Genomic DNA, 119,148 nt, shown 5'->3' on the forward strand with positions numbered 1-119,148 from the left:
TAAAATATGTTTGGCTTGAAAATGTAATACATGTTGATAAGATTTCAAATCAAATCAAAAAAATGTCACGGTCCTGGGTCTTCAACTCTTACTCATTCCTTTGGATTTATGAAATGTTTACATTCAAGTTTTATATTAGTTAATGTTGAGTTTAGTATTCTCTAGCGCACCTGAGTTTGTTATTTCTAGTTCAAGGTTCTTGTTTTGTTACGTTAGTTCCCTTTCGTGTCCAGTCTGTTCCTAGTCTCATCTCTGTTTCTTGTCATCAGCGTCTCCTGTTGTAGTCTGTTTAGTCTCCATGCTTTGTTATCCTTTCTGTCTCCCTGCTCATGACCCCGTGTCTGTCTGCTTTCACTGTCTAATCAATCTAACACATCTGTAGTCCTGTCCCTGTATTTAGCCCTTCCTGTTCCCATAATCTTCTGTGTTTCATCGTTTTGTCTCCCCAGTCAGTCATATATCCATGTTTGTTTATCCCCAGTCCCTGTGTCACATTTTGCCAGCAATAAAGTTGTGATTTTGAGTTTAACATTCGTCTGCTGAGTCCTGAATTCTGGGTCCATTTCCAGCCAACCACATGCCTGCTTCACATGAGACAAACAAATGAGTAGGATGTATACTTCTCTCAATACACTTCAACTGATCAGGGCAAGTTCAACAGTGTATCTTATCATTATCTTTACTCACTTACTCTAACACTGGGGAACAGGATAAACAGTCAGATGAAGCTGGTTATTAATTTTGCTAAATTAATCCCATTTACCCCGGATGTTCACATAAAGGGTTGGTGTTGCCAGCATCTAACCAAGCGGTGTTTCGCAGCACATCCTTTCTTTCACAGAAAATGATCCCTGCCACGTACTCTGGAGACGTCAAATGGTGATTAAAAATCTATAAAGACCATAACTTACAAAAAAGCGCTGTTGTAAAAAGGGGAAGAGATGATCTTGAAATGGGAAACTGACTCTGGACCCAAATGGGAAAAAGTATAAGGAGGATTTAAACTTGTACGGTGTGCCTTAGACATTCTGCAGCACAGTTTAAAGGCGCACATCATCTTCATTGGTCTAAGGACAAGTTATCAAAAATTCATATAGAACTGGACCCTAAATATGACTGCAGAGGGGCCCCAGCCACACTAATGGACATGCTTTGGTTATCTCTATAGCAACATAGATTGTGTAATAAACTTTTTAGACTTGTTCTAAAATATACACTGTATCGCTGTTCAAGACGTCCCATGATTGCCATCTCTTCTCCTGAGTAAATATGTTAATGATGTTTGATTATGTTGTTTTGCTATTTGATCTGGCAAAAGATATGATAAAAAGTCCTTGATCAAAAGGTTTTTTTATTTCTACTGCTGGTCCTGCATTTGAGAGCAGATGTTCCTAATATGGTCATCTCAGGCACACAACTCTATTTTGTGAGAAGAGAGGCTCCGCCCACCACTTTGCCAAACCTTCTGTTTACAGGTTGCTACCAGTCAGAATAATAATAAGGTGAAAGGAGCCAGAAATATTTAACTCAGACACAGGGTGGACTAAGGCACTCTGGACTGTGTGTCATGCTAAGCTATGAAAGTCGAGTCAAAGAATAAAACTATGGAGCTGGAACTGAGCATGATAAGGAAAGAAGGGTTTATGCTGAAACTATTAGCTAAGTTAAGCAATAAAATAACTGCAGATGAATCTGCTTTACCTAAGATCTTCAATAAGCTCCATTAGGGTAGTGACAGCTGCAGCAGTGGCATTGCGTGCAGTGACAATGTCCTGAGCTTGTGCCAGCTTCTCCTCCAGGTCTTTAAAGGCTTTCTCATAAGGTCCAATAAGCCCAGTGGTCTGAATCTCATGGGCACGCTCTGCAAGAGCCTTTGTGCGCGCTCCCAAGTCCTGGTAATGACAAGAAAGAGAAACAAAAGATTGGGGTTGACACCTAATCAATCAATGATTCAAGGATTAGATCCATCCTCCCTGCATTAAAGCTGAACCTGCACAATGCGATCCCAGTCCCCAAAACACTGGTGACAGGGCTGGCAGTTGGGGAACTGGCCAGAAAAGCCTCTGGCACACTGGTCACAGCGGACACCCGACACTCCCTGCTGACAAACGCAGTGGCCTGTCACTCGGTTGCACTGAGAGGTCTCAATCCCACGCCAGTTACAGTCACATGCTATAGGGGAGAAAATGAGAGGATAGTTAGTAGAGAACAACCTCAGGTAGCCTAGCAGCACCATATTAGCTTCTGTGAGTCTTCACCTGATGCTGGCTGAACACGGCACAGGAGAAGCTCTTATTTTCTTTCTCTACTTTCTTTAAGACACAAGAAGCTTTCTCTTGGCAGCCCTTCCAAACAAGCCATACTTAATCAGTCTTTTTCCAGTTCTACTGTCATGAACTTTAACGTTTAAAACACAAAGTCAGACTTCTAGAGTCTAAGAAAAAGCTCTTAGGTTTTTTGTAGTCTGTCTGAGAATTGTACAGTCTGGCCTTGGGCTGAATTTGTTGGAATGTCCATGCTGGGAAGAATGATAGCTTTCTTCACTGTTTTCTACTTGTGAACAAGTTTCTCTCTGTAGGATGATGAACTTCAAATAGTTTGGAAATGGTGTTATAACCCTTCCCTGGTTGATGGGCATGAAAAAAATTACTTCTCACAGATTAGTGATGATGTCATTCCTCCTTGTGGTAGCACACAGCTGGATGCTGCCGACCACCAAACTCCCAAAACATACATAACTGATACATAAGAATCTTTCAGCTGAATTTGAATTCAGAGAAGGTGTACGTTATTTTATACATAACTGCATATTAGCTTAAAACAATGCAAATGTACTCGTGTACAATATTGCATATAGCCCCACAAAATTTCCACAATAACAAAGAGCTTACTGCCAAAATCCAACCACACACCAAAGACAAGCTTAGTCACAAATCTCTACTATCACATTTTCTTTATAATGTCAATGTTTGTAATATTACTTTATGGTACAAAATTGTTATAAAAAGTTCAAGATTGCTTTCTGTAGGCTACAAATCACACGGATGCAACTGAGTAACCCCTGTCAAGGGTACAGCAGTGCCTAGAGGATGCAACAATACTTAAGAGGGTCTCTAAATCATAACGTTTACATTCTCAGACAGTATTCTGTGCTTGGGTCCTGCTGCTATTTTCCAAGTGTGCATTTGGAAGCGCACAGAGGTCCCAAAACAAAAGCTAGTGTGCCAAATGAAAATAGTGCAGGTGGATAAATAGTCTCCTTTTGTTGAGACCTGACTGACTAACCTGAGTGACTGTTGTCCAGTTATGGAATACATTTATTTTGAAACTCATTGTAACTAACAGTACTGTGTGCATGTGTTTATCATTCTGTAAGAATACTTTCTTGAGTGCAAACAATCTCAAAGCATGAGCAGCAAGAGTTCATCTCTTTAAATCATTTGGTCTCTTTAACACTGTTTTCTCATGTTCTTGTGTCTCACACCTCTGCACTGTGTCCTGGGGTCTCCCCAGAAGTTCTCCTGACAGTCTGTGCATGCCTTCCCTCCAAAGCCATCACGGCACTGACACTGACCAGAGAACTGCACGACAAAAAGAAATATGTCACACAAGCTCTGTATAGTGAAAGCATTCCCACTAAAAAACACAAAGTATTCCCTACCTCATTACACGCAGAGGTAACAGAGTTGTTAGGATCACAGCTGCATGGTTCACAGCCCCTCCCACTGGCCAGGTTCCAGTGGTTGGGGGCGCAGTGGTCGCACGCCAGACCTACGACATTTTGCAGACACTGGCACTGGCCTGTGGCCCGCTGGCACACGCAGTCCTCGCGCTCAATACACTGGCTGCGTTCAGTACCCAGGAAGTTACATGTGCACTCTGAAGGGGAAAAAAAGGCTAATTAAGATTTCTTTCGATTTCTGAAGTATCGCTAACGTGCAACACAGAGCTTTTTCTTTTCACAGTGAAAGTGATTCTCACTCCTGCAGTTTCGTCGGGAAGCATCCCCGAAATAGCCGCTCTTGCAGATGCCACAGTTGGGACCTTCAGTGTTGTAAAGGCACTTGTTACACTCTCCGGTCTGACTGTCACAGGCGTTCACGTCTGACATGTCTATGTTGTTGTTACACTGGCACGGCTGGCAGCGCCCTCCTGGCTGAGAAGGGTTACCGTAATAACCCGGGGCACATTCCTCACATCGGGCACCTAGGTTGGGAAAAAGAAGAAGAAATTGTCATTATTTATGGCCAGAGCAGAGAGGAAGAAGATATGATGGCAAAAATAGTTTTACATTTTACATTTTGTGCCGTGATTTTAGGATGAATGATCCGAGAAGAAGCAGGAAAGTATGAAATTCCAGTGTTAGAATCAGTAGACAATCTTGGTTTAAACAGTTATACGGCCCCTCATCATGAACAGATTCTCAAGTCCTTTCTACTAAAAGAAACCTGTTAGTCTAACACTTGGCTCAACCCATTTTTTAAAGCAAGGAAATGATTACATAAATCCAATATTTTACTAAAGCAGTCTGTTATGTAGCAGTTCTGTTACTTGCCATCACTCAAAAGTGTTTTGTTAACCAATTTCATTAGTGAAGCATCTTTGTCCCCACATTCTTCTCTAGGACATCATACTACACCTGTGATCACATACATAATGGCTTATAATATTTACGTTCAGTGATTTTAGCATCATGCCTTCATCTGCTATGGTTTTCTGTTCTGTTTCTGTGCCTCTGCTGTGTTCCTGGTCTCATGTCCCTAGTGAAGGTTTGTTCTGTATTCTTGTTTTCCTTGTTTGTCTGTCGTGTGTTGTATGCTTGTCTTGGTTCTCTGTCACTACGTCGTCCCTATATTCCATGTCTAGTTACTTTTGTCTCTGTGCTCCATGTTTCCTCTGTTCCCGAGTCTGTCATGTTTCCACGTCTCAGTGTCTAGTCCATGTCTTTATGAATGTCTCATTTGTCCCAGCTGGGTTCCCACCTGTTCCCCCATCCTCTCGTTGTCCTGCTTGTGTATTTAAGCCCTGTGTTCGTCTCTGTCCGTTAGTTTCCCAGTTTCTGTGTGTTTTGGTTTGAGTTCATATTTCGAGTTCCTTGCTTTCGGTTTTGTTTTTTATATTTGTGAAGAATTATTTCAAGCAACAAAGCTGTTGTTTTCAGTTAAATTCCCATCTTTGAGTCCTGCGTTTTGGTCCTCATCCTGAATGAAGAACCTCAAGCTGTTTGCAGGTAAACTAGGTCTGGGTCGTCGATTTCTCTTCCAACACCACAAAGACCCAAAACATACATCACTCCTGGTGTAGACTTGTTGAAAACCACAACAACTGCAGGCTGTTCAGCAAGAAAGGATGCAAAATCCACTATTAACATCACGGGGTGCTGATAATTTTGGCCATGGTAGTTGTTTTCTTTCTTTTTTTATATATAAGTTTGTCTGTGTGCAAACTAAGATAGCATAAGCATCTAAAATAAAACTAGGATATTTGGAAATTCCTTTCTCTGTTTTAACAGAACTTGGGGAAATAATGAAAAAATAAAATTTTGATAGGTGGCCTAATAATTCTGTCCTAATCTGTAATATACTGTATTATGTCATCAACTACTGCTACACACAGCTTTGACAGTGTCTTCATAGATTATTAGCTGTCCCTTAAAAGTTGGACATCAAAGCCGAAATACTCGGCATACCTGAGCCAAGCAGGAACTGGAGCACAGAAGAAACTTAGAGAAAGAAAGAATGAGAATGTGGGGAGAGGTAAAGTCAAGCTGCACTGGCAGCACAGACACTGAAGTACAGAGAGGATTAGACGACAGCAAAGTTGGATGGAAGACAAGAATTAAGGAGAGAGGAGGTCAAAGGGAAGAAAAAACAGTGTGGAGCAGAAAGTGGGAGCTGTGGATATACAGAAATAATCTGCATTTTTAGGGCCTGCAGTGCTCCATTATGCTTTATCTATGGAGTAAATAAAATACAAATAAATGGGTTTATCTTGATTGTATGGCCATATTGCCACAATTACTAACACTTCTCAACATCATTAATTCACAGAAACAGATGAAACCTGCTCAAAACACAAAACTGACCCAGACTCACGCCCACATTACGCTTCCTTTGCACTTTAAAAGGTTTATTTTTGTAAGAACTGCTCAAAAACACTGAATCTGGGTCAGGCCCTTGTATTAGGAGCATTTTTACAGATGTGGTTCAAATGCTATTTCTACACTTCTAATGCAGTTTAAACTTCTAATTTCAGGCGCACAAAAATCACAGACAGTCACAGAAAAGGATTTGGCATTCTTTGAGCCAGGTCTCACTCAGGAGTGCACTGTGGCACAGCACCACTGATGGGAGGGGTGCTGAAGCCATGCATGGGTAGGAATGGTGGAGCGGAAAGTGAGGGTTGGTGGGAAGGGAGCAGGGTCAACCATCATTACTCACGCTTAAAAATGTTCGCCCCGGAGCGTTTAACAATCCCTGTGCCAGTAATACAGGGGAGGGAGGAAACGATAAAGGTTACCATTCACCAGAAGCCGCTGTCAAAGAATCATCCTTACCTCGTTTCAGTTACAGCCTCTGCCCTGTCTTAACTTGTGTTATCACTGTAGCTTGTAGATTGTAAGCACTGTTTCAGATTAATATCAATCATTGAGGTTATTCAAATCACAGGATATGCTACAAAATCCAAATCAGCTACAAAAACAATGCTGATGAAGCACAAGTGACATAAAATACTAATATTTCATGGTTATCTTTAAGTGACACAACTTACAGCTGAATATACATCAGATAAGTAGTATCACAAAGTATTTATACTGTGTGCAACTAAAGCTAGCACACACACATCTGGTCTCACCAGTCAGTGTCACGTGCTGAGGATGAGGAACAAACAGAAGTTAAGGTACAGAGACAGTAGGAGAGTGCACTGACTCAGGTTTACCTGTGTATCCTTGGTTGCAGTTGCAGATGATTTGTCTGTGACGGCTGTCCTGATAACAAGACACGGCAAAGTGGCGTCCGCTGTTGGGACCATCTGGGCAGGGGCACGGACGACACTGACCGCCGGATGCTGTGCCCAAAATTGGATTGCCATAGTAACCATTGGCGCACCTACAGAAATGACAAGCTGGGTGACTCGGGTGAACAGGTGTGCTTCTGTTACAGCAGTGTATATTGAATTTAAATGTGGCTAAAGTTTCAAATAGTGAATATGTAGCACATGTACAATAACCTCTGTGAGCTAAAAGCTCCAAATGTTCTCTTTCTTTAGGGGTTTTTCTCTGCAATGCTGATTCTGTTAGCTTAGCACATATTTCCTGGTACAGTCATCACTGCTTGTGTTGATGAGGAGGTGTTGCTAAAATGCACTGCAAATGTAAACAGGCGAGTATTTGAATGCCAGCTACAATAAGGAGTGTTCAAAGTGGTGGGATACATCCTGGACAGGCTGTCAATCTGTCACATGGCGAACGCAGAGACACAGACATCCACCCTCGCATTTACAACTACAGCCAAGGTAAAATCACCAGTTAATCTAGTGTGCTTCCTTAACATGCGTGAGGAGACTAGAGTACCCACACAACACAAGTCCACAAGAAAGGTGGATTGAACCCAGGATTATTGATTGATTGATAATACTTTATTCATCCCGAGGGAAATTGGGTTAAGGCTGCCAGCCTTGCCAGCGCCATCTTACCCATCTGACCAATTGCGGTGAGGCACCGGTGCTAACCACTGTGAAACAACGCAGTTTTACTCAAAGCCACTGTTCGCAGTAATGCCTTACAAAGTACGTCATCAAAGTGCTTTTTTGCTCTGATGTGTGAACCGTTAGCTTTCTTTTGTGTCTGAAGCTGTTTGTAGTGTTTCCTTTCATATTCTCTGGCTTCTTGCGTGGCCAGATGCCACTTTACATAATTTCCCCTAGGGATCAATAAAGTATTCTGATTCAGATTCAGACTTAAATTTAATCTGTATATCTTTGGATTATTCATTTAAGATGGAATCAAAGTAAAAGAAAATCAATATTTTGTAAACCTATCCCTAAACGTTTAAGGCATCATTGGTGACAACTCCAGCACTAGCGCAGAGTCATAACTCTAACCCTATATTTTGCAAACATTTTCTTTTTTTGTCTAAACTTTTGAATAAAATCATCGTTGATGATCTCATCCACAAGATTCCAAGCAAACTAGTACTGTATCATCACCTCTCACACTTGTCCCCTCCAGTATTATCTCTGCAGCTGATGCAGGCGCCGGTCCTCTGGTCGCACTGGTCTGCATGCCCGTTACACTGGCAGGGTCGGCAGCTCGGGAAGCCCCAGTAACCCGACTGGCATCTGTCACAGCGCTGACCGAATGCTCCCGGACGGCACTGACACTGACCGGTAAACTTGTCACAAAGTCGGGTCACTGAGCCGTCCAAACTGCAACCGCAGGCTTGACAGAGAACAGACAGAGATTACAAGAGGAAATTAAAAAGGATGAGAGGGTTTTAGAAGGACATGATGGGAAAAGAAGAGGAGGTGGGAGAAAGAGTTGAACGTAGAAATAAGAAAAAGAGGCTTTGGGCATAGCAAAGTTGCACTGACAGGCAGTAGAGGGCGCCAGATGCATTGTACACAACTCATTAAAAGAACTGTAAATGTACCAGTACACAATTCAAGCTCACTACTCAACACCTGTAATGTTGCTGGTGTGAGTTGACAACAGGTTCCACTAAAGAGTGCTTCAGTAGTTCTTGACTTGTATGACACTTTAGTTTGTAAAGAGTCAGGCTATCTCATAATACTTTGCTTTTCCATCCCTACTAATGTTTAACTTCTCATCGCCACTAATGTTTAAACTTACTGAGGAAATGTTTAAACATTAGCAGCTGGGAAAAAATATGGAATGGACCTGCAGGAAAAATGAGAAAGGCCTGAGCTGGATCTGCACTTCTCACCTGTGCAGCCTGAGGGCCCAAAGCCATACATTCCTGGAGCACACTGGTCACAACGTCGACCAATCACATTGGGTCTGCAGCGACACTGGCCTCCCCGGACATCACACAGAGAGCTGATGGACCCCTGAGGGTCACAATTACAAGCTGGAGGACAGAGAAGCCCCAGCATCAAACCACCGGATCCAAACATGTATTATAAACAACGATCACAATGAGAGAAAAAGAGCAAAGAAGTGGAGCTAAAGTCACCCGTCTGGAGCGCATCTCGAAAATGATAAGATAAATAATGAGTGATTTAAGGCGTTTCTGAGAGTTGCATTTAACTTTAAGGAGGACAATAATGGTGTCATAAACAGTGTTAATTTCACTGATGTTGTCTGAGATCATGCAGGCTCCAGGAATATAAACATATAATCATAAAGTCATACAAACAGATAAGCTTTATTTGTAACTCACGCAGAGCTCCATCATTTATGATAGCGGACATGCTGCTTATCAGCTTGGCACAGGTGTCACTCATCAGTGGGCGCGTCACACTCTTTGCCCCGTCGTGACAGTGATACCGCTCATAGGTCTGCCTCCTGATGTTGGAGGCTGGATCTCCTGCATTGAACATCTCCATGGCGGAGTGCCGTGGCATCAATGCGATCTGGAGAAGAAGGATTTGTTAAAAAGGCAAGAAAACACCTCTTATTTTAGACAGCTGAAATGCGTCTCACAGAGTCCACAAGAAGGACGGCGTTGGCTGCTCCATTGAGGATACTGTTGGCATCCTGATAGCGTCTGAAGTCCAAGCGGAGGGTGTAAGTCACGTCTCTCTCCAGACACAAAGGCTGAAGAGGCACCACAAACCTGAGGAGAACGCAGGCAGCGCACAGTTACCGTACACCAGTACTGACACGCATCTGTGTGCAAATGTGTGAGTCACAGACCTTGCTGCAGCAGGCAGAGAGACAATGAGCCTGTCATCGTCGGGGATGGTGTTTCCACAAGGGCTGCTGGTAGGAATCGGCCCTGGACGGATCACCGTTACCTGCACCTCCTCCCAGTCCTGGGGCATCTGCATAGAAACATTGTGCATGGTAAGCATGTATTTGCGGACTCCTTTCATTTTCTGATGACACATGACACGGTACACGAACAGTCACATATACCTGCGCCTCATAGCGGATGAGCAAATCATATTCCATGGAGTAGGGAATGTCGCCAATACGGAACTCCAGTGTTCCACCTTCAGGTACCCGGGAAAACCCAAGACCTGTCCACATAGCAGGTCGGCCAGGCTGATGCTCCCTGATGTCCACCACACAGCCCTGAGAACATAAACACGGACGACATGCTTGTAGAGATTTCTTCTCACTAAAGAGCCTGACTACCAATGTGTGACGGCCTCACTCACCCGTCCCATTGTGGCGCTCTCAGCCTCATAAAGAAGGTGATCCAGAGCCATAAAGAAATATCCAGACTCCACCTGTGTACACTGGCGCCCTGTTATGTGACTGCGGCAGCGGCACTGACCGCTCTCTATGGAGCAGCTATGAATAACACATACATCTTGTCAAATCACTGCCATAACATAACTGCACCCATACCAGAAGATCTGTGATGCACAGTAGTACTTTGCTATTGTTTGGGATGTGATGGGAAGGTTTAATTACTATTTATGATGCTATTCATTAACTTTGTCCTGATGAGTTGGATGAAAAGTTAAGAGATGACAAGATTTATTACAAGTCATTATGCTGAAACTGCAGATGTGGTTACGCTTTGGCTAAGATGATTGTGTGTACCAAACATATCAAACAGAGCTGCAAAATAAGTATTCAGTGGCCCTAGTTCAGAAAATAAAGCACTACTGATTTTTCCTGTAGTTAAAGTTGACTCACAGAACTTCTAAGCTGGATCAGCATGGATCAGCTTGGATAAAAAGATTACATTTTTCCTTTTGCTTTTATCCCGCTGAGTACACCAGCTAGTATTTTGAGCAGACATCCATCTAACAATGGTTTTAAAAGGTCCTCTAAGCTGTAACAGACTCTGTTGACTCGACTCAGAGCTGCACTCACTGGTTGTCCAGTGCTCCTCCAATGTCACACTCGCAGTCTCTGCAGCCGTTCAGGTCATGGCTCAGTGCCCAGTGTTCTGGCTAGAAACACACGAGGACAGACAGAGGGCAGGTTGACTGATACAGACGAGCAGAGTAACCATGCAAAACACTACCACCATACACACTACTGTGTCCAGCTCTGTAGTCCAATAAAACAAGCTATGGGGCACCACTACTGCCCCGATGGTTTAACTTTACTTTGTCACACTGTCTTCTCGCTCAGAAAAAGCTAAATTGACAGTGTGCTACATGTTTTCGCAGTCAGCAGTTTCACTTTTTACTTTTATGTTTTGCCTGCTAAATGAATACTTTGTGGTTTCTCCATTAGAGTTACATAAAAAGTTGGTTATTGCTTATTGTGTGCTCTGGTTCCAGCCTCACATCCATCCCTCTGCGGTGACACAGAAGGATATGGATGAATGTGCATTCACCCTGATAATTTATAATATATAATAATATATAATTAAAGTTTCAAAGCAGTGACAGGGTGCTTAAAAATAGTTTTCCACTGAACATTAATGCTCCTAAAAGCAGGCTTGTAAAACAACAGGATCCACTTGTGGACCAGGTCCAGACCTGACCATTTAGGGCCTGCTGTAACCCACACCAACCGGACAAGCCACAAATCCCTGGGCTAAATTTAGACGCATGACCCAGGCAGGAGCACACATTCTTGCCTACACTATTCCTGGCTGAGTAGGGGGGTTTTGACAAGAGAACGAATTATAACAGGAAGCTGATCACCTTCTGGCCAGAGAGGGTGTGAGGAAATGTCAAACTTAATTTGATGCTGTTGTAATTAAACTGTATCAACTGTGATGTGAAATACAGCATGTAAAAAGGGGGAGGAGTGGTTTAAAAGAAAGAAGCAAACTAAGGAGGTCTGAGCTGTTGAGAGGGAACACACGGCTGTGAACGCTCTCAGCTGCCAAGTTACCTTTCAGGACCTTTGCTGCAGGTAATTCCCCTGTTCTCTGTCTCACCTCTAATGACTCTAACTATCAAATGAAGGCAAAATGGCAGCAAGATGTTACTATGTTACAACTATATCAAAGCATCGCTTACCACTTCACCACTCTGGCACATCAGCATGACATGACCTCATCCGGCAGGTTTATGCCCCATTTCGATGGTATAAATGATTTTTTGTTACATATATATATATATATATATTAAGTGCTTTGTTTTATTTTAAAAAATAAATTGTTTTTTAAAAATCGCTCTCTAGGAATATGAACTGTTGCTTGAACTTTAGTTTGTTTACACTTTTTAAACAGCTGGGTGTTCTTCAGATGTCTTCCAAACTTTTACTTCTGATCCAAAGTTAACCTAAATTGATTTATTTGGTTACCAGCTTGACCACTAGGACATTAAATCTGTAATCAATGGAAATTTGCTCAGTGGGTGAATATGAATTTCTGGCTATCACTTTTCAGCCAGATCTAGACATAAAGCCCAAGAATGACTGACCGGCTTTAGTCTGGAAAACACCTTTGTGGCGGGGCGTGGCCTGCGGTGTCGTGCAGGGAAGGCGGATCTTAAATATGGCACTGTGGTGGTTGTTGTTGGTGATGTGTGCGGCTGGTAGTAGGAGAGCTGCGACCGTGTGTTTAACAACAACTGTGAAATAAAGCATGCTGAAGAGCATTGACATGTCACCGGGTCTGCCGTGGTTAATCACAACCTTCTATGGGTTACTGCTGTTTGTGGGGAAAGAGACAAAGAGGGAGTACATAAAATGAAAAATGAAGACATTTAAGATAAGTCTAAAACATTAAGTGCGTTTGTGACATCGTACCAGACACTGGTCACAGCTGCGTCCAGTGACAAGACGCTTGCAGAAGCAGTCTCCGCTGACTGGGTCACACTGGGAGCTACCTGACACTGTTCCTCTGGGGTCACACTGACAAGCTGGATGTAGGTGGGGGCATAGGGTGGAGATAGTAGTGAGTAGTAGACAGAGACTATTCAGAACTTGTGTGACTGCTAAGAGGGGATATACTCACGTTGGCAGCCATGAGGGTTGTCAGTGCTCAGACCAAAGAAGCCTGTCTTACAGCTGTCACAGCGCGGCCCCTCCACATTAGTCTTGCACCGGCACTGACCTGCCACCATGCCGAGAGACGGGTCCGTGTGGCTGTCGCACATCCCCCCATTCTGTGAACCGTCTGGGTCACAGTCACACGCTGCGGGAAAAACGTGCAGCATTAAATGATGAAAATCTACACTTAGTCTAGTTTGTGTGGTTTCTGCTGTGAATCCAGGGATTTTCATAAAATACTACATGGCCCAGTACAGGTCCATGCAGAGGTTTCTATAACACTGTAAATATATCCTCCAACAAGAAGCATCAGCTCTCACATTGACAGAATAATTACTAAACTATTTAACTTAATTTTAACTTCATCAAACTCGTCTTAACCAGAGGCGGAAACGTGAAGCCTGTAGTGCACATGCATTGATTATAGACTTTTAAAAGAACTTTTGTGTGGATAAATACAGCACTACACACAGAGCACTTTTAACCCCTCGAAACTGCAGCTGAAAGCTGATAGGCTGATCACAGTTATGGTATATCCATATCCAGGCTAGCCACTTGGCCCTGTTTCCATTGTTTGTGTTTAAATAACGCCACAGGTAAAGGTCCAGGCATGCTGCTATGTTAGCTTTATCCAAAAGCTACACAGAACCTTTCAGGCTTGTGTCCTTAGACCTGTTCCTGCCAACGAGGGAAGAGTCAATGTTATGCAAAGAATGCTTTTGTAAAAGAAAAAAACAACAACGAAGAACCATTTCTTCTTCTTCATGGTAAAATCAGCCTGTACCACAGTACCACTATGATCATGCTGGCTTTTGGAGGACTGCACACAAGTTTGTGCCTGAATTCCCACAATCTCTCTCCCCGCGTAGCCAAAGAGCTGTGCAAGCAGGCGGTAAATCCTGCACAACACAGCAAATGTGAATATTTCAAAGAAGCATTCCTTTTTTTATCAGACTCACGTATGCAAACTCTTGGGTCTCTTATATCCTTGACAGGGTCTTTGTAGTAGAAAGGTTTGCATATCTCACAGTGGTGTCCCATGGTGTTGTGCTGACAGTCATCACACACTCCTCCGCTGACATTTCCCGTAGCCAAATACACCGCCATGTCAAAGTGACAGGCTGTCGAGTGGCTGTTACAGTTACACTCTGAAGAAAAAACAGGTTTATTTCATGTTAATGAGTCCTTCCTTATACATTATTAGTCCTTTACTTTTATTCCTTCTTTTTAAACTTTTATTGAGGTGTGTGAGCTATTTCACTTTCTATTCTCATAAACCTACAACAGTTACAATGTTAAACATAACCAGCTCATTCATCCGTACTCACTCTTGCAGGCATTGGTGTTGCGTCCTTCAGCTGGCCTCCAGGGGTGGTCGTTGTAAAAGTCGTCGCACTGCTCACAGTTCAAACCCTTAGTGTTATGGTTACAGACACACCTGCCATGAACCTTAGCATGAGATAAGAAGTAAGGGAATGGGGGCTTAAAGAAGAACACTGAAATGATGAGAAAAATCAGGCTGTAATGTGCTAATTAAAGGCACTGCTCTGTATTCTGTACCGTAGTCTGTGCACACAGTCAAGCACGCTTACACCCTTTGCCATGGTACTGGGTTGAATGTTTCACCATTAGACCTTTACCAAGCAAATGTTTAATGGCACGTTTGGCAACTGGAATGGGAGTTGAGTAAGACCTAGTCATGTTTCATTTTTCCTACTTTAACTGGCCAAATAAATGCATCCCTTAACTTTGTGGGATATAAGCATTCATTTTATATTTATGTAGCTGTTTAATAAAATCTCTTTCTGGGCATATATTCATGATCGTCTCTACATAATAACAACTTTATCAATTAATTTATCTAATATGCTAATACTGTGAGTACTACAAAGTAGTAGTTGTGGGCATTGTCACTGGCTTCGAGACTGCAGGCAAATAATATATATAGCTTATATTCTATTCAGTTGGATTCAATATTATTTATATAAGATAAGATAAGATAACCCTTTATTAGTCCCACACGTGGGAAATTTGTTGGGTCACAGCAGAAAGTGGACAGTTACAGTAGCAAAACTAAAAATGTAGAGCCTAATCACAACTACAGTCAACTCAAGGCACTTTATATGTAAGTTAAAGACCCGACAATAATCAATCAGATGAACCACGATGAGCAAACACTCATCGGGGGTGACAGTGGGAAGGAAAAACTCCCTGTTAAGAGGAAGAAACCTCCGATGTTACCCAACCAAAGTACAAATACATATATTTTTTGCTTAGTTAAAAAACATGTGAGATTCTGTTTGTATTGGATTTTTCTGACGTCACTGTTCTTTCTTGAAAACTTCATCACTCACCATTCCTTCTACATCATCCTCGATGCCATCAATGGGGGCACACTCTGAGGCATGGCCATAACAAAAGCAGTTTCCACGAACGACAAGCTCGTATATTGCATAGTAGTATTTCTCTTTGATTTCATCTCTGGGGTCCAGCAGGTTGTCCCCCAGAGTGTGAAGCTTGGTGAAATTCACTCTCAAGTTGGTGATCTTTAGCTGGTCTGATGGAAAGAAGACACAGATGGAATAAGCAGAAGAGGAACAGGGTGCAGATATTTTAAGCTTACTAATAATTTAATTCAGTTAAATTCAACTTTATCACAAGCACCTCAAGGCACTTTGTACTGAAAGGTATAGCCCCGACAATAGAAAAAAATATATACCAATCAGACGATCCCCTATCAGTGAACACTGGTGACAGTGGGAAGAAAAAAACTAGATGACAGCTAAACTCTTTTAGTTAATGTATGACATTAGTGGGGTAGCGAAAGTAATTTTAAAAAAGGGGTTTATAAAAGATGTCCATCCCCATTAAACACAACTGTCCAAAGGATCACTGCTGCAGCATGAGGACGTCAGCCAGTGGAGCATAACAGAGCTGAATGTGAGGCAAAGCATTACGCACTAACTGAAGTTAATGATTTGGGATGGAGGAAGGATCGGTTAGCCATCATAGTTCTGAGGTACCTCGACGTTACATTTGTTGCTGCCGCCAGTCCAAACACCTTATATGTACTTCCTTACACTACGGTAAAAATATTTCAGTCATATATGAATTTATTTTTGGCAATATTTTTTTAGCGTCTTAGTTCAAACACCTTTGAGAACTACACCTGTTTGACTTGTTTAATTGTCTGCTATAAAGAGTAGAAACTACAGGTGCTGCTAACTGAATATATCAAGCACAACTTCAGCTTTAAACTGACACCATGTCCAAAAATGACAGACAGTAATGGAATGTGGCGTTGAGAGAGTCCTTCCCTCATCCTGTACCTTAATCTTCTGAAACTATTTGGCACGAGCTAGGGAAGGAAGCTCACTGCTTTCCAGAGGGATTTGTCTGTCTTTTCAGCCTGTCGACATGCTGGAACATTCTCTGTGGTTATAGTCCAGCTGTTTACCAATAGCAGTCGCCGCACAAACTAATGTTTATGTAGCATAGTGCATGTTAGAACACAGGACCTTTCCCTTCACTGCGACAAAGCAGAAACCACCCGGGCAAAAAAACCAATCAAGAATAATATAAAGTTCCTAAATATCACAGACCTATAAATCACTGCAGTAATGCTAAAGACATTTTTGCAGAACGTCAGTACTGCATGAACGCTATGGCAAGTACCCGAAAACCAAGTAAAATTAAGGATTTTGTGTTCTCAACTGAGCTTCCTGTATAATATTCCAGTGAGTGTGTACTGAGTGTGGTCGAAGGATTTAGGTCACAAAAGGTGAATATTAAGTGAGTAATATTATTATTGTAAATGTCCATCAGTAACGTGCCCTGCTGGGTTCTTCCTCAAGAGACAAAGATACAATTAAACAGCAACCGAAGAAGAACTAATAATGGATATAACTGGATATAATCAATTGTCTTGCAAGCAGCAGACATTAAATATAAACAGTTCAGCTGTGAGGCAGTTAGAGTACTACATGTGGACCAGCTCCACTAATATATTTAACAACTGAGCCGGACAGCCTCTGCTGATGCACTGGAAATCATGCTAGGGTTTCTGGGAAAAGCTCTCATGTCCTGCCAGTCTAAATATGAGGGTTAGGACGGGGAGGCTGCGTGGGAGAGAAACAGCTGCTTTTCACATCTCACCATGTCTTCCACACAGCAGGGCCATGTTTCACACCCCAGAGAGACGTGTCACAGCTGAATAACAAGAGCTAATTGTGTCTGCTGGAGTTTGATTTATGATGATAAATGTGAGTATGACTAGAAGGGGAAAAGGGCAGGGGGTTTGGTTTGATTTTTTTTACACATTTGTCGTGGGTGTCTTCTAGTAATATTTCATTTACATGATCATGTACTTCATTATAAGACTGTAACAGAAGCTTGTTTTTACAGAAGCAACTGCTCATCAAGAACTCTTAGGGCAATAATTACTGAGCTGGGCAAATTAAGATATTCACCAATGTTTTTGAAGGGTGGCCTACCAACAATGTACCAACTTCTGAATATGGATACAGCTATGTCGTTTCGGTAATGACCTACTCAATCTACCAAAAGCAGCACAAAATAGCAGATGTGATGAGGGTGGGTGTAATCTAGGACACTGGTGTGGTTTGCTACTTTTTATCTGAAAAACAATACAGAGTAAGAGTAGCTTTACACACGTTTATCCCTGCAACAATGTCAATTTGATTAAACTTTATTTCTATAGGACCAAATCACAAAAACAGTCGCCTCAAAGTGCTTTATATTGTAAGGTAAAGTCCCTACAATAATACCTAAGCACTTACAGCTTGCTCATAAGAGGTGACAGCGGGAAAGAAAAACTCCCCTTTAACAGGAAGAAACCTCCAGTGGATCCAGTCACCAGGGCAGAGGCTATTCTAGTCTGGGGTGATTGGAGGAGGAAACCACATGGCCATTCAGACTAGAGAAGGAGCAGAAGGGGAATGGACATGTTCTGACAAACTTTAAGACAGTGAGGGAAAAGGTTTGAAGGTTTCTTTGGTTGAAACACAAGACTGGTTGAGAGACTGGCTGCTATTTCACCAAATCAGACATCCATGTGTAACATCTGACCTGAACACACAAAGAGAACACAGAGCATTGTTTCCTGTCAGACCTTGATCCTGTTGTTAATGAAGTTACTGCAAAGGAAAGTCCACAGCAAACTGTGGACGACCTCTCTGTTCTGAGATGTGCTAACTGTCCGAGATCTCTTAAAAATACATATAAATTACATAAAACAAATTACATAAAAACAAGTTCACAGGCACTTTTCCATTGCTAATTTTAGCTAGCTACTTTCAACTGCTCCCTTGTCACAAGGGGTAGCTCTGCATGCCTTTCCTGACATAACCGCATAAAAGGTTTTGGAGTTGAACAACAACCTTTCACTTGTTAGACGAACATGTAAATGATGCCTGATATGTTTTAATATTAAACCCCAAAAAAGAAAGATTCAGCCAATATAGACCAGGTGTTTTATCTGTTTAACATTTTTGATGACTGCTGCATGCTGCAGGCTGTTGTGTGGGACCTACTCTGTATAGTCGGGCTATATGGATCCTGAATCTTGATGGCTGGATCCAACACTCTGTAGATGACCTAAGCCGGGAAATAAATATTATGCACATGCGTTACATATGTGTATTATGCCACATCATGTTATATGCATGTATGACTAAATTAACAAATAGAAAATGTTAGTTGTCCTTTTTTAGGACAGTAGGTGCTACTTGAAAGCTCAGAATCTGTTAAAAGAAGTGTTGTTATTTTGGAGACCAAACTGACAAAGGACTTGCTACTTAATTTCCAGCCTTCAAAGGATTAGCAGAACAAAATATAGATACTCTTGATATTGCTCTGTCAAAAAGGAAAAAACTGAAACAAACAAAACAGCCTACCTCCTTTTTAAAGTTTAATAATTACCCCAGAAAAGAACCACACTGACAGATTTTGAGCCAGGCTGTTTCCCCCTGGTTACAGTCCAAGACAAGGTAAGAGAGTGAGAGCAAAACGGCACGAAGACTCTCAGCGAGAAAGTAAATTTCTACACCTAAAGCTACTTTGAGCTGCTCCCTTATTCGCAAGGGCTCAGCAAAGCAGCATTTAATTTGTACACCAAATGCCCTGCATGTTGCAAACCTTAAAAAAGATTTGTGTTTCCTTCCAGGATTAAACTGGGAATTTTTCACTTGCTAGGAAATTTTATAAACTGATAAACTACCAGGCTGTAAGTGTGTCCTACGTGTGGACTACAAAAAGCACCTAAATGACAAAGATTTAAACAATGCTTTAAGATCAAGGTCATTTTCACATTTGTCTCAAATTGGATTAGTGCGTCAAAACAGTCGCTCACCTCTCCCTCTGTCGATGGCTCAATATCAGAGTAGCGTGACTCACATATGATGTCATTTATGTTACGCAGAGGACCCTGTGAGACTCCAGGAAAGACAGCGGCACAGTCATGGGCAAAGTAGCGGTAGATCTGCCAGGTACGACCAAAATCTGCTGAACGCTCAATCAGCATGGCTGCTGGCCGGAAAGTCTGTAAAAGAACAACGCCTTTTTGTTTCATATATGATTTTGTCTGCATGTGAAAATATGAAGGTCAAAATAATGATCTGTGATATTTTTCTAACCTTGAACGTCATAATCAAGTGAGTAAAATGAAACTCTGCTTCCAGATCCAGCTGGATAAAGACATCCGACTTTCCTGTGGGAACAAAGACAAGGAATAGCAGAGATGTTAATAAGGCTCACTCATTCTGTATCTGCTAATGTCCGTCAGTTGGTTTGCATGAAGAATTTATAAACTGCTTACATTCAAATGATCATTTCCCACAGATGGATGTCACAGAATAAAGGTTAATGGCATTATGTGAAGTGGTAACCACACACTTGGCTGGTGGAATGGATCCTTGACAGGAAAAACATTCACTGTTGGCAGGAGAAATGCGGAGTGCCTGCCGGAAATGCCCACATACTTCCTGAGCTGTAGAGCTCTCTCTCTGAAGGGCCACTCTACTTTCACTCTTGTTCTCCTTGTTTTGTGTTAATTCTGCAGTAACAAAGCCAAAAGGATCTTTCCATAGTACTAATAAAATATTTTGGGCACTAGACTCTACCCGTGTTGCTGTATCATCTGCGTGTAGATGCTGCTGTGTGGCAGTGGAAGTGGCAGAGTAAGAACATCCAGAGTTTCAGTGAAAGTGTTCTGAAACTCATGCACCTTCTTCCATGATGCTCTCTGCACAGCTCATTTTTGTAAGAGCCCAGTCCTCATATTCCACTCCCTATGGTTCCTTTCAGGCCTCCTGTCGCTTGCACGTCTTTCTTGATTCTTTTTTTCCTACACCAATGTGTTATTAGACAATAAGGTCAGACTCTCTTAGACTAGAATGACAAGCACACTCTACTATGAAGCTGATGAGGCACAGAAAAGAGAGAAGAAAACGAGGAGAAAGTAGATTCTGACCTTTATTATAGATCAGTTTTTGCTTTATGTAACTGAATCGAAACACACATAATGAGTTTGCACACAACACACCTGCTCCACTGAGCACCTGACACTCATAATTCTGTTGAAGGCTTATTTTTTGCCTGATCCTTGTACACTGCTCAAAAAAAAATAAATGAACACTTTAAAAACACATGAAATTTCACTGCAGCTACTCAGATGCTACTCAGTTTGTATAGCCTCATGTGCTTGTATGCATGCCTGACAATGTTGGCCCATGCTCATATAATGAGACAGATGATGACAGATGGTGTCCTGGAGGATCTCCTCCCAGATCTAGACCAGAAGACCACTGAGCTCCTGAACAGACTGAGGTGAAACTGGGCAGCATCTAATGGATCAAAACATAATCTGTGAAAGTGGTGCCAGTGGTGGACCTGCCGATTCTGGTATTCTATAGCAAATGCCAGCTCTCCTAGAGTAACTCCCTCTTCTCGAGTCTCCTCCATGGCTTTGAGATGTGCTGGGAGAAACAGCAAACCTTCTGGCAAATGTACATACTGATGTGCTATCCTGGAGGAGTCGACCAATAGGGACCCTTACCTCTGAAACCATTCCTGTTTTGGAGGTTGTCCCATTGTTGCCCCTCTAGTTCACCTGTTATTAAATTCAGTAACACCAAAGCAGCAGAAAATGATTAACAATGCCCTCTGCTACTTGATCAGTATTCAAGAAATTTAACAGAGTTGTAGCTCCTTTAAATTTTAATAATCCTACACTTTTTTGTGTGTTTCCTATATTTCCCCATGTCTGCATCAAGCTTGTTTTTTGTTAATTTCCTGTTTTATTTTGAAGGTCAGTCCCTTGTGTGGCTTTCTGTGTTTTAAATTCCCTCCTTGTGTTTTATCCTCATCCTCACTGTTGTCCTGTCCTTTTATTGGACTCCTTCTGTTTTCATCAGGATTCTTAATCACTGCCTTTGGTTATTTCCTGTTGCTTGGTTTGGTTGTTTGGTTTTTGCTTTTTCCTGCATGTCCTTGTAATTTTTGCATGCAATCCCAGGAAATGGGCTTTCTATTTAATATGTAAAGACAATCAACGCACTGTGTCCTTATCAAAGCGGCCTTCTGTGAGCGCTGCCACATTCACCAAACAAATGCCACAAAGATGCCATGGAAAAAGCTGCAGCTACCAGGAGTAAAAATAGTCACTGTACTTCCTGCCCCTCTTTTTCTTCTTCTGTTTCTCCCCGATCTATTCTGGGTCTAGAGCTTCACAGTGCTGTCATCAACACCACTCTGTTACTGTGGAATGACTCACAAACAACTAAAACGAGCACTGTGTCAAATTGGCCAGTCATGCACAGATCCTTACGACCACTTATAGTGATGAAGAATTTAACTCACCTGGAAAAAAACAGTTATAGTTTGTCCCTCTTCCTGTTTTTATTACTGTGCACCACCCTGTCTTAAATATTCCACTTATTCTCACTCTTATTTTGACATCAGAGTCTTAACTTTTCATCTTCTCCTTTTCCTTCACTCTGTTCAGATGCCACAGCATGCAGAGCTCACTCTGTTATTAAGGACATCTGTAGCTGTTCAGAGGATGCTGGCCACAGTGTGTGTGTGTGTGTGTGTGTGTGTGTGTGTGTGTGTATAAGTGTACAAAACTAATACTGTATTTCTCCGGTGGTGTCCGGCAGCCTCGCCTCTGTCAGTGCACTTGCCATAATCAGTGTGTGAATGTGTGTGTGAATGGGTGAATGACTGAATGTAGTGTAAAGCGCTTTGGGGTACTTAGGGACTAAGTAAAGCGCTATACAAATGCAGGCCATTTACCATCTAGCTTGATTGTGGTTTGGGTTATGTGGCCCAGGATCATAGAAAACAGGTCTGCCCCAGATCTGGTATTAAACTGGCACTTCTGACTGACCGGTGTCATGGCAGGGTGTATGTCAACCAGATGTGGGCCAGGTCTGGCAATGATGGCACTATTTATGTTCCTATTTTCCTATTTTAGTTAGAAGACCCAAATGCCATGTTGCAATACTATACTCCTTGTGCTGGCCCATCTCAGGCAAGCGAGATCTGGGCCACCAAAGGGCCGTCATTCTTTGCGGTATGTGGGACATGTGTAAGCACATTGTGTGGGCCAGATCAGGGCCATACCAATTTTGCTATGTGGGAATATGATGAGTCTACTGCTCTTATGTCCAGCAGTCTTTAAGCTACATGCTAACATGAATGCTAACATGATCTGGCACATGCTGATAATATTCGCAAAACACACTAAACACAGAGTACATCTGAGGTTGACAGGAAAGTGTGAAAACTATGCAAAATTTCACGCTAATCTAAGAGACATTTAACAATAACAAAAACCCACTGTAGGTCTCATCAATCATAAAATCACTCCTCATGTCTTCATATTTTGCTTCCAAAGAGCTAGACTCTCTTACAGTTTTAAAGTTGTTTTTAGCAATAGTTCTCCAGGCTTTCTGAAAGTTTTTGAACATTGTTTTTGGACAACAGCTGCTTTTTTTCAGTTATTTTCATTTACAGGTAAAATGGTTTTTTGCACCAACAAGATGATTCCCAAAGAGATTTTATTCAAAAACTTGGCTTGGAAATCAGTAGATGACCATAAAGTCTCCTCACCATTCTCAGACTGCCACCAGGACTTCTTGCGGTGAGGCTTAAAGGTAGTGATTACATTCTCTATCCGGTGACTGATGGTGTTGTACAGTGGATTATAAGGCCGTCGCGAGTCACAGTCAAAACACTTCTTTTCATCCTGCGGCAGGACAGCAAAATAGGAAGTGTGACAGAGTCACAGACAGAATGTAGTGAAGAAACACATTTAACTCCTTCAATTGTTACTTGAGATTAAAGCAGAGTTCAACAAAAACACTTACCTGCAAATGACTGACAATGCAGTAAGGCTCTTTCCATCTCATTCCACACGTGGATGAGGCTTTAAGGTTCTTCTCTCGTCCAACCAGTAAATCCCCAGTTGCTGGGTAACAGCTGCCATGGGCACAGCCGTGGCTTTGACTGGGGTCCTGACCAACAGCAACAGTCAGAACTGAAGGAAAGAACACAGGAAATTCATTAAAGCGAACAGGAAACAATGGTTGCATCACTGTCCAGCAGTGCACCCACTCACGAGCTTGAGTTGGCAAGTAAAGCAGACCTAATCAGTACCCTCCATTCTGAGCTGATTATTTAGACAACATCACAAGCTCTTATCACTTCCCAAGGAAAAGACTCTAGGATGGGTAGTGAAACTAAACATGTGCAGCTTTGAGTCAATGGAATACTGCTGCATTAGTTTCATCAACATCCATTGTGAGTCCCTGCAAAATATCAAAGAGAAACTTTTGAAATGGTGGCAGATATAGTTAGCAATGGCCTTTAACATCAGGAAATTCTCACATCACTCCCTGTAAGGAAATAATATGAGCTAATGGTCAAAAATAACTATGTACAAATTAGTTTGCTTCTACAGATTATCAATGATATTATATATGAAACTGAAAACACAGATTTCAGTGACCTCTGTGTCCATATCTGTACAACAGCATGAGCAGTGTGACATCTGTGCTATTGTTCTTTGTGCATTTTGACAGTGTAGCACTTTTGTTAATAAAGATATGCTGTACTGGCCACATACAAAGAATAATGCTCAGCTATACAAAAAACAAAACAAAAATCTGATTTTATCAATAAGTCATAGCTGAATTCTCAATCAAACAGTAGCAAGAAATATTTCAGTGTTGGGACAACATTATGTCAAAGCAGCTCTGAAGGTTAACAGGCTCTGATGTGTTCCAAAGAAATGACCCGAGCACAGGCGCTGGCTAAAAGCCAATGGGAAGAAGCCAATGCAGGTTTCCTTTTTATTGATGGTGATTATAATAGGGATGTGATTATTTACTCTAAGCCAGACTTGTAAGCTACGTAAAAAAGCAGAAACACCTGTTTTTTATAGATTTGGTGAGCACCACAAAGTACCGAGACAGGGCGTCTAGGTGATACAAAACTAGAGCCTCGCTGTGACTGAACAGCAGTGCTATGTGTGGGAGTTAAAATAAACCTCATAAACTTTCATGACAACCAGCAGCAGCCATCACACATTCCACCGGACATCTTGACGTGAGTTCCTCCTCCTGGGACCTCTGATCGTTTGTGTATGTACTGCTATGAGGAAACTGGTATGAGACGAGATCTTTGGGTGCTTGTTGTCAGTCTATGGGCTGTCAAATAACAGGTGTTTCTAATCCTCCCTCCCTCTCTATGAATGCACTTTAAATGGCCCTAAAAGATAAAATGCTAACACTTAACAACTTACTATGAACTTTTTTTGTAGCAGAATAAACTACATGCATTTATTGAGATCTTGGTGAGCCAGTGGGATTCTGAAAGCCTTTGGGCAAGGCTCCAAAACTTAACTGACAGCACACTTATTTTGAACCTTTTATGTGCCTCAGTTTCAGCTCATTTTCTCAAGAGGGAGTAATGTTCGTCTAAATGACTACTGTGAGCCTGCCATGACATCAACCTTCTGCATAATTGGGCGTTTCTGTGAAACACTGATATTTTTAATGCTTACACACATAAGGAAAGACTAGGTGCTATACCTGCTATACCTTTATACTCTCAGATGAGGCAGTTGAAATATGGACAATGCAGGTGACTGTCTAATGTCCAAAGGCAATTTATGCCATAACCTCAGGGCAACAATGGGGAACGCTCTGTCCCCTAAGAGCTTCTGCTTAGATTTTTGTATATGTCCTCGGGCCATGGACCGGTACCGGTCCGTGAGTCGTTTGGTACCGGGCCGCGAGAGTTGAGGCTTGGGTATGAAATGTATGGTTTTCAGGGTTTTTATCGGTTTTTAGCATTATTTTGTTATCGTTTTTATCGTTAACTCGGTTTTCCTGGGTCTTGTCACATGTGTTATGAATAAATCTTCTTTTTTTCGGTACCGGTACTAGTTTTATTTTGTTGTATTTATCCGCGACACCTTAAAGGCCGGTCCGTGAAAATATTGTCGGGCATAAACCGGTCCGTGGCGCAAAAAAAGTTGGGGACCGCTGGGTCAGATGACCTGAGAGCTCAGACAGGAGCCTGATGGCAACAGCGCAGAGGATTTCACATGGACACTGACATATGACACACCCAATCCTGACATACACTACGGAGGAAACCTGTGTTTGACTGGCATTTGACAAAGTTTCACATTTGTTGAAGCTAAGTGCGCAACAAGCAGATGAGGTCACAGTCTCACACACACCTGTGCATCTACACCAACACTTCTTCTATCTTCTTCTGCATGAAGATACACTCATTAATGTATTTAAACTCATGGCTCAAATGACAGTTTAAAGGCACTTTAACCTTTTGTAGCCCCCCTTTTAAGTGAACAACTGTGTGCTTGTTGATTACACAAAAGACACCTGTTAGAGGATTTGTTGAGCAGTTATTATTATCAAAGAAATCTGACATTGAGAGGACACTGAGCGAGTCAGATGGATGGTTTGATGGGTGAAAGAAAAAAGAGAGACAGCCTTTGTGCAGACAATGAGAGGATATACACAGATGCTACTTGATACCTATTTGGGAAACTACTGACACACTCTCAAAGGTGTTCATGTGTACATGTATCAGAGGTGGAGAGGAGAGGGTGGAGGAGTAAAACAGACATCTAATGTGTCGTGTAATCACTAGGTTTCTGGATGTCTTTTATCTCTCTGTGAAAAATTCACCGGCTTTACGCTGTGCTCCCAGGATGACATCACCACTTGTAAAAACAAGACATGTAGGATAATGAACAGATTGGTCACAAAGACGGTGCTGCACCATAAACCTCCATGCAATTGGAAGACGCCAACTTGTCTCAAAACACTCACTAACTAAGCACTTAGCAGTAATGAAGCTTAAAAAAGAACAATGCAAAGCAGAAGCAGGGACTATTCACCCTCTAAGTTAAAGCTGTAACTTTCATTCTGAAACTAACACATTACAAAACTTTGAAGAGAGCGGGGATCCTTTTTTAACTTTAGCTTCACAGTTTCACAACTGCTTAGCACATGGTTGGCAACTGTTTGCAAACAAGTCAGCATCCTCCATAGAAACTACTGATGACTTCAGAAATCTGCCAACAACCAAAGCAAATGCAAAGGAGGTTGTCTGTGCAGCACCATGTGTTTTACTGCAAACAATTTTTCCTAGCAACAGCAAGCAGCTTTCCACAATCGCCAACTGGCCAGGGAATAAATATTTTTTCCAATGAATGAACCTCTGTTGCAACCCCTAAAGGGGGCTGCCAAAAGAAGAAGAAGAGGACAACAGTAATCAGACAGATTTTAAAGGTCCAGTGTATAAAATCTTACCACTAGATGTCACTAAATTGCAGTCTGTATTCCGTTTTCTTACCCCTTACAATTCCAAATACATAATCCAAGGATAATGCAGAAAAAAACAGCAATGGCTGACTTTTCTAGACTGTTTATCCCCCATTTACCGCAGATACTCTTCTTCTGTCTAATGACAGCAGTACTGATCTGAATTGTTGAGGATATCCTGACATTTTCTGTGGGTAAGCACCAATGTCTGTGTCACTGTTAGCTGCTGTTAGCTGGCATTACTGAATGTCTCTTTAAAAGTGGACCTAACATTGTTGGACTTGGACCGTGACCCTATAACCCTCATAGTTTACCAACCAACAAAATGCCATTTGCTCATTCTGGCTTATCGGATGATCTACTTTTGTTTTAAATCAATTTACATTGCATATCTTTGCTTTTACCTTTGAACTTTTGATCACAAACATGCACTAAAAACAAGAGGGAGCAGTATTAGGTTCAAGGAAACTACCTTTAATCATTTAATCAGTTTTTCAAGAACATAATAAAAACTGCAGCACTGATAATTATGTTGATGACTGATGGAAGTGAGGGGATGTCAAGGCCCATGTCACAAGGACAATCCAGTGCATCAGCTGCTTCCTTCCTTCTTCTCCTCAATTTTTCTGATATACTGTCATTAAAGGAATGCAAAGTGAAACGTGGGGTGACAGCTGAAAGAAAAAAGGGGAGGCTCGGGCACTGCTACTGGTATGTGCAGTGTGTGTGTGTGTGTGTGTCACAAAGGCTGCAAAACAGTGCTGTTCAACCAGGCTTTTGTAACACCCTAGTAAAACCATACTGAATGTAGCTTGTACATCATCTTGCAGCCACATAGCACATTCTTATTTATTTATATTTGTTCTCTAATAATCTTGACATCAGACCGTAAAAACTGCTTTTGCTTTCCATGTCGTGTACTACTGCCAACAGCTGTTAACCTATTCTCAGCTTGAGTTAAAAACATGACATGAAATCATTACATTCATGCCCTTGGATGGTTAAATTTGGCTCTCAGGCGAAAGGTCTTCCACATAAGGAAAGTCTCTGACTGTCAGAGGCAGTGATACAGATTAAACTCTGCGGAGCTTTCAGAAATGAATTCACCACCCTCGATACACACACACACACACCTCCTCCAAGTGAAGTCTGCTTTTATTAAGGGTTCATACACCTTTTTCAGGGTCAAATTCAAGCACTATCAAGGTGAATTTTGTAGCTTTTCCAGCACATTCCCAAAAAACAAGGATGCACGTTTCACTTCACATCACCTCAGTAACAACACGTGAAAATGAAAACAAATCATCCTAGGTTGATTTAAATGCCTTTGTTACCCTTTTGCTAAAACAAAGAAAAACGCACCACACAACAATACTAAAAGGATAAGGTTGCCAGCAAGGCAGCTCAGGTGGAGAAATTTAGCTTTTAGACTTTGCGGCTCATTTTAATTCTCTATCTGATAAGAAAAGTATTCAATCAGATAGTTATTTGTGAATAAAATACAGTTACAATTTCAAGCAGTTTTAAGCACCGCATCCAAAATACAAACACTTGAAAGGACAATATTAAAATTCAAGCATTTTCAAGCACCCGTACGAACCCTGTTTATTCCTTTCATACTTGCCACTGATTGCACTCAAATTCTGACCATTCTCTCTAAGCAGACCATATACCACATTAAATCGGCACTATTTCACAAAACTCTTGAGAAATGTTTCTCAGTTGTCAGCATGAGATGACCTCCTTTGCTCTCAGCATTTACATACTTTACTGTAACTCTTCGCTGCCTAGAGACTGGTGACAGATTACAGAAGATTTCTACCAGTGAAACATTCTCATTGTAAAAACTGGCATGTGGGGAAAAAAGAACAATTAAAAATGCAAAAGTTTGTGGACAGAATCTGCAACCTTCAGTACTTTTTATGAAATTGTGTCTGGTTTTATACTACACACCTTCGCCTAACAAACACACAAAGCAAACTGAGAAAGTGAAGGAGAACAGTCTGTTAGAACGATACTTTTCACTCAGTACCAACTATATTAGCTAGCCTAAGATTAATATATTGTTAGTTTTTCAAAGTCAGCATGCATAATCTGTGCAGAGATGAAACTGCACTGCAACAGCTGTGATAAATCTGAATGGTAGTGGGCTAATATGTCAAGTACTGATATCACCTCCAACTAGAAGCCTGCAGCTCACTACAGGAATAAATCAGCTACACTTTGTTTGCATGGTTTCACATCATCACCATCACAAAACTGTAAAACGGTTTTCCTTCTTTCAGTTTGCCTCTTTAATTTCCTTAAATTTGTCACTCAGCTGTACCCATCTAATCCACAGACTAATGAAAACCTCTAGCTCTGTGTGTGTGAGTGGGATGTGACATCAGCGTGGTACATTCCAGAAGCACGGTCTGGCAAGACAGTTTGCTGTCACATGAACCAGTGTAAACTCTGCAGGAAACCAAGGCAAACAGTCAAAAATTGGACTGAAGAGAAAGCACGTAAGGACACACGTATTTGCTGGGAGAACACAGACAATACATGCATCCAACATTAATAAAATGATGGAAGGGTCAGATCCAATATTAGCTCACCCAGGGAAGTGAACAGACAGGATTAGCATCATTTAAGAGCTGCATGACATAAGACAGTGTGGGACTAGAAGGCACCACAGATATGTTTAGCAGTCACCATGGCATAGCTGCTTTAAGGGCCCGGCAAAGAGAAGTCAACTGCTTTTATTTTTAACTCCTCCTAGCTAATTAGTTTACATTCCCCTTCCATGCGTCTCCGTCCTCTCTTTGCTCGGCACTTAGCTGATGGACGGTTAACTCCCACAGCCAAACAACCAGCTGGTCTTCCTCCTCCTCACCTCACAGCTCACCTCCCATCTCTCTCCTCCCTTAATGTCTACTGCACCGGGAGGTCAGAGCGGTGGATTCACCACTCTGACCTCCCACTCACCTTGTTCATTACTGAAAAAGGCCTCCTTCCTAAAAATAGTTGCTAACCTTGATGTAACCCATCATTTAAGTAAATGATGTCCATAGCAGAGACGATACTGTGTCTGTATTTCTTACTTTCTTGTTAGAGATTCAAGGCTAAGCGTAGGGCCCACGACAATCTTGACATCTGTCAAAATTCTTGTAAAATCTAATAAATCAGTGGCTGAGACAAAAGTTTTACTGAATAAGAGCAAAATTATTTCTTTATTATCTCAAAATTATTATTACAAAAGCAGACCCTAAGAGCAGGGCCATGAATCTTGGGGAAAATGTCATAATCAACAAGGCTAACATGGAGGGCTCTAGTACGCTTTCTCTGAGACATCTTACAGATGCACACCATAATTCAAAACTGCAGTAACTGGAGTTACCACAGACACACAAGCCATTATTTACACATTTCACTTCATTTACACGTGAAGTCTTAAACCAATTAAAGTTTGTATTTCAAATCATTTCTATAATAAAAACTCCGACGTCTCCTCTGAGTCTTTCCCAACTGTTTATTACTGACCGCCTGCATTGATATCTAAAACGCAAGAGTTTCAGTGAGCAAGGCCAGGCGCTGCCCATTACACAGACTGTTACATTAACAAGGCATGGCACTGAGAAGCAGCTGGTTGGAATAGAGGATATGCTCACATTCCTGTCCCGTCCTGGAGATGTCTGAGCTGCTCCGCACCGGAGAGAAAATATGGAACAAGACACTGTGAGTAACAGGTGGGCAGGGGAGTGAGGAGCTAGAACAATGTCTGTTTTTATCTTAGCGGTACGGGAAACATGCTAAGTGCATTTAGTGCCCACCCCGCAAGCCGTCATTCCCACATGTCTGTTGTTACTGAGTACTTACATCCAAAGAAGCATCAACGTGAAACAGAGTGCATGATTTTGATGCATTTTGTTTTTTCATCAGGGAATGAGCAAATGGGAAATTCACATACATTAGTCAGCTACATCAACACAATCAAATGTTAGATTGCATGAATAATTCATATATTCGTGAGTTTATCCAGCATAATCTCCATCTTATGGAGATTAAACTGGTCAAACAGGCTTACAAACTGGTGGCCTGTCCAGGGTGCACCCCATCTTTCACCCTGTTGCAGCTGGGATGGATAGAAGGAGTCAAGACCTAACTTTGAGTGGATATATATCTATGCTGTGCAATTACGGTATCTTTAAATGCTGCTGATGTTAAAGTCCCCACTGCAAAACTGGCAAAATAGTAGAGTCCCATCACATAACACCTACAAAGTGTAAGCTTTATGTGATCAGAGGGAGTTATGGAAACACTGCAGGTCAGATTTAGCAGGATTGTGTGAGATGTTTGCTGTAACCTAAAAATGATCTACCAGCCACACTCCCCCTGCCATGTTGTCTAAAGGTCAATAAATCCACCAAATACGAGGCACACGTGGCCACCAGATGCTGGGTGCAGCTTTTCCTTCGGTCATTTAACCAAAGAGACTGCACTCCTGTGGGTCTCTTTAGTGATTACGGTGCTGTGTATTTGCCTTGGTGCTCAGCAGGTGACCCAGAGCACCGAGCAGACTCCATACTCGTTTGCTGGACGTGCTAATCAGAGTGCCTGATGAAGAAAATCTGGCTCCACTTAGAGGGAAAACTGAAAGCATCACATGGGACTTGAAATTAGCATTTAGTGTGGTCTATTCTTGTGCTCACATTCCTGTATGTGACTCTAAGTGACTTTAATAACATAATTGCACTGTGTCGGCTTGATAAATGCTGAAATTGCCACATGTGTAAAAGAGAGGAGGGTAACCTTTGTGTGGCTTGAGGCTTAGGTCAGATCCTCTGAGCACAATTTAAAATACACTGGGGAATACTGCTTTCATGAAGTCATTTTGTAATACCAGGTCTGAACTGACAATGACCCCATTAGTCCCTTGAGAGAGGAGCAAAGGTAACCAAGAATTGTTAAGTTTTCTGTATCTCAAACTGGGTCTTTTTGCATTTATATTCACCCTTTTTTCACTGCAGGAGCTCAGGGCAGGTGTGGCACACTTACAGGAAATTCCCCTTATAAGCTCTTCCGGCCTTTCTCTTTCCACTGCAGTGTGGGACCTACTGGATTCACAAGGTGAAACAATGACGTTTACCTGAAGAAAAAAAAACACTCCCAAAAAGAGGACTAACGGGGTCTGACTCAGTACAGACAGCAGGCTCTTCTATGTACCACAATCTGCAGCAGCCACAAAAGAAGGTTTCTTTTTTTTCCTGCATTGAAGCAACAGCCATTGTAAGTTTTATGAGTAGAAAGAGAGGTGTGGGGAAATACGGAGATAGAAAATGGGTGCAGTATTTGTAACATGGCGGGGCAATCACAATGACCTAAGACCATAAGGCCACACTGTAGGAGCTTGTATGCTTGCCTGAAAGGAGCAAGATATAGATCCACTTGCAAAAATGCAATGTAGTCATTACATCCATGTTTTCATTAGTGTGTAATAGCCTGTAACTATGACTTATAAAAAACAAGCCTCCAAAATCCTTGGGGGCAGTATAATATTCAATGAAGTACATTTTTAATGCATCATTTTGTGGAGTATACATATCTGATTTCAGCAGTAAATCATGGACTGTTCATTCAGTGACTTGGAACATATGAAACAGCTAGCCCAAGGTTACAAGAAACATTATATATGTACATGGTTACATGTGGGGGGGTGTGTGTATGCGCACGTGCATGTGTGTGTGTGTAATTACAGGCCTCCAAGATGAAAGCACCACACACTGTGACTTCTTCCACTGCAACTCAAGTAAAATTTCAAATATCTCAAGAAAATGCTAAGCACACCAAATCCATCCTTCCCTTCTTCCTTTCTTCTTCTCTTTGTCTCGACTTCATCCCCCTTTTCCTTCTGTCCTTCCTCCCTTCCGTCTCCTTCCTTCAACCCTCCCACACTGCAGCGTCACATTCTAATTGCTGCTTGTCTGCTATCAGGTGTGGTTGCGTCTGAGAGCATAGCTAGTTTTTAACAAGCTATGCTACAGAACTCCATTAATCCTGTTATTGGACTTAGCCTGTGGCCCGTAGCAATAAAAGCTCCTGGCATCTGACAAACATAAAGACAGTGCAGCCACAGTTTTTGGAAAGGAAAAGGACATTCATATTTCTGCTTCTTGTGGATATTAGAGCCACATCTTATTGAATAAAAAGTATCCATTCATAACATCATTCATAACATTTGCTGAAAATAATTTGTTAATCTAGCATAAAAACTGCTTTCCTTTCATACTTTTGATTGCACGCTCACATCACAAATCGTCCTTACTTCCTTTGGATGTATATTCTGTTCCAATGGATGATGCTCATACTAAGCATGAACAAAGATTGTGTGAACAATTAATCCATGTTAACCAAAGGCTCAGGCTTCATAACTCTTTAACATGTTTATTCCCTTCTTTGATCTTTATGGGATTAGTCTCATCTCAAGGAATCCTTGCTAGCTATGAGCACAGAAGCCCCACCCACCTGCTGCTCTTACAAAGGGAAACCAATCAGAAAACAGCTGGCCTAAAGTGAGAGTGTCCTTAACCTCTAAAACAGGGAGGAGCTAAAACATGATGAGCAGAATAGGCCCACTTTAAACTACACCGTGCTTTCCCTAGTCTCACATGTTTCTGTGAATAATAATAACATTGTGATTTTTTCAAAGTGTGTTATGTCATTAACATTTACAGTGGCTAACTAAAGCTATGTGTCTGCAATCGTGTGTCTTCATACGACAGGTCACAGGTCACGCTTCTTTACAGCTGCGCATTCGTTCTCCTTGAGACTCACAGCAGCTCCACTCAGGTTCATAACTTCACCAGCCACTTCATTGTTTTTAATGAGGCCAGCACCATTTCCTGTTCCTCTCCATCACCTCCCCCATCCTCAAGTCCTCCTTCCTTTAGTTTATCTGCACCTCCCCTTTTCATCCAGAAAAGCTCCTGCCCAGGAAACCCAACTCATGGTCCTTTTATACAAACAGGTTTACTCTCTCCCTCCACCCCTGTGTCTAAAGTCTTTCTCTCCCTCTTCTTTCTCATTGTCCTGATTCTATCCTGATTGTACCCCCCACCCCCCTTCTATTTAATCAGGCTCTGTCTCCCCCCCTCTCTCTCTGTTTCTAGTACTGGTGGTTAGCAGGCTTTAGTGCACCATTGTTCTGGCATCTGCACATTTCCGGAGGCTGTCGCTTACAAAGGCTTTGGGAACACACTCTCTCGTTCCCACTGCCTAACCAGCTCTCACCTGCCCACACACACACACACACACACACACACACACACACACACACACACACACACACACACACACGAGGAGGGTATCAGCAGTTCAAAAAAGCCAAATTCCTACACACATAAACCTGCAAGAAAGGTGTATTACAGAGGATTTACTTTGTGCGATGAGGCAATCCAGATCCCTTTTTTATGTTCAGGTTTGCTTGCTTTCTTTTCTTTCTTATTCCCAGCTCTTTCCTTTCGTTCCTACAGAGTAATGATGAGTTGGTGCCTCCTTCAACTGCACTTTAAATGGTTTCGAATACTAAAGGTAGGCGTCTAAAGGTAACTAGCCTTTTTGCCAGAGCTTATTTGTGCTTCACCAACACATATGGCCGTCTCGCTGCAGCTCCTACTTCTAACTGGAGTCATGAAGAAAAGAAACTAGCATGTGAAAAGAAAAGAAGAGTGAAGGGATGGCTGACTCTTTTGTTCCTGTGATCAGCCTGAGTCCTTTCTCGCTTTTGTCGCGCACACATAATGACACACGCCAATTAACCCCTCCTTTGACCTGTGGGTTTGGAATTGACCCTTGACCTCACAGCTCATCCTCAGAGACATCTGAATGGACACCTCCCAATGTTAGTAATGACAGCGCGGGAGGTTTATCAGGTCAAACACTTCCCACCTCTCTCTACTTATTCCAGCTGCTAACACTGTGATTTTGACCATAAAGATTATTTTGAACTGTGAATGCAAAGCTACACTATTAGAGTCCAAGGATGATATAATGGCGCCATAAATGACACAGAATAGGTCCTATGCCTACTGATATACTTGGTCAGTCTATTTATCTTTAATTCTTATTTATGTTTGGCAGTGGGTTAGCTTCCTCTGTCTGAAAACGATCCTCAGGAGTCATTTGTCAAATCAGAGTTCACCACATTAATCGTTCCTTCTGTCCTTCTGTCCAATTTAGTAAACTTAAGCTGAAGCCTGTGAGCTCCTGAAAAAGTCACCTTTAATCAAACTCCTGAAAGTATATAGCGTTGAAGATTAGACCAGAAGCAAAGACGTATTTTACTTTTAATTGTTGGTAATTGACGTGTTGAAAGCTCTTGTTAATCTGATTCATGAGCTGTGCGCTGGCTGTGACTTGATCAGGTTTAATTGACAGAACGCCATCATTACATCTGGACTTGAGTGCTGTTAATTGCTTAAAGATAAAACACGAGTACATGGCTTCTATCCCCTGCAGGGTTAAGCCCACAGTCCATGGCTGGACTGAACTGAACCTTGCTCCATGTCATTTCCATCTCTCAGTCTTCTCATAACCTGACTCTCCTAAAAACTGTTTTTATTTTGCCAGGAATTTTTGAGGAATCATATTTATAGCCCACTTTATCCCTTTTTCCTTCTTGACTTACTAAATGGGAAAACTGAGAATCAACTCTGACCTACACTTTACCTGCGTGGTTACATTTTCTACTGATACCCTTAAACAACACACACAGGCCTGCTGTGTGCAGAGTAAAAGGTTTATTGCTTGCTGTAATTGTTTCTCCTGTCCATGAACCACAAGCGTGGTTGTTCCATGTTCTTGTGGTGCGGCTGCCAAAAGCAGAACTTGTTCTGCTCATTAGTGGATCTCTTGAATAGAACTACTACTGTGGCCAACTTCTGTCCGCCACAACAAGATTCTCTCCAGGGAAGCACATGAGTGATGATTCTGAGGACCGACACCACAGCAAGCTGGTAAGTGAGCCATCCGGCAGGAAAAACGCAAGACAAGAAGGACCGGGGCTGGCTGGTTAGTAGTATATGAACGTGATGGGATTATGCGGTGCTTTATTGTCCAGCTGTGTAAAAATGTGTACAAAAGCAGCTCTGGGTAAACCATTACAGGCACCAAAGGGCACGGGTATATTAAATTCAGACAGATTTAGAAAGAAAAAAACTGTCCTGCAAAGTTTATTCTGATGTGACTCTGAGACATTAAGGCCAGCAACACTGACAGAACTTCAGTCCTGAAACCTCCCACTAAGCTCTGTCAGCCATCACAAAGAGCTGCAGATTTGATCAGTGAGGCCTGACAGCAGGCGCTCATAGACTTTAACTGCAGCAATAAGCACACTCGCTTCTAGCTGCAAGGAGCAACGCATTCAAATGCATTTACTGACGGTTATCAGGCAGTGAAATAGAGGTGTAGCTCACAACCTCTCAGCTTGGAGTGGAGCCCACATGTACCGTGTAAGTTGTGTTAAACAAATGAAGGATGCAGTGAAAAGAGATTTAAATCAGATATGTCTTTGTATTCAATTCTTAGCTTCATCGCTGGACACACTCACACATTCACCTAGAAGATTACTTAGAAATGATACAGACCACATTATCTACCAATTGATCCCTGGCTGCCCCAGCCTGCATCTTGCCCGTGGATACTTTGGCGAGATACTTAACCCTGAGTAGCTCCCGATACACTCATTGGAGTGTGAATGTGTGCGCATGGGTGAGTGAGCCACATTCTATAAACCTGTGTGTTTACCATTAACATCCAGAAAGTATGTAGGCGCTAGATGTGTGCAGTGGGTGTCTCTATTTGCGGATTCAACTGGGCCATTTTAGGAGGACCGTAAAACATGGTAACACCACCCAGAGAAAGACAGAGACGCAGACAGACGACCCCTGAGGCCCTGAAGGCACCAGGGGCCCTTAAAAAAGAAACACCAGCTATCTTATCTCTGCACAGGGAAATGTAAAAGGCAATCCCTTGAGCCTCACATCCAGACTACTGTTTCTGATAGTGCCTTGGTATAGTTCCTGACTCCAACCATCGAGGCTTAGAGAAATCTTTTTAGAGTGTAAGCCACTTTGAAAGAAATGTTCTTGACTCTTGACTTTTTTTGCTTGCTGTAAATGAGTTTGCAAAGCAGTCTTCTTCCCTGTTTTCCATCATGACAAGTGAAAACTGTGCTGATCACAGCGCATTCTCACTGACAGGGACTCTATGAACCAAGTGCAGGCATCAAGGGAGTATGACCCCGACCATCTCACTTCACTGCTATTGTTATGTTGTATTCCCTTCAGGTCTTGCGTGTCTTTGAACTCAGCATTTACAGGATTAACAAAGCTACACATCTTCCACAGACTAATCAAAGCAGGACCAGTGACCTGAAGTCGCTCGATAGCCGCCATATCCGTTCAGTGAATCGCTTCTGAGGGTTTGTTATGGAGCAGAAAACACGGAGTGACTTCAAAGGGTGCGCAGGTTACTTACCGCAGAGGAGCACCGCAACCGAGGCTCGCATCTCTGAGCGCGCATCCACCCGCTGGGCCGCAGCAACCTGCCACACGCAACACACTCATCATTAGACATACACAGTAACAACTAAAGGCGGGTTTTGTGTTACTGGATGCAAAATGAGCGTTGGGAAAAGTTAAAAATGTGGGAAAAATTGAAGCTTTGATTTTTTTTTTTCAATTGACGACCAACAATTGAAGTGCAGAGGACAACCAGGACTCCTTCACAGACTTTTTTTCATCCACTCTCTGTTTCTACTATTTAAATCACCGTTTGCCACTCTGTTCTCTGTAAACCGGTTCACTAAAGGAGAAAAAAAGTATAAACTGCTTTCAACTATCCAGCGAGCTAAGTATAACTGATTGTCTCTTATTTCAGAAATGAACTGATCATAAGCATTATCTTAAACCTTCTCACCGTTTGTGTCGCGTTTCCAACGTTTCCTTCTCTGCTGCCCCTCTTCGTCCACTTGTTGCGGAGTTCTCGGACAGAAGCGGAGCTGAGCAGTTCTTCTGCTCCTGCTTCTCTGCCCGGGAAACCCTGGGCCGGACTTACTGGAGCGGAGTTTCTTAATGCGCACAAATGGGCCGAATCCTTGGGTCGCGTGTTCGATTCCTTCAGTGGGCAGATGAAGCACACCCAGTTGCCTTTCTTTAAATGAGTTTTCGATTAGTTTAGAAAGATAACAACTGGACTTCTTTATGTTTTGTGAAGACGTTTTACCAGTGAAAGAGGAGAGGTGAAACGTCTTCACAAAACATATTATTATTATTATTATTATTAACACGTCATCACCCAGAGCCGTCTATTCAGGTGTTTAGTCATGAGTCCATGCAAATCCGTTTACAGTATCTTCCACCAATCTGCTCCCCCCCCCCCCACTATATTACAATAGGTTAACTTCCAGCAGATTATACGTAATGTATACAGTAACCTTTAAAATGATTCCTATGTGAAATATGACTAGGCCGCAGTGCTTAAGTAAATAAACATACAAGGAAAGCTATGGTGTTGTGCCAAAGAAGTTACCCCTGCCAGAAGTGTTACTGTCCTCAGAGTAGGAGGTTCTACAGGTGAGTCCAGGTGTTGGTACTGGATTCATAGCACAATACTCTCTTTTTGAGTTCACTGTCATGTCTGTTTTATTTTTATGTTATATTTATTTTTTTAGTTTATTTGGCTGCTTTACCTGCTTTTTTTAAAAACAGTTTGTTAACATACCAGGACGGCACAAAAGCTACTTGATTATGTACTTCACTTTATCAACATGGTCCTATGTAGGCAATAATGGAGTGTGAAAAAACCCCTGCTAAAGCAAAATGAATTCAAAGTAATTCCTGTGTCAAGTTTCCCTCCAGTAACCCGCTGCATGTTTTCCGACGAGCCCCCTTTCTGTCCCCGTGAGCAGGAATGCGCGCTCCCTGCAGGACGGATTGGATTCCCTTTGGTTTAATCCAATGAGGAGCCGTGATCGTTATCACAGATTCTATGCTTGAAAGCACCAACCCAGCCACGCAGGTGGACCGCACGGCGTGACTAATAGTTATGTCCGGGGATAAGAAATATCATAGAAATTAAGTTTGGTGCAATGAATCAATCTTATATGAACTAAAGTTGTTGACTTCATGTAATCCACTGCATTGCACATGTGGATCATTTCACATGGGAGTAGTACGTAGTTCTAACTGTTTCTGATGTGCGCCAGTGTTTCACTGCTGGCAGATCGTCGTCCAGAACAAAGCCTGCTATAAACCTCTGTCATATTGCACATTCCCTGTGCTGCTGCAGGACAGCCCCTCTTTGTTAGAGACCAGGATCCAATGCCACAACCAAGAGAGAATAGGCCTTTCATACTGAGAACAGATCCCTGACACTTAAATGAAATAAGAGCCAGTATTTGGTGAAAGTTCACCATGTGTTAGCATTGTTTTTGGTTTTTGTTTGTTCGTCTTTTGCATGCTGCACTCTCACACAGAGGTTTTCATATCATTTAGCACACCCATCTAATGACTTGGAAGATACCACCCAGCAACATAGTTACAATTAGCCAATAAAATGGTGCTGTGTGTATGGATATATCAGAGGGTGTGTAGTTCAATTAGATCAGCTTCACCATTGACTTTGAGTTGCAGTTTCTGGCAACTTGACAAATACAACAGTTGCCAACATTCTCTTTGAGCTACATTTTTGCTCTCCTCCAACTCCCAAGAAAAAATCTCTGGCTCTTTTGCCACAAAATGTTCACCAGCTAGTCAAGAGCAAACTGGGATGCTTAATAGGGAAACAGCAGCGTACAGTTTGGTTTTTAGAGCTGGAAAAATGCCGAATCCTCAGCTGAAAACAACATGCGTATGAACAACGAGACAGAACAAAAACAGTCAAGTTGTAAAACAAAACCTTCAGCTAAAAGCTGCTAAAATGCTCCACAGGCCTGGCAAGATGCAGATTCAGGGGGCAGCTTGCTAGTGTCGGCCCATCACCAGCCACTTGTGTCACACTTTGAATTTTATTTTTTTTACTGTAAATTGAAAATGTTTAAAAATTGGAGCGGTAAATGACTTTCTGTAACTTGAGCCAGGGATTCAATAGGCTGGCAAAGTGACTATCATTATTAACTAACGGCATTAATGATGGGTGAGATCTATTAGGTGTAACTTTGAGTGAGTGTAGAAGCTGTGTTTTTGCAGAGGTGGTAAATTGAGAAGAGATGAAGGCTGTGGGCAAAGAGAGACAAATATGGGATTGAACTTATACACTTAACTGTGTATAAGGTTCCCCTGTGTAGCAAAACACTGAAGCAACATACCTTCTTAAGCAATGTAAATATTGCATACAGTCTCACACAAATATGATGCATTTATATAAAGTGTCAGATTGACTTTGTCTTCATCATATCACCTCACAGTGTATGTTTATATGAATATTTGTACGTTATAATTAAAGAAAAAGCACAAAAAGTACTTTCAAAATTTTTAATAGGAATGTCAGTGTGTACACCCCATACTAATGTGGTCAAACAACACAAACACTCAACATCTTGAAAGCACTTTTGGTATAGGTAACTGATAACATACTCTGATATAGTCTTTCCACATACAGTAAATCAATTCCATTATTATCCGTTATTATTGGCTATAGAGTGAAATAAATGCTCTTCACAGGTTATCCGCCTATTGTAATAGCTTAAATACATGAACACCACCAAGGGCAGGAGTGATATTGAGGACTCAAACAGTACATGGACAGTTGAAGGCATTTCTGTGACATAACACTTGCAGGTAATGTGTAAAACTTGAAATACCAGTGAAAGAATGGAGGAACCTCCAGAGCAGCGTTTTATTTTCATTGGTGACAAATTTTCTGTTTTCCAGTCACAACAGCAGTTCTAACTCTCCTCTACTACAGCAGCTGATGACACGCAGGAGGCATCATCGCACACAGGTGTTGTAGTTCTGCACTCGATGCCGGATCTCGTCCCGCACACTAGTTGCGTTGTCTTTCAGCTTGTCCAACTCCAAGCGCTGCTTCTCCATCCGCCTCTCATTGTTTTTGAACTTTTCCTCAAGTTCTGCAATCACAGGGAGCAAGAGAAAAGTTAAAGTAACAAGCATGCACAAAAGGCTGAAAGGTTGATCTACAGCCACGTCCTACTACGAAGTTCTTAGTTGTTTGTTTAGAGCCAAAAATCTATGCCAAATCTGCAGATGCGATTGTTAAACCATACAGTACACAATAAACATATCAGTAATAGCTCTATCCTAAATTAATATAGGACTTAAAACTAGTTCCAAGGCAGAAACGCTCACTTGATTTTCACTGATTTGAACTGTGAATTCTCTGCTTTGATGTTTTTAATGTTTCTCTGCATTTCTATCCTGCCCACATATAATGATATTGTTTCATTTCTATCACTTACTTTTAGTCATTTAGTGCCTGTTACAGCACATCCACGGATCCTGTGAAAGGAACTGATCTTTATCTTGGAATATTTTATGAATATTAACAGTGTAACTCTACTCATCTCATCCTCATCTGTGACATCATGTGTTATGTTATGAATCTTGCTGCAGTGACAGCTGCAAGTTATTACATGACTGTGCCATCTAGTCAGAGTCTTTTGTACACTATGAACAATGGCACATTATTTAAACGGTGGTAGTTTAACACGGGAGACTTCTTTACAGGCAATTTCTGGTCAAGTCGCGCACTACGGTCACAATGTGCTGTATGTAGCTCACCTGAAGAACAAAGTCAACACTGAGAGCAGCCATATGAACTTACCGTCCAGTTCTCTTATCCCACTGGTGGCATTCTTGAGCCATTTCTCTGCATCCTCTTTGAGATCTTTGACCCTCTGGTTGATGTCCTTCAGACCTCCAGACACCCCACCAAGAGACTCGATCTTCATCTGCAGCTCACGATACTGTTTCTCTGTGTTGTTGAGGCTCTGGCAGATGATGCAATCGTTTTATTCAAGAATTTATATATATATATATATATATATATATATATATATATATTTATTTATTTATTTATTTATTTATTTATTCAATAAGTTTGGTCCAAACTCCACCAACAGCCTCACCTGCTCCAGTGAAGATGTTAGGTCAGTGGCATTGTCGGCCAGTGCTTTAGCCTCGATTGCCATCTGTCTGTTCTGCTCCGTCTTGTTCTTCAGAGCTTCCACCTCCTTGGAGAGGTTCATTAAACGCATCATGACATCCATCTGCTTGGCGTCTAGGCTCACCAGCTTTCCCTCCACCTGGAAAAAATGAGACATGAAGAAGGAAAGAGTTATGGGAACCACATTGTGCCTTTTTTCCTGTATCCCACCGCTCACCCCAACCAGTCATTTGTTCTACTGGAGCTTTACCGTTAAAAGGGAGTTTTTCCTTCCCACTGTCACCACATGCTTCATCATAAGTCGTCTGATGAGGTTTTCCCTCTATTATTGTATTTTTAACTTACCATATAAAAGCACCTTAATGCAACTGTTTTTGTGATTTTGGGCTATATAAATAAAACTGAAGTGAAATGAACAAAAGTGCTCATTGGGGAGGTAGATTACAGAAAATATGTGAAACCTGTAAATTTACATGTTCCAAGATTCTGTACCTCAGCAGTAGCGTTTCTTGTGCTGTTCAGGTTGTTGTGGGCTTCTTTCAGGGCAGCCTGTGCTTTCTCTATGGCCTTTCCAGATGCTTTTAACGCCTCCTTGGTAATATTGGTCATGTCTTTCACTTCCTCTGCTCGCCTCCTGCACAATAGCACCAAAAATTAGTCAGAGAGAAAACCTTTTTCCTACAGCTCTGCTTAATAAATGCATGTTCAGTGCATTTAATAAGGCTTAATTATACACAGCCTATTAATGCCATGGTTTGCCTGGTGCCAGCTGAACCCAAGGAAAAAGGATAGATGTGTGGATATCCTATTTGAACTTTAATAACAACAAGAAAGACAATATCCGAAACCAAAATTCATGTTGTAGGGTATGGATGATAATAGTGTAGCCACAGAATGCAGGTGTAACAAACATAGCCTTGGAGCAGGGGTGGCAGGAGCAGGAGAGTTTTAGAGGGCTGTTGTAGAGGGGGGCACCAATAAGCATATAAAGAGATCAAATTAATCAATTTGAAATACTGAGCAGCCTTCAGCTTATTGGTGCAGCCCCCTACAACAGTCTGTTTCTCGTGGTCCAGCGGGAATCTTAACTGCCTTCTGCTGAAGGCAACATTCATCTTTTATATGCAGTCACAGTTTAACTTTCAGCAAGCTGGCTTATGGGAAATGTGGTCCTTAATTTCAAAACAAAACAAAAATGATAACTCACTTGGCCTCTTTAGCTGCGTCAAGAAGCTCCTTGACTTTAGTGGTGTGCAGTGTGGTTTGATTTACAATCCCCTCAATATTGCTGATGTTGGAAAGACTTTCCTTTATCTGCGCGATCATTTTGTCCAGAACGGTCCTGTTCAGTGGCAGTGTGATCGACAAGACCTCCTGAGCCACTTTCTCTATGCTCTCTGGGTCGGCTCCCTCCTCTGGGCAGTACAAGAGAGGACAGGGACAAAAGGAGTGCAAATGCAGGAAGCATCAAGTTACATTTAGACATTGAAGCAATATCATCCACATACCAGTGAGAAAGTTTTTAATTTTCTCAATGAACTCTGTCAGGTTCTTATTGCTTTCTTTAAGCTCCTTGCTCAACTTGTTGGCTTTTTCCAGCGTGTTTATCGTCTGGTTCTTCAGTTTTTGTGTCATAGCAGCTATGTCCTGGAGCTGGACACAAGAAATCAAGAGTCAGATCAAAGAAATATTTCACTCATATGAGGCTAAACTACGGATACTGCGAGCACCTTTTTGGAGACTTTCTGCAGCTCCTTACTGGCAGTGTTCAGACTGTCTGTAACGTTCCTGGTGTCATTCAGCGCAGCTACAGATGTGCCCACAGTCCCGCTGCATCCCACTCCTCCACATACATGGTTTCCCTGATTGTCATGGCAGCCGGCACCACCACACTGACTGTCTGGGCAACTGCCATTGACGCTGTTATTGCTGTGACCGCCACACACCTTAAAGATGGCACCATGCACTGACTGAGTTAGTGGGATAAGACTTCAATGCTGGACAGCAAGACTTAAATGCAGTTTTGTTATCAATATAAAAATATAAAAACCAAATATTTTAATTTCCCTACTGCAAGATACTCTTAATAAACAAACAAAAATACAGTGCAAGTAGACAGCTTCACTCTATAGTTGTCAGTGGAGACAACAGACGTGTGTCAGCATTCTCAGACTCACTGGAAATATCTTAATTTTCTTAAAAGCCTGCAAATAAATACCTTAATTTGCAGACTACCATCAGCAAAGAAATGCAGTGACATCATAATGTGTGTGTGCGATCTAATTTGTAAAAATACGATACATGACAAAATGCCATGTATTTTAAATAATGTTTTTAAGGCTCTGAAAAAAAAAACCCCACTGCTGCTACGTTTGCACATCAGGGACTGTCACAATTAAAACATACTCACCAATCAGTGATGGAAAACCATTTTCAATTTCTACTTAATCCTTTAATCATGAGCTGATTTGGCTTTTCCACTAGATGTCACTGCCAGCATAAAATTCCAACACTGTTTTTTGCAGATGTTTCACAATGTTCATAAACAAACTTGGCATGTTGCATGTTTAAAAACACATCAGTGAGGTTTTTTCCTTTTTTTTTGAGTAAACTTCTCTTTTTTTAACAGGTAGAACATGTTGATATTATTAAGAAAACTCCACTTTTTATGAATTTACAATATTAGATGCCTAATGCCTAAGCTTTAATCTCATTTTCACTTTGTCAGTTTTTCTACCTCAGAATGACAGAACAAGTTTCTTTTTCTGGCATGGATTCTTTTAATTAGAGAAAACGTATCTGGAGTTCAGAATTGTCACCTTATACAGTCTCCTGAAAGTACTCCTCGCTGAGGCCTTCCCTACTCCAAATTCTGAGGCTTAGATCTACGCTTATTCCACTTGCCATTCTCTTTCAATGAATGTTGTCTAATCTAGTTGAGGTCATGGTTAGGGTACATACATAACCCTAACCCAACATACATTTTTTTATTATAGCACACTGCTTACCTGGTCGCTCAGCTGATTGACCTGTTTATGGAGGTCGTGAGCTTGTTTTTGTAGGTCGCTGAGTGACTTGTTGTGAGCAGCCACATTACGGTTAATGCTGTTTTCAATTTCATCCAGCAGGTCTTCTGTGCGCGCTCTGGTCTTATTTGACTCTTCCACAGGACTCATAGGACCAAACACTGAAGCGTTGCATTTCATCTCAGCCTGCAGCGATTCCTGATAGTACTGCTTCACTTTCTCAAACTGATCTGTGAGAGACACCAGCAGCTTTTTAAAAGCAACGTATAAAACCTACTCTGCTACTGGATATGGATTTAGTCTGCTTCCTGTATTTACAGCAGCGAGGCTTCATGTGACATGTTCAAGGTTTTCATTTGTGCCTCTGATGGCAACAAATTACCTGCAAACCCTGAGCCGAACAGTTCAAGCAGCTTCTGTTTGTCAGTCACAGTGGTGTTGAGGTCCCGCAGCTCTTTTTCCATGTTATCCAGCGTGTGTCGGAGTGCCCTGTCTGTTTCTGCTGTCGTATTCAGCTCTTGGCCCATGGCCATCAGACGCCCATCAGTGAGGGCAATCTCAGCCCTGAAACACATACAGGATGTTCTTAAAATATAATAAAGTAGCTGATGAGAAACACCAAACGACATGCTGCTATTTCCTCACCTGAGGTCATCGATGCTCTGGCCAATGAGCTGGTAGACCCTGTCCCTGTCCTGCGTAATGATCAGATCCTTCACCTGCTTCAGCTTCCCTTCCAGTTCTTTGATGCGTGCATCCCCAGCTCCCGGTGTGATGCCACCCTTCAGGATCTCCTGCACTCTGGACTGGATGTGATCCAGGTCCCTTCTAATCTGGCACAGGGCGTCATCCCAGAGCTGGAAGCACGGGTGACACTGGATGCATTTTGGGAAGATGCCGGTGAAACCACGAGCGCACTGGTTGCACTGCAGTCCCGCGGCTCCTTCCCGGCATTCACACGCACCCGTTAATCTGTCACACTGGGCAATCTCTGTGCCCTCTGGGTTACAGTTGCATTCTAAGTAGAGGAGAGAGAGAAATAAACAGAACCTCTAAATAAAATACTTGTAACCACACCTCATATCACTAAATACTGCATTTAGGTTATATTAAAGCAAAACTGGGAATAATCATAAAGAAGAGCACTGGAGAAAAGAAAAGAAATAAAATAAAACCAGTCCTAAGATGACATCTTATTATAAAGCACTCTCTACAAAATACTTCGATAAAGAAGCAACTGTCAGGTTAAATTCATCGTGTTGAACAATAATATTTTAACCATTGAGGTTTTTTTTTTTTTTTAATACACAGTCCCCTATTTTCAGATGCGGAAAATCTCAAAAGTTGTTTCATGGATAAGTGGGAGTTGTTTCTTTCTTGCCACATGATTGTTCGGGTGCAAAAATGCAACGTAAATCCATCAAACAGCGAGAGTTTGAACACTACTTGAGAAAAGAAGAATACACCGGTGAGCACATCAACATGAAAAGACCCAAATATCCAAGGAAGACAAAAGTCGCGAATGACTGCGGGGTGATGTGAGGAAGAAATGCTTTCCAGGTGGTTTAAGGTGTATCCTTTCAAAGGTTAGCACAATATTATTGATTATTGTCTTGAAATGAAATGACAGTCTGCAATGTAATGGCATCTTTTCTTTTGTTTTCAAACCTGCATTGAGGTGTACTGAGTCACAGCTGGAAACAAACACAACTGTCCAGAAACTTTCAGACATAACCGCAGATGCTGACCAAGCTGTAGATCTAACCAGCACAGGTGAAACAGATCCCTAAAATCCAGACGTTGCACAAAGCATCGGCTCTTGAGGATAATAAGTAAGTATGAATTTAGTGTAAAACAAGATTTTTAAAAAACACATTTAAGAACAAACAACCAAACACACCAAAATACTCAGCTCTGGTTACAGAAGCCGAAATGTTTGAAGGACTAATTTAACTGTTTGATTAATATATTTCTTGGTAAAGAGTGGATCACTGATGTTACTGGTGTAACATGTCCCTATGTACTGTGTCTCCTGGGTAAGCTATAGAGTTTATATTTCATGCTGCATTTCAAACTTGTAATCTGTCGTAATGTTTGGTATTTACTCTAACTGTTGTGGCAACCTAGTCTGAAATGTTGAAGTGGTTTCACGTGATCTTTGTGCAAATAAATTATAGCCCATCACGGGTGACTTTGTGAAACTGGCCGCCTATTTTTTGAAGAGGGTGATTTTAAATCTGACTGTCAATTTAGTAATTTAGCAGCAATTTGTTTTGATCCCATTTAATCTGAAAGCAATGTGTGGAACACAAATGTATTATATTCTTCATTGAATGATTATGAATTATTATTGTTCACACTCATCATGCTCAGAAAAAACCACCTGTGATGTAAGACGTTACATGGCGTTCATAAAAGTCACAGTGTGATTTACCGTGGCACTGCTCCCGTGGATCTCCCCAGTGGAACAGCTCACACTCGGTGCATTGTTTACCTCCAAAGCCTGAATGACAGTGACACTGGCCTGTGAACTGAAGAGCACACAAACTGGTCCAATACAGGTACACAACAAGCATATCAAAAAGCACATCTGAGGCCCTCTTTAGACAGAAGCTTGCAATCATCCTCACCATGTTGCAGTGAGTTCCCAGAGCGTGCTGCGAGTTGCAATTACACGGCTCACAGCCCTGATCCTGACCGAAGTTCCAGTAGTTAGGTGCACACTGGTCACAGTTATGGCCTACCACATGCTCCCTGCAGAGACAGGCTCCAGTCTGCCGATCACAGTCACAGTGTCCATCGCTGCAAGCAGACTGTAGGGTACCAGCAGTCACACAGGTACAGCCTAAGAACAGGAACAGGTGTGCAGAGAAAAAAAACATAAATCACACACCCACGTTTTTTTTTTTTTAAAGATTATGTAATCCAGTGACTTTGTCATCACTCACGTCTGCAATCGTGGGCCAAAGCGTTGCCATAGTAACCGATTTGACACTGGGCGCAAGACGGGCCGTCAGTGTGGTACAGGCACTTGATGCACTCGCCAGTCCTGGGATCACATGACTCAGGATCCTGGGTGTCTATGTTGCCGTTGCACTCACATGGAAAGCACTGTCCGCCAGGTTGCTCAGGGTTACCATAGTAACCAGGGGCACACTGGTCACACCGAAGACCTACGAGAGAAAAGTTGGAATAAAGATACAAGTCGTTTTCATTTACTTGACAGCACAGTGCTGTCAGTCAAACATGGATGAATGAACCAGTATGAACCAGCGCTCACCCATGTAGCCCTGTTTGCAGTTACACATGATCTGATCAGAGGTGTGGTCAACCTGACAAGATAACGCATTGAAGTTATCGGAGTTGGGGTTATTTGGGCAGGGGCAGGGCCGGCAGTGCTGCCCTGATCCAAGTGCTGGGTTTCCAAAGAACGTGTCCATGCAACTGGAACAAAATGAGATAAAAGATTTGCTTTCAATTTGATCACTCGGACAAAGGAGCTGAAGTGTGAAGTGTGGCACTGAATTTTCCTTACCGCTCACAGAGATGTCCTGCTGTGAAGTCCCTGCAGCCTCGGCATTCTCCCGTGCGGGGATCGCAGAGGTCTGCATGGCCGTTACACTGACAGGGGGTGCAGCTGGGGAAGCCCCACTGGCCCGGCTGACAGTCAGAGCACTGCCGCCCTGTGGCTCCTTGTCTGCACTGACACTGGCCTGTAACTGGGTCACACTGGTGGCTCAATGAGCCGTCGGAGTGGCAGTCACAGGCTGGGTAGGGGAGTTTAGAGGGTTATATTTTGTTTTTCCCCCAAACATGAATATATATATTTATATATATTTAAAAATACAGCTGCCTTACCAATGAGTCACACTCATATTTACATGAACGTGTGTGTATAAACCGACTCTTTAAAGTTTCTTCTTTTTCCCATTAGAACGAGCAAATGTGTCACTTTATAAGCTTTTCTCTGATTTGCTTTATGTTGAACATTTAATCTTGCTTAGAAAACTTATGATCATTATTATTATTCTAAATGGCCCTGATTTGTATCTCCTAAAAGAAAGAAAACAGCAAGTTAAATAAGTAGCTTCGTTAATACAGAACAGAGTATGTGAGCCCATTTTTACAGTCGCACATGTGATTTACATATTTCATGTCTACATGTCTCATCATTTAACCTACAATTCATTCTAGGTGTGCGTTTGTGCACATGGCCTCGAACACAATGTCAGTAAAACCAACAAAACCATGTCAGGGTGATTGTATTTCTCCCTGACGGGGAAAACGAGCCTGAGTAATAAATGGATTTATGACAATGTTTATTTTGCAAAACAGCTCATGAGCAGGGAAAAAGAAAATAAAAGAAAATTACAGCTGAAACAGAAGTTAGGAAACAGCCACTGAATGCATCTGACCTTCAAAATGATTTTCTTAGACAGTGCTTTATAGTTACAGAGAAAAAACACCTTTCCTGGCTCTATTTCTACAAGTAAAAGTATATAAAGGGCATTCACACACGAAGCGATTTATAATGTCATCGAACTATAGGGAACATTCTGGGCTCTGGTTGCCTAGGTAACTCTGTAATGCACTTAACACTCTGCTATATGTTAATCCAGGGGTGGGCAATCTCAGTCCACGAGGGCCGAGGGCCGGTGTCCCTGCAGGTTTTAGATCTCACCTTGGGTCAACACACCTGAATCACATGATTAGTTCGTTACCAGGCCTCTGGAGAACTTCAGGACATGGTGAGGAGCTAATTTAGCCATTTAAATCAGCTGTGTTGGTTTGAGGACACATCTAAAACCTGCAGGGACACCGGCCCTCGTGGACTTTGCCCACCCCTGTGTTAATCAGTGGTATCCTTAGAAGTTGTGAAACTTTAAACTTTAGGACCTGCCCACTTCATACTGCCAGTGATTATTTAACAGTCGTCATTTTAGGTCTGCGAATGTCAGTGAGTTTTGTGTGGTGTCTCAGGTCCCCAAGGATCGCTTGTGTAAAATCACTTGAAGAGGATGACCTTGAACTCCCAAATCAAATGAACAAGCTTGTTGCACAGTTCTTGCTGCTCTTACAAACCTCACCGTGCTGCAGAAAGTTGTTGTGTATTTTTAGGTAGAAATGAATTAACAGTTATCATTTCAGCATCAGGCTACAAGTGCACAGACAGCTGCTCACAGTGAAAATCAGAAAAGACTGAAACCAAGAGAACGCTCATGAGCAAGTAGCTCAAGAATGTATATATATTTAGAGAGGGGACTGAAGACTTTTGTAAATAAGAGGATTCAGGTTTCAGCTTTCAAAGTAAAACACGTTTAGAGTTTGTAAAGTTTAAAATCTATGTAATTTCAAGTTAAACCTACAACACTATAAAGTGATTTATTGTGCTGTAGATTATTGTGTGAAATCACAGTTTTATAAACAGAACTATATGACAGACTGAGCTGATCAGTGGGCAGACTCACCAGTGCAGCCGCTCACACCGAAGCCGTAGGTCCCCGGGGCACACTGGTCACAGCGCCTGCCAATCACGTTGGGTTTACAACGGCACTGACCTCCCACTACGTCACACTCACCGCTGAGGGAGCCCTGAGGGTCACACTCACAGGCTGGATACAGCAGATATGAATAAATGGAATACACAAAAGGAAATGTTTATCATTTAAAACAGTGCTGAGTTTGAATGGATTTGTCATCCTCGTGTTTTTGTGTCTACTTACGCAGGGCACCGTCGTGAATAATGGAAGAAATACTGCAGATGAGTTTAGAGCACATCTCAGCCAGTGCAGGCATCGGAGTGATCATAAAGGAATCAAGACACATGTAGCGGATCATCTCCTCCTGACGCTGCTCTGACTCTGGTGTGTTACCTTGAAACCCAGGAAGCTCCATGTATTTAGGGATCAATACCAGCTATTGGGCGAAAAAAGAAAGCTTTGAGACAGCTACATCAATTAATGTAAACAGGAATGATAAGAAAATGATCTTAAGTTCTTAAATCAAAATGTATATTATTATTATTATTATATGTACAATCATTTCGCAACTTCTGTTACTGCAATTGGATTGTCCCACCACTAGGGGGAAATGTGATGGTGCAAAACACCAAGCAACACCCCCACAGGCCACCCACTGCTGCAGCTCAATTGGACCATGTTCAGACTTAACAGCCATACTAGTAAAAGCACAGCCAAAGCCCACTAAGCCATGGTGATGTCAACTTCCAGCACTTCTGAATGAGAAGGGCATAATGAAAGGGGAAGGCTTCCAGTCTTAGCTCACCGAGTCAATAAGAATGAAGGCAGTGAGATGTCTGTGTGTGGCGCCATGACGCTGGAACCTGATTGTAACCACGTAACGATTGCTGGGCTCAAAACAAAATGGTCTGGGCATCTGGATGTATCTGTAAGAACACATTGAACATGAAAGAACATGTAATGATAGATATATTTTATACTTTATCTTACTTTTACTTTCCACTCTCATTTCATGTGTGGAGAGGCAACATTAACAAAGCCTGTGAAGTGACAAATCGTGGTTGTCATTCACAGGCACATTCACAAAGGTCCAGCTATGTCGGCATATTTGTGCCTTGAAGTTATTATGACAGCATATGAAGTTTTAGAGTCAAATCTACTAAGTAGGACAAATTAGCATTGGGTCACAATCACAATAAATGCACTGATAGGAGTAGAAAGTTCTGGTGACTAACACTAACAATGTGTTAATTTCTAAGCAAAGACTTTTAAAAGCAGAAAATTAGAAAACAATGTAAGAAATTTGCAGATTTGATGAGAGAGCATGAGGGAGAGAGATAGATGCTAATCAAAATAACACAGTGTGAGCCTTGGTTTTATAAATGTGGTTCTCTCTGAAAACAGCATGGCAAATGAGATCAATAACAGGGCTTAGTGCTGTGCAGTTAAAACAGCTTTTAGTGACTAGAAAACACCCAATATGAAAGTAAACTACAGAACAGTACCATGCCAGTTTGCTTCCTGTTGTTTTTTAGAACAAGCATTTTATACCAGGGTTGACTTGAGCTACCCATATTTGCTGTAACTCCTGCGTCTGTGTTTTGGTCTCACTTTACTAATTGGTTTTAGCTGACAGATCCACTGCGGGAGAGAAAGGAAGCTGTGATATGCTCCGGTTGAAGTGCCAGATCCGGGCAGGGTCTTAGTTCCAGATGAGTTAAAACTCTGAAATGCTTTTCAGCAGAAAAGCTAAACCATTTCAGTTTTGAGCATTTTAACTTATACCCTGTTTATGTTTCCTCTGTTTCTCTATACAAATAAATGAAGAATTATGACTTTGACTCTGCAGTCATCAGTCTAAAGTGCTGACCTTCCTCCAAAGGAATATAAATTTTATCCCACAGAAAATGATCCCTGCGAGTGTCACCCACTACAGAGATGTTATCAAATGGTGATAAAGTCTATAAAGATTATAAAAATATACCAGTAAAATGCAACATAGCTGTAAAAATGACAGAAAATTGTTAATCTGGTGATTTAGCGCACAGTGTTGGAAAATAAACAATTTTAATTGCGGTTAATTATTTTATCAATGAGTGGGCGCTCTGTGCTGCTGTTTATTTCTAAAGTGATGGTTGCTTATTAGAGTCCTGAAACTTACTGTCCCAAAAACTGCAGGAGGGTAAAGTGCAGGGGTCAGCAACCTTTAACGTCCAAAGAGCCATTTGGACCTGGTTTCCACGCAAAAGAAAACACTGGGAGCCGCAAATACTTTTTGACATCTAAAATGAAGATAACATTGTGTATATATAGTGTTTTACTCTTATGCTCTGTGTGAACAACTAAGGTGTGTTGCTTATGAAATCCATGAAGTGCTACAGAGGAAATTACATTTTATTTATGTAATTAACATATTTTGAACTCTTAAAGAAATATAACAAAAGGAAAGACACCCAGCTGAACTAAAATGATCCATGTAGCAAACAAAAACTGCTGTGAGCCGCCATCCTTATATCGCCTTTGGGCTTTTGGACCTGGCTTTTAAAAAATAATTGGAAAAAAAGCACTATGCTGCTCAAAAAAGAAAAATAAATGTTTGCAAAATTCTACCTAAATATGTATTTTACCAGTTTAAGGTGTGTGGCGGGGCGTGGTCTGCTGCGCCGCTGCAGGGGAGGCGGACGCACCTGAGCGGCACCCGCAATCACGCCTCGCCGCCTTAACGTCCGTGCTATCTGTGCTGTTGTGTTGGTATGTGTCGGGCTGTGAGCTGAAAAGCTACAGCCGGCTGTATGCGTACAGCAACTGTGTGTGAAAAGTGGTCAATAAAGAGATGCTGAAAAGCGTGTTCATGCAAACATCGTCGGGTCTGCTGTGATATGTTTACAATGGCACTTCTGCTCCTGAACCTCTGCGCACAGTGAAGTGACTGTAAGCTGTCATCTGTGAGGCGTGAGCGGTGTTTGGTTTTAACATAGTTCACGGTGGAGAACAGCTGCTGACACAATGTGGATCCGAAGATCCATAATTGGCCTACCTGGGGTTTAAAGTCTGGATAAATGCACGGCGTTTCGGCGGGTATACCGGCTTCCGCGAGTGTGACGCTTATTTTGAGCGATGAAAAAATAATAGAATATTATTTTATTTTTATATTTCAATATCACAATAATCTTCCAATTTAGAACTACAAGTTAAAAAAGAACTAACATAAATAAAATCCACTTCAGCTAAATACTTGTTTATTACTAATTTATTTTCCCAAACCACGCGGAGCCGCACTATAAGGACTAAAGAGCCGCAGGTTGCCGACCCCTGGTATAGTGGAATAAGCCTGACTGAGAGCAAGTTACAGTTACAACAATGTAATGATGCAATTTTTCCTGAACAAATCCTGCAAACATACTGGCTGTGATGGCTCCCTCTCTGGATTACATGCAAACCCCATGCACACTCGCATGCATTCATTCAGGTCCTGTTACCTGTTGTGGTGTGGCAAAGTGACAGTGTAGAGCTGTTCAGTAGGTAGGAGGTTTCCACACCGGAGACTGGAGGGCAATTCTACAGATGTAATACTAACAACAGCCTCCCAGTTCTCTGTAGACTACACACAAAAGGAAAAAGGCTTTTACTTCTATTTTTGCTTTTTTTTTTTAAACAAAAAACATCATATTCTCTCCATACTCACACACCTCAGGTTCATAGCGGATCATGATGTCATACTCCATGGGATAGGGTATGTTATCAATGGTGAAAACCAGACCAGCGCCATCTTTAACACGGGAAAAACCAGGTCCTGTCCATGTCACCATATGGCTGAGAGTGTGCTCTCTATGAACGGTCCTCACATCCGGCTGAATAACAAAGACACATCACCAAAGCATGGCTTTCTTTTTGACCTATTATCACTTCTACTTTATGCAATACTTGTGCTATTTTCTGTTTCCTCTTACTGACATAACTGACTTCCTGCCAGCAGCTCTGAATTAAAGGTCGGTGGAATGAAAAAGTCTCATAAAACAACTTTTAAAATTACCAAAGCTTACCAAATAAATGTAAATCATCTTGACCGGTGTCCCCATCAGTGTTATTACAACAGTATTATTATCACGTTGCTATTCCAACAGTAATTCTTTCTTTAACTCTGTTTTGACTTCCAGTCTACCATCTGTTAATACAAGACCTGATATATTAAAATTAAATAATAAAGAATACTTTTTCATTATGTTTTTGACTCTTTTGGGATTCCTGTTCTTTAATCTGTCCCAGTGTTGGTGGTCTTGTACCCACTACCCCCACACTCTTTTTTCAGGTTGACTAGTTTGTGCTGATATCATTGATTTGACAGTTAAGCTTTTAATTAGGCAAACTGACGTCCACTTGGAAAGTGGTCTACGTGCACATGACCACAAACGCCTAAAACTGTAGACATTAGTAATGCTCTGCTATTTAACTCTCCTGATACAACTGCAGAGTCTTATTGGAGGCTGTAGTCTAATAATGACTGTTTCTTTTATTTTTCCATGCAATTTATATCAGTAAGCATAGGCTAAATAACAGAAACACCTCAGTATAAAGAGGCATAGTACAGTGGTGAGCTGTTCCTATTAGGGGTCTTCACAAACCAAAAATTAAATGAATAAGTCAATAAAAGAAACAAAAATCATACTGTTTGTTGAAGCTGCCGAATACGTCTCAGTGCTGCCTGATGTTGCTGCGACTTGGCAATGTTACGGTGCCGCCGGTGCCTCCTGAGCTGGTTGCTGAGGTGCTGAACACAGTCATTAGTTGCTTGTTGGCGAACTTGGCCCTGGAGGGGAGAGAAGAGGAGAGTTTTGACTTTTAACTGACTGTTTAAGGAAAATAACATTTTTATTTCTAGTTCTCCACACACAAAAACACAAAAAAACACCATCCCATCTTCAACAGTGTCAAATTTATATACGCCACACAAATACAAACAAATTTTCACAAGCAAGTAAATAACAAAAAATGTTTTTTATCAAAAGTTATCAAACTGAGATGAAATGATCTGAGTCTTTCGTGCATAGAACATTTAGCAAAACATGTCAAAACACCTTCACTTTGGTTTCGTCTCCTGTGCTCAAATTGCTGGGGTGTAACAGAGAGAAACAATGATAAGAAAAATGTGAGATGTTTTTGTGTGTGTGCTGTTTGTTGTACAGCAATAATAAATTGTGACATGTCGGTATCTGTGATCTGGTCTAGCGATGTCATGGATTACTTCAGCTGTGAAGGCCTACACAGAGATCCAGCACTTTGACTACATCTTGCTTATTCTACACCATCCTGCAACTTTAACAACTTAAAGACACCAACCCTTATTTGTTCAAGCAATATCTTCACTTGTTTAGTGTCTCACATTTCTTCTCATAACATTCCTGAGTCACTGAAGTTTTCCCTACATTCCTGCAGCTGTGATGTTGTAAGTGAGGACTGTTGCAGCTTGCCCTGAGGGCTAAAGGAGGAACTATTGTATGCTGTGTGTCTATTAACAATGAGGAGGATGGCAGCAGGTGGTGAGTGCAGAAGACAGAAACAGTGGACAACAAATGTACAAATGTGGGTACAAACACGTGGTAAACAACAAAAACAGTGATGTGAAGAAGAATGGAGTCTGATAGGCATGTAAAATTAGTTGCCGATTACAGGAACAGACTTGTCGCAGTGACAAGATCTCCTTGTTGAAACAGGGTGGATGGGGGGACCCTTTTGTAGTCTGGTGATCAGTCTGGTCCTATCCGGTCCATCCGTCTGGGTTGCAGGGGCAGCAGTCTAAGCAGAGACTTTCCTTTCTTCGGCCACTTCTTTCAGCTATTTTACAGGAGGCCGAGGCGTTCCCAAAGCAGCCAAAGGACACCCTCGAGAGTGTTCTGGGTATATGCCAGGGCCTCCTCCTGTTAGGACATGACTGAAATACCTCACCTAGGAGATGCCCAGGAGGCATCCAAGTGAGATGGTCCAAGTATCTCAAATGGCCCTCTCGATGTAGAGTATACATAAACTCCTCCACTTACAGCAGCCACTTGCTCCGAGCCAGGAGTGGAAACTCCACCCTTTTCATCTGAGAACCATCACCTCAGACTTCACATCATAACCGTTTTACACTCAACTACAAACCCAAGCCTCTTCCAATGCAAGATGGAAGTCATGGCTCAATGAAGGCAACAGAACCACATCATCTGCAAAAAGCAAAGATGAACTCCTCAGAGCACCAAACTCACCACCCGCTACACCTCGGCTGTGCCTAGAAATTCTGTATCTTTTTCATTCTTCTCCATAAAAGCAATAAACAGAAGTGGTAGCAGAGAGCAGCTCTGGTGAAATCCCATTCCACTGAGAAAGAGGCTGACTTATCACCAGCCAGTTTATTTTGGGATAGCTCCCAAAAATTAGTTCAATGTTCTATGAAACCAAAACACTCCTCCACAGGACATACTGAGAAATGCAGCCTTCTTGAAGCCCACAAAACACATGCAGACTGGTTCGGCAAGCTCCCACGCAACCTTGGATGTGGTTGAAAGGATAAAGAGCTGAACCATTTACATGCGGAAATTGCAACCGGTTGCAAGTTCTGTCAAAACTCAGGAACAGGACACAGGTCTGGGTGGAAAGTACTCAGGGCTCCCAGTTTCACCAGCAGAAGCTGTTGTTGTAGCCAGTTACTCTGGTCATTGTTTCCAATTGTGGATAATTGAAAAACTTAATAAAAAGCTAAAAATGTGATGAAGGATAATTAACTGATGCTTGATGGTGAGTGAAATCTTTCTTTTGCTCACACAGTTTCCAAAAAATACAAAAGACAGGCAGAAGAAGAGACTCTGACCTTTTGCTGAGATGTGTGTGTCTTTTACGTAGAGATACTGTAAGTGATCGGTGACCTTTGAGGTTTCCTAAGTGAACATGTTGGATCATACAGCTCATTACTGAAAGCCACACTATGTGAACATACTTCCATGGATACAGTCGTCATGTATCACATTCTTGCTAAAACAAGAAAAAAGCCTGTTAATTAAAGTCGTGTCCATTTAATTAATGAATTTTTGTGACAGAGATCCCACTATATGACAGGAGTTCTCTACACAAACAAAAAGGTCCAAAGGAAACTTTATTAGGGGTTACAAGATGGAACTATACCTCTTGGATTAGAGTGACTCCACACACACAATCCAATCCTCCTGAATGGGTAAGCAGATGCAGAAACTATAACGTAGCTGTAATCAGCAGCAGTCCTTTTTTATAAACCCAGGTTAAAATCTTCAAGCGCTTTTATGAATTTGTCAAATTTAGGGCTACTACTAAGATCTGTTTGTGTGTTTTAACACCTCATGTGTCTTCTTGCAGCAGCTAATCATGCTTTTTCTCACTTTGAGCTCACAACCATCTTCTTGAAAAGCGGTTACATAACCTCTCCACCATCAATCAGTATTTCAAACCTGCTGCATGCATGAGACACAAACACGTCTAAGTTCTAGGTTTATGCTTGCACAATGGCCTTCCTTAAACTTTACAAATGGCTTGCTCTCCCCAGCTTATGATTTTAAGTGAATTTTGCATCTACTCATTTGGGGTTTGGGGTAAGCTCAGCATTTTTCTACAATATGGCCTGCATTTGTATAGCGCTTTTCTAGTCCTTAAGGACCCCAAAGCGCTTTACATTACATTCAGTCATTCACCCATTCACACACTGGCGATGGCAAGCTACATTGTAGCCACAGCTGCCCTGGGGCGCACCGACAGAGGCGAGGCTGCCGGACACAGGCGCCACCAGGCCCTCTGACCACCACCAGTAGGCAAACATGGGGTTAGTATCTTGCCCAAGGATATTTGGCATGCAGCCAGGAGGCAGCCTGGGATCGAACCACCGACCTTCTGATTGGTGGCTGACCTGCTCTGCCACCTGAGCTATAGCCACCCCACCCCCATTCGCTTCTTCAAATAAAATGTACGTTTTTGAAGTTAGATTCTACAGTGTGTTGTTTTGACGTAGTCAGCCTAGTAGTATGAGCCAATGATCGTAAATGTGAATAAGTGGTTTACACGGCACCATGCTGCTGTGCTCACCGGCAGTACGGGGTCAGCAGGAGAGTGTCCGGTGGCATCTTCGGCCTCATACTTGTAGAAGTCCAGCGGAGCGCAGAAATACCCGGGCTGCACATCAGAGCATTGCCGGCCAATTAGGTGCCTCCTGCAGTCACACTGGCCGGTTTCCATCATGCACCTTTAAGTATCACATACAACAATGTGTAGACAGCCTTTTACTGGTGTTCTTGAAATCTCCTGTCTATTTGTTGTCTGCACAGACCATCAGACTGAATGAGTCACAGCCTCACTTCGTGTCCACTTGATGCTTTTTGCATCTAAACGAAATACTTGCAATTTACAGAATGCTTAGTTCTTAAAAGCAGAACACAGACGATACAAAATCTTTTTACCTGTTGTTGAAGGCTCCTCCAAAGTCACAGTCACAAGGTCTGCAGCCTGCCAGGTCATTACTAAGGCCCCAGTATTCAGGCTGTAGGAGGAACACAAACCTCACAATTAGCTTTTTTCACAGTTCATGTACACTTTTTTTTGTACACTGCTGCTTTATCATGAACAGTCAAAGCAGAAGTTCTATTTGTAATCGTGCTAGTGATCCATGGCTAATCTGCAGTCAGCAGAGACTGAAGGAGTCACTTGGATGAGTGACAAAAACATTTCTCCCACTGAAAACATTACATCCACATGAACAGAATCAACTTTTTGGGATTTCCTAACCTGGATGGTTGTGCATGCATCAAGACATAAACTCCACTCAGTGTTTTATTAGCGCACACACTCTCTGGTCACCTCATCTAATAATATGGATGTTTAGGTTTCCAGGCTGTAAATGAAGGCAGTTTCAACTCTTGCAAAGAGCTCACTGCACTGTATTCTCTGTCATTACACAGGCCAAGTTTACCAAAATAACAGCAAGAAAATAGCGCTATTGAAAGTGTCTTTTTAAACAACAGCCCAGTGCATATAGCCGATTAATGCAATCATGTCGGCCAGTTCAGATTCAGTCCGATTGCTGAATACAAAATTGCTGTGATGACGCACGGTTTAGGTATAGATCCCACACAGAATTTTAAAATATGGCCCCATTAGTTTAACAAGTCAAAGACAAACATCTTCCAGTGCATTATTTAAAGATCCTCACTTTCACCTCCTTATTTTTATTCTTGGACTGCACTGGAATATCTACACAGAGTAGATTTTCATGCATTCAAGGCCTGCTATTGAGCAAACCTGGACATGAGCTTAGGATGAAACCTGAGAGACAGAACAACGACTGTTACTAACCAGACACTGGTTGCAGTAGCGGCCGGTGACATATCTTTTACAGGAGCAGTCCCCACTGATCTGATCACAAGGAGCTCCCATCACGATGATGCCACGAGGATCACAGTTGCAAGCTGATGAATAAAGACACAGAAACATGAATGCACATAAAGATTTGAGATATCTACTTTTGTTCAAACACATTTTGGCGGCAGATGAACACATACGTTGGCAACCCAAAGGGTCATTCTGGCTGAGTCCATAATAACCCTCCTTGCAGTCATCACAGCGCGTCCCCTTCACGTTGACTTTGCAGCGACACTGTCCCGCAATCATTCCCATTTCAAAGTTGGTGTGGGTGTCACACACGCCTCCCTCCAATGACCCCACTGGGTCACAGTCACAGGCTTAAGTGAAGGAATGATGGAGATTGTAGGTAAAAGATGACAGGAATGACAGGAAAATTTTATGTTTCAGAGCAAAATTCCTTTTTTATACTCAGTACTGAATTTCTGTACCAAAGGAGAGAATCAAGGTATGAGAGACTCACAGATACAAACCCGTGGATCTCTAACATCTCTGTTTGGATCTTGGTAGTAGAAAGGTTTACACGTCTCACAGTTGCGTCCCATAGTGTTGTGCAGACAGTCATCACAAACTCCTCCAGTAACATTACCCGTTGCCATATACACTGCCATGTCAAAGTGGCAGTGGTCCGAGTGGCCATTACAGTTACACTCTGCAGAAACAGGCAAAAACAAAATGAGAACAGTTAAAGAGCAATTAGAGCAAACTTATTTTACGTCTTGGGTCACAAAGCAAAACTCTCCCATCTGTCAGTGTAAAGATGTTTAACTAAATGTTTAACAGCTTAACGTAAAAAAGAAGTCCAGTTTTTTTACATGATAAAAAAATGCTGCTGTAGTAATGAAAGAAAGCTGTCAGCAAAAAAATCCATAAATGTTTAAAGTTACGGTAGCAATTATAATAAAAAAAACTTGTCATTGTAAAAAATAAAAATTTACAGTACCAAGTGAAAAAACGGGAACTTTTCTGCGTTTTAACTGTTATTACTTTGGTGTAGTATCAAAGGGAACGGGGGAGGTCTTTACGAGTAGGAAAAACTATAAAAGCTATGACAACACAGTAAAAAGTCAGAAATCGATGCCTTCTATCACATGTCCGAAGCTGTCTAGCTGTCTGGAGGCTTTGGGCTTATCTTTGAAACCCCTGATTTAGAGGAACATGAATACCATTCTGACCACCCTTTTTTTGGGTGGCGTCCTAATAATAATAATGATACCCTAAAAACTATCACATCGCATTACCTTCTCCCATCTCCTTTAGAGGTGACCTATAAAGTAAATTTCTAGCTTTATATCTTTATTCCTGGACACCAGAGTAGCCCAGCATAGCTACATACAGTGGGGCAAAAAAGTATTTAGTCAGCCACCGATTGTGCAAGTTCCCCCACTTAAAATGATGACAGAGGTCAGTAATTTGCACCAGAGGTACACTTCAACTGTGAGAGACAGAATGTGAAAAAAAAAATCCATGAATCCACATGGTAGGATTTGTAAAGAATTTATTCGTAAATCAGGGTGGAAAATAAGTATTTGGTCAATAACAAAAATACAACTCAATACTTTGTAACATAACCTTTGTTGGCAATAACAGAGGTCAAACGTTTACTATAGGTCTTTACCAGGTTTGCACACACAGTAGCTGGTATTTTGGCCCATTCCTCCATGCAGATCTTCTCGAGAGCAGTGATGTTTTGGGGCTGTCGCCGAGCAACACGGACTTTCAACTCCCGCCACAGATTTTCTATGGGGTTGAGGTCTGGAGACTGGCTAGGCCACTCCAGGACTTTCGAATGCTTCTTACGGAGCCACTCCTTTGTTGCCCGGGCGGTGTGTTTTGGATCATTGTCATGTTGGAAGACCCAGCCTCGTTTCATCTTCAAAGTTCTCACTGATGGAAGGAGGTTTTGGCTCAAAATCTCACGATACATGGCCCCATTCATTCTGTCCTTAACACGGATCAGTCGTCCTGTCCCCTTGGCAGAAAAACAGCCCCATAGCATGATGTTTCCACCCCCATGCTTCACAGTAGGTATGGTGTTCTTGGGATGCAACTCAGTATTCTTCTTCCTCCAAACACGACGAGTTGAGTTTATACCAAAAAGTTCTACTTTGGTTTCATCTGACCACATGACATTCTCCCAATCCTCTGCTGTATCATCCATGTGCTCTCTGGCAAACTTCAGACGGGCCTGGACATGCACTGGCTTCAGCAGCGGAACACGTCTGGCACTGCGGGATTTGATTCCCTGCCGTTGTAGTGTGTTACTGATGGTGACCTTTGTTACTTTGGTCCCAGCTCTCTGCAGGTCATTCACCAGGTCCCCCCGTGTGGTTCTGGGATCTTTGCTCACCGTTCTCATGATCATTTTGACCCCACGGGATGAGATCTTGCGTGGAGCCCCAGATCGAGGGAGATTGTCAGTGGTCTTGTATGTCTTCCATTTTCTGATGATTGCTCCCACAGTTGATTTTTTCACACCAAGCTGCTTGCCTATTGTAGATTCACTCTTCCCAGTCTGGTGCAGGTCTACAATACTTTTCCTGGTGTCCTTCGAAAGCTCTTTGGTCTTGGCCATGGCAGAGTTTGGAGTCTGACTGTTTGAGGCTGTGGACAGGTGTCTTTTATACAGATGATGAGTTCAAACAGGTGCCATTCATACAGGTAACGAGTGGGGGACAGAAAAGCTTCTTACAGAAGACGTTACAGGTCTGTGAGAGCCAGAGATTTTCCTTGTTTGAGGTGACCAAATACTTATTTTCCACCCTAATTTACGAATAAATTCTTTACAAATCCTACCATGTGAATTCATGGATTTTTTTTTCACATTCTGTCTCTCACAGTTGAAGTGTACCTCTGGTGCAAATTACTGACCTCTGTCATCATTTTAAGTGGGGGAACTTGCACAATCGGTGGCTGACTAAATACTTTTTTGCCCCACTGTACATCTTAATTTATCTTTCTAGCATATATTTATTTTTAATTTAAACCCCCAAAAAGTGTCTCAGTTATCTTGTAAAACAAGAAACGTGAAAATATGTTTTCACTGGTTGACAAAAAGCCCCATTAATCATATTCAGATACTGTCACAGTCACAGAAAGCCGACTTCATCAGCTGACTGCGCTGCTGCTGGTAGTACCAACAAAGGGCTTGTTCTCTATTTCCTTAAATAGTCTAAAGGTTAGAAAAGCACATTTGACAACTATAAAGAAAGAATTTCAGCTACAAATGTTTCCATCTGAATTTTGAAGGAGTGCATATTTGCCCCACCTCTGCAGGTGTGAGGGTTCTCGGCCTCCGCTGGTCTCCACGGCAGGTCATGGTGGAAGTTCCGGCAGCGCTCGCAGTTCAGGCCTTCTGTGTTGTGTTTGCACACACAGCGACCGTGGATCTGAGCACAGCAAGATGAAAGGTGACAAGGATGAAAAGTGACATGGTTAGTATGGGCAGTGCAAATGAGAAGGCTGTGATTTACTGTGCTGCTGTTGATTATTTTAAACAAGAAGATAATTTTCCATTTTCCTTTAGTCTTACAAAGGATATGCTGATAATTACAGATTCAGTGAGTTTTTGGCAGTATCATCCACTAACTGACCATGCCGATCTCCCTGGCGTTGACCCCCGGCACAGGAGCGCACTCTGAAGCATGTCCGTAACAGAAGCAGCTCCCTCGCACTACCAGCTCATAGATAGCGTAGTAATATTTCTGCAGGACTTCAGGGCGTCGGTCCAGAAGGTCATCTCCCAGAGTGTTGAGCTTTGTGAAGTTAATGCGCAGGTTGGTGATGCGCAAAAGATCTGCAAAGGAAATGTTTTTTAAAAAGTCAGCCAGATTTGCAAGATAAACAACATTAAAAAACGAGGCTGACAGTTCATTAATATGCACATTTTTTCCTTGACATTTTCTACATTTTTTTTCTGCATTAACCTGGAGTGTGATGAGACAGTAAATGTTAGAATTGTACTGATTGATGATGAATTCTGATGAAAAATAAGACGAATTTGTAAAGTACTGTACAATATTTACACCTGGTATTAACATGTAATCTATATCTAAATGTATTATCTGAAAAGGGTACCCAAACGACAGGTCTTTGTGTTTACCTAAAGCTCTTCATTCATCCTTTAAACATGCAGGTAATTCTGCATGTTTGGTTTAACAGAATTTAATGCCAGATGCCATTCCTGACACAACTCCAAAGGGATTTGTCTCCTCCCTACAAACCCTTTATATTTACCAGTGGTGTTATTTTACTGTGCAGTAACAGTGCTGGTTACTAAACCACCAAAGACTGTGTGAAACATTTGGGTATGGTTCCTGGGTAGAATGACAAGTTCTTTGAAACAGTGGACAATGGTGGGAAAATGAGGGAGAGGTGTGGCCTAAACATCAGCAATGTCTGTCCAACCTCTACTATATCAAAAGGGCTTTGCACACAGTGGATACGTTGCCATAGGTGCGACTGCTAGGTAACAAAACAGAGTGTTCCCAACACCAGTTTGTACTGTTTGCTAGTTTTTGTTTGGGATGAATGCGTGTCAGTGAGGTCAGTGATGGTTCACACAATCCATTTATCTCTGGTTAAGATTTCATCAAAGTCAAAACATAATTATGTCCAAATGTGGCTCTTTTGATGCAACTCCATTCTAAGTGCAAAGTTTTCTGTGAACATCAGTATGACTTTTTCATTATCCAGACGACTCAGCTAAACAAATATCAGAGACAGGAAGCATTTGAAGCTTTTATTTGCAGCAGGAGCTTGGTAGAATACAGAATTTTAAAAATGCGGTGTCTTATTTCATAAGGAATAAGGTTCGGCATTTTCTGTATGAAATTCCTCATGCATACAATCTCTCTATGGGGAACATATATGAGAATACTATATGCATTTAATGAATGAAAAGTGTTCACAGACCTTGAATATCTAACCTGTAGGGGTCTTTCACTGGAATGGCAGGATCCAGCACTTTATAAATAACCTTAAATAAAAGAAGAGATGTTTTCATTAGACTGCAGTATTAAGGAAATTCTATAAATATTCAACAAATGTTAAACAAAAATTTGCACAAAATGGAAAATATGCAATGACTGGTCACATATACCTTGATATCTTCCAACTGCGCTTATAAAGTTCGAGTCATATTTTTTAACCACTCAGTGTGCTTTAAAGAAACACGCTATGTTTATATGGTAAATGTTGTTATACAGTGCTTTTCTACCCTGAGCATTCAAAGCACTTTGTCTTTTTTCTATGCTCTTTCTATCTAACATTCACACACATTCACACTCTGAAGGATGCATTGAAGAGCAACTTGGGGTTTGTATCTTGCCCAAAGACCTTTGCAGACTGGTGGGATCGAACCGCCAACCTTTTGATTAGCAGATGACCTGCTCCACCACGTGAGCGAGGTCTAACCAGTAGTGCATTTCCTCACTTATTTCCAGAAACACAAACCAAGCATTTAAGCAAATGCTGGGTTTTATTGTGAAATGACCACATGATTTCAAATAAAATAATGGCCTGATATTACATGAAGAGTGGGAGACACCCCTTTTTTTTTTTTTGCAAGATTCTCATCTTCCTTAAATGTGCTATGGTGCTATATGCGGAAAATTACATGGGCCATGGTTCAGATGAAATCAGATGGCAGTTGCTTGCTGATCAAGTGTGATTCCTGACAAACTTTAGGAGTGAGTTGTTTTGGTTGCAATTTAAAGCATGTAAAAGGTGTATTTGTCCTCTCCAGGGACCCTTAGCATTTAAACATACTGCAAACTGTTAGCACCAAATGCATGTTATATTATTTTAGAAGAAATCATAAGACCTTCACTTGAGTTGTCAGATCGTGCCCTTCATCCAAAACATTGTATTTTTATGCATTAATGTTGAGCTACAAACATATTACAGATATAAATGACGTTTGGGTAGATGGTGTAAAGTGGTAAGGGCCAAACTGACATGCTCTTTCATTACCATGAACACATACGACAGTTTCCAGCAAATGTTGCCCTGTGAAGCAGGCTGAAAATATCCCACTATAAACGTGTCATTTAACCTACTTTGCTGAAAACTCCATAGTGCTAAGCTGCTCTAAAAGATTAGAGTTGCAGTACTTTGCAGAATTCTTGAGCCACCACTCATTCCTTTATACTTTACTTCCAAGCAGCCAGATCTTTTTTGTAATTTTTTAAAGAGACAATTGTTCTTCAGGCTTTCTGAAAGTTCCTTTCTTTTCTTTTTGTGCATTTCATTCATTTTCAGTGGAGTCATTGTACATGACCATTTTCACAGGAGCATTTTTTTTGTTTTTTTAAACCACTAAACACTGACCTAAGAATCATTCAAACACAAAAGGGAACCGAAATCAAGGAATAAAAGTGTTTTTTCTATACATAACAAAAAACTTAACAAACAACACATATTAAATCTTTCGATACTTTGTTACAAGCAGCAATTAACACACAAAGCTATGAAAAAATCCAAATAGGTCAAGTAAAGGACAAAATCAGTGGTAGGGCTAAAAAACATTATCTACAGCAGATGAACAGCATCTGAAAGTCTTATCCTTAAGAAATAGAGAGAAAAAAATCCAGCAAAGACCTGATACAAGACCTGAGAGATACAATCAGCCCTAGCTCATTCATTTAGTTGATGCTTAGTTGATACTAGTCACTGATTTCCTCAGAAATGGTCTCAGTGGAAGGGTGGCTGTCAAAAGGCCAATCATAAAGAAGGCAAACAGAGAAGAAAAGATGAGGTATGCCAAATTCCATAACATCTGGACTGAAAATCAGTGGGAACAAGTCTCATGTGGTGATTATCTACAGCCAATAGAATCTCTGTCATGGAACAAAAGGTAGCCAAAACAGAGCTTTGGAATGCCCGTCAAGAAATAATACTCAGCTCTTTGCCTCGTACACCATATTTCTACTTGCACGTTTGAATAAATCGCTGTGCTGCCTACTGTGCATTTTCCTATATATAGGAATATAAAGAAAGTACTTTTGTATAAATTACACTGAGTCCTTAAGTGGGCTTAAATCTAAAAGATGCAGAAAGGTTAACAAAGAGCAAAAGTGCTGAACTTTGTTTCTTCTTCTTCTTCATGCCTCTTTACTACTACAGGTACTTTTTAAACTTTTTACCTCTCCATTAGTGGAGGGTTCGATGTCAGAGTAGCGTTCCTCACAGATGATGTCATTGATATGGTGCAAGCCATTGGCAGGAATGCTGGGGAAGGTTCTGGTACAGTTGGAGGCATAGTAGCGGTAGGGACGCCATGTTCGGCCAAAGTCAGCTGAACGCTCAATGACCAGAGCTGCAGGTCGGAAAGTCTGAGGAGACAGAGTACGAAAGATTTATCTGAACCTTTCATTTGCTGTACACACAGATAAAGGATTTCTGCCTGATGGAATGCAGCCACCACACTTCTCAGTGTACATAACAAACACACACCTGAAGAATTATGTCCTTTGACGTGCTTAAACACATACAGTATTGCACATCCAACAGAGGTATACAACACATGGAGCTACCCACACATGAAAGAAAAGTGCATGTACCTTAAACTTCATGATGAGATGTGTAAAGTGGAATTCAGCCTCCAGGTTCAGTCTGATGCTGACACTCTCCTGGCCTGTGGAGAAAATAACTGTTGATGAATGTCGATTGACTGTTGCAGACCTTTACCTTTTTTCTTTTCAGATTTCCCTCATTCGAGAAATACCAGAGTCCTGCTCTTACTCCCACAGGAACTCAAATGTAGCATCAGTACCTTTACCCAGTAACCTTTCTGTGAAGGACCATTTGCCTTCGTATTATTTTGCTGTCTAGATGTATTATTCTGGTGTAGGTGTAATACCTATTGACGTGGGGTTAGTTCAACCCGGAGAGTTTATCTGATTTAGAAATTTTTCCATGTCTGTTTCTCTGAAAACAGAAAAACATGGAGTAAGAAAAGTCTGTACTTTATATGGGCCTATTGACATCTGTGGCTACGCTTGTTATCATTCTCATCATCCTTCAAGATTTGACCTTGGCCTACCTGTAAGTGGGTCCATATGCTGAAACATAAGAAATGTGAAGTTGTCTTCAAAATGCTGTCCAAACTTTGATTTAGAGTTAGACTGATTTAGAAGTGTCCACAGTATGCTGATCGTAGCGGTAGAAATATTAACATGAATTGAAACTTACAGATACATCACAGATTCACACAGGGTTAACATCACAGACAACCTGGATAATTACTGCACATCACTAGAGGTCCCCAGGTTATTCATACAGTGCATCACAATCTAAGGAAACATATTCTTCACAGACACACATACATATAAATATATGAGGATGGAGGCAAACAATGAACACACTGATCATGTTTGGGTTTTTTTAACTGTTATTACACACACGCACACACACACCATGGACAGATTGCCACCAGGTGTTGACTCTGTTGCTGTCTGTGAGGTAGATCACATTTTCAATGCGGTGGCTGTTCGAGTGTACGTTCGGGTCGTAGGGATGCTGGGAGTTGCACTCAAAACACTTCTCTGGTTGCTGAGGAAACAGAAAAAAGTTTTCTTTTTAAAAGTAACAACAAATTTAAGTTCAAAAAAAGTTCAATTGTTAAAATAGAAAGCAAGGCTTTCATGGTTATGGTATTGAAGAAAGGGAGGAGAAGCATCAAACAAAGAAAGTAGGAGAGAAGGAGGCCATGAATGAGTGTCCTCATTCTATTTAAGTCTGCCAAAAATCCAACATTCATCATCAGAAGGAGCATGCCAACTCTCTGTCATGGTACTAAATATACAAACATGAAAAGTCCAAGGCGGTCTGATTGTCATCTGAGGAGATTACAGATTGTTACTTTTCAACCAAATTTAGGTAACAGAACATCCTTTCAACAAAACCTTAACACTGACTAAATACCATCAAATATTATTAGGACATTTCACTAAAAGTATATCAACAACAGGAGATCTAACAGGTTCTCAGGCTACTTCTACTACGGGATGAAATGCACAAATAAAAAAAGAAGCTCTTTTTGCTTAACACTGTAACAGAATTTTTGCATAAGCAACATAAAAGAGTTGCAAAAAAGTCCAAGTCTAGGAGTAGGAGGAGAAAGTACAGGAAGAAGAAAAAACAGACTGACACACATGAGGCAGGAGTGAAGGTGGACACTTGAAATCAGAGATTATGGGAGAAATAAAACCATGTGATCAAGGTCAAAGGCATGAGTTTGAATGAAGGGTGGTTTCAAAAAAGGCAGACAGTGAAAGATGCAGATAAGAGCAGAGAATCTGCAGCAGAGTGTCAAAGAGCAACAGGGATGAAGGACAAATGTGCTTGGAGGGGAGGTAGTAAGTTAAGAGATCCAGGGAGTGAGAGAGATGCTGAGAAAGAGCAAAAAAAGGGCTCAATTTGAGAGGGGGCCATAAAAAGGGGAGTACGTGGAGGGAAAGAGGGCACACCAGAGTGGGATGATGAGGGTATGTTGGCAAGAGAAACAGTAGATTCCAGAGCTGATAAATTAGGTTGTCAAGAGCGATTAAGCTGCTAACAACAGCATGGCTGTTAATGAGACTCGGCTGAGAATTGAAAAGAAGGCATGCTGGATATACCGTGCGTGTATCCATTCACACATACACACTATTTCAACTTGGATGTTTATGTGTGCACATGCACATGTATATCCATGTGCATGTGCACATATATATAAAGTAGCCTTTTCTAATTACTTTAGAAAAACTAAAAAACTGTTGTGCTGATTTTTTTAAAGCAATGATTTGATTGAATGAGCGCTCGTAGGTACGTCAACCCACTACCTCTGCAGCTATCATTATACCATGTGGAGGTCTTTAGAATATTGTTGGGTTTTTTTCCTTTAGTCTTATAAGATAAAGACTAATACATGTAGGTAATAACCAAAACCTTCAAAATGACTATAACAAAAATAGAATGAGAAGGCCCTGAGCTAATAAGCAAGAGGAAAAATAACATACAGCATACATTACAAGAATGGTTATCTTTCCAGCAAGCATAGAAATGTTATGGTTTGGGGGTGTTTTGGTGACAGTGGTGGGAGAATAACTGAAGTGAATTCTTTTTATTTTTATTTTTGTGGATTGCTATGTAAGGACAACACATTTCAAAAACACTTTAAAGCTGTAGCTGGCGAGCCTCACTCCCTGTGATCAGCTCATATTTATCACTAATTAGTCAGTCGTGGTCAGCGATGCACCCACCTAGGTTTGATGCTGTTTTGAGAACATTGTTTTGCTATAATGCAGAGATTGTTTTACTTTTTTAAAATTAACTACCACTTTGATTCATCATTTGTGTTTCTTTTTACCTCAGCCCCACAAGTGAAATTCATATTATCCTTTCTCCTGCACACAATCTTCTCTCTATGACTTTCTTCCTTTTTCTTCTCAATTTCTGAAAGTCTTTAATACAACTGGTGTGCGTGCAGCTCCTAAATGCATTTGAATCTTCAATGACACAAAGTGGGAACAGTGTAATCCGAAGGTAGACCCAAATTAATAAGCATAATAAATAAACCTTTTTGAGGCAGTAATCCAACAAAAAAAGAAAAACAATGCCTACATATCCAAACAGAAGATAAAAAGGGAACTCAACAGTGGACAAAGTGCAATGAATAACAAAGCGCAACTGAAGCAATTTAAACTAACACATACACTAGCCAGTGTTCATTTTTAGAGAAATAAAACACAGCTCGGCGGGAAATGATGAACAAGGCCCTGTACTACAACACAAGTTCAACACGACAAGGGTATTTTTCTGTTACCTGGATTCACTTAAACTAAACTCAGCAATCACAATAAGCAGTCACACAAAGTTGGCTATCCACCTGCTAAGGTAATCCAGGGATTCCCCCTATGCAATCCAATGAAAGAGGTGATGGAAATATTAACGTTATTATCAAAATTTATATTAATTTTGAAAAGATTACAATCTTAAAAATCCAGTGAAATTCATTTCAACGTGCAAAAAACTAAAATGTATTTTATTATTGTACTTCATTTAATTTCTTTGGCCCTCATGCTCCTTCATACCTTCCTCAAAGGGATCTGTGTCTCCACCTGGACATACAGTACATAACTCAAACTGTCATGGTCCTGGGTCATTTTGACCCAGTGTTCTTAGTTTTCCTGTAGTTTTGTATTTTGTTCCTTATGTCCATTGGATTGTTTGGTTTGGTATTTGGATTCCCCCTGTGTCCATGCTTTTATTGTGGTGTTTGTTCTGGTACTGTGTTCCCGTCCTTTGTGTTCTGTGTTCTCCTCATCCCCTCGTATTCATCCTTGTTCTCTGCCTCTCTCTCTGCCTCTCTGTGCTCATCTCTGTGTACTGTGTTGTGTTTAAGGTCCACATCTTGGTGTCAGTATTTTCAGTTTCGTGTCCTCCCTGCTCGGTCATGAGTAATTGTCTTCAGCTGTGTTCCCCGTGTGTTCCCACTTCCCTCGTTACCTTCTGTGTATTTATGTCAGAGTGTCCCTTTGTTCTGTGTTGCGTCGTCCCTCTAGGTTGTGTGCATTTACCGTGTCTTCCCAGCGCCTCAGCTTTAGTTGCTCCCAGTATAGTGTTTGTATGACTTCTTATGTTCCTGTTAATAAAGACCTGCCTTTGAGTTCATCCCCGTGTGTCTAGAGCCGTGCATTTGGGTCCTCTCTTGCCTTTACACAGCCGCCGCTTGACACAAACAGAGAATTTGTCTATGTACAAATTTTATATAAGGTCATCAAACACGTGTCCTGTTTTGGATCATATTTTAACTCTTAGAGAAAAATACAATTTGTAAGATTTTTTACAGCCAACAGAAATAAAAATAAAGAAAAAGTGAAGTGAACAACCATTGTAGTACAGAAAACCTGGGTAAGAACCGCCAGTGCTACACCCAAGCCTCCTAGTAGTCGCTGAGATGCAGATTTCTCAGAGATTTTTAGTAGATGCCGCTATGATATCAATTTGAAGCTCCTACGTGACTGATTACAATCTGAACCCTATACCTTTCCTATCACTGCAGTAGAAGGCTGTCTTGCTGAGCTGGAAGTTGAATGTGGTGAATATTCCTACCCTGAGGCAAAGGAAGAGCAGGCACATACATGCAGACGAACGGAAATGCATGAATGGAGGCAGCGTAAACGACAACAGCATGGTGAACATGCTGGGAGACGTATTATTGTAAACAGAAAAAAAAAAGTTGCACGTTGCAGAAATGAACACTATAACATCATTTTGTCCTGAATAACTGCAGTTGCTTTATTTCACTAAAACATCCGCATCATATACATGTGTACTAGCATAGCTCCACAAAAAAAAAAAACACATACAAAAAAGAGAAAGAGAGAGGTGAAAGCATATAGGTAAAGAAGGTGTGGCTGACTTGTGTATCTACACCTGGGGCCTGTGCAGCGAGTGTTGCTCATTGAAACAAGGCTGCAAACAAACAGACAAATGAACAATTGAAGATGGAGTAGTGCAGAGGGAACGATGAAGATGGATGAATGTGTTATAGACAGGACATGCCAACTCATTTTTCTTTGCACTACTCAGTCTGCAATTTCCCTCACAATACATGGCAGACTGAGTAGTGCAAAGAAAAATGAGTTGGCATGTCCTGTCTATAACACATTCACATTGCAATTTCCCTCACAATACATGGCAATGTGATGAGTGAGAGTCAAGCAGAGTGCATATAAAAAAAAAACAGCTGTAGAAAAATCAATCGGTAAATTCAAATAAAGGAAGAAAACGATGTACTTGTGTGGTCTGTTATTACCTGGATCTTCAAATATAATGAGAAGCTATTACCACTTATTCCCAATTCATGCTCAGAATGAATGTGGGTATGCTCTTTGCATTCGCTCTTTACACTTTACATTCAGGAGTTTGTGTGTGACTGACCTGCAGATGACTGACAATACAATATCGCTCTGGTCCATTAAGGCCGCAAGTAGAGGTGGCCGTTAGATTGACAGCACGTCCAATCAGGAGGTTTCCTGTTGCAGGGTAACAGCTTCCCTCAGTGCAGCCATGAGGGCTTGATGGGAGCTCTTGTCCAAATACACAGACAGCTGGCCATGGATTAATGGATGGTAGAAACAGAAAACAGAATCATCAGAATCATTAATCACAGTCAGCTTCACACTAACAATGTTTCCACTAGATATTTTTCTTGTATTTAAAAGAATCACAAATCTCAAATCGCCCCCCAAAAAGCTGGAAAGAATTAAACAGTCATAAAGTTTACTTCTTTACTGCCAAGTAAACCTCTGCTTTGAATCACATATGAGCAAACTAGACCTTTTGACGGCTTGAATCTACAGAAAGCCATGTTGGAAACTTTGTCTAAATGGATGGGCACAGAAGCATCAGTGTGAGCGTTTTGGCTTGTGTCTGACGGCTTTAACCACAAGTGTCCGTATTTGGACATGAGGGTGGAGTGGTTATTAACTCTAATACTAATAAGCTCCATAATGTGCACATCCATAATGCAATGTTGATGTATATATTAGCCACTTCTGATAGGTGAAAGATTAATAAAATACCAGTATTTCATTGAACAAAGCTGAAGCACAAAATTCTTGGAGTTCTCTACCACCAAGAAGACCATATAAATTGTCAGAGAAGTCATTTACAACTGCTCAAAAAGGGACAAACATGTTGAAAAGGCCCAATTCAGTGTCCTGACTGACTCTGAGGAGAGTTTCATTAGAAAGTTATCAGCTAAACCAGCCATGCCCCTAATCTTAAAGCAATTTTTCATACAGGTAGGTTATTTGAAACCATTTTTATAAATGGGACAAACAATCAATTTCTTATAATGTGATCATAATTTTTAATTGTGTAAAGTTCGGCACCTTAACATGGCAGTCTACAGGGATTGATGCGCTTTTAGACTCAAGTGGTAAATGCAGAAATTGCAGTTTTTGCTATGTTTGCATGAATATTTTTAAACTCTGGAGGTTGCTACTCACAATCAAATGCACTGTCTATCCATGTTCAGTATATGTGTTGATAACAGTTCTTAAAAATGTAATCAGTTTATAGTCCAGTTTCTATCATTGCCATCTGTTTTTGTGTATTTGAATGTGTTCCATTATGCTCACTGTCAAACAGTTTTTCTCTTTTTGAGTTCTACTTTTCTTGTCACACTTTTGAATAAAAAAACATGCCTTTCTTGTCTGATTTAAAGAAAAAGCCAAAGCTTGATAATCTCGGAGCACAGAGACATAAAAGATGAGAGATAGCTGTTCATCCTGTTGATCTAAAGAAAGCAAACAGGAAAGATATAGATGGTTCAAAATGGACTCAAAAGCATCCTCTCTAATGTGACTGACAGTAACTAGGCACTTTATTAGGAACCCCTGTACACCTGACTATTCAATGTATTTATACAGTCACAACAACAGTTGCCTCAAGGCCCTTTATATTGTAAGGTAAAGACCCTACAATAACACAAAGAAAACAGAGAAAACCCCAACAATCATATGACCCCCTATGAGCAAGCATTTTGGCAACAGTGGGAAGGAAAAACTCCCTTCTAACAAGAAGCAGAACCAGGCTGAGGGAGGAGCAGACATCTGCCCGGATGGGGTGAGGGAAGGGAGACAAGACAAAGACATCCCAACAGGTTTATTCAAGCAATACATGCAGTAAATCACAAGAATAGTAATTAGGAGTTTCATTCGGTGTTCACATCAATCATCAATAGCGTTGCGATAGTGTGAAAAATGGCATCAGAGTTCCCAGAGACTGTCAGACGTCAGGTTATTTTTCTTAACACAGAATATCTCTGCATCATCATTAACAGAAAGTTTCTGAGACAGACAACACATTCCACTCTAAAATGCTTTGGATTAGTTCTGTACAAAGCATGACAAGGCAAGTTAAGTGAGCCTGCATACAAGCCTCACTAAACATCATTAAAGCACTGGAAGACTGACAAAACCAAACATTCCTGGCATTAGAAGAAGACCTTAGAGATTTGTTAGATCATGCTGGGGAATAACAGCTTATCAAATAAATGTAAACGAAAGTTTCATCATGGCCTTTCGTATTTAGAAACTATAAAAAAAGACAAATCTGTTACTGACCTTACTGGCTACAAAGGACACTGCTCCCTTACCCAGATTGATTTTCCAACATACTAACAATTCACTGCACACACATATATCTATATATATATATATATATCTATATCTCTCTCTCTCTCTCTCTCTCTCTATATATATATATATATATATATATATATATATATATATATATATATATATATATATATATATATATATATATATATATATATTAGGGGTGCAACGATATTCGTATCGATATTGAATCGTTCGATACAGTGCTTTCGGTTCGGTACGCATATGTATCGAACAATACAACATTTGTAATTTATTTTATCAATTTTCCTTCTGACGATGCTGTCTGTGTTAAGCGCTCAGTGAATCTGTGTTCGACTACTCCGCCTAGGCTGCACTGTCGAGCGCAGATCCACTGAGCGCTCAACACAGACAGCATAGTCAGAAGGAAGAGCGCAGGGCAAGCTAGCGAGACAGAAGTTAAGCTCTCCTTGCAAGATGGACCTCCCCCACTCTCATTCAGATCTGGCGTTTGGAATTATTTTGGTTTTCATGTGACGTATGACCCTGAAGGTAAGCGCGTCATGGACTAAAGTAAAACAGTATGTTGGATGTGCCATGCAATGCTCAATTACATTGGTGTGAACTAGTGTGTTAGGGCAGTTAGCTCGTTAACGTGTTGGCCGTCTAGCCCCATGCACGGAGCGATCGGCGGTAGCTCGTTAACGGAGATTTGCCGTGTTGTGGCGTTAAGGTCATTTCAACGAGATTAACCTGAAAGCACTAGTGGGAACACAAAGAATATGACTGCACATTTACGCCGACATCATCCTAGTGCAAAGACAAGTGGAAGCAGACAAAAAAAAGCAAGCATGCTACTAACTTTAGCCGAGTCATTTAGACAGCTGTTAGCACATGATTCTCCTTATGCTGCTGACAATATATCCCAGAAGAAACGGATAGTATAGCTTTTATTTTGGAAAGAGCCATTTCTCTGTAATAAACTCTCTTTTCCAAAGATGAGTGATTCCTCAATCAGATACAGGGCTTGCAATATCGCTAGCCCGACGTCCCGGAGCTAGCGATTTTTTCAGTCGGGCTACCAAAATCTATCTCTGCCCTGCCCGTCGGGCTATTGTAGGAAAAATATATGTCAATGCTTTTGCATTCTTTTGGAAATGTAGCTGGGTAATTATGTCATTGGCATCGGTGAGCCACTGTCGATATGTGACATATTGAAATCGCGTTTGAATTTGCGCTTGTTTTTTTGCTTTCACTTTGCAATCGTGCGAACTGTGTATAGAGAGCGACAGCACTGATCTGTGAGTGATGATAATTTGTGCACCAATTCCTCTGACATCGTCTTATTAATCGTTAGCTTACTATGCAAACATGACAAGTGAAATCTCCCGCAGCTTAAACATGTGAGAGGTTGATCGCGCAGAGAATCGCTGAGCTTATGTGAGTGCGTGTGTAAAAGCATTTCAGTTCTGCTGAGCCAAATAAGACAGGTCAGGGTGAAGAAGTGACAGCCAAAGAAAAGCTTACCACAAAACGGAGAAGTTATGACAAATCAGACTATAAGGCAAAAAGAAAGTGCAGCTTTATGGTTTCATGGACAAAATAATTTCTGTGGCTGCAATATGACGAGCTAAATAACCAGGGCTGCACATAAGTGGTCCGAAGGTGCGCATTCGCTGTCAAAATAAAAAACACGCACAAGGGTGAGGGTTAAATTTAAAAACTGTACTTTTGAGTTAAAATATATATTTATAATTTTAATAAATGACAAATTAAAAATGCATGAACATTTTTTGTATCGAAAAAATATCGAACCGTGACACCAAAGTATCGAACCGAACCGAACCGTGAATTTTGTGTATCGTTGCACCCCTAATATAAAAAAAAAACACCCAGCACGCCCCTGCGGGCGGTTTATCCTTCAAGCTCGGGTCCTCTACCAGAGGCCTGGGAGCTTGAGGGTCCTGCGCAGTATCTTAGCTGTTCCCAGGACTGCGCTCTTCTGGACAGAGATCTCCGATGTTTTTCCCGGGATCTGCTGGAGCCACTCGCCTAGCTTGGGAGTCACCGCACCTAGTGCTCCGATTACCACGGGGACCACCGTTACCTTCACCCTCCACATCCTCTCGAGCTCTTCTCTGAGCCCTTGGTATTTCTCCAGCTTCTCGTGTTCCTTCTTCCTGATATTGCTGTCATTCGGAACCGCTACATCGATCACTACGGCCGTCTTCTTCTGTTTGTCTACCACCACTATGTCCGGTTGGTTAGCCACCACCATTTTGTCCGTCTGTATCTGGAAGTCCCACAGGATCTTAGCTCGGTCATTCTCCACCACCCTTGGGGGCATCTCCCATTTTGACCTCGGGACTTCTAGGTTATACTCGGCACAGATGTTCCTGTACACTATGCCGGCCACTTGGTTATGGCGTTCCATGTATGCCTTGCCTGCTAGCATCTTGCACCCTGCTGTTATGTGCTGGATAGTCTCTGGGGCATCTTTACACAGCCTGCACCTGGGGTCTTGCCTGGTGTGATAGACCCCAGCCTCTATGGATCTTGTACTCAGAGCTTGTTCTTGTGCTGCCATGATTAGTGCCTCTGTGCTGTCTTTCAGTCCAGCTTTGTCCAGCCACTGGTAGGATTTCTGGATATCAGCCACCTCCTCTATCTGCCGGTGGTACATACCGTGCAGGGGCCTGTCCTTCCATGATGGTTCCTCGTCTCCCTCCTCTTTCTTGGGTTTCTGCTGCCTGAGGTATTCACTGAGCACTCGGTCAGTTGGGGCCATCTTCCCAATGTATTCTTGGATGTTCGTTGTCTCATCCTGGACTGTGGTGCTGACACTCACCAGTCCCCGGCCCCCTTCCTTCCGCTTAGCGTACAGCCTCAGGGTGCTGGACTTGGGGTGAAACCCTCCATGCATGGTCAGGAGCTTTCTTGTCTTTATGTCAGTGGCTTCTATCTCCTCCTTTGGCCAGCTTATTACCCCAGCAGGGTACCTGATCACGGGCAGGGCGTATGTGTTGATGGCCCGGATCTTGTTCTTACCATTCAGCTGACTCCTCAGGACTTGCCTGACCCTCTGCAGGTACTTGGTGGTTGCAGCCTTTCTAGCGGCTTCTTCATGGTTCCCATTTGCCTGCGGGATCCCCAGGTACTTGTAACTGTCCTCTATGTCTGCAATGTTGCCTTCTGGTAGTTCAATCCCCTCAGTTCTGACTACCTTCCCTCTCTTTGTTACCATCCGACTACACTTCTCCAGTCCGAACGACATTCCAATGTCATTGCTGTATAGCCTGGTAGTGTGGATCAGTGAATCGATGTCTCGTTCACTCTTGGCATACAGCTTGATGTCATCCATGTACAGGAGGTGGCTGACAACTGCTCCGTTCCGTAGTCGGTATCCGTAGCCAGTCTTGTTAATGATCTCACTGAGGGGGTTCAGGCCTATGCAGAACAGCAGTGGGGACAGAGCATCTCCTTGGTAGATCCCGCACTTGATGGTAACTTGTGCTATGGGCTTGGAGTTGGCCTCTAGTGTTGTACGCCACATCCCCATTGAGTTCCTGATGAAGGCTCTTAGGGTCCCATTGATCTTGTACAATTCTAGGCATTCCAGTATCCAGCTGTGGGGCATTGAGTCATAGGCCTTCTTGTAATCAATCCAGGCAGTGCACAGGTTGGTCAGTCTGGTCTTGCAGTCTCGGCTGATTGTTCTGTCTACCAGTAGCTGGTGTTTTGCACCTCTGGTATTCTTGCCAATTCCTTTCTGTGTCCCGCTCATGTATTGACCCATGTGCCTGTTCATCTTAGCCGATATGATGCCTGACAGGAGCTTCCATGTAGTACTGAGGCAGGTTATTGGTCGGTAGTTGGAGGGGACCGGTCCCTTCTTGGGGTCCTTGGGGATCAGGACCGTCCGGCCTTCAGTTAGCCATTCCGGGTGTCTTTCGTTAACTAGCAGCTGGTTCATTTGTGCTGCCAGACGCTCGTGGAGTGCAGTCAGCTTCTTCAGCCAGTAGGCGTGAACCATGTCGGGCCCTGGTGCTGTCCAACTCTTCATACTGGAGACCCTTTCTTGGATATCTGCCACTGTGATGGTTACTGGACCCTGTTCAGGGAGGTCGCTGTGGTCTGCCCTCAGATCCTCTAGCCACTGAGCATTGCCGTTATGGGTTGCATCCTTCTCCCATATGCTCTTCCAGTATTGCTCCGTCTCCAGCCTTGGTGGTGCTGTTCTCTTATTGTTCCCTTGCCACTGAGAGTACACCTTTGCTGGTTCTGTGGAGAACAGCTGGTTTATTCTCCTGCCTTCTATCTCTCTGGTGTACCTCCTCAAGCGGCTGGCCAAGGCTGTGAGTCTTTGCTTGGCAGTTTCCAAGGCCTCAGGTATGGACAACTTGCTGTATTTCTTAGGCACCTTCTTTGTCGCACCTTTCTGCAACTCCATTAGTTGGCTAACCTCCCTCCGTGCTACTTTGATCTTGCCCTCTAGCCTCCTTCTCCATGGAGGGTACTGCCCCTTGTGGCTGTTCAACTTGTAGCCAAGCATCTCACTGATCACTGCTGCCGTATTGTAGATCAGCTTGTTAGTGTCGGTAATCGTGGTTGTAGGTATTGCCCGTAGTGCTGCATTAACATCATCTAGCAGACCTTCTGAGGGTACTTCACGTAATCTTGGTAACCGGCTACGGGGGATCCAGGTTTCAAGCTTGGCCATGATCCTATTTTTCAGGTCAGTTCCAGCTATATATATATATATATGAGGGGGGTTCAGGCCTATGCAGAACATCGATTAGCACTGATCCACACTACCAGGCTATACAGCAATGACATTGGAATGTCGTTCGGACTGGAGAAGTGTAGTCGGATGGTAACAAAGAGAGGGAAGGTAGTCAGAACTGAGGGGATTGAACTACCAGAAGGCAACATTGCAGACATAGAGGACAGTTACAAGTACTTGGGGATCCCACAGGCGAATGGGAACCATGAAGAGGCCGCTAGAAAAGCTGCAACCACCAAGTACCTGCAGAGGGTCAGGCAAGTCCTGAGGAGTCAGCTGAATGGTAAGAACAAGATCCGGGCCATCAACACGTACGCCCTGCCCGTGATCAGGTACCCTGCTGGGGTAATAGGCTGGCCAAAGGAGGAGATAGAAGCCACTGACATAAAGACAAGAAAGCTCCTTACCATGCATGGAGGGTTTCACCCCAAATCCAGCACCCTGAGGCTGTACGCTAAGCGGAAGGAAGGGGGCCGGGGACTGGTGAGTGTCAGCACCACAGTCCAGGATGAGACAACGAACATCCAAGAATACATTGGGAAGATGGCCCCAACTGACCGAGTGCTCAGTGAATACCTCAGGCAGCAGAAACCCAAGAAAGAGGAGGGAGACGAGGAACCATCATGGAAGGACAGGCCCCTGCACGGTATGTACCACCGGCAGATAGAGGAGGTGGCTGATATCCAGAAATCCTACCAGTGGCTGGACAAAGCTGGACTGAAAGACAGCACAGAGGCACTAATCATGGCAGCACAAGAACAAGCTCTGAGCACAAGATCCATAGAGGCTGGGGTCTATCACACCAGGCAAGACCCCAGGTGCAGGCTGTGTAAAGATGCCCCAGAGACAATCCAGCACATAACAGCAGGGTGCAAGATGCTAGCAGGCAAGGCATACATGGAACGCCATAACCAAGTGGCCGGCATAGTGTACAGGAACATCTGTGCCGAGTATAACCTGGAAGTCCCGAGGTCAAAATGGGAGATGCCCTCAAGGGTGGTGGAGAATGACCGAGCTAAGATCCTGTGGGACTTCCAGATACAGACGGACAAAATGGTGGTGGCTAACCAACCGGACATAGTGGTGGTAGACAAACAGAAGAAGACGGCCGTAGTGATCGATGTAGCGGTTCCGAATGACAGCAATATCAGGAAGAAGGAACACGAGAAGCTGGAGAAATACCAAGGGCTCAGAGAAGAGCTCGAGAGGATGTGGAGGGTGAAGGTAATGGTGGTCCCCATGGTAATCGGAGCCCTAGGTGCGGTGACTCCCAAGCTAGGCGAGTGGCTCCAGCAGATCCCGGGAACAACATCGGAGATCTCTGTCCAGAAGAGCGCAGTCCTGGGAACAGCTAAGATACTGTGCAGGACCCTCAAGCTCCCAGGCCTCTGGTAGAGGACCCGAGCTTGAAGGATAAACCGCCCGCAGGGGCGTGCTGGGTGTTTTTTAATATATATATATATGTATATATATATATATATATATATATATATATATATATATATATATTAGGGGTGCAACGATACACAAAATTCACGGTTCGGTTCGGTTCGATACTTTGGTGTCACGGTTCGATATTTTTTCGATACAAAAAAAATGTTCATGCCTTTTTAATTTGTCATTTATTAAAATTATAAATATATATTTTAACTCAAAAGTACAGTTTTTAAATTTAACCCTAACCCTTGTGCGTGTTTTTTATTTTGACAGCGAATGCGCACCTGCGGACCACTTATGTGCAGCCCTGGTTATTTAGCTTGTCATATTGCAGCCACAGAAATTATTTTGTCCATGAAACCATAAAGCTGCACTTTCTTTTTGCCTTATAGTCTGATTTGTTATAACTTCTCCGTTTTGTGGTAAGCTTTTCTTTGGCTGTCACTTCTTCACCCTGACCTGTCTTATTTGGCTCAGCAGAACTAAAATATATATCTGTCTGTGAAGGTTCTCAGTCATCCAGGTCATCGTAGTCAAATATAAATCCTGCTGCTTTTACACACGCACTCACATAAGCTCAGCGATTCTCTGCGCGATCAACCTCTCACATGTTTAAACTGCGGGAGATTTCCAGAGGTGTGGACTCGAGTCACATGACTTGGACTCGAGTCAGACTCGAGTCATTAATTTTATGACTTTAGACTTGACTTGAAAAAATGTTCTAAGACTTGTGACTTGACTTGGACTTTTACACCAATGACTTGGGACTTGAATTGGACTTGAACCGGTTTACTTGAAAAGACTTGATATTTTACCCCAAATATAAAATTTAACATGCATATTATATAGAGATTGAAAATGTGACGTCATTCACGGGTAGAACCGCAAAGGATTCTGGGAACTCGTGGCAAGCGGTACTAGCGCACGCAGGCTTTCAATTAAAATCAGTTATACAGCGATAAAAAGAAACACAAAAATGTCAAGAAGCCGTTGTATTATTAACTGCAATAGCCGGTCGCATGACAGCCACGGGAAGCCGACGGGTAAAGAGATCGGTTGTTATCGGATTACGTCGTTGAAGAGAAATTGTTCAAGCCATGTTTCCGAAGTAACAAAGATGCGACGGATGGCCTGGATTGCAGCCATTCAAAGATCAAATATAACGTCCCAGAACACTCCAGCTCACAGGTTAGTCTGCTCCAAGCATTTACACGAAGGTCAGTGTTTTTTAGTAGTTAATACGTCATTTTCATAACATAATTAGTGATATAGGTTACAAGCAAGTCTGGCGCTGAACAGAAATTGTCGCGCTATGCTCCTTTATTTATTGTGCATAAATAGTGAATTGTCCTGACACAATATTGCGTTTCGCTTCTGTTATTATGGTACATTGACAAAAACATATACTTTTATTCACAGGATAAAACAGGTTTTTTGTATCACTAATTGCCCAGTACGATTACAGCATACAATATTGTTGTCACTGCTACATTTCTGTGATGCTACCAGAAATTATTTCCACTACTAATTAATTACCGTTGAGCTCAAAGGTCCTATTAATAAACGGTTAAGGAATGTGTATTTATGACGACAATTTGTGAGACTGGTAAACTTATGATACGTACGATGGTCTTTCGTTCTACACGGTGCATTTCAAGGTCCTGCACCCATCTGTCGGTAAACTGTACCTGGGCTTGTTGCAGTGACCGGAAGTTACTAAACTTCATGAGTGTATGCACTCACTCCAAGAACCGTATGATTATAAATATGCATATAAATATGCTAAGATGAGATAGCTGACTTCATCTAACTAGCAAATGTTGTCCAGGCTACGTTGGTGATACAGTTTTTTTTTAATGTGTATGATATTTTTGTCATGCGATTTTAAAGCTGGTCCTACAACCGCATCCAAGAATAACATGCAGCTTATCTCAGAACTGTCGGTGAAAATTATTCTTGGAGCTAGGTTTAATTGAGCTGCATTTTAAAGAGGTGCAATTTCACAATTTGTGTATATTTTCTAAGTTCACTATTTTGTCATGTGTTGAGAAAAACACAGATTTTAAAATTACATGGTCTAATATTTACATTTAGCATAACTGCAACATTATTTTTTCGTTTTTTTTTTTTAAAGACTCGAAAGGACTTGAAATTCAAAGTTTCAGACTTGTGACTTGACTCGGACTTTTACACCAGTGACTTGAGACTCGACTCTGACTTGCCTGACATTACTTGAGACTTGACTTGAGACTTGAGGATAAAGACTTGAGACTTACTTGGTCCCACCTCTGGAGATTTCACTTGTCATGTTTGCATAGTAAGCTAACGATTAATAAGACGATGTCAGAGGAATTGGTGCGCAAATTATCATCACTCACAGATCAGTGCTGTCGCTCTCTATACACAGTTCGCGTGATTGCAAAGTGAAAGCAAAAAAACAAGCGCAAATTCAAACACGATTTCAATATGTCACATATTGACAGTGGCTCACCGATGCCAATGACATAATAACCCAGCTACATTTCCGAAAGAATGCAAAAGCATTGACATATATTTCCCCTTCCTACAATAGCCCGACGGGCAGGGCAGAGATAGATTTTGGTAGCCCGACTGAAAAAATCGCTAGCGATATTGCGAGCCCTGTATCTGATTGAGGAATCACTCATCTTTGGAAAAGAGAGTTTATTACAGAGAAATGTCTCTTTCCAAAATAAAAGCTATACTATCCGCTTCTTCTGGGCTATATTCTCAGCAGCATATTAAACAGCTGTCTAAATGACTCGGCTAAAGTTAGCAGCATGCTTGCTTGTTTTTTTTCTGCTTCCACTTGTCTTTGCACTAGGATGATGTCGGCGTAAATGTGCAGTCATATTCTTTGTGTTCCCACTAGTGCTTTCAGGTTAATCTCGTTGAAATGACCTTAACGCCACAACACGGCAAATCTCCGTTAACGAGCTACCGCCGATTGCCCCGTGCATGGGGCTAGACGGCCAACACGTTAACGAGCTAACTGCACTAACACACTAGTTCCCACCCATGTAATTGAGCATTGCATGGCACATCCAACATACTGTTTTACTTTAGTCCATGACTCGCTTACCTTCAGGGTCATACGTCACATGAAAACCAAAATAATTCCAAACGCCAGATCTGAATGAGAGTGGGGGAGGTCCATGTTGTAAGGAGAGCTTAACTTCTGTCTCGCTAGCTTGCCCTGCGCTCTTCCTTCTGACGATGCTGTCTGTGTTGAGCGCTCAGTGAATCTGCGTTCGACTACTCCGCCTAGGCTGCACTGTCGACCCTAGGCAGAGTAGTCGAACGCAGATTCACTGAGCGCTCAACACAGACAGCATCGTCAGAAGGAAAGTTGATAAAATAAATTACAAATGTTGTATTGTTCGATACATATGCGTACCGAACCGAAAGCACTGTATCGAACGGTTCACCTGGGAGCTTGAGGGTCCTGCGCAGTATCTTAGCTGTTCCCAGGACTGCGCTCTTCTGGACAGAGATCTCCGATGTTGTTCCCGGGATCTGCTGGAGCCACTCGCCTAGCTTGGGAGTCACCGCACCTAGTGCTCCGATTACCACGGGGACCACCGTTACCTTCACCCTCCACATCCTCTCGAGCTCTTCTCTGAGCCCTTGGTATTTCTCCAGCTTCTCGTGTTCCTTCTTCCTGATATTGCTGTCATTCGGAACCGCTACATCGATCACTACGGCCGTCTTCTTCTGTTTGTCTACCACCACTATGTCCGGTTGGTTAGCCGCCACCATTTTGTCCGTCTGTATCTGGAAGTCCCACAGGATCTTAGCTCGGTCATTCTCCACCACCCTTGGGGGCATCTCCCATTTTGACCTCGGGACTTCCAGGTTATACTCGGCACAGATGTTCCTGTACACTATGCCGGCCACTTGGTTATGGCGTTCCATGTATGCCTTGCCTGCTAGCATCTTGCACCCTGCTGTTATGTGCTGGATTGTCTCTGGGGCATCTTTACACAGCCTGCACCTGGGGTCTTGCCTGGTGTGATAGACCCCAGCCTCTATGGATCTTGTGCTCTGAGCTTGTTCTTGTGCTGCCATGATTAGTGCCTCTGTGCTGTCTTTCAGTCCAGCTTTGTCCAGCCACTGGTAGGATTTCTGGATATCAGCCACCTCCTCTATCTGCCGGTGGTACATACCGTGCAGGGGCCTGTCCTTCCATGATGGTTCCTCGTCTCCCTCCTCTTTCTTGGGTTTCTGCTGCCTGAGGTATTCACTGAGCACTCGGTCAGTTGGGGCCATCTTCCCAATGTATTCTTGGATGTTCGTTGTCTCATCCTGGACTGTGGTGCTGACACTCACCAGTCCCCGGCCCCCTTCCTTCCGCTTAGCGTACAGCCTCAGGGTGCTGGACTTGGGGTGAAACCCTCCATGCATGGTAAGGAGCTTTCTTGTCTTTATGTCAGTGGCTTCTATCTCCTCCTTTGGCCAGCCTATTACCCCAGCAGGGTACCTGATCACGGGCAAGGGCGTACGTGTTGATGGCCCGGATCTTGTTCTTACCATTCAGCTGACTCCTCAGGACTTGCCTGACCCTCTGCAGGTACTTGGTGGTTGCAGCTTTTCTAGTGGCCTCTTCATGGTTCCCATTCGCCTGCGGGATCCCCAAGTACTTGTAACTGTCCTCTATGTCTGCAATGTTGCCTTCTGGTAGTTCAATCCCCTCAGTTCTGACTACCTTCCCTCTCTTTGTTACCATCCGACTACACTTCTCCAGTCCGAACGACATTCCAATGTCATTGCTGTATAGCCTGGTAGTGTGGATCAGTGAATCGATGTCTCGTTCACTCTTGGCATACAGCTTGATGTCATCCATGTACAGGAGGTGGCTGACAACTGCTCCGTTCCGTAGTCGGTATCCGTAGCCAGTCTTGTTAATGATCTCACTGAGGGGGTTCAGGCCTATGCAGAATAGCAGTGGGGACAGAGCATCTCCTTGGTAGATCCCGCACTTGATGGTGACTTGTGCTATGGGCTTGGAGTTGGCCTCTAGTGTTGTACGCCACATCCCCATTGAGTTCCTGATGAAGGCTCTTAGGGTCCCATTGATCTTGTACAATTCTAGGCATTCCAGTATCCAGCTGTGGGGCATTGAGTCATAGGCCTTCTTGTAATCAATCCAGGCTGTGCACAGGTTGGTCAGTCTGGTCTTGCAGTCTCGGCTGATTGTTCTGTCTACCAGTAGCTGGTGTTTTGCGCCTCGGGTATTCTTGCCAATTCCTTTCTGTGTCCCGCTCATGTATTGACCCATGTGCCTGTTCATCTTAGCCGATATGATGCCTGACAGGAGCTTCCATGTAGTACTGAGGCAGGTTATTGGTCGGTAGTTGGAGGGGACCGGTCCCTTCTTGGGGTCCTTGGGGATCAGGACCGTCCGGCCTTCGGTTAGCCATTCCGGGTGTCTCTTGTTAACTAGCAGCTGGTTCATTTGTGCTGCCAGACGCTCGTGGAGTGCAGTCAGCTTCTTCAACCAGTAGGCGTGAACCATGTCGGGCCCTGGTGCTGTCCAACTCTTCATACTGGAGACCCTTTCTTGGATATCTGCCACTGTGATGGTTACTGGACCCTGTTCAGGGAGGTCGCTGTGGTCTGCCCTCAGATCCACTAGCCACTGAGCATTGCCGTTATGGGTTGCATCCTTCTCCCATATGCTCTTCCAGTATTGCTCCGTCTCCAGCCTTGGTGGTGCTGTTCTCTTATTGTTCCCTTGCCACTGAGAGTACACCTTTGCTCGTTCTGTGGAGAACAGCTGGTTTATTCTCCTGCCTTCTATCTCTCTGGTGTACCTCCTTTTTCAAGATGTTTGTCCACTTTTATATATATATATATATATATATCTCGTAGTGGTTAGACTACACGCCTTTGGAACAGAGGATCGCAAGTTCGATTCCTGCCTGGGGCGTCTGTATCCAGTAAGGGTCCTAAGGCTAGACCCCCTATGCTAAACACTAGCATCCCCAGGCTTCTACCTTTCTACCTATAAAACCCGAGAGCAGTCAAATGGTGGAAGTGGCTTCTACCTTTCTACCTATAAAACCCGAGAGCAGTCAAATGGTGGAAGTGGAAGCTAAATTGGCTAGTCATTCATATGTATATTAGGTCGTTACCTAGGAATTCTGGAGGGAGGGGAGTGGGGGTGAGTGATTGAGGGGGTGGGGGAGTGGAGTGTTTCAGTTTGCCATCTTAGGGAGAAATCAACACATGTCCTTTGTATGTCCTTTGTTGCTGACATTTATTGATGAAAACAGTACAAAAAACCAACCATTTGTACATATATTTACAAATAATGATAAAAAGTGAGTGAGTACATTTCAACATTTTCAGCAATCACTCACAATCCTGGCACTGCCACGGTTTCTGTCGTCTGCATTTACCACATGTGTACCTGTAGCAGTGAACACATCGCACAGTGGCCTGATTTTTTTTGCATCTGTGTACTTGGATTTTAGGTCGCAAGCCACCCAAAACTTGCTCCATGCACCACTCAGCAGGCCATTTGTAAATATGTGTACAAATGGTTGGTTTTTTGTACTGTTTTTATCAATAAATGTCATCAACAAAGGACATACACCCATGTGTGTTGATTTCTCCCTAAGATGGCAAACTGAAACACTCCAAGTTGGTGACTTTTGGAGATTTGTTTCCCTGGATGATTGAGAATGCATCAAGATGAAACACAAAAGGAAGCTCACCGCTTTTAGCAGCTCCCCCACCCCCTCAATCACTCAGTGAGTGATTGAGGGGGTGGGGGAGTGGAGTGTTTCAGTGTTTCAGTTTGCCATCTTAGGGAGAAATCAACACATGTCCTTTGTATGTCCTTTGTTGCTGACATTTATTGATAAAAACAGTACAAAAAACCAACCATTTGTACACATATTTACAAATGGCCTGCTGAGTGGTGCATGGAGCATGTTCATTGGTTCATGGACCTCCCTGAACTAATGGCATTTATTGCAATTGTCATCTTGCGGGGGGTTTACAGGGTTCCATCGGTAAATGACTGCTGGTCAGCAAACCTGGGAAACCTGGAACTATGGCACGAAACCGCTTCCAAGACATCATGCAACACTCCACTCCCCCACCCCCTCAATCACTCACCCCCACTCCCCTCCCTCCAGAATTCCTAGGTAACGACCTAATATACATATGAATGACTCCAGCATTTGACTGACTGCTCTCCGGCTTTTAAAGGTAGAAACGCAAAATGATGACTCCGCAGGGGTCTAAGGTAAAAAACCAAAATGACTGCTCTCCGGGGGTCTAAGTGTAAACAAGCCTACCACAGACATGAATAGGATGATGAACCTATGGATTCTTTGATACCCAACATCCACAATGACGGCGAAACAACTAGTAGCTCAGTGTTCCAACATTCGAAAGAAGGGACTGCTCTCACAGCTAGAGATTGACGAGGTACAACACAAATGCTACGGCAAGGAAGAGTCAGGACGCCAGGTCAGGGGGGAGATATCATCACCCCGACCCGAGATTGGGTACATAGCCCCAAGTGCGATAGGAGAAGGATCGTTGAGTGCGAGAGGAACTGACCTGAAAGATAGGATCATGGCCAAGCTTGAAACCTGGATCCCCCGTAGCCGGTTACCAAGATTACGTGAAGTACCCTCAGAAGGTCTGCTAGATGATGTTAATGCAGCACTACGGACAATACCGACACTAACAAGCTGATCTACAATACGGCAGCAGTGATCAGGGAGATGCTTGGCTACAAGTTGAACAGCCACAAGGGGCAGTACCCTCCATGGAGAAGGAGGCTAGAGGGCAAGATCAAAGTAGCACGGAGGGAGGTTAGCCAACTAACGGAGACCGAGCAATACTGGAAGAGCATATGGGAGAAGGATGCAACCCATAACGGCAATGCTCAGTGGCTAGTGGATCTGAGGGCAGACCACAGCGACCTCCCTGAACAGGGTCCAGTAACCATCACAGTGGCAGATATCCAAGAAAGGGTCTCCAGTATGAAGAGTTGGACAGCACCAGGGCCCGACATGGTTCACGCCTACTGGTTGAAGAAGCTGACTGCACTCCACGAGCGTCTGGCAGCACAAATGAACCAGCTGCTAGTTAACAAGAGACACCCGGAATGGCTAACCGAAGGCCGGACGGTCCTGATCCCCAAGGACCCCAAGAAGGGACCGGTCCCCTCCAACTACCGACCAATAACCTGCCTCAGTACTACATGGAAGCTCCTGTCAGGCATCATATCGGCTAAGATGAACAGGCACATGAGTCAATACATGAGCGGGACACAGAAAGGAATTGGCAAGAATACCCGAGGCGCAAAACACCAGCTACTGGTAGACAGAACAGTCAGCCGAGACTGCAAGACCAGACTGACCAACCTGTGCACTGCCTGGATTGATTACAAGAAGGCCTATGACTCAATGCCCCACAGCTGGATACTGGAATGCCTAGAATTGTGAAAGATCAGGAACTCAATGGGGATGTGGCGCACAACACTAGAGGCCAACTCCAAGCCCATAGCACAAGTCACCATCAAGTGCGGGATCTACCAAGGAGATGCTCTGTCCCCACTGCTGTTCTGCATAGGCCTGAACCCCCTCAGTGAGATCATTAACAAGACCGACTACGGAACGGAGCAGTTGTCAGCCACCTCCTGTACATGGATGACATCAAGCTGTATGCCAAGAGTGAACGAGACATCGATTCAATGATCCACACTACCAGGCTATACAGCAATGACGTTGGAATGTCGTTCGGACTGGAGAAGTGTAGTCGAATGGTAACAAAGAGAGGGAAGGTAGTCAGAACTGAGGGGATTGAACTACCAGAAGGCAACATTGCAGACATAGAGGACAGTTACAAGTACCTGCGGATCCCGCAGGCAAATGGGAACCATGAAGAGGCCGCTAGAAAAGCTGCAACCACCAAGTACCTGCAGAGGGTCAGGCAAGTCCTGAGGAGTCAGCTGAATGGTAAGAACAAGATCCGGGCCATCCACACGTACGCCCTGCCCGTGATCAGGTACCCTGCTGGGGTAATAGGCTGGCCAAAGGAGGAGATAGAAGCCACTGACATAAAGACAAGAAAGCTCCTTACCATGCATGGAGGGTTTCACCCTGAGGCTGTACGCTAAGCGGAAGGAAGGGGGCCGGGGACTGGTGAGTGTCAGCACCACAGTCCAGGATGAGACAACGAACATCCAAGAATACATTGGGAAGATGGCCCCAACTGACCGAGTGCTCAGTGAATACCTCAGGCAGCAGAAACCCAAGAAAGAGGAGGGAGACGAGGAACCATCATGGAAGGACAGGCCCCTGCACGGTATGTACCACCGGCAGATAGAGGAGGTGGCTGATATCCAGAAATCCTACCAGTGGCTGGACAAAGCTGGACTGAAAGACAGCACAGAGGCACTAATCATGGCAGCACAAGAACAAGCTCAGAGCACAAGATCCATAGAGGCTGGGGTCTATCACACCAGGCAAGACCCCAGGTGCAGGCTGTGTAAAGATGCCCCAGAGACAATCCAGCACATAACAGCAGGGTGCAAGATGCTAGCAGGCAAGGCATACATGGAACGCCATAACCAAGTGGCCGGCATAGTGTACAGGAACATCTGTGCCGAGTATAACCTGGAAGTCCCGAGGTCAAAATGGGAGATGCCCCCAAGGGTGGTGGAGAATGACCGAGCTAAGATCCTGTGGGACTTCCAGATACAGACGGACAAAATGGTGGTGGCTAACCAACCGGACATAGTGGTGGTAGACAAACAGAAGAAGACGGCCATAGTGATCGATGTAGCGGTTCCGAATGACAGCAATATCAGGAAGAAGGAACACGAGAAGCTGGAGAAATACCAAGGGCTCAGAGAAGAGCTCGAGAGGATGTGGAGGGTGAAGGTAACGGTGGTCCCCGTGGTAATCGGAGCCCTAGGTGCGGTGACTCCCAAGCTAGGCGAGTGGCCCCAGCAGATCCCGGGAATAACATCGGAGATCTCTGTCCAGAAGAGCGCAGTCCTGGGAACAGCTAAGATACTGCGCAGGACCCTCAAGCTCCCAGGCCTCTGGTAGAGGACCCGAGCTTGAAGGATAAACCACCCACAGGGGCGTGCTGGGTGTTTGTTTTTTTAAATATATCTATATATCTATATATCTATATATAGTCAGCTATATATATAGCTATATATAAGTGTATATATGTATATATATATATATATATATATATATATATATATATATACACATATATGTATATACATGTATGTATATATGTATATATATATATAAAATATAGAAATATAGCAATTTTGATATAAAGGGTGCAGATGTTTTGTGTTAAAAAATACTGTATTCAGTGAAATAAGTGGTGCATTTCCACTTTAAAGACAGAGATATTGTTACAGTAGCGGATCTTCATATTAGATTCACAAGCCAAAACACTTGGGCATCAGACTGCTCTTCTGAAGTTTCAATGACAGAATCACAGTAGTGACAATGTTACTGGCTCTCAGCTGAAGGTCAGGTTTCCTCATTAGATCTTCAAAAAGTAAACTGCAGATCTAGCTCCCATGATTTGTTCCAGATTAAAACTGGGAAAATCCTTTTGTATGCTTAGTATGCATACTGTAGAGTAAAGCAATTGCATTTTGCAGCTGAAAAGACAACTGTGGAAATCATTTTACATTAAATATTTGCTTTCAAAACCTAAAGATTCTCTGGTTTACTCAGGCCAAAGTAACTAAGACTACAGCTCTTCCAATCTCTCTGTACACACAGACACATACACAATGTCTTGGAATCAGTTCAAGTACAAGATTAACAGAGGAAGATTTTCTGAATTCCAGTGAAACATTAACAATGCCTGGCGGTACTACAGACTATTCTACTATAATATACCAGGAAATACACAATAAGCTTTTAGCATATTGCAGAACATGTTAAAGCAAAAGGAAAGAGGTTTACATTTAAAATGCCACAACATGTACAATGGTCACATACAGAAATGTACAAAAACGTGCTGCAAGGCAAACCTGTGGACTACTGATAAAGAGCAGACACACCCTGGACAAACATAAAACACACTTACATACATGCAGGAAGGTAAACTGTGTTTTAAGCTTAAATACATTCTTTCAGAAGCAGAAAAACCTTCAACTTTATATTTGTCGTTGGCGCAGCTAAAAATTAAGAGTTATGTTCCAGTTCACTACTCTGATAACTATTTAACAATACAGACACAGAGAGTATGACTAAGAGGTATAACTGAGTTTCACCTGACCTCACTTTAAAGGTATGATCAAATAACCTGTCCAAGGTGAGGCACCATAAAACACTGTACATGGAAACCCTCTTAACAGACATTGTAATAAATTTGGCTTTAGAGTAAAACAAAATATGAGAATCCAAATTAAAATTGAGTCACGTCACGCTGCGCAAAGAAATAAAAATGTGCATTTAATGTACTCTGATAATTACCTACATCAGGTTTTCAAAAAAGGGCAGTTTTTTTAAAAGGGAAAATTTGGCACGACAACGACAATTTTATTGGAAATATAAAGACTGATAGAGACTATGATAAAAGCAGCATTCAAATGTGCCAAGAGATCCTCTCCCAACACTCTGTCTAGGCATGTATACCTCAGTACTGATTTAGCCTGTGTTTTAATTAATGACTGAGTTTGTGTTTTGAAGGAGACCACACATGCAAAGAATGCTACTGAATATAAGCCACTCTCAAAAGTGCTCTGACTAATGTCTTTCCTCAATCTGTGTAAGATAGGGTAGAAAATTGTATTTGCTTTGGTAATTACAAGGCAAAGTCATCATCCTATGCAGACTAATTTTTGAGATGCTTCTAGCACCTCAGACATGACAATAGCGTGGATCTTTCTCTTTGTGTGGGCTACAGACACTTTGGTTTTACCTGTCCTGACTAGCATGTAAGACTTCAGTGTGTGTATTGTTGAGGACTTTTTTTAAATACTGTACATCTATTTGCAAATGCATTTATACTCACAGTACCCACAATTACTGTGTGACTGTGGCTGATTGCATTGAAGCATCTTATTATAATGATTGTAGTGTTTAGTACCAACTTCACCAGTTATTTTGGTCTCTTGTAGATAATTCCCATCTTCATAACTGCCTTCTATTAATATAATTAGGTGACAAATAATACACCTGTGTAGTGCCTACCTTTATACTTAAAACTTACACTATCAAAAATGACAGAGTAGTTGTAAAACAGCTAACTGAGCTAACTTAGTACAGAAGCAGAACTAGTGAAGAATATGAATGATCTTCTCATTGAATCTGACAGCAGACTGATCTCTGTGCTTGTCCCGTTAGACATTCAATACTGCTGACCACAATATTCTACTACAGAGATGGATTTAAAGGAATTCAGTAGTCTGAATCATATCCATGTAATAGACTCCAATTTGTGCATGCACATTCTTACACATGCACAGAAGTTAGTCACAAAGTTCCACAGGAGTCTGTGCTGGGACCACTTCCATTTACATTACACAATGCTTCCCTTAGGCAATATTATCAGAACCCATAGGATACATGTTCTTTGCTATGCAGATGATACCCAGCTTATATTCATGAAGCCAGATGATACAAACCAATCAGTTAAACTGCAGCAATGTGTCAAATACATAAAGATCTGTATGATCTCTAATTTCCTGCTTCTAAATGAACACAAAATCAAAAGAGGGGCGATTGCACAAAAATTCTAGAATCGCATTAGCAGACATGAGCATGGGTTGACCTGGGGTTGTGAAGTACTTTTATTGCACCATGTTCATTCACTCATAAGCTGCCGTAACATGAATCAAATGGCTGAATTGTCACCTCAGCTTGCAGTCAAGTTCTATAAAGTCTTGCTAATGACCTACTCATTTTATTCAGGTGTGTTTCAGGACACCAGCCCTCGAGGACTGGAGTTTGACACCCCTGCTCTACGGGATCAGTGCTGACAGCGTCACAGTTGGGATCAGTCAAGGATCCTGTTCTGCTATGAATAAGCTGGCCATTTTAAGTGGCTGTATTTGTACGAAATGTCAAACTGGCTGCAAGTTTTATCCAACCATTTTAAATTTTCCATACTTGATCAACAGTTTGTATGGACTATATTGCGATCAGTAAAAAACTGTCTCTTGGGAAATAACAATTGAATAAGGGGGACATGTTCATAGAGAAGAGTAGATATACTGCAGGAGAAGAATGGAGGACTCGTAGCGGCTTGGAAACAGGCTGGTGGCAGCAATTCTAAGCATCTGTACCATCTGTGTATGCATCACTTATGTCTATGCATCTAACACCAGGAATGTTTTCTGTCATGAATAACATTTTCCTCATGTTCCTGCATTCCTGCTATAAGGCTGTATTCAAGTGGATGGTGTGGGTTTCATTGCCATGTGCCAGTGCTACATATAATCACATGGAGGCAAACCAGCTGCTGTTTGTGCGAGGCACATTCTTTACCTGGCTGTTTTTTGACACTCAGTATTCTTGTAAAAAGAACTACAGTAGGTTTTTTTTTCCTTGATGCAAATTTGTTGGTCCTCTCAAAAGATTACAATCAACATTCTACATTTCACCAGAATATATTAGATTCTTGGAATGGGAGGGTATCACTTAATTAAGACCGACAGGATAGTAAATGGAAAGTCAGTGAGGTGGCTGCAGCTTTAGTTCCTTTTAAATATAAATGTTTAACCAGTTTTGCTTTTCAGAGCTTCTTTCCTGGCAAGAAATAAATTTTTTCGAGAACAGCCTTCTTGTCAAGGTTCTTGCTTTGAGTAAAGTGAGTAAAGTGTACCTCCTTTTATGTCCTTTTTATTATTATTATTATTATTATTATTATTATTATTATTATTATTATTATTATTATTATATAGCTGCACTTGAAGAACTGCTCATTTACTTCATCTCCTTTATCTTTTTTCCCACTGGGAAAAAAGTGCTTTGTGTGTGGAGGGCATGATGAAGAATGGAGTGAATGGAGTGAATACAAAGAAGACAGTTAATGGTAAAATATATGTATGTAATAAATATATGCAATGATATATGAAAAAACAGAGCTTGAAAGTCAGCAACAACATCAAGTTCTAAACTTGCTTCATCTCCTGGAAGCACACTCACTAACTGTTGCAGGATATTTAATGCAGAGGTCAGACATATTTACATATACCTTTATATATTTACACAATATTTACAAATATTAAAATATGAAAGGTTTTAAGCAAATTATCATCCATCCTAGATATTCAATGACTGTTAAACTGATCCTTCCATGCTTTCATTTATTCACAAATATGTATCACCAGATGAAGCAAAGTTCATGCTCATTATTATTAAAGTTTAGTTTCTGACCCTGCACGTATGAATGGTTCCTTCCTCCAGTTAATAATCAACATAGAGACTGACCCAGATACCTGAGAATAGGCGAGTTAGGAATGGCAAGCATAAAATATGTAATCAGTCTTTATTGTCATGTGTGTGAGTGGCTAAAAATATATAACAATTTCCCTTTAACTTATAAAAGTACAGCATAACTAACCAGGGGGTAAATCTTACAAGTGAAATGGTGGCTATGCTCTTGTGTGGCCCTAAAAAGTATCGCACAACCGTACTATTAGGCCTGCAAGTCCTCTGATTTAGCTCTCCTGTCAGTGGCCTATCATTCCACAAATATCATCATGGCAGGTTTCAGGAATCTTTTTAAATTTAATTCTAAACAAACATCTCAAAGAATTTTCCCTCAGAGAAGGAATTCATCCTAAGTGTACACTGAAGATTATGTTGTCTATTCTGAACCTGCGGTTCTGGTGTTAAATTTACTCAGAATATGACAATAGAGGAAATATTTTAATGCCTAAGGCATCGGCTGTTACAATAAGAAGTGAGTTTACTTTATAAAGGACCTATGAGGAAGTGGCATGCAGTGACTTTACAGAAAGACTGGCAGAGACAATTGCCCCAGCCCCATTCTCCCCGTACACACAAAAACACATTTCTCCACTATTTACCTATTTAACAAGATAAACTAGATGAGATTAAAACATACCATGAACAGACAGTCAATCTTACAACAACTTATGTCTGAAAGACCTTGAGGAGAGTGAACATAAGCAGTCCTAATATGCCAGGACAGGGGCTCAGGAACAGTAATGACCAGCTAATGTCAGTTCTCACAGTCATCTTCAATTTGTTGCTGGACCACTGTTGTACCTTCCTGCTTTAAGACTGCTGGCATCAAAAACCCACAGTCACTCATCTCAATGACTACTGCCCCACAGTGTTCCTTTTATGATGACGTGCTTTGAGAGACACATTGTCTCCAGCCTCCCTCCTGCATTTGACCCACTACAGTTTGCATACCGCTCAAATCACTTTACGGCAGATGCCATCTCCTCTGTAATACAACAGAGCCAAGCACATCTGGATGATAAAAACACAAACATGCAGATGCTGTATTACAATCAAAGGGCTCGTTGTCAACTTCAGGAGCGGCCAGGGCGGTAACACCACTCCTTATCAACAGCATGATAGTGGAGATGGTAACAAGTTCCTGGGAGTAGAGGTAATAAACACTCTGTCCTGGTCACTGCACACCGGAGCTCTTGCTAAGAGAGCTCAGTACTTATTACACAGGTCGAGGAATTTGTTCACCCCACAGAAAAAGACTAAACACATGTCTGACTTCTACTCACCCAGCATGAGGAGGCTCAGATGAACATTCATGATGGACAACAGGCTGTCTCTTTGCCTGTAACACACATAAATAATTTGTGAGAGAACGAAATCAATAAAACATTTAGGCCACAGTAAAACACCACAATACACAGAGGCATTGTTTGTCCATAAACTAGAGTATTAACCACTGTCAGTCAAGGCAGGTGGTAGAGTCCCTTACAGATCTTAACAATGGTCTTGGCTGGTTGGAGTAATAATTACTCAGTGCTGTGGTAACAGCTGATGTTACAACACAACCTCCAGGCTTTGCTGTGATGTAGTAGTATGGGAAAGATAGATGGTCTTGACTGAAAAGAACCAACCAGTGTCTACATTGCTCATGTTAGATAGTCTGAAATGTTACTCTGAGATAAGTAAAAGTGGTTATCAAAAAGGCAAGAGGACCAGAATAAATGAAAAGACTAAGTGTATTTAGAAAGCATGTCACATCCTTGATTTCTTTCGCCCTACATAAACCTACTTAGTTAAGAGGGAGACAGATTTTATTGCCCCACAAAGGTTTTCAATATGAAAGAATTGCCCAGAAAGCTCAACTTTGCTTGCTAATCCAGGAGATACTTTTTGTGCATGTGAAAAATATCAAAGGATACAAAAAGTTTATTGATCTCTAAAGAAAAAAAGTATCAAGTTTTCTGTATTGGTAGAGAAAATTTCTACTATGTGCGGTCTGTTTCTCATGATAAACAAAATGTAAAAAGAGACTGTCTGCAGGGTTTCTTTGTTATATGCATATCGTTTTAGAACAGTTTAGCTGCTGCCTAAATGCAAACTTTTTGCCTTTATTAAGACATCCATGCAGAGAGACATAAAGGGAGAAGACACACAATAAACAACCTGGGATAAATTTGAACCAGGGCCTCTGCAGTAGCCTTACTACTCAACTTGGTGAGCTAGATTGTAAAGAAAATAGTATACTTATTATTTATAACTGCAATAATAATTTGCTTCATGCACTACCAGAATTTTACATGTGACACTATTTACTGTCTAGACGATGGAACTGGTAGGATGCTCAAGTAAAAAATGGAAACACAAAATGCTGGATTTTTATCTATAATACAAAAAAATCTATTTGTTTTACACGTTTTGTTTAAAATCAAGAGCATATAAACTAGTTATTAATGCAGAAGGCATACAGTCATCTTTCCATCAATCACATAACTTCATGGGCTTACAACAAAGGTAAGATGGATGTGCTTCTTTTTTTTTCAAAAACAAAAAAGTCCCAAAAACACTAGATCCCTGTTAGTGAGGGGCCACTTACTGCACAGTCTAAGAGTGGGAAGATCTGCAAGGAATCATAATGCCTGTTTGCCACCGCAGAGTTGCAAAGAGGTATTTTGTCAATCAGTAATATTATATTTAACCCATCCAAGATCTACATGGAAGGATGAAGATGACAATAAACAGTTTTGATCAAAACTACATTCTAGCAAAAGCCATTTGGTAAGAGTTAAAACAAAGAAAAAAAAACAACCTGTAGCACTAATCTTAAATTTTAACAGCTACATGATTAAAAGTTTACAGTTTAGACACAAGTGGCCCACATGAGTGGCGACAGCACGAGGTTGCCTTTTAATCTGAACTCTTTGCCACAAGCTACAGAAATACCCAAAATATATTCAGAGTTTAGCTGATATTACACAAATGAAAAACCTATCTTAAAAAAATAACAACAAAAACACAACTGTGTAATATTCATGATGAATCCAACTAACTGAGAGCAGCCTTGTACTCACACAGCCATGGGTCACCTCACTCTGCTCTGCACAGCGTGGTCAGAATTGCTCACTGGAGGCCAACCTGCTTGACAGTGCGTAGATTCCTGTATTCCAGTGCACGTGTTCAAGCCTTGGACCCCAATGTGTACATTTCCGCATGCATGCACATGTGCAGTGTGTATGTGCGGCAAAATGTGTAAAACAAACTTGAAAGTGCAACCGACGGCAGCGATGTAAAAACACAGGGAACGCCACCGGCCAATTGGAACGCAACGTGTCTGAGGGACCCCCTTCATTCCACTCGTCCCTCCCACTCCCTCTTTTTTGCTCTCCCTCCAGCCCGTCACTAGGGCACTGGGGTGAATGGGCAGCTATTCTTATTCTAATTTCACTGTCACTCTACAGGCCACTGCCTGAAAGAAGGGAATGGTCTCCAGGCTTTTGGAATGCACCACCCCTTTCTTCTGGACACTTGGAAGAGTGAATGGTGAGAGAGGAAGATGAGGGCAGAGAAAAAGAGCGAGAGGGACAGTTCAATGAGGAAGAGGAAGACGAGAGGATGATGGAAGAGGAGGGAAAATTTAATGTCAAAAATAAGGAAAATAATGACAAAAGAAACTGAGAAGAGTGGTACCGGCAGTCTGATCAGTTTAGCTTAATACAAACTAGGCGACTCTATAACAGCATTTTAATGGAAGTTAGAAAGAAGAACGACGCAGAAGATGAATTTTCCACATCTACTCTGATCAGCCCTGTCTCTGCATTAAATTATAACAAGTCCACCAAAATACTGAAGAGCAAATTTTAGAGGAAATTTTCTATGGTAGAAATCCCAAATATTCAGGTCAGGTGCTGTACAAACTAAATGACTAAATAACATAAAAGAGACCGACTAAATCTCTTCAAAGTATAAAGGAAACATCTTTGGGATTAATTTTGTTTTTTTCATTAATGTGACTACAAACCAAATGAAATTAACCCGTGTGTCATTTTGGACATGTGACAATAAAGGCTATACAAACTTCTTTTGGCGACCAGAGGGGTTGCCCCTGTTTGACATAAAAAAAATGTTAGTTTATGATATGTATGCATTGGTTTCACTTTTCAAACCTGTAAGCAGCATTCACCCATCCATCCACAGATGCAGCTGTCAATCCAGCTGTCAGGGCGAAAGGACAGGTTGTCAATCTGTTGCACTGCTAATTAGCTCCTTGCTTTAGCTCGATATTTAGCAGGAAAGATAACACCGTGCCAATAATCTTCTTCTCATCAACAATTTACCAGAAAGAGGATTATTTTATTCTAAAAATAAAGTTTAATTTATATTTTAAAACAAGACTACTTGTATAATCACAAAATTGCATGTGCTGAGAATTTGTTGTTCCTTTTTTATCCTAACCACTGAAAAAATAAAGGATTTGAAAATAAAACTGAGCTGAAGCATAAGCATAAGGTCAAAGAGTTCAATTCCATTCAAATCACAGAAGTGACTCTGCTGCTGTGAATAGATTAGCAAAGAGAAAGGTGCATGAAGATGCATGATAGTACGCATGTGCATTTGAAATGAGTGTGTGTGGGTCATGTGCATGCATACATCAGCGTAACTTTGTGCTGAACATTGTGTGGGGGGGGGTCACCATCTCTGTCTAAATAAATAAATAAATCTGGGTAAATTCCCAGATGATTAAACATGCAACTATTTTGCTGGTAATACCTGAGATGAGTAAAGAAAATCAACAGCCTATTTATGCATATATGGGGTTATATTGGTTGGGTCTGATTATTGGGAGGGGGATCAAACTAAGACACTACTTTCACAGAACTAAAGAAAAAAGAGCAGATCAAAAATTAAAAAGAATTGCAAGTATGCCTCTAACACTCTAGCCTGCAGCTCTTTTTAACGTATATCTTGCAATCCTCTTGTAATCCAACTATGCGGGTGTCTGGGTGTTAGACAAAACTACAGTAAAATAAATCAGATTGGCAACTTAGGGGTTGACAGTGGTTTCAGCTGCATGTACAGACATTTTCAGACTTTCATCATTTTATTCATTTTTTAAATTTTTATATAGGTCAAAGTGTCCCAGTTTTAGGCTGTAAGTAGCAAGCTCTTATGGATGTATTTAAATATAAGAAAAACATTGTTATGAATATGCAAGCAATAGGAACTGAACCTGGAACTCTTCTTAAAGTAGACAAATAAGACAATGATCATCACACTTAGAGGTCTTTGGTTAGGTTTCACTGCAGGCAGTCAAAGACCTTGAGCAAAGACTTTGGCACAGACGAGCACACAATCTCTACAATAGGACAGATAAGACGGACCCTGCAGAAAGTTCAGTGCCACCACTATAACTCCTGCATAGCGGTCGGACAAAGCCAAGGAATCTCTACACTCAAGTCCAAACAAACCCAGGTTCCCATATCCTTGAAAACCATAACATGATAAGCCTGACTCTGTGCGTGTGTGTGTCTGTGAGTTTGTGTACACATGAAATGAAGGCCGAACTACTGAAATCACTGCTGCCAACACACTGCAGCTTGAGGCACTGTTGTTAACATGCTGTAAAACAAGGTTGGGCTGAAAATGGGATCAGATCATTTCCTGGAGGAAGTTTACTTTCCAACAGGCAGGTGACTCGATATTTATGGTACCGTAGTATAGACAACCCATAGACAACCCATTTCTGCAATGTTATAGTCGTCTAAAGCAGGACAATAAAACAAAAAAAGCAGCAGAGGGCCTTGAACATAATTTATATAATTTATTGATAAGAAAATGTCACCTTTTTTTACCCAGCTGTCTAAGCAAGAGGCAGCGTACACCCTGGACAAGTCACCAGTCACAGGGCTAACACCCATTCGCACCTGTGGGCAATTTAACATTTCCAACTAACCTAACCTCACTAAGTGCATGTCTTTGGACCCAGAGAGAACCCACACAAACAGACGCCGGCCTGATGGTGGAATTGAACTGAGGACCTTCATGCTTTAAGGTAACAGTGCTAACCACAGTGCTAATAACCAGGGTTACTCATCAAATACTGAATTATGGTGGGTGTGTGGGATCAAATAAAGAAATTATGACCACTTATACCTAGAATTACTGACATAACTTTGACCCCGTATAAATGAATATAAAACCACCTCTGATGGAGCGTGAAGAACTAATCCGAGCAAATAAAGAGTGAAATCCAGAGCAGAACAAACAAACTTCAGGTCTCAGCAAGAGCGCTTTGGAGGTGAACATGCTTGAATTAAACATCTGCGGGAAATCTACATCCTCACTTACGTTGTAAATGGAAACTGCTCCCACCCCTACAACGCAACCCCCCACGCCATTCAAGCTGCTGTGGGATACCTGGGGCAACCCACAGTGTGATTCCATATCTTGGGATGTACATGTGAGCCCAAGCAGAAGGTTACAGCGTGGGGTTTTATATATCGCCTTTATTTTAGAGCAACTAATGTCACACATTATGCCAGACTATTTTTAAACTTTTTCAGTGTTCTTCTTCTGTAATAATTACTTTATTTAGCTGTCTTAGTTACTGTTTTTGTTATTTGTTACACCCTGTTTATTAGTTTATTCAAATGTGTATTTTAACTTTTTTTTAATATCTGTAATCAAATTATCTAAATCATTTATAAAAACTAAAAACCATACATACTTTTGTTTGGTCAAATCTCAATTAAAATTTAAAATTAGATGAAAATTAACGATTTCTTCAAGAAATTACTTCTCTGCCATTACTTCGGTTGCTGTAGAGCGGGCTCAAATGACCTGGAATCCTGTTAAGTTCTACTTACATTAATGGTATCCATCCATCATCTTTATTATGGTGCTGGCATCTATCCCAGTTAGGGAAAACCCTAGACAGGTTCCCAGTCTGTAGCAGGGCTCAGAGAGACTGACAGGCATTCATGCTGGCATTCACACCGTCTGTCATTTTAGAATCACTGATTAATCTAACCCTCTGCATGCCTTCAGGCTGTGGGAGAAAGACAGAGTAACACCTACATAGTAATCTATTATATTGTAGGAAATGTTTTTCAGGAAGGAATTACAAGTAATCTATTTCACACCATGCCCCTCAGACTTTAAAACTTTAGGAAAGATCTCCTATTTGGGATGGGACACAACATATTTGATTATAAAAGAGTGTATGGAAGAAGCTGTTTCTGAATTCTGAAAATCTGCAATCAGAAAAGATCTACAAGAAAGAGACAGATATTTAACAATTTTTGGAACTACAACTGTAACATGCTTCATAACTATACAATATAGACAAATACACATTACATATATAGCAGCTTAACTTTTTTCCCTAAATTTGTACAAATTCACTTCCTCTAATGATACTGACTAAATGTTTAGAGCAAAGAACTGAGACAAGATTGAAACCACCCTTGAATTAGTCTAATGTACAGTGATGTTCCGTATGAAAATGAAGGATACAAGCTATAAAAAATACAAGGTTAAATAAGAGCATAACGCAACAAAACATACAGACATTTTATTAAAAATGTGAAAGTCCATTGCTGGAATACACACAATATATTAATAGAATCCTTGTCCAAAAATACACCAAATCACTTTGTGTATGTAGGAATCAAATAAGATCATGTCTTTCCATTTTGTTAATACTGGTTCAATCCCACTCATTATACATGAAAGCCTTTTTGCACTGAACTGCAAGACATGAGTCATATTGGTCATAAATTACTTTAACATCCCTTAAAGCCACAATAACTGTGTCTCCTCAGATCAAATTAAGCCTATGTTGAAGTCACTGTGAAGTTATTTGGAGCACATCTTTCAAAATGCAACACATTTTAAAAGCCTACAGGAAAAGTTTGTGATGGAAGTCGAGACTTGTTTATAATAAGGACACGATTAAATCTTACCCTTTAAGGAAATTAACTTAATATTTAGATTAATAGAATGAGCTGGGTTTTCTATTACCATATAGCTGGAGGTGAGTTAACAATTCCAGCTTTATAGATGAGCGGCCTTAAATGCCTCAGCCCTTCTCAGTCAATGTTCGCCCCTTTATTTCAGAGCATCTGGTGCTCACTGACCTCATTTAAGCCTCTATTGCTTCAGTCTCACGTTATAACATATTATAACAATTGTATGCACCAATTGCTCACACAGAACACCTTCAAAGTAAACAGTTCAGTTAAAGAAAAACTGCCTTCAAACGACTTTCAAAACCACTGCATAAATCATCAGATCATCACCCCGGGAGCCAAAGGAAATCTCATAATGCTGTCTGGACAGTTGGCGCGTTTTATACAGTAAAGAAAAGATCACAATCAAAGACAGTTTTATCCAGATTTTCTCTGCTGCTTGACACAAGCATGAAATAAAGCACACCCAATACCGCCTACTGCTTGGCTTACATTTGCTCCACACCACCTGTGTACACACAGACACACAATGGGAAGTGTGAACGTGCAATCCCCTTCAAAACACAACCGATACATTTTGTTTTTTCTCTCTAAACAATCGAGCAACATTCTGCATCAGATCACCTGAAATGAGCGTTATCGTTCAAAGTCTTTGGTGTTTTACCATATAAAGCAAAATAAACTCAAAGGGACATGCCTGTCTGACAAGCCTGACAAAAACTCACGCAAGGGCATGACCAAACAGTAGCGAGTGAGGAGCTCCTGCAGCGCGTTGCAGACACATGCGAACGAACGTAGTCGTGTTTGGACTAGAAAAACCGAGGATTAGTTGGCGCAAGGTGGAGATGAACAGGGTAGCTGTGAGGTTGTGGCTCAGCATTAACACCTTTGTAGTAGTGCCTATAGAGATAACCGAGAGAGTGCTGCAGTTCACTAGACAACAGTGTTACCTGTGAACTATTAGAAGTGCAGTGTCACATATTAATGTACCTCCGACTTCTGTCAGCCTTGGCTAGCTAACACAATGCATGGAATTCCAACAACAAAGGCTAGCCATGCAGATAATGCAAAATTACCAGATCTGTATCACTTATTGTAATAATTTTTCTTCCACAGCTTCTTGTGTGGCTCATTGGCATCTACATTTTTTGCACATAAAAGTGCAAAAAAAGGTTTTTATTATATTACAATATTTGAAATTCCTATTGTTCTGTTGGACTGACTAAGAGCACAGAAGCCCTATTTATAGGTTTGTATTAAGGAACAAAAGCAAACAAAAGTAATCTAACGTGACACTTTATTAGATACTCCTTACTAGTATGAGTTGGACAACCTTTTGTTTTCGGAACTGCCCCTTTGTCTTCGTGGCACAGGTGCTGGAAAATCCTTGATGTATTTGCAAATACTGAGATGACAGCGTCTGCAGATTTGTGGGCTGGCGGTCATGATTTGCCACATCCCAAAGGTTCTCTGTTAGATTGAGGCCTGGTGACTACAGTGAACCCATTGTAATGTTCAAGAACCCAGTTTAAGATGATTTGAAACAGCCATCAGAAGAACGGTACAAATTGGTCATAAAAACATTGCTGACTCACTTGGTGAAGTTTTGTTTCTTCACCTTGCAAATCTACTGGATTTATACCATTTTTACACCACTTTTTTTTTCAACTGAACAAACCAAAGGTCTTTGCTATTTCTTTGATGGATAGTCATTCATTTTTAGACTTTTAGTGATTTTTTTTCTTTGCATTATCCTCCCATTACTTTTCATATTCATATACAAGTTCCTCTTTGAAATGATGACCCAGTTCTCTGTTAAATGAACCATGTGTGAGTTCTTTTATGAAAGAACTAGGGCTGTTGTCATGCTCCTCAGCCTTTGATCCAATGTTTTATGTTTTTGGTGTTTCAAGTTCTGTATAGATATTTAGTATTAAATATCTTCAGTTTGAGTCTTATTTACTTTCACCTCTTTATATTCCCTCAGTGTTTCACGCCTTTTCATTCTGTGTCATTTCCTGTGTTTAGTTCTATCTGCACTCTTCTGTCAGTTATTGCTCCTCAAGTCCTTTTTATTTTGATTCTTGTCATTAGACTGCAAATAACAAGTTCAGTTGCACAACAGCCATATTAGTATATAAGAAACAGCATAGACACCACATTGTCACCAGTGCTACAATGTAACAACTAAGTGAGGCTGACTGAGGCAGGGTTTTTGCCATGCTGGATTCTGTCATGGGTATCCCAGCTGTTCCTGCAACCTTGCATGTCCAGAACAGTAACACCTCTGATCTGATGATTCTTGGTGGCAATAAAACTAGACAGAAGTACTGAGATGAGTTTCTTCAGTCTGCACTTGTGCCTTTTCTGTGGCAACACCCCTACCTGCAAATGTTTCATTACCACACTCCCAAAGTAGCATCAGCCTTTCTGGAAGAAGCATATCCAGTGTCTTTGCCAATACTTAGTCTAAATATATCTCCTACTGAACACTACTTTAGACATGCTGGGTTGATGTGTCCATCAGAGGCAGCCATAACCAATGATGACTGCACAGCTGGAGGCTGCAATCATCCTGGAATCAACCAGGTCATCAACCAGTGAGTGTATGCCAAAGTGTTGGTCTACAAAATCCCTTAAAAATACAAACTTCATATTCTATTTTTAACTAGTACACCATCAGCCAAAGCAGATAGCAAATATATGTTTCTCTTACATGTCTTGGTTTACCACTATAGCTCCGAGTAGCTCATGGATCCTTTTAACCCTTAGTTAGAGTTGTAAATAGAAGTAGGGTGACAGGCCAGGTACTAACCTGATTAAAACTACACTAAGCCTATAAGAGCCATGGGACCCTGTGCCTCCAAACACAGCCAATACCAGGATAAGCTGATGAAAAGAAATTAATGCTAAAAAGCATTTTTTGAATTACAAGGAACAATATGTCAAGGGCAGTAATTTAAATGCTTTTTTCTTGATATGAACAGATAAAAAAGAAGTCTTTATATAATTACTCTGTACGGCCTTACAATAAATAACAAACCCATCAAAATACAGAGACAAGAAGATTAACAATAAACATGGTAACAGAATCAGGTACTAACAGACAGATGAGACAGAGGAGGGACAGCCAAGGAAAAACTGGGGAGATTAAAATAACAACAAACCACAGCTCAATTAATCTCTTTGCTTCTTTATGATACAATATTACTATGAGACTACTGTAAACAATGGAATCACTCACTTTAAGAAACTGTGCCATGGCACAGTTTTCTTTTTAATTATTTTTCACTTCCTTGAGCACTATTATGAAGGGCCAGTACCAACAAATATATTTGTCAAGCTCCTGAAATGTAACTGTCAAACACCGTCTTTTCTTCTTTATATGACCTCTGTAGCTGTAACAAATGTTTGACCACATTATTTTAGATGCTGAATATGAGCTCTGCTCCGCATTAATCTTAGCTGCTGGTTAATCTGGCAGGAATGTGTGCAAGAGTGTCAGAAATCTGCCTCCCAGCCATAAGAAAACTTGTGGTGTCAGTGAGAAAGCATGTCCACACATCCATCACTTTACAGGACACACAAGCTCATATTCATCAAAGTCATAATAGAAATATATACATTCCCCTATGGCGATCAAATATTCTCAAAATATGCTTTCCAATTTAATGATAAAAAAAAATGATATGAACACATTTTTTTCTGTGCTATGACTAGTCAAGGTGTGCTTGTTCAGGTTTTTCCCAGGTATGCTGCCATATCCATATCTAGGACTTGGCACCGATTTTACACAGGATGTCTTTCATGGAGCAAACATTTATCTGGGCTTGGAAGCAGCACTAGAACAGCACTAGCTTGTGGCCTCCTAAGGTCACCTGACATGACAACTAATACCTTGCGGTGTGTGTGTGTGTGTGTGTGTGTGTGTGTGTGTGATTGAATGAATGACACTTGAAAGTACTTTAAGCACTTGACTGCGAAGAAAGACACTATAGAAGTACCAGTTATAAGTGAATCAAACTTTGGATGCACACTCTTCTATGCACGTTTAAATCAGATATAATAGAGCAGAGAGAAACTATTTTTCCTACGAAAAAATGTCAAACAACCTCCAGTGTCTAGATACATATTATCATATTATCTAAGTGAATGTTAACAGGGATTTTGCTGCACTTGCTTTAGCGTCACCAATAAAAACCCATATAAAAATCCAGCCTCAAACATGAAACACAAAACGCAGTTGGATCATTTTTAGGGGTTATACCTACAGTAGCAGTTGTAGTAGTCAACAGTTTCTGGCTACATGTATCTACAAGGTGCAGAAAAGTTCATTCATTTATAGATTCTTTTAATTCCTTTGATTTTATTCTCACTACGTAATCATTAACGCAAGCTAAGCGCTAACAAAGATTAATTAGCCTTAGCATAAAAGCAGTCTTCAATGTCACATTTTAGCCCATACATGGGTTTTACTACTGCAGCACCTGGGCTACAGTAATAAGACAAGGTTTATATAAACTTGCTCTTCAGCAAACAGAGGAGCATAAGCTCACTGTAACAGTATGACATTGGTGGTTGTGAGTTATTGGATTTCACTGAGGAGTTTCCTTACAGAAAAGTTTTGAAAGACAAAAATTAACACAGCTCACCTGCCCCGAAGCTTTCTGCTGGCTCTGTTCGCTCCTTCACACACACACACACACACATACAGAGCTAAACTAAATTTCTTTCGTTTTCTTTCACTCAGACTCACACAGACACACACACACTCTCTCTCTCTCTAACAGAGCTCGTCCCGCAGCGGCTCGATGCACTGCCTGTGTGAGTTCGGTCCTCGGTCCTGACGAGGTACGGCGGCGCGCTCAGCCCCGCCAGGGGGAGGTGTCAGGCAGTCCCAGGTAAGAAGGAGCAGGTAGAGTTCGTTCACAGAGCCCGACCACGCCCGCAGAGACCAAGGCCACAGGCAAAGTTCTATACTTTAACTCTCAGTGTTGAAAAGTGTTGAACTTCCTGCAGTGAGAGGTCAAACTTGCTCAAGAGAAAGCAAGCAAAAAAAAAAAGTTGGAGTGAAAATGTTTACTGTTTATTTACTTATGGATTCCACGTGGATTTCAGATTTAAACTCCAGTATTTTTTGGAGGGAAGTGGTTTGCTTTAACACATACTCTAGTGCACAACTCTTGGTGTCACTTATTTATGTGGAATATGGAGCTCTTTCCAGCTCTCACCCTTTCATACTGTAGACTATTTATGTTTGTCTTTTTTCACTTTCCTCAAAGAGCAAATCCATTTATGTTTCATATAAGTGGGACTTTTCATACAAGCTTGACTAAAATGTCAATGTTCATTTAAATAGCCTTGTTGGAAAAAATATGCTTTTGGTACAGCCTTTTTCAAGTGTGTGTTCCAATATGTTTCTGAGGCCTCACCAGACAGTGAGCATATATTTGATCAATATACAAAAATGCTCATGTGGCTTTTTTTTTGTTTTTGGTGCATGAGCGTCACATACTATATTCTTTTTTAATAAAGGAAACAAATCACAGAATATACAGGGAGTGCAGAATTATTAGGCAAATGAGTATTTTGTCCACATCATCCTCTTCATGCATGTTGTCTTACTCCAAGCTGTATAGGCTCGAAAGCCTACTACCAATTAAGCATATTAGGTGATGTGCATCTCTGTAATGAGAAGGGGTGTGGTCTAATGACATCAACACCCTATATCAGGTGTGCATAATTATTAGGCAACGTCCTTTCCTTTGGCAAAATGGGTCAAAAGAAGGACTTGACAGGCTCAGAAAAGTCAAAAATAGTGAGATATCTTGCAGAGGGATGCAGCAGTCTCAAAATTGCAAAGCTTCTGAAGCGTGATCATCGAACAATCAAGCGTTTCATTCAAAATAGTCAACAGGGTCGCAAGAAGCGTGTGGAAAAACCAAGGCGCAAAATAACTGCCCATGAACTGAGAAAAGTCAAGCGTGCAGCTGCCAAGATGCCACTTGCCACCAGTTTGGCCATATTTCAGAGCTGCAACATCACTGGAGTGCCCAAAAGCACAAGGTGTGCAATACTCAGAGACATGGCCAAGGTAAGAAAGGCTGAAAGACGACCACCACTGAACAAGACACACAAGCTGAAACGTCAAGACTGGGCCAAGAAATATCTCAAGACTGGTTTTTCTAAGGTTTTATGGACTGATGAATGTTATATTGGTTTCACTGGTAAAAATAAATAATTGAAATGGGTATATATTTGTTTTTGTTAAGTTGCCTAATAATTATGCACAGTAATAGTCACCTGCACACACAGATATCCCCCTAAAATAGCTAAAACTTAAAACAAACTAAAAACTACTTCCAAAAACATTCAGCTTTGATATTAATGAGTTTTTTGGGTTCATTGAGAACATGGTTGTTGTTCAATAATAAAATTATTCCTCAAAAATACAACTTGCCTTGCCTAATAATTCTGCACTCCCTGTATACATGCAAAATTAATGCTTTCCTTCTCATCACATGTTGCTCTAGCTTGCTTGAAAGGTGGAAGATAGTAAGATAGCTCATCACTGACAGGATTTGAACCACAGAAATTATCACGAGATGATGACAGTCTCAGTCACCAAAGTCATTATGTGGTGCCAGTGAAGTCAACTAATACATTTCATATCTCAAACCAGCAGCTGCCCAACACAGGAACTGTCTACTTCGCAAGAAGTGTGTCAGCATCTTTTGTGTATCAAGACCTGCTGATTTACTTTTTGTAGTTGTTGATGTTTTTTCTTCAGCCTATTTTGCTTTTTATTTGACCATTTTCATAAACATGTATGGATGGATGGTTGTTCAAAAACATGCATATAAACTAGAGTTTGAGAATGGCACATGTGATACATGTACCGCTTTGCGAGTCTAATTAAAAGCCACGAACGATAACAGGAGCAAAACTGATTAGAGGCTCATATTACTTATTACTGGAATAAGAAACATCAGACTGAAAATTCTAACATTTCAGGAATTTGCTATCTTACCAAGCAATGAAAAATGAATGTTTTATACATAAACTGGGTGGAAATAAAAGGATTGTAATGGAGAGAAGACTGCTGCTAATTCGTAGGAACAGCTCCAGCTGTGAGGGGTTATACATATGTAAATGCCCGCTTTTTCTCATGTAGTACACCAAATGTGCTATTTAAAGGCACTCATTTATATTACTGTTTTAAACCTTTCAAAGTAAATAAAGCATCATCTGCTACAACTTAATATCTAAAATGCATGGTGCTTGAACTGATGTTGAAATAAGGCCAGGTTGGGTTTGTTTAATATCACGTTGTACCACAAGATTGTTTAACCAGACATGTCATTAACAGTTCATTCCTACTTTCACTGTGGCTGTCTGCAAAAGGCAAACCCTCTTGAGGAAACAGGAGTAGCTTAAAAGTTAAACATAAGACACTTCAAGAAGTTGATCTATCTCAGATCGATAGGTACTGTTTGACTTTCCTAGCATGCGTGCCTTTGGACTGTGAGAGGAAGCCCAGACAGGTAGAGGGAGAGGTCACAGCCAAGAAGCAGCGAAGCAGTGCAGTGCTAACCAGTGCATTACCATAACACCCATGTCTTTTGCCACTAAATCAGTGCATTGCTTCCTGCTTATTTTCTCATCTACCATCCCATTCCCATCATTAATATATTTGTAAGAAGTGATGGATTCAGAGCCTATTTGCTAAACCTCATCTATATAATATGTGAGTTTTATGACTGAAATGTGTTTATACTGGATGAGATTAAACTGAGACTCAATGCAACGGAGAACAAAACAATGGGAAAGAGAACAGTACCTGTGGAGGTTGTACAAGCTAAAGTCCAGGAATGGCTGGAATGTATAATTATCAACAATACCAAATCTATTTCTTATACAAAGATGAAAGTAAGCTGAGGAGAAAAAGTTTTACTGTCTGTTATAAAGTACTGGTATACTCAAGCACTAAGAACAGTGGTCAACCAAAACTGAAACACAGTGAACTAAAGAAACAAAAAGTTAAAAACTTGAAAAGCTGAGGCAAGAAGCAAGGAGTGAGGTGAGAATCCTGAAAGTAGGGAAGACTGTAATTTTTTAGAGAAACAGCTGGATGTGGTTGACCCGATTGCTACACATAAAACGACTGGTTGAGCACCAGTATTACTGTCTTCCTCCCATTCTGCACATGCTTTGAGCTAATTTGTAGCTTGCAAGCATGAATGGTTGTACAGATGGTTTATAATGTGAAGATCCAGTCAGCTTTAGAGTGTTGGGAGTGAGAACGTTTTGTACACTGTTAGGTAATGAATATAGAGATGCACTATTACTCAACATCCTCCGTAGGGGAGGGAAACAAACACACTAAAAGTTTACTATACCACCGTGTACTGTTTTGTGGGAAGTTTTAAGGTTTGACAAAAACAATTAATTAAAAGCCTGCCTACATATGTCTCAGCTGAGTTAGATAAGCTGACAGCTGCCTTACAGCAGACAGCAGAAGGAAGAGGAGAGTAAGAAAAACAACACACCAATAAGGTATTTCAGCTTTTACTTTGTAAGTATGTAAATATGTACATAATGTGCTTGGTTAAAGATGACATTAGGTCATACAATCATAAACAAGAATGACTAAAGTCACACAATGACCTTTGATGCTAATTTAAGACAGTTACAGAATGGAATAGCGTTTTCTTCTCATTCAATATAACAATCACCATTTGTAGTGCAGGACAAAACTTAACATGACAGTCCCCTCTAGTGGTGATTCACAAGAGGTTGTTACATTCAAAATAAAAAGTTGAGGTGCATGTGAAGGTGAATGTGATAGAGAATAATATGATACACTTTAAATGTTTTATGATTTATATTAAAATCTGGTCTTTATCCATTTTTTTCCGTGTTGTAATAAATTAGTCACTGCACAGTGATTGCAGTGAAGTTCTGTCTGACTGTGAGAAGGTTGTAAAAAAATGTGTGTTACAAAATTAGGCGGATAAAGTACTATTTTCCAAAGAATGAATGGTAATTGACGGTCAGTGTCCCACCCCCTCTTTTTTTGGGCTTTCTTAAATAAAAACAACAACAACAACAACAACTCTTTTTCATCTATTTTGAACACATAACAATGAAAATAGTATGCAAAAGCATCCATTTGAAAAGCAAAACTTGACATTTAGCAAATCAGAGTAAACTAATTCTAGTGTAGCGTACACAAAATAAATGAAAAACAAATGATGGTGTGATGGACCGAGGTGAAAGAGCAGGAGTCGTCACAGGAATTATTAGAAAAATAGGGTTTTGTTTATTTAACCCAAAAATTATATCTACAAACGTAATAAATGTTCAGCTCATAAAAGAGGTCAAAGAAACAAAACTGAACTCAGGCAAAGCTCTGCAAACTTAACAAACCAAATGACTGCCCAAACAACCATAACTGACCTAAACATAAAATGACACACAAGGGTATATATAATTGCAGATCAGAACACTATGACACATGAGGGGTAACTAAACAAAACACAATCGTAAACAAACAATGCAGTACAGTCTGGTTTGTTAATAAACTAAAGATCAAACAAGAAAATCAAAACTACTGAACTCTAATTTCAAATATTTAATGAAGTACAAATACTTTGTTTTTAATTAAAGAAAATACACATTCTCCCCCTTCAGCAGGAAGTGGTGGTGTGGTCCAATTATCCCTCTTTGTATTGTAACGTTCACAAGAACCAGACGGTTGGGGTCTCAGTTTGTCCGTTTATTTGGCACATAAGCCAGCGGGTTGTTAACTCAGGGGGAAGCGCTCTCGAACTACACCTCTCTTCAGCCTGGCACACACACAGAACAACCAGGTCCCCCCCACCCCTTCCTGTACACCACAACCAAACATGAATCTTAAAGGAACAACAACAGTGTGCAGAGATCACCAACATGTCACTGTACAATAACACTTAACCATCGTTACACTGCCCCCCCAGCAATAAGTTCCTCGTCCCCGAGGGAACGACACAGTCTCTGAGGCGGGGTGGTAGCCTACGTTCCCTCCTTGACCTCCTGAGCCCCTGAGGTGGACGCGGAGCTTCGGGGCTTTGGGGTGGAGAGTCCGAGGGAGGGGAACGCAGCCCCGGTCGGGGGTCCCTCTGAGCAGGGTCACGGACGCTCTGTACACGTCCCTCTGGAAAGGAGGGGAGGGACTGCCCTCTGTAGGGGGCCATCCGGTCTCTGTGCAGCGCTACTATCCTCCCCCTAGGAGGCAACTGCACCCTGTAAACAACCTCCCCTACTCGCTCTAGGACGCTGCAAGGCCCCACCCAGCTGCTATCCAGTTTAGGACACCGTCCCTTCTTCCTCTTTGGGCTGTAGACCCACACCAGCTCCCCAGCATGGAAGTGCCTCCCCTTAGTGGTGATGTCGTAATTCCTCTTTTGGCGCAGGCCTGCCTTCGCCAGCTGCTCTCGGGCGTAGGAATGTGCAGAATCCAGCCGGTCCTGCAGCTTCCTTGCGTAGTCCCGGCCCGGTGGTGCCTCTGGCGCGTCCGGGGGCTTCCCAAAAGCCAACTCTGCAGGAGTTCTCAGCTCTCTCCCTAACATGAGCAGGGCAGGCGTACATTGGGTGGAGTCCTGTACTGCCGACCTGTAGGCCATGAGGGTAAGGGGAAGATGGTAATCCCAGTCCCGTTGGTGTTCTGAGGTAAGGATGGCTAGCTGCTGGGCCAGCGTCCTGTTAAACCTTTCCACCAGCCCATCGCTTTGGGGGTGAAGTGGGGTGGTGCGGGTTTTCTTAGTCCCAAGGCGTTCACACATGGCAGCAAATACCTTGGACTCAAAGTTACGCCCCTGGTCACTGTGGAGGGTCTCTGCTGTTCCAAAGCGGCTGAACATCCCCTCCACTAATACATCAGCGACCGTCTCAGCCTCCTGATCTGGGATGGCGTATGCTTCCGGCCACTTGGTAAAATAGTCCATGGCCACAAGAACATAGCGGTTTCCTCTGTCTGTGCGAGGAAATGGGCCCATGACGTCCACAGCTACTCGCTCCATTGGGGCTCCTGCTGGTTGCTGCTGAAGCTGAGCCCGGGACTGGTCCTGTGGCCCTTTGTGTGAGGAACATGCATCACAGCTGCGGCAAAAGTCCTCCACGTCCCTCCGCTGTTGACCCCAGTAATAGCCCTGGCGGAGGCGGCGGAGAGTCTTGGAGACCCCAAAGTGGCCGGAGCCAGTGCTCCCATGGCAGGCTTCCAGCACAGCTGACCTCAGCGACCTTGGCACCACAACCTGCCACCTCTCCTCCCCCGTGGCAGGATCCTTCCAGGCACGCTCCAACACCCCCTCCTTCAGCCTGAGAGCTGCAAACTTGGCCCATAGCCCCCTGGTACAGATGGAAAACCCAGTGACCTCATCCCAAAGGGGTTGCTCCCCCTTCTCCAGCCACTGCAGGACCGGCAGCAGGTCCGTGTCTTGTTCCTGCCGTGCCCTCCACTCCGCTGCATCCACCATCAGAAGAGCCCTGCAGGCGAGCTGTGCTGCTCCGTCTATTGTCGTGAGTTCCCGCTCTATTTCCTCTCGCTTCTCACAGTAACGGCAGCCAGCTGCAGCACATGGGGGACGAGAGAGGGCGTCTGCGTTAGAATGGTGCGTCCCTGCTCTGTGCTCCACAGTGAAATTGAAGGCTTGGAGCTCCTCCAGCCAGCGAGCCACCTGTCCCTCTGGCTCCCTGAAAGACATCAGCCACTGAAGGGCTTTGAACTGCCATAGTCCCCTGTTAGTGCAGAAGGCTGTCTTCGGTCTGGATTCCGGGGACAGTGGCACCTGCCAGTAGCCACTCCGCAGGTCCAGGGTGGAGAACCAGGAGGACCCGGCTACTAAGTCGAGAGACTCATCAATCCTGGGAAGGGGGTAAGAGTCCTTCTTCGTCACTTTGTTGAGTGGTCTGTAGTCCACACAGAAACGCATCCTAGGACTTTTTTTCTTAGGCACCATCACCACCGCGGAGGCCCACGGGCTATCAGATGGCTCTATGATGCCCGCCTTCATCATTTCACACAACTCTCTGTCCGCAGCCTCCTGATGAGCCAGGGGCAGGCGGCGTGGGCGCACTTTAATAGGCTGGGCATCCCCGGTCTCAATGACGTGCTCTACCAAGTGTGTCAAGCCAACATCACTTTCTTTCAGGGCAAAAATGTCACTAAACTCTTTTAGTACCTGCCATAGACTCTCTTGCTGCTGTGGAGTCAGCCCCTCACAGTTCTTTGACCAGATACTCCTCACTGCTAAGAGCCTCTCCTCCTCCTCCTCCGCTCGCTGTTCTGCTGGCGGGTCTGCAGCGGTCTCTGCGGTGGAGGTGGACGCCGCGGCAGATGCTGTGCAGACCGGGGGAGGAATAAGCGGCACCTTCTTCCCATCAGGGGTTACGAGGAAGCCTTTGCCTAAGTCCAGTACACCGCCAATGGCTCGTAAAAAATCCAGCCCAAGGATGCAGGCGTCCTGCACGTCAGCCACCCAGGCAGCATAAGACACACCGAGGTCCCCCACCTTGAACTGGAACACTCCCCTCCCTCTCATTGGGGCCAGATCACCGGTCACAGTCTTAAGTTGCACATTAGTCGGTTGCACAGCAGCTCCGGTTGGGACAATATCGGGTCGGACCAGCGTTGCATTGTACCCCGTGTCCAGCAGGGCCGTACAGGACATCCCCGCGATCGTCACTGGAACATGGCAAAAGCCGCCAACCTGGGTCCAGCCCACAGCGATGGCCGCACCGGGTGGAGGTGGCGGTGGTGTGGGGATGTCGTTCTCCCAGGCCTGTGTACTCCCGCCTACACGGGCCCGTGGGCGTTTCCCTGAACCGCTGCAAGCTTGGGGCACTGCCTGATGAGGTGTCCGGGTTGTCCACATCCCCAGCAGCTCTGTGGTCGGCGGTGTGGGCCAGCCCGAGGGGAAGGCGACTGCAGCGAAGCCGCCTGCACCAAACTGCACAAGCCCGCTGGCGTCTCCATCTGTTCCACAGGTGCTGACACAGCCCTCACCACGTGTGCGTCATCAGCGCCCCCAGAGGATCCTGCAAGCATCTCCCTCTCCAACGCTAGCTCCAGGGCTGCACTGAGTGTGGCTGGCCGAGCAAGCTGAGTTTGCATACGGAGCTCTTTAGGGCTCAGGGCCTGCAGGAACTGGTCCCGAGCTAACTCCGCTTGCACTGATGGTGGCATGCTGTCATACGCCCTCCGGCAAAGGCACTCGATTTCATGGGCCAAAATGCGGAGGGGCTCGCCTGGCAATCTGCGTCTGTTGTGGAACTCCGACCTCAGCAGCACTGGTTGGTTATACTGCCCGAAGCGCCTCTGAAGTGCTCCGACCAGAGCATTATAATCTCCCCTCTGCTCCTCGGTCAGCAGCAGCAGGCATGCAGCTGCATCCTCACACAGACACAAAGCCAGTTGGAGAGCTTTATGTTCCTCAGACCAGCCAGCTGCGACAGCTAACAGCTCGAACTGTGCGATAAACACTTCCCATGGCGTCTTGCCGCTGAACTTAGGCGTTTTTATATTCGCTGCAGCTTGCTGGGCGCCGCCATGTTTGTTTACATCACGTGACGGCGCGCCAAGCGAGGTCGACTCCTTCCCGCCGGAATCGCGGCCGCTGTGCGAACAGTTCCCGAGCCTAGTCAAACCTGGAGAAAATCCAGCCTCGGCAGACAGCCGCAGCGCCGTTTCCCTCACTCCATGGGCGGGCGAGCGCGGACGAACCTCCCTCTCCTCCGTCTCCTTCTTAATCTTGCCCGGCAACATCCTCGTCTCGTAACGGCAAGCGTCGCCAGCAACAGGGTGTCGGGCGTTCTGGGGTTCTTTTTTCTTTCTTCACTTCTGACACCAATGTAACGTTCACAAGAACCAGACGGTTGGGGTCTCAGTTTGTCCGTTTATTTGGCACATAAGCCAGCGGGTTGTTAACTCAGGGGGAAGCGCTCTCGAACTACACCTCTCTTCAGCCTGGCACACACACAGAACAACCAGGTCCCCCCCACCCCTTCCTGTACACCACAACCAAACATGAATCTTAAAGGAACAACAACAGTGTGCAGAGATCACCAACATGTCACTGTACAATAACACTTAACCATCGTTACAGTATTTAATGGTGGCACGGTGGTTAGCACTGTTGCCGCACAGCAAGAAGGTCCTGAGTTCAATTCCACCATCGTCTTTCTGTGTGGAGTTTGCATGTTCTCCCCGTGTTTGCGTGGGTTGTCTCCGGGTACTCCGGCTTCCTCCCACCGTCCAAAGACATGCAGCTTGTGGGGATAGGTTAATTGATTAATCCAAATAGTCACTAGGTGTGAATGCGAGTGTGAATGGTTGTCTGTCCCTATGTGTTAGCCCTGCGACAGACTGGCGACCTGTCCAGGGTGTACCCCGCCTTTCGCCCTATGACAGCTGGGATAGGCTCCAGCGCCCCCCGCGACCCTGAAAAGGATAAGCGGAAGCGAATGGATGGATGGATGTATTTAATGGTTTCAAACCCTGTGGCATCACCAGTGTGTGTGAATGCGTGGATGACTGGGTGTGTAAAGTGCTTTGGGGTCCCTAGGCGGGACTAGTAAAAGTGCTATACAAATACTTACCATTTACCATAAAAGTCATTCCAGACAGAATAGATGTGGACTGCATTATAAATAACACATCAGAATGTTAATGTTTGGTGTCCCAGTGTGCCAGGAAAATGAGCTGAGACGCTTTTATAAAGTATGTAAAACACACTTTGTGTGTTTATGCTGCTATTTTTTCATTCACTACATGTATGTATGTGTGTGAGAGAGACAGAATTATTGGGAGTTGAAGAATGTTACATTTTATTAGATTTTCTTTCCTCTGAATTCAATTCTATTTTATTTACATAGCGCCAAATCACAACAGTCGCCTCAAGGCGCTTTATATTGTACAGTAGATCATACAATAATAGATACAGAGAAAATCCCAACAATCATATGACCCCCTATGAGCAAGCACTTTGGCGACAGCGGGAAGGAAAAACTCCCTTTTAACAGGAAGAAACCTCCGGCAGAACCAGGCTCAGGGAGGGGAGGGGCCATCTGCTGCGACCGGTTGGGGTGAGAGAAGGAAGACAGGATAAAAGACATGCTGTGGAAGAAAGACAGAGGTTAATAACAGGTATGATTCAATGCAGAGAGGTCTATTAACACATAGTGCGTGAGAGAGGTGACTGGAAAGAAAAAACTCAATGCATCATGGGAATCCCCCGGCAGCCTACGTCTATTGCAGCATAACTAAGGGAGGATTCAG

The 119,148-nt window shown here is 42.3% G+C and overlaps 2 protein-coding genes across 4 annotated transcripts in view; both read right to left on the bottom strand.

The window, feature by feature from the left end:
- lamb2 (laminin, beta 2 (laminin S)) overlaps positions 1 to 38,039 on the bottom strand; it is a 44,724-nt gene extending 6,685 nt beyond the window's left edge. Inside the window, exons 1-27 of one of the 2 annotated variants that reach the window (XM_086278425.1) lie at positions 37,930 to 38,039; positions 37,489 to 37,555; positions 23,482 to 23,651; positions 23,225 to 23,360; positions 19,747 to 19,820; positions 19,464 to 19,652; positions 18,646 to 18,709; positions 15,448 to 15,650; positions 14,422 to 14,542; positions 14,053 to 14,241; positions 13,059 to 13,238; positions 12,851 to 12,963; positions 11,012 to 11,091; positions 10,345 to 10,480; positions 10,100 to 10,258; positions 9,878 to 10,005; positions 9,665 to 9,797; positions 9,402 to 9,594; positions 8,946 to 9,089; positions 8,209 to 8,440; positions 6,940 to 7,109; positions 6,441 to 6,476; positions 3,982 to 4,206; positions 3,662 to 3,879; positions 3,485 to 3,581; positions 1,991 to 2,172; positions 1,702 to 1,892 (exon numbers count right to left, since the gene is read on the bottom strand). In XM_086278425.1, the coding sequence (XP_086134551.1) occupies positions 1,702 to 1,892; positions 1,991 to 2,172; positions 3,485 to 3,581; positions 3,662 to 3,879; positions 3,982 to 4,206; positions 6,441 to 6,476; positions 6,940 to 7,109; positions 8,209 to 8,440; positions 8,946 to 9,089; positions 9,402 to 9,594; positions 9,665 to 9,797; positions 9,878 to 10,005; positions 10,100 to 10,258; positions 10,345 to 10,480; positions 11,012 to 11,091; positions 12,851 to 12,963; positions 13,059 to 13,238; positions 14,053 to 14,241; positions 14,422 to 14,542; positions 15,448 to 15,650; positions 18,646 to 18,709; positions 19,464 to 19,652; positions 19,747 to 19,820; positions 23,225 to 23,360; positions 23,482 to 23,651; positions 37,489 to 37,519 (3,794 nt within the window). In that variant the 5' untranslated portion in view covers positions 37,520 to 37,555; positions 37,930 to 38,039. The remainder of the gene's footprint in view (positions 1 to 1,701; positions 1,893 to 1,990; positions 2,173 to 3,484; positions 3,582 to 3,661; positions 3,880 to 3,981; positions 4,207 to 6,440; positions 6,477 to 6,939; positions 7,110 to 8,208; positions 8,441 to 8,945; positions 9,090 to 9,401; positions 9,595 to 9,664; positions 9,798 to 9,877; positions 10,006 to 10,099; positions 10,259 to 10,344; positions 10,481 to 11,011; positions 11,092 to 12,850; positions 12,964 to 13,058; positions 13,239 to 14,052; positions 14,242 to 14,421; positions 14,543 to 15,447; positions 15,651 to 18,645; positions 18,710 to 19,463; positions 19,653 to 19,746; positions 19,821 to 23,224; positions 23,361 to 23,481; positions 23,652 to 37,488; positions 37,556 to 37,929) is intronic. The other variant, XM_086278426.1, reaches the window with a different exon arrangement.
- A 2,443-nt stretch (positions 38,040 to 40,482) lies between these two features.
- lamb2l (laminin, beta 2-like) lies at positions 40,483 to 108,655 on the bottom strand. 2 transcript variants are annotated; one of them, XM_086277134.1, is made up of 35 exons: positions 108,485 to 108,655; positions 97,155 to 97,210; positions 72,980 to 73,149; positions 68,470 to 68,605; positions 67,615 to 67,688; positions 67,198 to 67,386; positions 64,967 to 65,030; positions 63,646 to 63,848; positions 63,321 to 63,441; positions 60,516 to 60,704; positions 60,193 to 60,372; positions 59,987 to 60,099; positions 59,095 to 59,174; positions 58,724 to 58,880; positions 55,308 to 55,448; positions 54,331 to 54,492; positions 54,121 to 54,242; positions 51,447 to 51,567; positions 50,885 to 51,077; positions 50,630 to 50,773; positions 48,697 to 48,928; positions 48,442 to 48,605; positions 48,110 to 48,334; positions 47,792 to 48,006; positions 47,596 to 47,692; positions 45,807 to 46,179; positions 45,544 to 45,725; positions 45,144 to 45,391; positions 43,866 to 44,081; positions 43,644 to 43,788; positions 43,343 to 43,550; positions 42,628 to 42,769; positions 42,098 to 42,274; positions 41,794 to 41,959; positions 40,483 to 41,080 (listed from the first exon to the last, which is right to left on the bottom strand). In XM_086277134.1, the coding sequence occupies exons 2-35, from the start codon at positions 97,183 to 97,185 to the stop codon at positions 40,941 to 40,943; spliced, it is 5,520 nt and encodes a 1,839-aa protein (XP_086133260.1). In that variant the 5' UTR covers positions 97,186 to 97,210; positions 108,485 to 108,655; the 3' UTR covers positions 40,483 to 40,940. The 2 variants fall into 2 exon arrangements, with proteins under 2 accessions (XP_086133260.1, XP_086133259.1); XM_086277133.1 differs by lacking the exon at positions 108,485 to 108,655 and adding an exon at positions 98,937 to 99,184.
- Positions 108,656 to 119,148: the final 10,493 nt, after the last annotated feature.

Source organism: Aulonocara sp. 'chitande type north' Nkhata Bay, linkage group LG20, assembly GCF_057382095.1.
Source record: "Aulonocara sp. 'chitande type north' Nkhata Bay isolate Kocher_YH1m ecotype deep benthic linkage group LG20, A_spYH_male_GT1.1, whole genome shotgun sequence".
NCBI lineage: Eukaryota > Metazoa > Chordata > Actinopteri > Cichliformes > Cichlidae > Aulonocara > Aulonocara sp. 'chitande type north' Nkhata Bay.

What these genes read in the sequence shown, in the direction of transcription:
- lamb2l (XM_086277133.1), bottom strand. An exon ending in TGCAGAAAGTCTCCAAAAAG is followed by an intron (nt 43,789 to 43,865) that starts GTGCTCGCAGTA and finishes TCTTGTGTCCAG; the next exon opens with CTCCAGGACATAGCTGCTAT. An exon ending in TGGGATAAGAGAACTGGACG is followed by an intron (nt 41,081 to 41,793) that starts GTAAGTTCATAT and finishes CTGTGATTGCAG; the next exon opens with AACTTGAGGAAAAGTTCAAA.